General features: G+C 35.5%; 12 protein-coding genes and 1 long non-coding RNA gene across 14 annotated transcripts; 5 read left to right on the forward strand and 8 right to left on the reverse strand.

Annotated features, from left to right (window-relative positions):
- Positions 1-7836: 7836 nt before the first annotated feature.
- Positions 7837-8166, reverse strand: LOC130467668 (auxin-responsive protein SAUR71-like). The gene has a single exon (XM_056836248.1). The coding sequence runs from the start codon at positions 8164-8166 to the stop codon at positions 7837-7839; it is 330 nt and encodes a 109-aa protein (XP_056692226.1).
- A 16085-nt stretch (positions 8167-24251) lies between these two features.
- On the forward strand, positions 24252-26228 carry LOC110802814 (uncharacterized). The gene is made up of 5 exons (XM_056837468.1): positions 24252-24403; positions 24547-25295; positions 25403-25517; positions 25601-25661; positions 25757-26228. Exons 2-5 carry the CDS (start codon positions 25262-25264, stop codon positions 26075-26077), a joined length of 531 nt encoding a protein of 176 aa, XP_056693446.1. The 5' UTR covers positions 24252-24403; positions 24547-25261; the 3' UTR covers positions 26078-26228.
- A 684-nt stretch (positions 26229-26912) lies between these two features.
- LOC110802802 (uncharacterized) lies at positions 26913-32299 on the reverse strand. 2 transcript variants are annotated; one of them, XM_022008250.2, is made up of 6 exons: positions 32094-32299; positions 31143-31862; positions 29184-29494; positions 28895-28951; positions 27614-27999; positions 26913-27437 (listed from the first exon to the last, which is right to left on the reverse strand). In XM_022008250.2, the coding sequence occupies exons 2-6, from the start codon at positions 31640-31642 to the stop codon at positions 27165-27167; spliced, it is 1527 nt and encodes a 508-aa protein (XP_021863942.1). In that variant the 5' UTR covers positions 31643-31862; positions 32094-32299; the 3' UTR covers positions 26913-27164. The 2 variants fall into 2 exon arrangements, with proteins under 2 accessions (XP_021863942.1, XP_021863943.1); XM_022008251.2 differs by having other exon boundaries at positions 31143-31875.
- Positions 32300-33875: 1576 nt separating this feature from the next.
- LOC110802801 (S-adenosyl-L-methionine-dependent tRNA 4-demethylwyosine synthase) lies at positions 33876-41460 on the reverse strand. The gene is made up of 9 exons (XM_022008249.2): positions 41154-41460; positions 39876-40847; positions 37824-37939; positions 36285-36460; positions 35630-35820; positions 35415-35501; positions 34827-34984; positions 34515-34725; positions 33876-34421 (listed from the first exon to the last, which is right to left on the reverse strand). The coding sequence occupies exons 2-9, from the start codon at positions 40707-40709 to the stop codon at positions 34272-34274; spliced, it is 1923 nt and encodes a 640-aa protein (XP_021863941.1). The 5' UTR covers positions 40710-40847; positions 41154-41460; the 3' UTR covers positions 33876-34271.
- Positions 41461-43927: 2467 nt separating this feature from the next.
- Positions 43928-59275, reverse strand: LOC110802820 (protein ARABIDILLO 1). Its single transcript, XM_022008284.2, has 12 exons — positions 57625-59275; positions 57287-57445; positions 57116-57196; positions 56844-56975; positions 56446-56573; positions 56125-56212; positions 51175-51269; positions 48469-48532; positions 46928-47103; positions 45391-45612; positions 44592-44676; positions 43928-44513 (listed from the first exon to the last, which is right to left on the reverse strand). Exons 1-12 carry the CDS (start codon positions 59038-59040, stop codon positions 44337-44339), a joined length of 2823 nt encoding a protein of 940 aa, XP_021863976.1. The 5' UTR covers positions 59041-59275; the 3' UTR covers positions 43928-44336.
- Positions 59276-61780: 2505 nt separating this feature from the next.
- On the forward strand, positions 61781-73995 carry LOC110802835 (cationic amino acid transporter 9, chloroplastic). Its single transcript, XM_022008299.2, has 8 exons — positions 61781-62389; positions 71461-71870; positions 71996-72172; positions 72262-72486; positions 72669-72845; positions 72935-73171; positions 73321-73410; positions 73516-73995. The coding sequence occupies exons 1-8, from the start codon at positions 62137-62139 to the stop codon at positions 73663-73665; spliced, it is 1719 nt and encodes a 572-aa protein (XP_021863991.1). The 5' UTR covers positions 61781-62136; the 3' UTR covers positions 73666-73995.
- A 276-nt stretch (positions 73996-74271) lies between these two features.
- Positions 74272-77340, reverse strand: LOC110802836 (peptidyl-prolyl cis-trans isomerase FKBP20-2, chloroplastic). The gene is made up of 7 exons (XM_022008300.2): positions 77182-77340; positions 76325-76421; positions 75908-76122; positions 75698-75807; positions 75219-75327; positions 75072-75148; positions 74272-74657 (listed from the first exon to the last, which is right to left on the reverse strand). Exons 1-7 carry the CDS (start codon positions 77231-77233, stop codon positions 74538-74540), a joined length of 780 nt encoding a protein of 259 aa, XP_021863992.1. The 5' UTR covers positions 77234-77340; the 3' UTR covers positions 74272-74537.
- A 2980-nt stretch (positions 77341-80320) lies between these two features.
- Positions 80321-85744, forward strand: LOC110802834 (uncharacterized). The gene is made up of 2 exons (XM_022008297.2): positions 80321-80647; positions 85208-85744. The coding sequence occupies exon 1, from the start codon at positions 80444-80446 to the stop codon at positions 80642-80644; it is 201 nt and encodes a 66-aa protein (XP_021863989.1). The 5' UTR covers positions 80321-80443; the 3' UTR covers positions 80645-80647; positions 85208-85744.
- A 138-nt stretch (positions 85745-85882) lies between these two features.
- On the forward strand, positions 85883-93218 carry LOC110802833 (uncharacterized). The gene is made up of 7 exons (XM_056837470.1): positions 85883-86584; positions 87494-87877; positions 88618-89578; positions 91271-91393; positions 92036-92173; positions 92269-92460; positions 92603-93218. The coding sequence occupies exons 2-7, from the start codon at positions 87516-87518 to the stop codon at positions 93101-93103; spliced, it is 2277 nt and encodes a 758-aa protein (XP_056693448.1). The 5' UTR covers positions 85883-86584; positions 87494-87515; the 3' UTR covers positions 93104-93218.
- Positions 93219-94334: 1116 nt separating this feature from the next.
- Positions 94335-95093, reverse strand: LOC130467128 (uncharacterized). Its single transcript, XR_008927288.1, has 2 exons — positions 95052-95093; positions 94335-94757 (listed from the first exon to the last, which is right to left on the reverse strand). It is a non-coding gene; the product is annotated as an uncharacterized lncRNA (long non-coding RNA).
- A 26-nt stretch (positions 95094-95119) lies between these two features.
- On the reverse strand, positions 95120-98943 carry LOC110802831 (protein FAR1-RELATED SEQUENCE 5-like). Its single transcript, XM_056836249.1, has 6 exons — positions 98754-98943; positions 97858-98316; positions 96776-97287; positions 95932-96490; positions 95186-95582; positions 95120-95144 (listed from the first exon to the last, which is right to left on the reverse strand). Exons 1-6 carry the CDS (start codon positions 98941-98943, stop codon positions 95120-95122), a joined length of 2142 nt encoding a protein of 713 aa, XP_056692227.1.
- Positions 98944-101347: 2404 nt separating this feature from the next.
- LOC110802837 (actin-related protein 2/3 complex subunit 5A) lies at positions 101348-104800 on the forward strand. The gene is made up of 4 exons (XM_022008301.2): positions 101348-101542; positions 101653-101725; positions 101823-101923; positions 104377-104800. The coding sequence occupies exons 1-4, from the start codon at positions 101445-101447 to the stop codon at positions 104510-104512; spliced, it is 408 nt and encodes a 135-aa protein (XP_021863993.1). The 5' UTR covers positions 101348-101444; the 3' UTR covers positions 104513-104800.
- Positions 104801-105391: 591 nt separating this feature from the next.
- LOC110802830 (homeobox-leucine zipper protein ATHB-4) lies at positions 105392-107308 on the reverse strand. The gene is made up of 3 exons (XM_022008293.2): positions 106980-107308; positions 106514-106593; positions 105392-105814 (listed from the first exon to the last, which is right to left on the reverse strand). Exons 1-3 carry the CDS (start codon positions 107298-107300, stop codon positions 105469-105471), a joined length of 747 nt encoding a protein of 248 aa, XP_021863985.2. The 5' UTR covers positions 107301-107308; the 3' UTR covers positions 105392-105468.
- Positions 107309-116402: the final 9094 nt, after the last annotated feature.

Raw genomic sequence — 116402 nt, forward strand, 5'->3', positions numbered from 1 at the left:
TTTTTTTGCCAAATCCCAAACTTTGTTGTGTAAGACTGCCTTACAAAATCGTTAAAAAAAAACCTTGGATAACCGTCTTGTTGGCGCGCTAACATCATCTCTTTTATTAAAAATAATAATAATCTATACTAATATATTAAAAGGCGTTGTGAAAAATGTATATGTGTCACGTAATACCCTCCTCATTACGCCACATCAGCCACTCACCAAATGTTACGTAATGCACAACCAAAAATCAATACAATAAGGTTTGAACACTAGACTTCAAGTATGGATGATAACTCTCATTACCATCTTAACCAACCACCAATTGTGATTTATCTCTTCACATTAATTTATAAATAAATGTTGACATGAATTCTAAAACAACTAAATTTTTATGTGACTTTTTGATTTCTATGGACTATCTTGGGGAAAAAAATTAAAGCATTATGACAACCATGAAGAAACATGATGTCACAAGTCTTATACATAAGAATTAACTATAGGATTTCCCTACATAGCTGCATATATATCTAATTTGGTGTTTATTAATTAATTTAGCACACTTTTCCATGAGAAATTAAACAAATTATACAAATTGTAAGATGATATGATTGAAAAATTATTTGCCATGATAAATGACGTAGCGTGTATGTGTAGTTGACGAACTTAACGGATGTTTTTCATTCTAAAGAATACAAATATTTTGGTCAATATTGAACTTAAGAAAAATCTAAAATTTTAATTATTCAATGTAACAATCGGGACATCGCCCGGGCCACACACTAGTTATAATTTAAATTATTACTTTTTTCCACTTATTTCTCTCTCTTATAATTCTTGTGCAAACCTCACCAACTCTCTTTCTACCTCTTACGTCAAACATAACCAACAAAAAAACTCGAAAGGATATTAGGTATATTACTCAAATTTTTAATAATCCCTAATATTTTATGAGACGACAAAACGTATTGAAGCAGACTGTCACTTTGTCCGAGATGCGATTAAAAAGGGAATTATTAGTTGTTCATATGTGTTGACAAATGTGCAATTAGTAGGTATTTCCACACTAAAGGATTGGATGCACGGTTTGAGTTTTTTTCTTGACAAGATGGGCATATGAGATCTTAATCCTACATCTTAGGAATATTAAAATAGAATAAGGGAAGTAATCCTATTGTACGGCATATTCTAGTAGTAGAGTTTCATTGGTATACTATTTCCTAAATACACGTACGTACGTTTGGAAGCAAAATGGTTGATTTTTTCAAGGCTTTGTAGTATCATCCCCCCATAGACGACGGTGCCAAATTATTACGACGTTGAAACAATGAGCTTCGGATTGAAGGTCCTTTCGTTGACGTGGAAGATCTTGCTTGATTGATTATGTGGAGTCCAATTATACCTGCACAATGACAAAGTTACTAGCATCGGGGGGTGTTTCCGAGGAAAGTCCCTCTGATGCCTAAGTATGCACTTGTTCGGATCTAGAGAGAGTTCTCTAGAGAATCGTAACTGTTAAGGAAATAAATTGGACGTACCTTGATACATGCGTTTTGGCGCCCTATATATAGTGTTTGTGTAATAAATGCTACTAGGGCATTTATTGCTAAGTGGGCCTTGGGCCACTTGAATCAGAACTTAATGTTATGTTTGGTTAAGTGGGCTTTTGAGCAGTACGCCCAATTGATAGTCAATTGGACATCCAAACAATATATATACACCGCCTCATGTTTTTATTTCTCTTATTTGAAAATAATTTATTCGACGAAACTCAAACCATGAAGAATTTTCATTAAATAATTTTTTAAAAAAAATCATGATTCCTTTCGATATGTAGTTTCAAATTATCAACTTTTTGTACAATGGTTTTTCATAATCTGTTTTCACTTAAAAGTGTGCATTTATATGTAACCATGCTAACGAGACAAACAAGGTAAAATATAACTGTGCTAATGAGACAAACAAGATAACATAAAGAAACGGAGGGATCCGAGTATCCGACTATCCGAGTAATTACGTAGGGAGTAATTATCATTATTTGAATTTTATGAAGTTATTAACATATTGTTAATATAATGGAATAATAACACATTATTACCTTTAACTTTATGTAGTTGTACTAATTATAGAATCTCAAGCAATTTGCAGAGAGAATTAGGAAAAGAGTTTGTTTTATTTATCAATATTCTCGCACAAATGAAATAATGCAGAACAAACTGCTTAAATACAAGGCAATAATGCCAGCTCATCAAAACAGAATGTAACAAACTCTCTAACAGAAATAAAACTAACTGATATTCTGTTTTATAAAATTAATAAAATAATAAAATAAATATATTAATTCCTATACTCCCCCTTCAAGCTGGACCTTGGAAATAAGTCCTAGCTTGGCAGAAAGTTGCTTGTGAGGAGAGGAAGCCAATGGCTTGGTAAGGATATCAGCCAGTTGGTGAGAACTAGATACATGAGCTGTGTGAATGAAACCAGCTTCAACTTGCTCTCTGACATAGTGCATGTCACGTTTCAGATGCTTGGTTTTATCATGAAACACAGGATTCTTGGCCAGGTGCTCAGCAGAGATGTTATCACAGTGCAAAGTAATGGGTAAAGGCACAGTGATTTGAAGATCCTTAAGCAAACCATGAATCCAAACAAGTTCACTTGCAGCTGCTGACATACTTCTGTATTCTGCTTCAGCAGAAGATTTGCTAACACTTCTTTGCTTCTTGGTTTTCCATGAGATGAGGTTGGGGCCAAGAAAGACTGCATAGGCACTAAGAGACCTACTACTGAACTGACAAGAACTCCAATCAGCATCACTATAAGATGATAAAGTAGGATCAGCATCAGCTGAATACCAAATACCATCAGTTAAGGTGCCTTTAAGATACTTTAGAACATGCAATGCAGCACGCAAATGGGGAACTCTAGGAGAGTGAACAAATTGACTTAAGTGCTGAACACTGTAAGACAAATCTGGTCTGGTGATGCCTAGGTAAAGCAATCTACCAATCAATCTTCTGTAAATATCAGGTTCAGCAAGTAGATCACCCACATCAGTAGAAAGTTTAAGGCCACAAGATAAAGGAGCAGATACAGAATCACAGTTTTCCATACCAGCATCAGCAAGTATATCTTGAATGTATTTCTTTTGAGAAAGAAAAATGCCATTCTCATTCCTGTGCACCTCAATACCCAAAAAAATAAGCCAGTTGACCAAGATCTTTGATTGTGAAAGCATGATCAAGGGCTATTTTGACTGCTTCAATTTGAGAAGAAGAGGTGCCAGTGAGTAAAATGTCATCAACATATACAAGCAATACCAAAAATTCACCATCAAAAGTTCTAGTAAAGAGAGAATAGTCCTGGGTGGATTGTTGAAAATTGAGGGTTTTCAAGAATTTGCTTAACTCTTTGTTCCATTGTCTAGAAGCCTGTTTAAGACCATAAATTGATTTTCTGAGTCTGCATACTTCTCCTGGCTTAGCTTTAGTGTAACCAGCAGGTGGTTTCATGTACACCTCCTCATCAAGAAAGCCATGAAGAAAAGCATTGTTGACATCAAGTTGACAAAGAATCCACCCCTTCATTGCAGCAAGTGCAATTACAACTCTAACAGTAGCCAATTTAGCAACTGGAGAGAAAGTTTGAGTAAAATCCCTCCCCTCAACTTGTTGATATCCAATAGCAACCAATCTTGCTTTGTGTTTATCAATTGTGTAATCTGGATTCAATTTTGTTCTATAAACCCATTTTGAACCAATAGCCTTTTTGTCCTTGGGTAGCACAGTAAGATCCCAAGTATTATTGCTCTCAAGAGCTTCTATTTCCTTGTCCATAGCCAAGATCCAATTTTCATCATCCTTAGCTTGATTGTAATGTTGAGGATCAGAAGAAGTGGAGCATACAGAGAAAGCAAGAGAATCCCAAACATCAAAGTTATGAAGAGCTAAATCAAGTAACCAATCAAATTCAGTTGAAGCTGTATGAGTGATATGAGGCAGAATAGAATCAGCAGAAAATGACAAAGATTCACTGTCATTAGGAGTAGCCAAAGAAGTTCTATGAGGTACATAACCTCCTACAAAATCAGTAAGAACTGAAGATGGTTTTATCTGTCTGGTAGATTGTCTGGTAGTTGGATTTGAAGGTAGAGTAATTGTATTAGAAGGTGGATGAGAATGGTCAGATTCTAAAGAATTAGAAGGAAGAGAAGGAGAAGAATTTTGAGAAGGAGAAGAATTTGTGTTTGGGGAATCAGAATGTATAGAGTGATTAGAAAGAGTTGGAGATGACTGAGAGATAATAGGAGAGTTGGGAGAATTAATTGAATGATCATAGTCATTGGTGTGATTTGGAAGAATAACAGTACTATCAGTACCAAAATGAACTAGAGAAGGAGGATTAATGACAGGAATAGAATCAGGTTTAAGACCATATGGGAAAATTGTCTCAAAAAATATCACATCCCTGGATATAAACACCTTGTGAGTATCAAGATCATAAAGTTTGAAACCTTTGTAGCCAGCAGGATATCCAATAAACAAACACCTTTTTGCCCTTGAATCAAATTTGTCCCTACCAATATGATTATTGTGAGCAAAACACAAGCAACCAAACACCCTTAAGGCATCATATGCAGGAGGTTTATTGAATAATACCTCAAAAGGAGTTTTCAAACCCAAAAGTTTGGAAGGAATTTTGTTGATTAGGTGAGTAGCAGCAAGTATACATTCCCCCCAGAATTTTTTAGGCAGACCTGCATGAAACCTTAAAGATCTAGCAATTTCAAGAAGGCTCCTGTGTTTTCTCTCAACCCTGCCATTTTGTTGAGGGACATATGGAACACTTTTTTCATGTATAATTCCCTTGTTTGCAAAAAGGCTCCTACATGACTCTTTCACAATTTCAGTACCATTGTCAGACCTGATTCTTTTAACTTTTGTGTTGAACTGAGTCTCAACCATGGATAGGAAATCAGAAACAATATTCTCAACTTGAAGTTTATTGTGTAAGAGATAAGTCCAAGTTGATCTACTGTGATCATCAAGTACTGTAAGAAAGTAAGATGCTCCATCTAGGTTTTTAACCTTATAGGGACCCCACAAATCCACATGAATCAAATCAAAACAGGCATTTTCTTTACTTGTACTGACAGAAAAAGGCAATTTGTGTTGTTTAGCTTTGTAACACACAATGCAATTGTATTCAGAAACACCTTTACAAAACTCAGAATTTACATGTTTCATTTTGGACAATGAGGGATGTCCTAATCTAGCATGGAGCATGTGTATCTTATTTGAATCCAACTCCCTAGCCATAGAAAAACCAGTAGCAGTTTTGTTTGGTAAAACAATCTTATTCTCATCAAGCTTATTTACATCAGTAATACTGGACACAGTATTGCAATATGGTTGCTGATGAAGGGTACCTTGGTCAGCAACACTTGATAATATGTTGTTTGAGGATGCAACAAAATAATACAGACCATTTGTCTTGTTTCCAGCACCAATTAATTCAGAACTAGCAGGGTCCTGGAAAACATATCCAGTAGCAGTGAATACAACTTTCACACCAGTATGTTCAATAAGTCTGCCAATGGATAATAGATTGTGCTTGAAACCTTTAACCAAAAGAACATTATGCAGGATCAATTTAGCACTGAGGACAGTATCTCCAATAGTATCAACAACTAATTGAGAACCATCTGGTAGTCCAACTTTAATAGGACTCAAAAGTATCCTAATATTGGTTAAAATAGTTTCATCATAGGTCATGTGATCACATGCACCAGAGTCAACAATCCACAGACATTCATTATGCATTTTATTTACAGCACAGTTGAATGAGTGAGAAAGAGTACCTGCATAATTGGCATAAGAGCAAGTAGCTCTAGTTGCATCAGTGTTTTGAGGTTGTTTGTTATTCATAACCTTCATAACTTCTTGGCAAATTGCATTCAGCATATCATTATTCAGTACTCCATTGTCACCATCAGTATTTCCCAAAGGTTCATCCCCAATATCAGCAGAGTAGTTGACATTAGCTGCAAGCCTACCACCAGTAGAATTACTCCCCTTGGAAGCCTTAATTGTGTTGTACCAGTCAGGATAGCCAATAAGCTTGAAACATTGATCAACTGTGTGTCCTTTTCCTTTGCAATGAGTACAAATACGATTCATCTTTTCCTTTTTGATTTCTTTCCAATCTTTCTTGCCTGTTCCTGTATTGTACTTCTGTAATTGAGATTGATTTCCTCTGTAAGACTGAGCAGCCATAGCACTGCTTGTCATAGCATTACTTTCTGCAGTAGCACCACTTAGTTCTTTCTGTTTTTCTATTTGTTGTGTGATTGAAAAAACCTTGTTGATGCTAGGCAAAGGATCCATTGACAAAACATTTGTCACAGTGTTATCAAAACCTCCATTCAATCCAAGCAAGAATTTCATCATCTTATCTTCTTCCTCAAACTCAGCAATCTTTTTCATAAATTGACAGCTACATTGCAACATTACTCCACATGTACAGCTAGGGAATGCTCTTAAATTTTGCATTTCATCCCACAGTTTCTTGAGCTTACCATAATAAGCCACAATAGTCATATTCTGCTGTGTCAGATTTTCAATTTCTTTCTTTAGTTGATACACTAATGGACCATTTGATTGTCCAAATCTCTCATTCAATTCACACCACGGATCAACAGCATTATCAATGTAACCAAAATCATCAGCTAAATCATGATTCATTGAGCTTAAAATCCAGCTAACCACCATGAAATCAGTTCGTTTCCATCTCATATAATCTTTGTGATTTACAGCTGGTTTTGTTATTTCACCATTTATGAATCCTTCTTTATTTTTAGCTACTAAGGCACGTTTAACATTTCTACTCAATCTAACAAAATTCACACCAGTAAACAACACAGCAACCAATGAAGAAGTAGGATGATCAGAATTGGCAATGAAATATGGATCAGAATTGTCAGCATTACCTCCATTGTTGGCGTTGTTGTGCGAATTGTCACTTTCAGAATCAATAATCGCCATTTCAGAAGATCCAGAAGATCAAATTACTTCGAGCAATGCAAGAAATTTCGCAATCGCACACGCAAATCGCAAGAAATTTCGCACCAAAATTTCAGAAATCAAACACTCTTAGTTTTGATCTAAGAGCTGATCAAAAGAACTCAAATGAGCAAACCTAAATCTCAGAATCAAGATTACTTGCTCTGATACCATATAGAATCTCAAGCAATTTGCAGAGAGAATTAGGAGAAGAGTTTGTTTTATTTATCAATATTCTCGCACAAATGAAATAATGCAGAACAAACTGCTTAAATACAAGGCAATAATGCCAGCTCATCAAAACAGAATGTAACAAACTCTCTAACAGAAATAAAACTAACTGATATTCTGTTTTATAAAATTAATAAAATAATAAAATAAATATATTAATTCCTATACTAATGATGTCTTGGCGTAGTTAAAATTGAGTACTTGTGTATATAATAAGTCTTTTCCCTACCCATTAATTTGTATTGTCCTTTTAACTTACTCGTACCAAAACAAAAAGAAAAAAGCAAAAACTTTATGTCGTAAAATCAAATATTTTTGGTTGCAAAGTGAATGTCATTTTAGTTTGTCCCATCGGATTTTTTTCCTTTCTATTTCATAATTGAAGGAGATGAAGAATCATCAACGAATTTCCAATAATGTTATCTATCTCGTATACTATAATTGTACATCGATCTCAATCCAAACCTTTTAAAGGCATGCATTTACAAACTACTTCAATAGTTCAATTCTAGGCCAATAATATAATTAATCTAAACTAAAATTTTACAACTAACTTTTATTTGGCAGAAATATTCTCCAAAATAAGTCTAAAATGATGTGTTTCACAAGGAATATGTATAACACCTTCTTGATGATACCCAAATTCATTAGCGGATAATTGAAGCAAATCAACTATACAAGGATGCTTCATCCAACCAAGAGGCAACATAAATCTCTCTTCGTCTTCCTCACATTTACCTACTCTAACAGGCACACACCCTTTTCGAGTTTCGTGTCTTGGATGATTGTTGTTCATTTCCTCACAACCTAGCCTTGAATACCGTGGCGGCGACATCGATGAAGATTGATCCTTCTTCCTACTTATCCTTCTTATCAAGTTTTTCATTATTCTTTTTATTAGTGAAGGAGAAAGGAGGATAATGAATATATATATCTTTGGTTGTTTGAAAAATGTGTATGTATGTATGTGTATATATAGGGAGTTTGTCTTTGAAATGACTATTGCTATTTTGGATGTCGTTTTCTTGTACATATGAAAGGTTAGTTAAATGTTACTACTATGTGGAAATGCATAGCTCACAAGTTTGAAGAAATCAAGTCAAAGATGAACAAAGTTATTGAACCAATTTCTACCTTAGGCATCTTAAGGACAAAAAAGTAAAGGAAAAATGATACTCAACCTTGAATGTGGGCCAAAGCCGGTCATTTTTAAATAATAATTAGTCACTAACACATTGTTTTATGGCAATTTTCCTCTTATTTTAATTGTGTGTTATGAGTCTTTGACACTTTTTATTTTGGGTATGTGTTTCTCATGAGACTTTTCAACACGATCTAAAGATTGATTATACATTTTGCCTGTTATGTCAACTCTTTGATGTTTTCCAATGAAATACGATGGGAAAATCTCATCTATTTACAACCTTTAATTTGACCGTAAAGGATGCATGTACATTAGGAATTGGGACCAATTGATCCTACTTAAATATGAAAAATCTTGGTGCATGTATACTCCCTTCCTACCATTACGTTCTTTACATTTACAATTCATGTGGTCAAAGATTAAAAAACTTTAATCGTAATTGGTAAATGAAAAATATTGTGGGATCTCATTATATATATTCATATTAATGGTAAATTTTTTAAATATCATTTTTTTTTAATAATTTTTAATAATACATAATTAGATATATTAGTGATCAAGTAAGTATATTGGAAACCATAACACACACAAAAGTGAAGAACTTTATAGAAGAAGAAGAGATACTTTATGAAATTAAGATTCGATCACATAATTTCTTAAAATGCTGAATATGGACTAAAAAAAATATTCATTTACATTTTGATACCATCTAGAATTTTCCCTAGATGGACCACTGTTTAATACTTAGTTGTACGTAGTAATTCCACACACTAATCATAATAGAAATTTTTGTGTTAGTCAAAATAAATCCTTCCCCTATTTAATTCATGTATATTTTTTATTGGAACCGCTTGTCAATATATATCTATTAATTTGGCCAACTTACTCATAAAATATACTCGTACTACGTACAAAATATTTTTTCTGTTTACGTTTAGTTGTAATCTTTTGGCTTTTACGCTTGTCACGCCCTTCATATCTCCAATTATAGCACTACAAGAATTTGTATCTTTAACGACAACCTAATTACGACGGGTCAAAAATCCCGTCGCAAAAGCCTTTTACGACGGGGCAAACAACCAAACAATGACAGGAAATAACCGTCGCAAATGTCTTTTACGACGGATTTACGATGGATTTACGACGGGATTTCTATTAACGACGGCCCCCTTTTATGACGGGTTCGCGACAGGAAATCCCGTCGTTAATCAATGATTATTGGCTTTTCGCGACGGGATTTCCCGTCGTTAATAGTACAATTTCTTGTAGTGTAGATAGATAAAAATTATAGAAAATTGATATTGTGAAAGTATATATTGAAATGAATCTAACGAAATCTCATATGACTGCATATTGATTTTCTTATAGTGCACCAAAGGTGGTCAAAACGTCAAATGAAAAATATGTGAATAGTGCCAAATTCCTAACGTTGTAACTAAAAGTAAACGGATGATACTTCATATAAACTTGTACACACCTAATTACAATTTGCAAACGGATGATATTTGAGTAATGTTATTTCTAGAAAGAAGTTGGGACTTTAATCAATTCATGCCCACTTACTCAATGGCTATTCCACCACACGAGTAAATTACGTGTAAAGGTTGAGAGCCAATTGAAATCGACTTTTGATGATAATTTTGTAATTATTTCAAAGTAAAATAGGTCAATTGACTTTTACCAACTACGTAGTATTTATTTATGGAAAGTATTCCCTCATGAGTCATAGATAGCAGGCTTCTAGTTTTAGTCTTCGACTGATATGCCTTTAATCACCACAATCAATATTGACCATAATCACCAAATGGACTTGGGAGAAAATGATTACCAAAGTGAGATTAAGTAGTGGCATGACGATTTTCTATTGGTTAGAGGATGGGTAATTTTTAAATGTACAATCGTTTGTATCTTGTGCATGGTTGAATTAATACTCCTTCCGTATTTTAAAAAGAGATACATTTTGATCGGCACGTAGTTTTAGTATGTAAGTTGAATTTATTAAAATAAGTTGAAAGTGGGGTAATGAGTAAATTATTTATTATAGTAAAAAGATGATGTGAGTAAGTGTGAGTACTACAAAAAAGAGAGAAACATTAATGTAATTGAAAATGGGGATCAAAAGTATCAAAAAAGGAAAATATATTTATTTTTAAAATACGGCCATTTAAGAAAAGCGTATCTCTTTTTAAAATACGGAGGGAGTAGTTGTTTTTTTTTCCTCATGTTCTTGAATGTTTATACTTTTTTGAATAGTATATAAGGATAATTCTTGGTCAACTTTTTCACATTTCACTTTTCACTTTTTGCAAAGTTTATTTGCACACGTGAACATAAGTATCTTTAAGTAGGTATCATAAAAGAATTAAAAAAAAGTTAATACGGGTATATTGAAACTACATACCCAGAGTCTAAACACATATAACCTTGATAAAGTCCATACTAAAATTAATTGGTGATAGATGAGTGGTTCAACAATCTTATATCTTAGTTATTTTCCCTCTTCTTTTTTCATGCGGGAAAATTTGTCACAACTCACACATGAATTACTGTTTTTAACAAGAATCTATTAAGATTCCAAACGAGAACCATTTAGAAAAGTAAGGGGTATATAATGTGCGTTATTAAGGTATATACCTTGTGTTATTGAGTAAAAAATGTGGGAAAATAAAAAAGGCAAAATATAACTAGTTGATTTCCACAGATTTCCACACATTTCCACACATTTCATTTTCCTCACTTTCCATTTAAATTACCAAACAAGCTAAAATTAAGGAATTCTCATATTTCCACAATTTCACACATTTTTCCTCATTAAATTAGAGTTCCCAAACACAGTGTTAATCTTACTTTCCAATTCTCTCCCACCACCTACGACCACCACCTCCGGCCACCCCTGTCACGTCGTCGGCGATAAAATGGCCGAGTCTTCACAAGAGGTATACGAAATCCGTTCTCTTTTTGTTGCAACGTTTCTATCTTGGGTCATTTCTTTTTAGTTACTACCTTTCTATTTTTGGTAACATACTCATTTTACTTTAACTACCATCTGCATTCAATAACCCATATTTTCCCCTAATTATATCTTAAAATAGGGATATAAATGTAATTTACTATCCATCCACTTGCATTGCAAAAATTTGGGAGAACCGTGAATATTAGAGGGCGGAGAGGTCCATGTCTGATATGTGCCTCCAAACACATATCTGAGGGCACAGTGGTAATTACACAATTATTTTGAAAGTGTCATTTGAACTTCTGAGTACCATATTTGAAAAATGAACACCATATTTGAACTTTTGAGTACCATATTTGAACTTATGAGTACCATATTTGAACTTATGTGTACACAACTCAAACCTCATTTCCTAATATATTGTACCACTTTTATTTTATTATTTACTTTTACCTTTTTATTTATATCTGATACTCCCTCCGTCCCAAAATTATAGTCCTGTTTTCCAAATCGGGCGTCTCATAATTATAGTCCTATTTCCTTATTTGAACACAAAAAATTTCTCATGTTACCCTCATTTGGGACCACAAAACAAAAAGAAAATGTATTTTATTCTTTTTAACATGTACTATTTTCTCTTCACCATGTACTTTATTCTTTTTTACATGTACTATATTCTACTTTTTCATCATCAATGTACTATATTTTAATTTTCCACACACTTAATTCCACTTTTTTTAAAATCCGTGTTTTTAGTCAAACGAGACTATAATTTTGGAACGGAGGGAGTCTGTTTTTGTCAAAACATATCTGGGATTGGAATATAGTTCCTACAAATATTGCAACCAAAACAAAACAGATGAGGTACTTTCGAAAGTCCTAACAATAACAAAAATGTCAATACCAGCCCATTGGTCCCAAGAGGGAAAACTCACAATAGCTTAAAAGGAATATATACATAACCATAAATTTTTATTTATAAGTATTATTGTACATCGGAGTAAAAATTAATCAAAATGCTTAAAAATTACCCTTATGTTGGTAAAAATTATTGATTTTTTTAGTGATAATTTTTTTAATTTTAATAAAAGTTATTTCTTCAAAATCACTAATAAAGTGTAAAATTAATCATTTAACTTTTTAAAATGTTTATCTATCAATTTTTTTTAATAACATAAAAGTTAATCAAAACATATTAAAAATTACAAAAAATTAGGTAAAAATTTATCTTGGTGTACAATAAATTTATTGTTCACCTCATATCGTTTTGATACATAAAAGACCCAAAAATCTCACAAATAACAGAACCATTTTTTTCATTTTGACAATAATTAGAAAAAATAGATTTTCTTTCAAAAACAAATAATTATAAAATAATATTGTTGGTGTATAAAAAGAACAAAAAGAACGAAAGAAAGAATTGCATGGAATGTGGGCCAAAATGGCTGGTAATCTTGGGCCTTTCATATTTTCAACCAAGCAGCATCACGTGACATGTCTCAAAGCCACGTGGGATAAGTCCAAGTAAGCTTTTATTTTTTTCATTTTTTTTTTCTTGAGGGAAAGTCCAAGCTTATGCGTCAATGCGATTATGCAAGGCCGCATAATGAAATGAATTAGGCACACTTGCGTTTTTTTTGGTTATTTTTTGGAAGTGTGGGCCCATGTTTAAGGTTGACTAATGTGGCTCTATGTCCGTTGACCGTAGGTTTTTAAGTTTTTGAATGTTCTCTTCTCAACATTCATCGTTGACTTTGGAATTTAAAGATCCGTGTTCACCTGAAATTAGATTTCCGTTGGATGTAGTCTGATCTAAACTTCTTTATATGGCCGGGTATATGTATTTGAGTTGCATATAATACATGGTCTCTATGTGTGTTAGTTTTTATAGTAGGGATATTTTTGTCTTTTCGGGTGATAATAGTAGGGGTAATTCAGTACTTTAGCACAATTTTATATGGACGTTTCCAGTATTACCATTGAATACCATTGAGCAGTGTAATTGATACAGATAGAATACTCGTAGGAGATTATTGTATAGGTAGACTAATGTTATAACATCTATGCCTAGTATTTAAAAAGGGAAACCATATTTGATTAGATGACATGTGTCAATACATTTGATTAGATGACACATGTCATCCATTATTTCATTTTATTTTTAAGAAAATTTTGAAATAAAAATTAAGGAAGGATAGGTGTCGCCTGTTTTAAATGTGAGACACCAAAACATTTAGAGTCTCATTATATATCATAAGCGACACGATAGTCTTTATGCAATATTTGCTACCAACTTTACATGTCGCATGTGTTTTAATTAAAATGAGACTCTAAAAGTTTTGGAGTCGTACATTAGTTATAGACGACTCTAAAAGGGCGACTTATAAAGGTGTTTTTGTAGTAGTGAGGGTTTGGCTATGGAAGGAGATAATAATGTGTTGCTAAATGTGAAAGCTCCACCGAAACGGGATGAATGGATGACAATTGACAACCTTACCTCCTCAAAGAAATCCTGGTGGAATGCCTATGCGCTCTACACATTTCAGTAGAACTACTAATTAAAGAAGGGCGGGGTGATACCTTTAGAAGTTTTTATTTTTAGACCTTTGAATTTGAATTTCAATATGCAGCACGTGGTTTTTCAAGGTGGTAGAATGTTTTGTTAAATTATGTAAATAACTATTCCGTATTATAGGGTAATCATTTAGTTGATAATTGAAAAATGATTAATTATAATATCATTGTAATCATAGATCCTGACCAGCTTAATATATTACACGTCATTTTCCTTTTTATTTAGTGTTATTTTTTCTCTCAAAGTCACAGTGGTTATTTGTTTCGACTTCTACGTCTATTTAATCTCACTTACTACTTTTTTTTTTTTGGCAAACCTCACTTACACGGAGTACTAAACTTTGATCATACTTGTACGTGAATAATACATTAAAGAAATATTATTAATTGGGGTATTCATTATTAGATGTGTGTATTAATATTTTTTTGAGAGAAATGTGTGTATTAAGATGGTTTGTTTTAGTTTAATTAGTCTAATCTGAACCTGAACCTATAAGATGCAATTCCAATAAGGAAAGTAATAAGTTCCTGAAATAAGTTGAATAAATTGACCCTACGTTATGAACTGAGTAAGTTCACTTAACACTGCACTAAATACTTGTACATAGATCTATGTGCAAAAGCAACACTAGTTTCATCTTGGTTATGGCTATGCATGCAAAAACCATCTTCCTTATGATATAGTTGCATGTGCCTCTTTTACCATCAATTCATCTTGATCATGAAGAAAATATTGACAACATTAATTTAAACTAACTAAAATGTTTTCTCTAATCGATCTCCCCGGCTCTATTGTGCTCTTGAAAGACTAACTACGTACTACATCACTAATTAAATTTAGAACAATTAACCAAAAAAATCATTTATCGTCTTCATATTAAGAAGATGATAAATTCTCCATGACAACTCTAAAATGACGTGTTTCACAAGGAATTTGAAGAACACCTTGTTGATGATACCCAAACTCATTCGCTGATAATTGAAGTAACTCTACCATACAAGGATGCTTCATCCACCTACAAGGCACCATAAACCTCTCTTGTTCCTCCTCGCACAAGCCTACCATAATAGGCACATACCCTCTTCTAATCTCTTGTTTAGGATCATTCCTTGCATCACACGATACTAATCTCGAGTATCGAGGCAACGATAAGTCTTCAACCTTCTTCTTCCTAAAAACCTTCATTATATTCCACAACAATGGTTAATCGATTGAAGGTGAGATCGAGAAAGTAAGCTTATAATTAATCAAGAGTTATGGTTTTGGGATGATGTTTGCAAAATTTATATCTATTTATAATAGCTTTAGTTAAGCTAGATTAATTATTGACTATTGTTTTGTAATTATTTGTTGGTCATTAGGTTAAAATTTAGTGGTCGACGTGAATTGAAGTCTAGGTCAAAAGTAAACGATGAAACATTCCTCTTTCCCCCAATTAACTCAGCCTTAATAATGTCGTCAGCCTTAAATGTTGACTTTCTTTGTCGTTGTCGAACTTATACAAGAAACACAATAAGTCAATTGCTCTAATAGTCGTGGCAAATAATTGATGGAATCATTCCTTTTCCCACTCGATTTGCTCTACTGCTTACCCTACCTTTTAGACATTCGACCCCACTTGAAAATATTGAGTCTTGAACAAAATTTTGTAATCCGTAACTCAATTTTATCTGACCCGAATAACCCAATAATTAATCGGCCAAAACCCGATCGAATCCGTTTTTGACCCAAGCAATTAAAACTGTTGTACTTATATTAATAAAATGAGTTTATAATTAAGCAATTTTAAGCACAATAAACATCCTGTTGATACTATTATTATGGGTGTGATATGATTTTGATTTGAATTATACGTCATTTTATGATTGAATTTAAATAAATATTGTTTGGGCCCATAAACATGGTCAGCCCAACTCGGTACAAAAAGACGAAAATGCCCCTGAACCTTGGGAACCAAGGAGGATAACTGTTTATTAGAAGTAGATATAATTACGAAATTACCCCCGTGTAATCATATAAATACTCTGCTGTAATCATGAAAAAGGGCGATCTAATCATTACCTAAAACAGCAAATCAGTCACTCTCTCTCTAGCTCTTCTCACTTAACAACAACTTATCTCATTTTAATACGAAGGTTCCTCGGGTACATTCAGGGACTATCTAAAAAACGGTAACACAGGTGGTTGGATATAAGGAAATCACGGTCAAATACGTCATCGGTTAAGTTAATTCCCAAGTTATTATATTCACAGTTTCTCAGGCAGAAACAGTTTGGCGCCGTCTGTGGGGATCGCTTAACAAAAAGCCATGGTGAACACCAGACGTGCTCGACGACCGTCACCCATTCGACATCCCTCACCTACCCAGTCACCCTCTCAAGGAAGGTCCTCGGCCTCCAGACATGTGGACGATCGGTCGCGTCATGGTCCAGTGCTGTCTTCTCGACACGATCACGTGCTCGAGTCGATCCATGCCAGTGACCCGCAACCTCACGGAGAAGTCGAGGGACCTTTGCCCGTCACACAGGAAGACTTAAGGAGACTGGCTGAACAGTTCAACGACACTTTAGAGCGTAGCCTCAGGGCCGCCGTGTTGAACCTCCGGGATGGCAATGAAGGCCCATCTCGACCTAGGGGGCAACCAAGAAGCACACTCTCTACGAGAGGCCCTCCTCGGTCCGAAAGAGACAATGAACCACTACTGAACCTTCCTCGACACCCAGGGGAACCTTGGGCTTCGAGAAGCCTCCCCCCGCCACCCCAGAGGCATGGCCGAAGCGATGCTCGAAATGTGATTGTCCGACGAAGACTCAGGAGAGGTGAGCTCGACGCCCGCGAAATCATCAACTCTCGAAGAACCGAGGGGAGACAGGGAGATGCCGAGAGGATTTCTGCTCGCTCTCAACATGAGAGTTCGAGAAGATCCCTTGATCACCCTCGACATTCCCTCACCCCAGTGGAAACTCCAAGATCTCGGCACGGGTCCTCTCGAGAACGAGATCAAGAAGAAAACTCAATCACATCTGGAAGAGGGGCTGATAGACACACCCGAACAGAGAGAGAACCTCCTCGGACTGGGAGACGAGAGCCAACTCCCCCTCGAGACGAGGTGCAGCTCGGCAACCTCAGCTTCCTAAGTCCTTTTAGCAGACAGATCATTGAAGCACCGACCCCGAACAAAGTCAAGGTGCCTTCCATCGACCCATATGATGGCACCTCTGACCCGAACGACCATATGGATGCCTACAAGGCCCGAATGACTGTCCAAACAGGAGATGAAGCGGCATGGTGCAGATTTTTCCCGGCCACTCTCAAAGGGATGGCCCTCTCATGGTTCTCTGGGCTATCGGCTGGTGTCATCACAAGATTCTCAGTACTCGAAGCTCTATTTAAGTCACAGTTCATTGCCGGACAGGTATACAAGAAGACCAGTATGCATCTCATGTCCGTCCGACAACAACCCAACGAAAGTCTCAAGGAATACATTAAGAGATTCAATGACGAGTCCCTGAACATACCGAACTTGCAAGATTCCGTTGCCTTCACCGCACTCATGACCGGGCTAAAGGCAGGAAGCCGATTTCGTTGGGTCTTGGCCGACGAGCAAATATCAACCCTGCCCCAAGCAATGGTCCGGGCACAAAGGTACATTCAGTCCGCGGAAACCTGCAATCCGTCGGTCGAAGCTGACCTTAAGAGGAAAAAAGAGGTCGTTGGACGAGAAAAATGAAGTCGAAATAAGGGTGAATCTCGATTTGCTCCCCGAAACAAGAGGAAACACTCTGCTCAAGTCCATTGCCTATAAGCAGAAGATTGCTCGGTACTTCAACAAAAGAGTTCGTCCTCGGCCATTGCACGAAGGAGATTGGGTACTGAGGAAAATTGAAGCAACTGGCCGAAGAAGCACCCTCGGAAAAATGGGACCTAACTGGGAAGGTCCTTACAAGATTGCAAAAGTTATTCGACCTGGCACCTACAACCTCGTCGACACCAAAGGCAAGCAACTTCCTCGACCATGGAATGCCGACAACCTTAAGAAATTCTACATCTAAAGTGTCTTGGTATGTATTTAAATTTCAATGATGTAATAGGGGCATGGTAGGGGCATTGACGCCAAATGATAAGTAATTTCATCATTGTAATAAATAAAGTGTAAGGCTATGTTGAATGAAACGAGAGAAAAATTTTGAGCCAAAATCTCGAAAAGTACTTAGATTTAATTTCTTAACAAAGTTCCTCTACGAAGGATCAAATCTAGTTCAATATCAATGTTCCTCTACTTCAAAGATTACATCATACTAGGTGCGAAAAGAAAGCAACAAAAGCAACACAAGAAAATAACAACCATCCGCCTAAGGGTCGACGACATCAACATGGCTACCAGCGTCACCATCACCACTGCTGCTCGAATCAGAACCCGAAGTGCTAGCAGAATCAGAGTCAGACGAATCTCCCTCGCCTCCATCAACCTTGTCCTGAGCAACCAGCTGAGCCCTGAGATCCTCTCTCTCCTTGGCCAAGATAGAATCATACTTTCCTTGTATCTCATCCCAACCTACACTGGGCGCAAACTCAGCCAAAGCAAGCTGAACTCGACGCAACGTGTATGAAGTAACAACAGAAGTCGCCTCAAGGCCTATCTAAACATTATGAGCCTCACCCTCCTCGGAATTCTTCCACTCTTCGATGATCTTCTCCTTCAGACGGTTCTGCGAACTCAAAAGCTCACCAATCCTAGCATCAGAAGTCTTAAGCCGACCCTTGACAACCTCTAACTCAGCTTTCACATCCTTCAACGCCCGGTTAACGGAATCACGCTGGCTCGTGAGATTCGTCGAATCTTCCTTGGCTTTGGCAAGATCGACCTTGGCCTGTCGGAGCTCCCCCTCGTCATTCTTAATGCATCTCTTAGCACGATCCAACTCAGACTCAGTCCAATGAAGCTTCTTCTTCAGCTCACTCACCTCCGAGAGATGCATCTTCTCTTTCTCCTGAAGTTGCCCGATCTCGTCCCTCAACCTCTCTACCTCATCTGAATCCCCACTGTAGCATCGGCGGGTGTAAGCCGTCATCCTGATGGAAAACTGCAAAACAAAGTCTAGTTAGAAGGGAAGAAAATCAGAAAATTCAAGCAAGAGAAAGAAGGAACTATATCGAAGGACTCACCTCGGCCCAACTCTCATGGAGGGCATCTATCTCAAACTTCCCAAGGGAGGACAAGTGAGCATCGTCGGCAGGAGTAAACAACTCACCCATCGCCTTGCTCATACGTCGATTCTTCAGATTGGCAGGAAGCTCTGCAAAAGGCTTCGAACTCCCATCATCGGTCGAAAGACACATCAATGACCCCAGAGCCAGAGGAGCCTCCTCGGCGAGATACTCAGTAGACTGTTCACGACCATCCTCGGATACGGGGGCATGATGTCCCTCCTCGTCAGAACAAACCCTAAGAGGGGTAGGAACCACTCTCTTGGCAGCTTTTGTTCCTTTGGACCCCGAAGCAGCAGTCGTCGACACAGCGCGAGAAACCTTCTTCGACGCATGTTCGGTCAGAGCGACCGTCGGAACCAGATCAGTAGGCGCCCTTTTCCTCTTCAGCTTTTTGGGATCCTGTCCAGGGAAAAATTAGCATGAAAGCGAAGAATGATGCTTATTCATCGGAAAATAAAACCCAACATACCTTCGGAGGTTCAGGAACCTTCATTGATCCAGCAGCCAGGTCCTTCCTTATCTGTGCGGCAAGGAGAGCACTAGCACTAATCCTCCCCGCCATTTCCTCGTCCAACTTCAACCGGGCAATATCTGCAAATCAACAAGCGATCAACAAAATTTACAGAGGGAGAATAAAAAGTTAGGAAAGCGAAACAAAGATCCCTCGGCGCCTACCCTTAGGATAAGCCGGACTCAAACCAAATGACGACAAGAAGTGCTCGTCATTCAACTCCCGTGAACTCGGCAACCAGAATGGGGCAACCAGGAATCGCTGACCCTTTACCCACTTCTCCACTTTCTGGAGATATATAGCTACTATTGCCTCATCTATCGACATCATCGGCACTTTCCTATTGAGGGAAAAGTTTGGACCCTCGGACCCCGGAACCAACGGGATGCCCCACTCTCCACCATAATACACAAAAACAAACTCGTGGCGGAAACCCCTATGATTCGAAGGAACGGTGTCAGCGACCTTAAAACCACCTCGGCATTGAAATGACCACCAACCGGGACCATGCTCATAAGCCGATACTTCCACCAACTTCATCACCGACCGCCACAACGTCAAAGTACATCGAACCCTCAAAAGATCGCAAATGGCCAACACCGAATTTATAGAAGCCCATGAGTTGGGCATCAACTGGCAGATAGACAGGTTATAGGCACTAAGCAATTCAACAATAAAGGGATGTAAGGGGAATCGAAGACCCAGCTGGAGACCCGACTTGTATACGGCCGTACAACCCGGAGACGGAGTCAAGATAGTATGTAACACCCCCGGCCTATACAAAATATACTCGCCCTTGAGCGAATATTTCTTATTCAGGTGATCGACATGTCCTTTTAAGGTCTTCCTCCACGAAGGCTTGAGATAAAAATTACCCGGACCCCCGGCAGGATCAGGCGCAGGATAATCATCGAAACTAGAAGACGTCTGGTCCTCTCCCTCGGACATTATTCGGACGGAACCACTGTTCAAATAAATATCTAAGTAACTATTATGTACAGGTGGAAAGGCAATTGAAACCTCCCACAGATAAGGACAATGTTCCTCCTTCCCCGCTGAAATCGACTCATCTGATGAAGTGGGAAGGGATATGGCGTCGGGTATCGCCGAGGGATCTAAGCATGATGATACAACATTGACTACTACAACCCCCTCCACTCTTGTTTCCCGAGACAAGTCAAATTTCTCGGGGGAGGTAGGTGGGGTGATCGGCTCGGACCGAATACCTCGTTTATTCATAGTACAACGGTATTCGGCCTGAGAAGCAACCCTTATTTACAGAAAAATAAAACTACACTTAAAGAGGAACACAACGACATACCTCTTGAAGCGTGCCTCCGTTGACCGAGAATATAAGCCGCCGACCGTGGGGCTCCCGAACGCCTCCCCCCTCAAGCAAAGTTTCACCGACAAAAAGAAATTCTTATCTGCCGGCGTCGACCGAATTGGATGGGCCGTCGACGGAATACCACTCCACGAAAGAACACCCTCGGTGATATGTGAGCAGAATTTCGCTCGGTATGCCGATGGGAAACCGAACCGACTATCTGATGACGATTCACCGGTAAAGTAAAACACCGTCGGCCGAATTGAATGGGCTGACCGACGGAATATCACTCAACAAGCGTCAGCGAAATATCGCTCAAAAACACACCAACACCGCAAAGGCAAACCCCAAGTCGACGGGCCGTGGAAGGGTGCGTCGATGAATAGTCGGGGCGCTTTCGAGAGATGCGCCGACAAACGACCAACGACCGTCGAGGGATGTGTCGACTGCGGCAGATAAAATGGTCGACCCTCGGCCGTCGGTAATCACCACCCACCAAGATTTTTAAGTCGTCGACGGAGTCCTAATCCAACTTCCTCGACATTTTAGAGAGAAGAGTAAAAGAAAAAGAAAAGAGGAGATCAATTCTGTGAGGATGAAAAGAGGAAACGCCCCCCCCCCCCCCCCTCTCTTATACTAGAGCGGCGGCTAGGTCAAAAAAGAGGGGAGGCGCCTAAAAATAAGCCCATTGTAAGGCCCAATCCATCCGCCACGCATGTTAAGGTCCCTCGGTGTACGGGCCAGGGTCGTTCGGCTAAGTGGTAGCCCACATACAAACGTCGTTGTCGCCACACCAACCCCAACATGCTTTCTAACTCAAAGCCCGCGAGCTATACATCGCTCGACCGTACATGCTCATGCCGCATATCACTCATTCGTACCGACCCGTCGGCGCATACGTCATCCTTTTTCCTTGGGTCTACCTTCCGAAATTCGCAGGGCTCATTAGCCCTCTTCGGAGCCCACAAAAAAGGGGAAACACCAAAGAAAAATTAAGTGTTTAAAGACCTTCTATCAAGGCGTACTTGAACATATCGTTCAAAGTATTTAAAAGACCTTCATCCAAAGGCGCCCTCCTCTTATCGAGGTCGGACTACACTACACACATCGAACTTAGCCCTTGGGGCTCATTAGTCCTTCGACTAATTCGAAAGGTCTCATATAAGCTACAAAAAGAAACGTCATTCGGTTGGGGGTAATCATCTCTGCGGAAATAACTAACTCCTCAACCAAGGTAACTCCTCCCTAATACATGGGGCTGCGGCAAGTTCCTCGACTAAAACTAAGGGTATTTTATAAAAATGCCTCGACCAAGTCTTACTATCCGAACTAAAGGATGTTCCTCGACACTAGAAACGAAGTTCCTCGACACGAAGAACCTTTAGCAACATGTCGTGCTCCCGAGCGCCATTACTCGCACACCACGACATCCCTCGACAACTGGACGCGCCACCCTGTCCTGTCGAGCAACACGAAGGAGAAACATAGCCTTGTAGTGAGGTTCCTCGACGAAGGATTATCCCTCAACTCCAAGAGAGGGGTAGTTCCTCGACCAAGGAGTGGGGATAATGCCTCGAGCTCCCTCGACCCTCCATCCCTCATGGTACCGCGGAGATGCCGAGGAACTCACCGTCCTTGGCAAATGGAGGTTCCTCGACCAATCGACACTAGACGGGCTCGTGGTTCCTCGACCAGGTCCGTTCGTTTTCCCGACCAAGCAAACACGCAAGGAGGTAAGGTCCTCGACCAAGCATTGTTGCATAGAACTGGGGCCTTCCTCGACAATGCATCCGTGAAGACTACCAATGACCTTTCTCGACAACGCCGCTACAAAGCCCATCCGGAGCTGCTCCTCGACCGAATTTGTTCGGTTCTTCGACTAAGCGACCACTCAAGAATAGAGGGTCCTCGACCAAAGCATCATCGCGCAGACCCGTCCTCGACCACCCAGCATCGAAGTCCATCCAAAGAAGAGCCGAGGAGTGACACGAATATAACGTTCCTAGACATCCTATAGTCTAGAAATCAAGAAAAGGGGAAGGGTCCCTCGACCTATACATGGACAAACTAAGATTAATACTGAACTCCGCTCAACATACAACATGCCGATGACACCATCTTTTACGTCAAGCGTGGGGCTAATTGTTTGGGCCCATAAACATGGTCAGCCCAACTCGGTACAAAAAGACGAAAATGCCCCTGAACCTTGGGAACCAAGGAGGATAACTGTTTATTAGAAGTAGATATAATTACGAAATTACCCCCGTGTAATCATATAAATACTCTGCTGTAATCATGAAAAAGGGCGATCTAATCATTACCTAAAACAGCAAATCAGTCACTCTCTCTCTAGCTCTTCTCACTTAACAACAACTTATCTCATTTTAATACGAAGGTTCCTCGGGTACATTCAGGGACTATCTAAAAAACGGTAACACAGGTGGTTGGATATAAGGAAATCACGGTCAAATACGTCATCGGTTAAGTTAATTCCCAAGTTATTATATTCACAGTTTCTCAGGCAGAAACAAATATAAACTCGTATATGAAAATTTTAAATTGGTGCGCACATTTGGTATATTTATTACTTAAATTAATGAAATTACAATTATGCGTTTTAAAAACTTTCAATAACCTTTTGGGTCAACTCGAACATGAAAGTTTTGGGTTTATACATTTGTAATTAAACTTGAACCCGAAAGTGGCCGATCCAAATTAACCCGAACTATAAATTGTAATTTCATATTTACCACCTTAATTAAATATTTCTTTCCTTTAACATTAATTTTTCATATTTACCCCTTTTAAGTTTCAGGTTTTTGTATTTACCAACTTTTAAGTTTCAAGTTTTTTTACTACCTTATAAAATGTAATTTCATATTTATCTCATTAATTTTATGAAAAGTTTTGTATTCACCATTTTTTAACGAATTTCATCCGGTTTTTCATCCATGAGCTATATATACTTAACCAACTTCTTTAATTTTCTTCCTCTTTTATTAGGTTTCCAATTAAAGAAGTTAGTTAGGGTTCAAATGGACCGAAGTTGAATGAAACTCGTTAAAAGATAGTGAATTTAAAACATTTCATTAAATTAATATGGTAAAAATAAAATTATATTTTATAAAAAACGGAAACTTAAAAGGACCAAGTAGTAAATAAGAATTTGTGATCCCTGAATCCCTGATTAATCTTCATTGAATTATTAAAACTTCTATGCGTTGAAACTGAAGTTAAATGCAACTGGGTTCTTGTCAAAATAAAAAAGAAAAAGATGCAACTGGGTTAAGCTAGATGTATGTTTAACACTTTAACGAGGGTTGGGGAGTTACATTGACTTGCATAACCCCAGCATATATCACTGATGTTAATCTTTTGAGGCTGCTCATCACCTTCAATCACGTACCACTTCTTATTCCTTAAATTCGACATGCACGCCAAGTGTTCGATCAAATTCCTCACAAGAACAATTCTTTTCTTTGTAATTTCATGATTAAATCCCATATTGATAATCACCGACTTACTGACGCTTTAATTCTTTTTAGGGTTTTTCAGGAGAAGGGGGCAATTTGTTCCTGATCAGTATTAAGTTGAGATCTGTCTCTCTTTTCAAACTGATATAAGCTTATCCAAGTTTGAGGATGCATGTTTGCTTGTAATTCTGCACAACAACTGAAAATGTTAATTGATAATGTTAATTTTATGGTTGTGCTTACCTTCACAAGAATGTTCAATGTTGCAGAGTATAATCAAGGCAATTAACTGGACTTGACAATATTTTGAGCCGGTAGGTATGTTACTATGTTATGCTTCCTGAATTAACTCACACTTCCGTCTTCTTTCTCTGTTTCTCGCGATATTTTAATAGAAGCTTTACTTTTGTTTCCCACAGTATTGGAACAATTGTTAGCTTATGTCTCACTTTTCGTGAAATCCTTCTTTTTGAGATTTGAATAACCTCATGTAATAAGATCTCAAAAAGCAGTTGGAAGAAAGCAAAAGAAAATTATTCTACCTACCAAAATGAAAAGCAGTTGGAAGAAAGCAAAAGCCAGGAATCAGATACCTGGAACTGGAAGATGGGAATGGTGGATTCCTTGCCTACACTAAACTGTAGCACAATTTCTGTATTCACTTTTTCTATTTAGTTCTCCCTCCTACCTTTACAATATCTTGTTTTGGGCTTTCTTCTTATCACAGTCTCCTCGAACCGCCTGTGCAAATCTTTTAAAAAACAAAAAGAAAAAACTGTGCGCAAAAATGGGTCTTGCTACTAGCTTCTTGATGGGAAATGGTCTGCTCTTGATTTTCATCAAATTGTTCATTCAGTTCTGTTATGTGATGAATCTCCTTCTTTTCTGATTTTGTGCTAATTCTTTGAATGTCAACGGTAAATGTTAGGGTCACCAACGACACAGATGGTGAACTTGATTACAGGATCACTCTTCAGCAGTTTTGTTGAAAAGGACACCAATACCTTTCCAGAATTCCACACAGCATTTCTTGATATATACAAGTATGTACCTAAACCCACACCTTTTGTTTACTTCAAAGTTCAAACAGGCCTCTGAAATTCTGATTCTCAATGATCTGAAACAGCACTTTCAACTCGGCATTGCCTGGTAAACATTATGATGTACCTTCTAACCAGGAAGTGGAGGTAAGTGATCCAACACTTACTAATTTACTATCTCATGATTCTCATTTCTCTAAGAAAATAATTGTTAGATATTAACAGATATAGTTAAAAAGCAGGACTGTTTTGTGAAATGGAAAGAAGCCGAAAATGAAGCAAAGAAGAAACAAGTGTTTGTAGAGTTTATAAAGGAAAGTGTAAACCTGAACAAGCCACAAAAAGTGACACTAATCACAGGTTTGGTGACACCACCAGCTGCCATGGTAGCAAAGAAAGCTGGAGAGAGAGTTCCTGCACTTAAGATAATCAAAGTAATCCCAGATGTTCTGTTTGTTCCAACTGTAACATTTTTGGCTCTCATCTCAGTCCAGGTTTCACGAAATGTATTCCACAGGAGAATGGTTCATCGAGATCAACAAAGAGACCAACAAAACACCTAGATTCACTGTTTTCTTTTTCAAACAAACACCTTTTACCTAGCACTTTCATCACATTGTAACATTTCTAGCTTATGTAATACAAACATCACTTCATACATGTTAAGGAAAATTGGTTATAAAAATCACCTTATATATGACTTTATTCAACCAACTACTGTGCCTGTATAAAATAAGTGCTAGTATAAAAGTAATTAACTTATCAGTTTTCAATCAAGTTTTAGCTACCATTTTACCACTTTTTGAAAATATGGCGCCACATTCTAGTGATGTTCTTTTAATGAAAAAAAATGACCATTGATTGGGTCTAACATAAGTTTTTTCAACCATTTGGAGGAGCAATTAACGCCCCGTTTGTTTTGACAAACACTTTCCCAGAAAATGATTTCACATTTTAGTCCTTTCATTTCTTTTCCTCTCCTTACATCCACCATCTCCTTTCCACTTCCATTTACTCTGTAACTTTTCTTGTAATGATAAAAAGGAAAACCATTTTAACATTGTGTTTTCCGTTGAAAATTGTTTTCCATGAAAACCTTCAATTGTACATGTTTTCCGTTAAAACAATCGGAGCCAAAGTGATTACGAATTTTAAGCTTCTACATTTATAAGGTACGGAGTAATATGCAAGGCAATTTGTCCTAGCTAGCAACTTCTCCGTTTGCCAGAGTAAACAACATAGGCAAATTGAAGCAAAGCTATGCCATAGAAAAAAATATTCTAGATTTTTTATTTTACGCCACATTTAAGCACATTCCGAAGAATTCAGAAAGAACACCAACTGCTTGTTTAGAAAATCATGATTTTGAATCTGCAAAAAATAAATGGGAGGTACAAATGCCTGGTGCAAAGATTAATTTACTTCATTAGACAGAAACAAGGTATTTGGTATTTGATACAGAATAAAAAAGGATGTACAAATGCCTAGATCAAGGAATAGCAACAGATATCAGCCTTATTTTGCTCCCCGCCCTAGTTTTCTTTCTTCCTTCTCCGGGTCTCTCTTTCAGTTTTAATCTAAAAGTAGAACACTATCTAACTACTACGATATAAAAGGAAAAGAAAATGCCTATTATTATTTACCAAATCATTATCCAGATGATTTCCGGATCCACCTACCAGTTCGAGCTTTGCGTCTCCCACGCTTTTTCTTGTTCTTGGGGGTAGTCAACTTGGACCGTACTTTGACATCCAGTTGCTCACGAGTTACCGCCACTTTGCTGGGAGAGTTGGGATCTGGGACATTATCTGGTTTCCCTTCAGTTTCTGACTCAGGTTCTGCAGCAGGTCGAGTCCCAACAACTTCAGTATAATTAGACTCTTCCTTCACCGGTTGATTATACACAAGAATCTTGTTATCAATCTACAGACAACCCGTCAATCCGTCATTACATGAAAGTTGATCAATATGAGGGAAGACTACCTTTATAAACAACTAGTCAAGTCATGCTGTCATGCAAATGTGTCCGAGTTACAACTGATGTAATTCTGAAATTCTGAATGTTTGCAATTATAATAGGGATTTGAAAGATGACTGACCTTGCCACAATACCTCCCAGTTTGCTGCTGGTAATTGGTATCATTGTTAGAAGGGTTCATTTCCTTGTGATAAAAAGCTACAGTTTCAGGCACGATCATCTTTTCAGATGTCTGCTGAGAAGTGCTAGGCAGAGATCCTAACTGAAAATTTTCACCATTCACATGGGGAAAATTTGAACTAGGGCCACAGCTTGCCAATGGTTCAACAGGAACAAAGCTTGCGATTTCAGCATTTTCGCTCACCACCTTATCAATTCTTAATCTCAGCTCGCGCACTTGTGTTTGAGCCACTTCAATCATCCGTAGGATATTTTCAAAGGAATCACTATCCTTAAAATCAAGGAGTGACCATTCACCATCAACACCATATTCACCAACTGTCTTTTCTGCAGAGAACAAATTAAGAATAACCATGCCAGTTCAGTAACTCACAAGAGTTTAGGAAAACAGGATGAAGTTATTGAATGAAATCTATGAGAAATGAGCTGTAATATTTGTAACACAACAAAAGATATCATATTTATCGGGAAAAGAAGAGAAACATGACAAAGTTAAAAGGACAAGCAGCCCGTCTTGAGAAGAAATACGAAGTAAAAGAAAAGAATGACAGAAACAGCCACTTTAAAAATACAATTTTCAATCTTCACACAAAAGATCCGTAGAAACATCAAGATAAGAGTACAAATGTGCAACAAATCACTGTTTAAAAACGACAAGTCACAACGGACTCGCAGTTTCCTAGTAAAAGAAACTTTAAAACATTTACATCACAAGATGTTTCATAAGCACCATTACTACAGAAATTGTAGTTTTCATCCATATTAAACAACTCACAGAAAGGTGTATAAAGCTACAAAGAGAGGGAGACAATGCTTTTCATCATTAAGAATGATCAAGTTACAGGTCGACCACAAGATCATAGATCATACAGAACAAAAGATTCTACATATCACACCAATTCCATGCCACATTGACATGGCTAATAATGCTCCAAGCAGGGTCTTGTGCAAATTGCAATAATGTTTGAGTATTATCGTATTATAGTTTAAACTCACAGGAAATATGATAAACTCTCTTAATACTCCCAAGGACAAAGATTTCAAACTTCATAGAAAACTACAAAAGTGACTAAGCTTAAGTCATAATATCATTAGCACTTAGACGTCTCAAGCGATTTAGGATAGAGGGGGTATAAGAAACACGCAGGTTTGTACAGAGAGCAGAACCAAACTCACATGAGCCACAAGGCCCACATTTTATCATCACAAGTTTTGTTCTCACCGGTATTGCCATGGTCATCATCCAAATAAGCCAAGTCACCAAAACGTCTCTTATTTACTGCAAAACAATTTTTGTATTAGAAGGATTCATCTTCAAGGGTAAGCAGCCAAAAATGACTTTTCAGTTGTATCGTAATGTGAGCCAGACTGGAAAATCTGGGAGCTCCAACCATGAGTAAGAGGTCTGAAATCCCGTGTAACTCAACCTCATGTTTGGAGATATTGATGGTAGAAGCCACCCTCACACATCTTAAACAAGAAATTTAAAAATATATTAAAAAAAGCTATACCGAAATATGAGAACAAACTATGACGTGACGAGTAGGCAGCCAAATCTGTTGTTTCTTCAACTCTTTTCCGTTTCTTCCTCTTCATAACCTTTACTGTTCGATTCTGGCAAACAGAAGGGGCTGACTTCACTGCATGATCTTCAGCAGCACATTTCTCCAATTCATACTGCTTTATTCTACCACATTCTGCTAGCTCATGGTCATACTTGGAAGCTTGGGATCGTAGTTCCCTAATCTGCAGCTCAACCCATTTACACCGCCACATCACCGGACGTATAAATTTTCTCCATTGAGCTGTCAATTTCTTCTTCCTGAGCATGTGGAGCACAATATTACACCATAAATAGGGAAATAGAATAAAATTCTGGCAGATAGTGGAGCCAAAAGATATCATCATCATTCATCAACGTGATAAACTTACAAGATTTTTTTTTTTTAAAAAAAGGCCAGAGGTTCCTTCAAGTCATGAAGCATATTATCAAAGATAAGTGATGATTGGCAAAGATAACATGTCATTGATTGGTCAGAGCAAATTCTAGAGACAGCACGAGTTTTCACCAAATCCGACAAATAGTTCACAGATAATCAGCATAAACTGTGAAGTTGAGAGAATGACTTTCCGACATCAGACTACAAATTAGTGACACATGAAAGTGGATGAGACTTCAAAACCCCAAGTCTCAATAGGTAACTAAGGTCTCAGAACTACTTTCAAATACCAGTAAGAGTAACTAAAACAGAATACAGATGCTCACCATCATGGCATTATCCCAAGCTTGATATGAGTAGAGAAAAAAGGCACAATCATCAACCCAGACCTCGCCCAAAGAGATATACTGGTATATGATGAATGACTTTTGCCAGCACATAAGCCTAAAAATGTACTCCACCAGATCTTTCCAAAGAGAGATATTCATGTGAGCTCAGGGACTAATGCCGGATGTGATTGAATTGCAATGACGGTCATAGAACTTTAGAACCACTTTCACAGGTAAGGCAGTATGCAGATAGTCTGTGACTCTGCAGCTGTCGCAGCCTAATATTAGACTCTTGCCAAGGTCAAAAACCTTTACAATGCAGTTGCAATGTGGTGGTTCGCCCGAGATTTAATACCCCGCTTCAGCCTCTAAATTAGCGGTAAAGAGACGAGCAAAATGATTTGGTTTGTAGTACATCAACTGCCACTCCCTTATGTTATAAGAGTCTAAGGCCCATAACGTCTTTCTTTGATACTCAAGCTCACCAAAAGTGCGACTCAAACATGCTGTCCAAAAGGAATGCCTGGTTTTTCCTAGGTGTCCTGCTATAATGGGCACACATGTCTTACACGAGTATGAGACTGGTACAACAAGGACACCGGAAGGTAGGGAAAGGATCAGAGTATCAGACTATCATCAGAACATGTCCTTAAACCAGAAAGTTACTCGATTCCAGTCGACATTAGGGGTATCAAAAGGAAATAGTTCTAAGATGAAAAAGTTAGACCTTCATCACATGGTAAGTCGGCAAGGACTGCAGGAAAACTGGAAAAGTGCTGAGAGAGATGGCGATCTATGTAAGAAAAAGGTCCAAGGAAACATCCATTTTTTTATTTGTGAATGATCAGATCAACTCTACTATGGCAGTCAGATCCACAACATTGGTATAGCTCAAAATGTCCATCCAGGCAACAATACTTAACTGAGATGTACTTCATCATAAAGAAAGGTGTCATATTGATAATAGATGAAAGGACATATAGAAATAAACCCGTGTACAAACATACCTAGTAAATTCATGTTTACATACTCTCAAAACAAAAACAAAAAAAACAGGCAGAAAATGGAGAAATTAAGCAACAAAAACATCAAAATAATTCCATTTCCTCCAACATGGCTTGTTTGTCATAACCTTTTACGGAGAATCTTCCATTCCACAAGTATTAAAACACACATATAAGCCAAAATATAAGAAATGTACCTGTTTCTGAATAAATCACTGAATCCATCAAATTCCATCAACGATGCGTTATCATCCCGCACTTGAGACTCAACTTCAACATCACTCGATGCCCCAGCAGTTCCAGTCCCAGAATCAGTACAACCAAATGAGCTCGAGTTCTCTGTTGCATCTAAAGATTCCCTCTCAGCCACCATCTCCTCATCAGAAACCACATTCTCCACAATATCGACCTCCACATCCTCATTAATCCCATTAGATGGCATAACTTGATCACGGCCAGCCGCGGATACATCCATGTGAAAAGCATTATCCTGATACCTACTAGTACATGCCATCATGTGGTTCTCTTCCGGGGTTTTAGCAACAGCATCAACAAACCCATGATCCTCACAGTTACTAGCACAAACAACCAACTTATCCTCAGGCATCTTAACAGTACTACCACTCTCCTTCACATTAAAAGGCAAAACTTCCATCATAGTGTCTAATTTCCCACTCATATCTACTTCAGGACCCATCAAACCAATAACCAACTAAACACAATCCATCTTTTAATGAATACCCATTATCCAAAACTTGCAAAAATTCTGATCAAATGACAAACTAAACCAATGCAGATTCCAGCTTCACTTAAACCCAAAATTATCAAAACCCAGTTTCTCAAACTAAACCAGCTTTTGGGTTTAAATTAATTACTCCACCTTAACAGTTACACAAATGATGATTCAATTTACAACCCTGAAAAGAAAACCTAATCGAATCAACAAAAAAAAACCCGCAATCAAGAGAATTTTAGGTATTAAAATCAAAATTCGGAATATACCTAAAATCACTTAACAAAAATTCAATTAACGGGGGAAAATTATAACTCATTTAACCCAAAAAAAATAACTAGAATCATCAAAAGCGAGACAGTGAATTAAAGGGGGTTTTTTTTCAAATGAAAATAAAGATGGAAGAGAGAAATACCTTGATAAAATTAAAGTGATGATTGCTTGGTATAGAGGGGACAGAGTGAAGGTGGGATTGCGAGGAATTTGGTTGGAAGTGGGGAAGGTAGGAGAGAGAATTTTCGAAGCTTCAAACTTGAAAGGCAAGAAGGCTAATGCCGTAATGGGATCCTCTCGGAGTTTTGTTTTTGTTTTTCATGCTCTTCTCATATTTTCTATGGAAATTATAAATTAGTGCTTCGATTTGTTATTTTTCTTATTTATTTACATAATGATCTTCAAGAAAATCAAATTCAACAATTTTTTTTAACCGGGCCTAAATGCAATACAACATGGCCTAGTACGACACCCATGAATGAAAGGTTAATTTACAAATTAGAATGGAGTGGATTTAATTTTAGGTCAATTTGTCAATTCGTCACATTTGTCGAGATATAAATGCAAGATATGAGGTAGATAATTATATACTTCCATCTCAAGTTCAATACTTCCTCCCTAAATCGTTGATAGGGGAAAATTTAAAAAATTTCTTCTATTTCATCTGTGATTTTTTAAATGCATCACTTGCATGAGCACATAGTTTTAGGAGGATCATCAAAATTCTCAAAGAGAATTATTATTGGGAAGAGCAGTTTGTAGATAATTTATTTATTAACAAACATATTAATAGGGATCATGATAGTTTTTATTTATTCATTATGGGGAATCGGGGATCATGATAGTGATAGCAAGTGAGAGATGGTGGTTTTCTAAGAGCAAATTCAATTGTTAGGTAGAAGGTGGTGGAACTAAATTTGTCACATCAAATTTTTAACTAATGTTTTCAAGCTATAAAGTTTCTCATTTGATAGCTACAATACGTTGTAGTTCTCTATAATATTTTATTTTATTATAATTTTTCATTTGTTTTACTTTTCTATTTTTAGCAATCTGTTCATATAAGCTACAATATTTTGATAGTTGCTTACGTAATTCGTGTACTAACTGTTGACTACCTGCTCATGTATTTTTACTTTTTACGAGCAGGTCCTTTTTATGACCATTTGGAGTTGCTCTAATTATTTAAGTGGGGTCATGAGAGAAAGAAGCAATATAATATTTTGTGCGGTATTAATGAAAGAAAAATAAATCATAATATATGGTAGAAAGTTAAAAATCTTCTATTAAAAAAAATAAAAACAAAAGTTAAATATCAAATGTAAAAGTGATGCGTTTAAAAAAAAAAAAAAAAAAAAACACCCATGAAAAACAAATGATACTCCGTAGCATTTAAAACAAAAACGGAGGGAGTATTTCCAAATATCACTCTTTCTGTGTGCAATTCGATAACCTTTTTTTTAACACAAAAAGCGGAGAAATTATACTAACTTAGAATCCAGTTTATTACAAAATATTGCAGGGGCAAAAAAAACTTACAACCTCCTAGCTTCACACATGCATGACTCTAATTTAAACATCCAAGCTGGAGAACTCTCCATTCTTTAAGGCTTCATCCTTTCCCATCTTCTGAGCTGTTGTTATTGCTGTTGTAACTGTTTTACGAATACTACCAAACATAATCTGAGTAGTTAATGCCTATGTTGTGTGCAATTCGATAACCAGTTGGTTGAAATCATGCATTTTTCAACGTGTGTCCTAGTTTAGGGATGATGGAGGAAACTTTTTTTAAAAAATCTAATGATAAAATAGCTTACTAATTGTATTGTATTTTACCGTCTTAAAATTAACTTTTTTGTTTTTTTTTTCCACCAATACACAAATCTGACACATTTTTGTGACGAAAATTTACTTCAAAATAAAATTAAGAAATAAATAACCCTGCAGCAAACCCATCTAAAGCAATTGTGTATACAGTATACAGTACATGTAGTTGGAACCTTCATGATTCATACTACCGCGGCGTCCTAGAAGCCGATGAAGAAAACAAGGTCTTCTGCCATTCCAGTATCTAAATTCCGTACCAAAACTTGAAAATAACAAAACAATAACATGTTCGTTTACTCGGCCATTTTCTAAAATGAACTCAAGAAGTCACCGAAAAGCACAAGCCTAACCTCACAATCATCATCGATTGGATGAAAAAAAAACATTTAATCGATGGGATTGCTACACGACTAATTTCATTCTTCCTACGCAGTATATCTCAGATCACTTGTTGTGGATCTAATAGCAGAAGATCTCGCAATGAATATTCAAATCATTTAGACTGAAGTTTAGACTTGTGATTTCGTTCTTTCCTAAATCTCGCTTGTTGTGGATCAAATCCACCTTCCACAGCTCCGTAAACAGCCCAAGGTGGTGTGGGAGCCATATAATCTGAGCTCTTGAAAGGCTCACCAGAAGCCACCTGCATTTTTGTCACCAACCTAGCTTTTAGAAAGAGTGCTAAGATAAAGAATAAAGGAAGCATGTTTAGCTATATGAGGTTGGTCTAACTAACCAGGTCATGAAACTTTTCATAATCAATCCATGTGAACCATTGGCCGTTGATCTTGAATTTATCGACCTTTGCCAAGAGGACACAACAGGAGTGCTCATGCTCACAAGCAACCTCATACTCGCCTTCACTTCTCAAAGCCACAGCTTCTGAAAATGCTTTTACATCAGCATGCCAAGGAACATTTTCCATTGTCAACTTTGATGTAGCAGTTCTGCAACAGAGGAGTTATTACATTTACAAGTTCTTTAGTACAATGTTCCACACAATAATAAAAAGGCATAGATAGATACAAATAAATGGCATGATACTTACGATCCACAATAAGTTACTCCTTTGATTTCAATGAAGTCAGGCTGCCCAAGTGAAACCAGCTTAAAATAACCATCTACATCTTCAGCATTCCAACCCTTGACTAATGTTAAGCGATAAACGGTCCGTTGATGCTTTTCATTCAGAGAAGTCAGGGATTCCTGCAACAGAATTTTTCCCTTGTCAAATCAAGGCTTCGGGTTCTAAGAAATAAAACAGGGAATGAAACATGGTGATACAACAGGAAATATGAAACCAAGTTTTCTCAGTGAAAATTCAAACCATCTGATCAATAAACAGCAAATTAAAATGAGATTCACTAGCAAATTTCCAATCTAATTATCTACTGGAGAAACGTAAGCTGAAAAGGTGATATCACAATCCAAGCTTTTCAATTGAAGGTTGCTACAACATCAATTGTTATTTCAGTCAAATCTACTTATGGTTCCAAGTCTTCCAAACTTGTCGGTCCGCAAAAAATAGCCAAATGTTATTATCAGCAGAAAGGGTCAATAAAAAGAAATAAATAATTCAAGCAAGCACCAGAAAGGCCAGGCCTGCATTTTGCATTCAATAAAAAGAGAGATTTACCAGAAAACGCTCCCAAAAGTCTCCAAATAAGGGTCTATCCACTGCCTTCAAACTGTCTCTTGTTGCAGCATCCACACTCACATATAACTAGATGAGGCAAATAAAATTCTGTATTTAGAATAAATCTCAAGAAACTCAGGCAGTCAAGCCGCACATACAAGAAACTCAAAGTATTTCATAACGTAGTCACTATTAAAAAAAAGTAACTTCTTTACCTGCGTAATTGGTTTCAACAATTTGATTTTTTCAGGAAATTGGGCATTTGTAACAAGGAAGGTAGAAATTCTCCTCCGATGCAATTCATCTACAAGTGTATTAATTTCGGGATACATAATTGGTTCTCCTACAAGTGACAAAGCACAGTGCCTCGGTGAAAGGCCTTCTGACAGCCGCTCTTCTAGTACCCCTGAAACAGCAACTCAAACGCTTAGTCCTGGATAGTTGGTTTTTATAAGATAAAAGATTTAAGTGTGCAGTACAGAATAAAGAAAAGTAAGCGCAAGTGTAGAATAAGACTCAAAAGAGAGAGAAAGAATGGTGGGATTGAGAAGGAAAGAGAAAAGGAAGTGTCAAGCTCTTTTTGGGATACCCCCAACATGGAAAGTGTGAGGTTAATTTTGCTGAAACATTTGGAAACCGAATAATAAGATATACCAGAGATATTTTACTTGTACAGATAATCCCTCACTCTAAGCAATATATTTCTCCTGTCATGACCATAATGATAGCTACAAGCCCACAAAGAGACAGCGATTTGAACAGTAGCTCCCACCCCACCTTCATCTCTAAAGAGGGGATCACATGAAAGCCCCTCTAACTCTCTTTTACATAAAGTGATACCCGTAAACAAGCACCTTCCATAAGACCAACCTGGAACTCCTTTCATTTGCTTTATCATTTTAGTATGCAGGTCTAACGCAGTGTTCACAATCTCAACAGGATCATCCATTTTCCATTGCCAGCTCTTCCCTACAGGATTGGTATGATGCCTCCAACAAAAAACACATTTGTTTGCACATGCTAAGCTTGGTGTTGTCTCCATGCACCTGTTTTCCAAGAAAAAACCGTCCATTAAGTATATAGAATAATTATAGGTAGATACTAAGTAGACAAAATTTATTATATTCAAACAAATATTATGCAATTACGATAAGTATACACATTATATTAGCCAAAGCTGGCATGCATAATTGGCATCAGCAGTAACTGTAAAGCTGAGTTGTGTTAAGAGAAAAACGCCAGAAGCAGGGGTTTTCTTTACCAACAGACTACCTTACACAGTCACGAAAACAAATTCCCAAATTCATTCACTATTCCACATGATGATGCTCTATTTTGTTAGAAACCTCCACTAATTTGTTCACTAAACCATATTTCTTATTTGTAAAAATATCACGAGAGAAAAAATTACAAGTAAGGTACAAACCCAGGAATCAGTAAACAAACTGAAGCGAAAAAAAGATGCTCTCATTAAAGCCAAACCAAAATCCTTAAGGAACAAAAACCAGATGTGGAAGCATTGAGTGCTAATGAGAAAGCCAGATATTTGATTTGCAAAATCAAATGTTTGAAGAATGTCATATATAAGCAAATAAAAAGTAACGAGGCTTTGGTTTCCAAATATGGAAGTAAATTAGTTTGAGTTCAATATAAATATGCTTATCAGAGTGAGTACATTATTGGGCGGTTTGATTTATGGTTGAACATCTTCTTCAAGCCAAGTCCACTATCAAGTGAATGAGGATGTCATAAGAAGGCTAGTTTGATAACACTGGCGATTCTACTAATTGCCTCGTGCAATTAGGTACGCTGGTTAGTTTTGCTGAATGGGCATAAGGGTAGCAGCAGTAAGCAATAATAACAAATTTTAAGCAGATGCAAAGAGGAATTCTGAGAGGGAGGGGGGGGGGGGGGGGGGGGGAGGGGTCATAGGATGTACGGAGTACTTCATATCAAATTCAGTTAGGGAATAGTTTTTAAAAAAAAACTTCTCTTTACGGATCTCACACCTAGTTAAGCAAGCTGTAAAACCCTGATTCCTAACCCTACCAATGAGATAGGAAACAGATCAAAAACTCTAATCATAAATTGTCCTATTCATTTTAAATAACCTGGTAAATATCTAGGAACTGAGAACAATAAATTACAGGAATTCGCTAGGTAAAAGAATATTATTTAGCTCTGTAATTTAAATCTTCTCCGCTAATGATTCTTCATCATTACTTAACTAACGCAATGTTTAATGTCCTCAATAATTATATTTGGGATGAATATATTGTAGTGTAATCTACTTTCTAGAAATAATTATTGAAGAAGACCAACACGGGGACAAGATGATTTTTTATAGTCGGCTGAGAAAGAGAGGCAATGTGAGTAAGTAAAGAAAAAGATAACTCATGGTATGATTACCTATGACTCTCGATTCCATAAAATGAGTGTTTGTAACAACCTCCACGGCCTCTAAGTTGCGCCTTGGTCCATCTGCAAAGTTTAACACCGCTATGTGAACCGATTATCTTATACCCCTGTAAAAAATATTAAAAAAAAATACTAGTAAGAGGAAGCAGTTGACAAAGATAAGAGCAACACTAATAATAAAAAATAAAAATAAAAACACAAAGAAAAAGTTGACATGTGCTGCTTTTGTTCTGCTACAGATTTCAGCACACGTATTTCAACCTTAGATCTCAAGATTGAAGATTCTTCCCAAATGTTAAGAAGTTATAGTTTAAAACTCACTGGCAAAGTTGCTTTTATCTATTTATTTTTTTGCCTTTGGAAGGGGTGATGTACATCACTGGACTTCTTAATTTAGAACTGATAGGAACAACAACAAAGCCTTAGTCCCAAAATGAATTGGGTCGGCTAAAATGAACTGTCCGCGAAACGTGAAGCAAGAAAAGTAAAAGGCTATGTTAAATAGAATAAAGGAATTTTTGGTATTTACTACCTTTAAAATACACCACTTCTGTATTTACTACCTTATGAAATTTTTATTTTAAATTACTACCTTAAACTTCCAAATTTTCTTTATTTACTACCACTTTACAGTTTTCTCATTTTAAAATTAAGATATCTCTTTCATTTCTTAATCGTTTAAAGTGATTCAAAGTTCATTATTTTCCTTTTTCTATAGAGATTTCATTGGGAACGACATTTCAAAAAAAATTTGCTTTTGCTATGTTTGATAATGCATATATATTTTAAAATTTTACAAATATTATTTAATTTGTTTTACTTTTTACAAAATGTTAAAAGCAAGATCCATATGGAATCCTTACACATAAATGAGAAGAATGGGTTTTGAATCACTTAAAATGCTTAAGAAACGAGAGAGATATCTCAATTTTAAAATGAGAAAACTGTAAAATGGTAGTGAATACAAAAAAAATGGAACTTTAAGGTAGTAATTTAAAATAAAATTTTCATAAGGTAGTAAATACAAAACTGGTGTATTTTTAAGGTAGTAAATACCAAAAAAATCCTAGAATAAACACGCAAAATTGAGAAAGTGAAGGTAAGGGTATTGAGACAATAAAAATGGGGAACAAGAAAACAAGGCTGGAAAAGATGAAAAAAAGTGTGATGATCCCTAGGAATATCCCCAATTAGACAGCTTTCTAAAGGAGGAAGGCTTTAGGAACCAGGAATCAAATTTCTTACAATAGTGACAAACAATCAATGTACGCACTATCTAGAAGTGGTCAGTATCCATAGCATTGTTAGTTTGTTACAGGAAGATAATTAAAAAAGATAAAAAGGTAAGCCGTGCTAGTATTTGTAGGTAACATGGCTAGTGGATATCCAAAACAGCAGACTGATATTGAATAGAGTTCAAGACTTCCAGGCTTCCAGCTCCCAAATAAGGAGCTAGTTTTGATCGGTCTCCATCCAGTTAAAAGGCACAGACGATTGGATCACGGTCCTCTAACCTCTAAGAAAGCTTCAACTGAAAATTTGACCAAACTTAAGTTAACATCTATGGCTTTTTGGAATATTTTAATTTAGAAACTGCATCTGGAAATTGACAAAAAAAACCAACTATAGTTTTTCATATACAGCTATCATGCTGTAGTTTTATGCAGCTTATAATTGCACTATAGAATACGCCTAGCACTCAGCTAGCAGGATCTTTGGCATTCGAGGCACCCAGGAATAGCAATGGCACTAAAACTGGAACCTGAATGATCTTGATGTTCTCTAGACTAGTAGCACACCAGCCATTAGCCAAACCTAGGAACTGATCCTCAATGCCTCTGGTTTCACTTCATAGTCTTTGGACAGGCTGCATAACTACAGTCTGTCACAAGCCAATATCTTTGTCCTTGCAATCCAGCATATAAAGTTCATTTATATACATAATATTCAATAGTAAGTACAAATTATAAAGTTCGTACAATAATTCCATCATCATATCAACAACATTTAGCAACGAGTTAAAAGTATATGAAAACAACTTACCTGCTTCTCTAGATTTGCTCTGATTACCGGAGTGACCATTTCTTTTTTGCCGTCAGTCTTCACCCCGTTAACCTCCACTGCATTCTTTGACTTCCTTGATGGCCCCTTACCTGCTATATCCTCCAGATCAATAACATCCTCCACAGTTTCTTCCAGCTCTTCATCATCAGACTCATCAACAAACTCTGAATCACTCTCATCGTCTAACTTTCCACAAGCAACTACCCCATTTTCCTGAACTCCACCTTTTAGGACCCCAACCAACTTCTCACCCCAAGCATCAATCTCTTTCCCTAATCGACCTCCATCCACATCCCCCTCCCGTAATGGGAGCACCTCATTTGCACCCAAAGCCTTCAATTTCTTCGAAATCCCTCTCCCCACCACATTAAAACTCTCCCCATACGCCCCACTACCAACCCCGAAAACTGCAAACTTGAACTTATTAAGTAAAAGTGATCCTACTCTAAAATCATTCACGCTCTCCTCAATCCAATCAGCAAAAAACTTGGCCTTAGACGGCGGTTTTCCATCCTCCCAAGTAGAAGCCACAATCACAACAAGACTTTCTTTTGAAAGATCCTCCGGCTCATAATCTTTGACGTCAATTAGGTCAAAGATGAGACCTTTCGATGCAAGCAACTTGTGAAGGCGGTAAGCTAGGGTTCTAGAAGTGCCAGTTTCAGTGATATAAATAAGTTTCGGATTCCGAACAGAGAAAGCAAGCTTCTGGGAAGCGAGCTTAAGGCGGCGGGATTTATAGAAGCAGTAGAAGGTAGTGGCAGACAGAAGGGCAAGGAGAGTAACACGAGATGCCAGAGACGATGAGGCCATTGTAATCACTTAGTTCCAAACTTTACTCATAAACATAGACAGAACTCATTCATCCCAGACAAACAAACCTACTCAAATCAACCCCTACTCAGATTTCTTCCTTTTCTTGACTCGGAAAAATCAAATTGTCAAATCACCCTGCCCAATAAAAAAATGTATACATAATTAAGAATCAAAATTGGTATTTGCTTCTACATTACTGAGTAACCAAAAATTTACATAAACTATAAATTACTCTTTAGTTGATTGAAAATGCATTAATCTTCAAACTTAACTTCTCTTTGAAACCCAGATGGTATTGAGCTTAATTAACAAGATTAGAACTTAATATTAAGATTCTCAGAAATTGAATAAGACAAATCCATCAGGGGTTTATTGAAACTAGGGTTTAAGGAAACTATGATAATCATTCAAATTGAAAAACATTGAAGAAATCGATCTTACCCAGGTGCTAAGAAGTGCAACAATAAGGTTTGTCTGCAACTCAGTAAGCAAAGAGAGAAGACGAGCGAGTTGAGACGCAAACTCGGTGTTAGGGCGGGTTGCTACTTGCTGGTGGCAGGTTTTAGGAGGAAGTATAAACCCAGCACGGTAAATCCACGCAATCTTAGGCTCCTAGCATATGTTATGTCAAACTTTCATAACATGTACGGTAGTGTGATCGGTTACGAATCGGGTACAATCGGTTCAGAGGAATGTACGGAGTATTGAACAAGGGTTTATATGGGGTAAAATATGGTTTATGCACTCGGGTGCACAATGCTCACTGTGCATCCTGGTTTTAAATGAACATATAGTTCAAATATAAAGAACATATTGTTCATACCCAAAAAACATATAGCCAATGAACATATAGTTTAAATATTTCACTAGTACATGTACATTGAAATCATTCTCAATGTTCATTAGATTTTTAATAAATGTTCAACAAGGTGCAATGGCACTGTGCACCCGGGTGTATAATCCAAATTGCGTATATGGGGTATGTGTACAAGAAAAATGCTAAAAATATTTTTTTCATGTTACTTTAATTATTATCGGATTGCAGTCAAATATGAACAACTTTACACAACTCTATGCAGAAATATATGAGGAAGTGGATTGATCTAAAAGTTTTTACTCCTTCCGCCGTTATAAAATTATCTCAACCACATTTCACTTCGATAGTAAATATCCACTTAATACTCACTCACTCGCCCCATCAAACTCATTACCCGATCATTTAACACCTACCTACACCATTTACTTTATTCAGTTAGAGATGACTTTAAGACGGGGTGATCTTGCACACATGTACCCGCCTACAATTCTCATCCCCATCCATGGCGTCCACGATAAGATTGATACACACCCCTCCCAATCCTCGTTTCGAGAGATACAAAATAAAATTCATCATCGCTTCATCACCATCATGAATCCACAACCGCCTCAAATTCACCCCTAGACTCATTTTTTTTTTTGGTAAGACAATTTTGAATTTTAAAAGTTTATTCTAAAGTTTTTGACAAATCGTTTGTCTGATTAGATAAAAGATTAAATAAACAAAACACTATAATTAGTACTCCTAAGTTAGTAGTATTATTTTTTCTATATATGTAGGATTAGCAACGCAGGTGGGTCAGATCTAAAATCCATCACCGCCCGTTCACCCCGCAGCGTATATATCATTCTTTAACCCCATCATCCATCAAACTTTCCTCCATCTCCGCCCACTTAGGGAGGATGCACATGGGGATCCCCAAAAAACTTGCCCCACTAACATTTTTAGTCTGCATATCCGTACTCATCTACAATTCTTATCCCAATCCCCTCCATCAATGATAGGAATGATCCTCCAATCCCCGTTCTGAGAGGTACAAAATAAAATGCATCCCCTCTTCATCACCCTCTCCCGTGTATCCACATGCACCCGCCTCAAACCCACCCCTATACTCAACCTTTGTTTTTGGTAAGACATTGAATTTTAAAACTCTATTCTCGAGTATTTGACAATTCGTTTGTCTGATTTGAATAATTAAGTAAATAAACAAAACATTATAATAAGTAAGTTATTAGTAAAAAAAATTATATTCATAACCAACGTAGTAGAACTTTTAGTAAGTGTTAGTTATGCATATTATATTTGGTAAAAAGCAATGAACCATTTGATAAAATATTTGGTAAAAAGCAATGATTCTCGGCCCTATATTTTCGGAATCTGTATACTATTTGCGTGAGATTATAGGGCTGTAAAATATTTGTTGTTGTAAATTATTTTAAGTGTAATTATTTATATTAACGAAAAGGTGAATCAATGAGTGACATTAGTCATCACCACATTGATTTCCACTCTTTTAGTATAATTTTTTATATTATAAGATAATCAAATAAAAGAACGGCACTAATAAGTCAAAGATATTTATGTGCATATATACTACTTGGTATAATTTTATTTTGTATAATTAAGATTTTGAAATTATTCTATATATATAATAGAGATGATTTTAAAATTATATTATTATTTATATTAAAAGAGAGGCGGATCAATGAGTGACATTTGTCATCACCACATTGATTTCCTCTCTTTTAGTACATTATATATAGGTATATAGATAGATTGAACTAATTAGTTAAGCTTTGGAACTTATTAAATAAGCAATGGAACGAATTAGTTAAGCAATCAAAGCGGTCTTTTCGATAAGACAGTCTTACACAAAAATTGTCGGAAGTTAAAAGGTACTTAGTTGCGTCACATAGAATATGCTAATTGCTAAGTGTTACTCCTATTTTATTTGACAACATGGCTTATATCTTGTTCATTTTTCTTTCTTGACTTGTTCATATTAACTTGTATATTCACATGAAAACATTTCAAATTGAACTTGTTGGGGTTATTAAAAAAAAAAAAGTTATATTTTCAATTGTAGCATAACCACATTACTCTAATTAGCACGATAGTGTTTAGTAAGCCATTTCATCATTTGACATTCCTAAGTGAGCCGGTGAAAGTTAGTATGTTATTGGAGTTGGAACTTTCAATTGATAAACCATGTTGTCCATGTAATTGATTAATTGATTTATCCTTAGAAAGCCAACAAAATTCCCAAGGTATTCTTATGAAGTTGATAGGTATTCTTATGTCTTACAGAGTGCATACCATATGAACAATTTCATGCATTTCCCTTAAGATGTTTGAACAAATTATCTGTTTATATGCAAAGATAAATCAACACACTAAATTGAAGAATAGGTTGCAGTCACAGGGCAAATGTGCCCTTATTCACAAGTCCAATAATATTTGTCAACTGCACACATAATATGAAAATATCGTCACAATGAGTACATGACCACCAAGTCGCCCATGGGACCAACAAAAAATGGTGATTTTAATTGTCTTCAAAACACTTACAGGACAAATTACTTTTTTCACTAACTCATAATTCAACATTTTCGAAAAGCTTCAGGCTCGAAGAACCTGAACCCGGGTTGCTTTCTGGTATTTTATATAGAACCCCGTGTCATTTCCTGATGCTGATGAAATATTGTCCTGAATATACAACACTGCGGAGAAGCCTTCTAAGTAACACCAGTATGAAGAAGGCTTCAAGATAAAGGCCAAGGTTGATAGGGTCTGTGGGTCGTGGGTCTTCAAATTGACATTTCAATCAGGTGATGTTCCAGATTTCGCAGAACTATTCTCGCAAAGACTTTGGCTTCAAGTGGAGCAGTTGCAGCTGCTGCTGCTGCACGCAGGACTCTTGCGGCTCCTGCATTCTGCAACAGATTTGCATGGTGTACAGCATGCCGGCCACCTGGTATTGTGAACTGCATTTCGGAAAAAAAAATATTAAAGACATTTTTGATATACTGAATATGCATGTCAAAATTAAGCAATTCTTTTACCTGGAGAAGAGCAAAGGCAGCACAAGTCTTTAATATTGAAGACGGGTTACGCAGCATTGCCACAAATCTCCCAATTTCTGCTCCACTAACAATCATAAAGAATAGACAACAGTCAATGGCAGAATTTACAATAAGGTTATCACAAATGTTCCTAGCTTCTGAACAGCTAGCAGGATGCATCTTCAGATGAAAAAGAAAACAAAGAATTCAGCAATTGTTATGCATGTCAGGTTGATCCCAGAAATTGTCTCTCCAATGATTCTTTCTAAAACAGTATCTCAATTGGTCCTAAAATCAGTATGAGGTGAGGCCGCATAAAAAGTCAAAGCTCCCCAGAATGTGGAGCCATGCTGAACGGTCTTGAGCTATCTTGCAGGTCTTTTGAATATGAATTTAGTAGTATACTAAATCTACTCTATGAAAGGTCACCACCTGGGTCAGCTATTATGCTGATAGTGTAAGCAGATGTCTTTGGGTCCGAAAGATCAGCTCTTTTATTTGTGAATATGAGAATTTTAAGTTATTATTTACTTAAAATTTCAAAAAAAAAAAATCAAGCTAATATTAATATTCGAGTTTCTTCTCACGTTTGGAAACCAACATTACAAAAGTGGACCGGCTTGTGCTTGTTACTATCTAATGGAAGACCCAGCAGAGGGCATAAAATAAGCAATAAACAACTATTTCTTTTAACAAAAAAAGCTATAAACAATTACTGGTACAACTGTTATGCCAAGAACTACTGGCCCCACCCCCTTATCTTCAATTTCATTCCATAATGCGCTAATATACCTCTTACCTGCATCTAAGATGCCCAGCTTCCTGTATTCGAGCTGCTTCTGTTACTTGTGCCAATGCTGCAGGAGCTGATGATATTGCAGCTGCTGCAAATGCTTGAGGATCAGAAAAGGTAAGCACAAATGCTTCAATATGTTTCAAAGCCATCCTTCTAGCTCCATCCAAGCTTACACACTTTGACGCGCCCTCAGATGAAGTTCCTGTCACAGCAACTTCACTTATCCTGTAAAAAAAAAGCAACATCCTTGGTAAACCAAATAATTAATTCAAACACCTGCAGCTGCAGTCAACCTACATCTCCACAAAGATCTAAAATATGATGAAATCGATAAAGCGCTACAAGCAAAACCAGTGTAGTCAAGAAGCACTCTTACCATCCCTTGGGAACATTCATTTGATTCTAACATAAGCATGTCCATTAAACAAATCCCAATACAACTAAATTTCCCTGGCTCGGTCCATTAACAAAGTTAGCAAGAAAAGAAAGAGACAGTAGTGCTACTTGAAATCACAAGACACTATCAGAGTTCCAACTTCCTGTCTTCCAGGTACCCTGGTTATCTTTTTTGCATCAATGCCAGGAAGGCACCATATTCTTTGGGATATGATGATAAGTTGATAAAAAGTTATCTAATCCAGAATTTGAAGTTATGTTTCTTTCAAAACTAAATACGTTTAAAAGGGGCTAATCCTGAGAAGAACAGGAAACAAGGTACAGGCTAGTAGGTAACGTAATGGGCCTAATGGCTACTTTATCACGGGACTTTATCCTTTCATAATGCAAAGCATTATTAATTTGAAAAACGCCATTAAGGTTCATCACATTAAATGATTTACAGCGTCCACAGTTGCATATCACCATTAGAATTGTTGAACCTAAAATACTATGTATTTATTTCATAAGAAGAAGAATTGTTTATTTCATATTTTGGATTTGAGAAAATTTTGGTAACCCCTCTCTCGTTAAATACCAGATGAGGACCAAGAATCATTATTGCAGAACTTGCATTAGATAACTGTTAGAACAACATGATTATGATTGATATAAGTTATTAAGTTCAATTCAAAAGTTTCTAAGTCAAATCAAGCCACAGTCAATAGTCCACAATATAGCTTCCATGAAATGCCATTCTGCAACTAATAATTTACCTCAATCAAGATGGCCTAAACTTTTTAAGTAAAGAGTTATATTTGCTGATGAAAAGGGATCTACTCTGCACCCTTATGGTATTGAGATGCTATTATTCTGTGGTGGACCATCAACTCATTATTACCCTAAATATTTTTAGTAATCTCTGAAAAAAGTGCTTGCAAAAACAAGATAGGTGTCTCTGTCTCATTGTCCTGCCACTTTTAAGATGAAACATATACACTTCGTAGTCCTGACAACTTTTAAGGAAATTTAATTACGTCAGTTTTCACAAAAAAAAAATTCTAACCTACTGCACACCAAGGTAAATTTTTTTTTAAAAAAAATAATCAGATTGACCATTTGAACCAATTCTTCAGCAAGCAAGGAAAAGAAATTTAAAATTTACCTTCCATCAAACATATATGCCAGTGCTAATGCAGCCATGAACCTTGCCATCTTTGACACTGAAGAGGAACAGAGATGTACAAGGGCAGGGACCCCACCTTCTTCCACAATCCGCAGTGCGTTACCAGGGTTAAAGGCAAGGTTCCAAAGAGCTCCAGCAGCTGTCTCATAAACATCCTGGAAGACAACTTTAGTTAAAATTTATCCATTAAAAAATAGGTAATAAAGGTTATTAAAACGACACCGGTACAAAAAGGAGGCTTGGCGTATAAAATATAAAAACATGCCAGCAAACACTTACTCCCTCTGTATTTATTTAAGGGATACACTTGCCTTTTCCGGCCGTATTTATTTAAGAGATACACTTGGCATTTTTAGTAACTTATCAACTCCACCATCTAATTAAATAATACATTTAATGTACCCTATAACCCACCATCCTATTAAACAAATAATTTCAGAAACCAACCCCACCTCCCACCCCCCAAAATATCATGGTCCCCACTTGTTTACTTATTAAAATATCTACCAAACCCCACTTGCTGTATTATTTTATTTCATTCAATTCTTCTTCTTAATACTCGTGTCCGACCAAGTGTATCCCTTAAATAAATACGGAGGGAGTACATGTCTCCCAACCTAATAAGTAACAACAGAGAAAAGGGACAATGAGTTACAACCAGGGGAATAACCCATCTATCCAAATCCGAAATCTATAGAATATGATCCAGATCAGAAGACTGATCAGAATGTAAATTATCCCATACGCAAGATAAGACCTTAACCATGGATCACTTCCATTATCATTACCCCATTGCCTCAAAGAGGCTCCCGCAAGAAGCGGGGTAAGGGGGTTCGGGTGTACGCAACCTTACCCATGCAATTGCAGATAACGGGACGACAACGGGAGGCCATCTTCTACTTCATGGAAAGGAAGCGAAGAGGTTTTAAGAGCCATTTTGATTTAGTCCATTACATCCCACGGCCAAAAGAAACAACTGAATCTTTGGCTCCATCGGAAATGGACACATTAACCATGAGTACATAAGCACTCAACAATATTGATTAAAGAGAATTCATGACTTATAACAGCAGATGCAAATCATTACGTAAACAAGAATTTTTTAAAAAGAACAAAGAAAAATTAATTTTAATCAAATATAACACTTCATACACAAACAGGACATAAAGAGATATTTATTACCCATTAGCAACTGTGACTGTGTTGTTTAACGTTGAAAACAAAAATCCGAAAGATAAGACAAACAAGGTACTCCATTCTGAAAGTAAATCAGAAAGCAGGAAAAGGAGAATAAGTTTGAAAGACTCAATTATAAAAACCTTCAGCGTGAAGCCCACAAGATACAATCAAAATTTTCTCACAATGAAAAGCAAAGGAAAGAAGAGTACATATATAGCAGTATAACAAGTGTCTGCAAATAGCAACAATGTCCATTTACCACTAGTTGAGGTACCAGGGGGGAGAAGAATCACAAATTAAATAAGATGAAAGAATAATATTAGAGTGTATTATGTACTCACTTCAGCTTCGGAACGTGCCAACGCAATAAGAGGCGCAACACCTCCTTCCCGACCGATAGCAATGCTACAACAAAGAAATAAGAACAGCATATAAATACAATTCAGCAAACGGAAAGGAAAAATTAGCAGAGGACACGACTTAGTACAATTTGTATGATGAAGAAACAAAGCAACCAAAATTGATACTGTTGTGTAATAGCTGATGGTATTTCTAATACAGTTCTGTACTTGCTAACAACATAATATCAAAAAGAGAAATAATGTTTCAACTTTGAACCAAAATGCAGCAGTAGCACTAATTCTTTTATTACAATTACATGGTCCTAGTACTCTCCTGTTTAATGGATGTCAGAATCAATTATCAACCGGTTAATTCAGAATATTGTCTATGGTTGGGAGTCTTGGGACCAAACTGACTTGTTGTGGACCTGTGGTAGTTGCAGAGAACTAAATACATACATCATAACCATATCCATTAGCCCATTACCAATCGGGTTATTTAGCCCGTTACCAATCGGGTGATTCAGATATCATGCTTGCTGAGCTCTACGGGGTGGTAGTTTCATTGTGGCGACAAGCGCATTTCCCTACTGTGAAGGGTAAAAGAACATAACACAGCGATCCAAAAGAGAAAGAGATAGAAAATTTGAGAGATATGATTTATGCCGCAATGCACGATCCGGTGCAAGAGCATCATCCACAATTTATCTCCGTCCTAAAAATCACTCTTAAGTATCAACATAGGTTTACTAACTGGTTTCCCAAACCCACACGAAACAAATTTGTTCAACAAATTCAAAAATCTGAAAGGATTACTGATGTAATAGGCCATAAGTCATTAACCTTAATACAACAACCTATTTGGGAATAAAGTGATAGGAGTAAAATAAATGGTCTTTTAATTCACGCCCTATAATTACCATTGAACTTGTGTGGTACCTCCATCTTCCTGCCCATACACAATATCCCAATAAACTCGAGGTATGAGTAGGGGTGTCAAATCGGATCAACGGATCGGGTTTGGGTCGGATTCATTGGATTCGGGTTGAAACAGATCGGATTGAAACAAATTAATTTGGCTAACGGGTCGGATCGGATCGGATTGAAAACTTAACGGACCGGATCGGGTCCGATTTTTATTCACGGATTCATATCGGATCGGGTTGTAAACGGGTCGGATTGTAGTCGGTTTGGGTCGGATCGGATTGGAATATGACGGATTGTTAACGGGTTTAGTCGGACTATAAAGGGTTCGTGTTCATGTCGGTCGGATTCATATCGGATTGGATTAATCGGTAACAGACTAAAACGGGTCGGATTGAAACAAATTTAGCCTGGTTACATTGAATTCAGTTTTATATTGGTTCGGGTAATTATCGGATCGACTTATTTAGTAGCGGGTTGGAATTTGGGTTAGTTCGGTTCCAAATTATATATTATCATATCGATAACTTAATTAGGGGACGAAAACGATAACTAACTTTTAAAAGTAATAAGAATTTAAGATCAGTAATATAAGTTATTGAATATATTGTATAACTTGGTTTAATACTACCTCCATTCATGAAAGTTCTTTACGTCTTAAAATATGTGTCCAAAGTATGAAAACTTTGACCGCAGATTCTCACTATTATAATTTATATACATCAAAATGTTATCATGTAAGATCTTGTTATGTTGGTCTCGATATATATTTTCAGAATATCAAGTTTTTATAATTTTTTCATATACAAAATTGGATATCTTATGGATTGATGATGATAACCATCTATACGACTATAACCATACAATAAACTTTGTAAGACTATAACTACATAATTATATAACTATATGGTTATCAAACGATAATTACAAAGTAAATAACTGTATAAGCTACAACTATATACTTTTTTATAAGATTATAAGTTTACAAATATATAATTCTATATTTCTATCACGGATTGGATTAAACGGATCACGGGTTGAAACGGGTCGGATTAAACGGGTCACGGATTAAAACGGATCGGATTAAACGGGTCACGGGTTGAAACGGGTCGTATTAAACGGGTCACGGATTAAAAACGGATCGGATTAAACAAATATTCCTCGGGTTGGAACGGATTTGGATTGAAACGGATCGGATCCTAAACGGGTTTCGGATCGGATTAAATGGATTCGGATTGTCACGGATCGGTATGTTAACGGATTCAGATCTTAATCGGATCAATACTAACGGGTTGGGTCGGATTCGAGTTGAATATAATCGGATCGGATCGGATTTCAACTCGCGGGTTCTAAACGGTCGGACAAACCCATCGGGTTCACTGGGTCGGATTGAGAATTGACACCCCTAGGTATGAGGTCCTACATATTTCTCCCTATCCATACTAGAATCTTCCGTTTCTAACTCATTGGTCTCGCCTGCCCAATTGGGTCTTGTACCAGAGGCGGCAATCCTTCAAGCACAAACCCCAATGAACTTTCACCTTAAAAAGCTTATTAGAGACTTCAATATCTAAATCTAAACAAAGAGGCGGCGCAGTTGAACAGGTGAAGATGAAGGATGAAGTAAACTAAAGGAAAAAAAATGGTTCATGAAGCCAGAGGAAAACAAAGTCCACAAAACATTATACTGGTACAGGAGAAACTAATTACTTCAATAAAAAATCATAAAATCAAACAAGGCAAAATTTGTAAACAGAAAAGTGCGTGGAACTCTGTAAATACCTATTTGCCTCTGACACTGATAGACCCCATAAAGCACCAGCAGCCCTTTCCTGAAGACCTGGAGAAGCATTTGAGCAAGATTGTGCAAGAGCTACCTAAACAAGATAAGCCGCAACTTTGAGTAATATACTAAAAAAATGAAACTCACAGATTACACATGAGTATAGGTTAATAACATGATAATTGATGCATCAGTAGCTAAAATCCAACTTTGTGATGCTACTACCTCTGTTCCACAGTACTATCACAGCATTTCATTTTGAGAGACGTCTGAAACGTTTGTAATTAAAGGGAAAGTATTTGTAACATTCCCCATACTAGCTCAATAGAAGATTATTTTATAGCAAAAATGAGTGTTTGCATGACCATTTCTTCTTTATGGCAATCAAAACAAGATGGAGTGTGGATTCTGTTTGTCCCAGTTATATATTTTTACGATGGTATAAAGTTTAATAAATGAAGCAGTCTGGAAAACGAACATTTAATCCAGTCATCAACAGAGAATTGTCAGTCAACATCTATAACTATACTAAAAGAGAGGCCCTAAAAGCATAACTGACACGTGTCGCTCTAACATTAAATATTTTCCCGCTCATTTTTACTTCCCTTAAATATAAACTGATTATGTAAAATAAAATCTTTATTGGAAATGATTTGCCTAAGTAAAACGAGCTAATATGGAATTAATACATAAAGATATGATGGAGCATATGTATAGTCAGATTTTATTATTTTGGTGATCGATAATAGAAGATTTTATGAGGCACTATGAAAAATATATTTCGTATATACGGTTACTTATAATAAACTTACTTTTTAATGGCACTATAACAAAAATATGGTTACTTATAATTCGTTAATTGTGCAACACATGTAGGACCATTAGTAATTGCATGGTTAATAAATTTAAATACTTCGTATATAAGATCTTTACTATACTACTATAAGGCTATATTATACTAGCATTCTTATTATGATACTACGAATGACAATCTAAAACCGTAAAATTAGTGAGATAAGAGCTTAAACTATACTTAAACACACTTAATTAGAAAAACTAAGAGTATCATCAAAAAAAGAAAAAAAAAATCTAAGAGTTGACCATACTGCTCATTCGTATTAGAATCAAGTGATAATCCTTATAATTATTAATTGTATCAATTATAATTATCATAAATTGATCCTAAGTTTAGGACATATTAAGATCAAGTACTAATTTGTTGTACAATTGATCATAAACTTGACCATACAATTACTTCGTATAACTGTACAATTATACTCAGTAACTAAATTTAAAACAAAGGTCTCTAGAACCTAAGATGACACGTGTAATTTTGTAGTTAAAAATTTCCCACTCTTTTCTCCAATTAATAGAATACTTACATATACTTTAGTTAATTTATGACAACATAATATTTTGACTCAATCATTACCTAAAAGTAAGTATACTGAATAATTGAATATGTTTAGATTGGGGTAACTCATATAATACGCTGAAAATATTCTTCCTCCATCAAAAAACAATATTTATGTATAATTTAAATAAAGAAACTACAGGTAAGAACTCAATCATTACCTAAGAGTAAGTATACTAAAATATTTGAATTAAATATTAGTAGAATAATTACTTGTATAGCATATACGTAGTACTAATTTAAGTTGATAGGTAACCAATCAAGCAATGCATGTAATTTTTATTTTTTTTTAACGTTACTCCATAACATGATGTCATTATAATACTTAATCTTTAAAATGTTAGCATGCTTAAATATTGCGTATCACACTTATTGCACATAACTATAAAAGGACATATGACATAACTATTGTATTATACGTGTTGTCAAATACCATAATTAAAATTTATATGTGTATTCCTACAAATGGAATAAACGTTTTTTTGTAGAAATTACAAATGTCATGAAACACAATTTAATATGTCAACACTATCTTATTATTCTATACAATAACAATTATAACATATAAGAATGTAAATTAACTTAAATATTGCATGAAAATCTTAAGGAAAATATGGGACGGGGTAATAAAATCTTTTATGATTACCTACAAAAACTTTTATTATATTAAACGAATAATTTTTTTATGTAATCATTTAAATAAATATATTATATTAGATATATAAAAGAGAGGTACCTCTGTAATTATAAATTGTTTATATTACAATATGGTAAAACAGAGGTATATTTTTATCGTAATGTAACTGAGGTACAAGGTAGAAGTCTAATCTCTTCATTTTAAAATTTGATTCATTTTCACCTGTCATGAAAGATGTAGTGCAATATTCATTGTGTTTTATCAACGTAAAAAATAAGAAAAATCAATAAGAGGTACCATATACGTACATGACTGTTTAGGAATGAAAATGTAACAACAAACTAATAAGATAGATGGGAAAGGGTATTCTAAAGCCAAAAATTGATGCAAAAAGGCAATTAAATAGGAGATATTTAGTAAATTAACATAACAATAATGTTTTCTATGAGTAGAACATATAAAAAAGTTATTGTAGCTTTTAACGAATTGATATAATATTTGTCTTTTGATATATTCATCAAATATACTTTTGTCAACAATGAGTCTTCCTCCATTTCGTAACTTATACCATTTTTTTTTTTTTTGAGGGGAATTGAAGTTATAAGAACTTAATCTAGCAATAGATACCATAAAATATTAATTGAGAAGGGAGAGCATAAAAGTGGGTAGTTTTTTTAGAAATAAATGAGATATTGTAGTTGTGCGAGAATGTGGGAATGTGGGATTGAATAAGGTTTATAGCAAGTGAAGTAAGGTGGATAGTATAATAGGGGATAAACCTTGACAAAACAAGGAACAAAGGAAAAATTGGAAGAATTTGAAGGAACGGGCTTACACGGAAAGTTCGGAGATATTAGTGCATTCTATAAATAATAATAACAATGTTATCTAGGATTAAATAATATGGATTATTAAATATTACGATAAAACTGTTGTCCATTGGAAGGAATAAATGTTCTCAAGATGGAAACACTTAATATTTTAACATAGTTATGTAATGCAAAAACTCTAACAATAATGTTACCTACTTTAAAATAGTTATATTATAAAATTTAATTAGGACCAAGAAAAATCCCTAGCATTTAAGAGTATAAATATGTTTAAGCTAGGGTGATCAAGAGTCAAGAAGACTAACTATGTACGCTTAATTAATTTTTTTGAACTTTTCAAAAAAGTTGGTAGGTAAAGTATGTATTAATCTGGGCAATATGATAAGTGGAGCAAATAAGGTGGGTGGAGAAGCGGGTGGTATATATTAGTTAGACCGGTGGAGCTAGAGAGTGTTGTAAGTCGGGTTTGAGATTTTAAGGGGTAAGGTACGTTTTAATAAAAGTTAGGAATTATCAAAATAAAGCAGAAGTGTACCAACTAAAAAATGGGATGAAAATGAAAAAGTGTAACAAAAAGCCCGATGGAGTATTTGCTTATCTTATATAATTCATTCCCTTATACGGAGTATATTTGTAATTATTCCATATAATAATAAAAAAAAAAACATACGTAATAGTGCTGGTCAGGGGAAAACATATTGATGATCCCTCTCGGATCAATAAATTAAGTGCGGAGTATATTTTAATTTATTTTTTTAATTTAGAATTGTAAACCATGCGTGTACCAATTTGCATATTAATTAAGAACATGATCCTCAATGACTTTTTAGTTTTTACTTCTATCAATTCTATACTTTTTTAAAACTCGATTTGTCAAATAAGATGCCAATCACAAATTAAATACACACAAATTGGGTGTATATTACTAAATAAAAATTGAAATTAACGCAATCACATCATTTTGAGTTCTACAATATGGTAATGCAAATAGTTATCTTATACCCCCATTGTCACGGTCCGAATGTTTTGACACCGGATCCGTGCGGCGCCCTCTTGCCCATTGGCGGCAAGGAGGCGAGCCTTGTGCGGAATGAGTGTCTTGTGACTCGTAGGGGCACGAGTAAGCGTCTGATTCTGAAAGGGCACTCTTGCCTATTGGCGACAAGAGCGAGGGTCGAGGGTCGAACGGGGCGCTTGTGTGCGCACAGCAGGCACAAGCGGGACCGTCGACGAGAGTTTATCTGTTTTGAGGGACGTTGGTGGGTCTTGGAAAGCTTAAAAGCATGCGACAGCACAATATCTATAAAGGCTAGCAACAACACATGAATTAAGCAAAGGCAACTTCTGATGAGAGGTATTGGTTCATACCCCTCATAGAGGTTTATTTTGAATTAGCTAAAACTTCCCAGTGAACACTAGAATTACATAAACATAATAATTCTATCTAGAGGCTAGAAAACTATTAGAAAGATCCTAGAAAGCACTAGATAAGCAAAATACAAGTAAAGGAAGGTTGGATTCTAACACCCATACAGTCCATGTATATATTAAACGACTATGATGATTAATTTCGTAAATAGTAATGTAAATTTATGAAGTGAAATTTTGTGTTATGACAAGTTGTAAATATTAAAGCGTAAAACTTTCACATCTATATAAATTAATTATTTATAATATGTAAGTATATAAATTTAAATGTATGATTTTTATATCATCACTTAATGAAAATATTTATAATTTTAAATTAGTGAGAACTTATTATTTGATTTTATAAATCATGCAATTGCACGGGTACTATACTAGTTTAACATTAATAAGTTAGTCTCTCTACTTTTTCTTCATCCGTATTCTTTGTGCTCCAAATTAATGTTGGTTTTGTTAATTGGAAAAAAGAAATTATAAATAAACACACATTATAACCTCATTCAACTTGATTCAAACTGTTCAAGAACCAAACCCATTAGGTTCAAACTCTAAACATCCAGGTTACATTACCACAGGGCATGAGCAAGTGCTCTATTGAAACACTAACACCCAAAAGATATAAATAGCCAGTATGTTGACATACCAATGCCTCAACACCACCAGCAGCAGCAATTGCTTCCCGATTTCGATCATCAAATGACAAATTCCACAATGCACCAGCAGACTCCTGCCTGCTCAGGAAGCATAAAACAAAGAATTAGATAAAAGAATTAAAAAAGACAGAACATTGCGAATTCAATCACAGTTCAACATGAACCTAAGAAAATTTCAGGCACACACAGATCGATTATACAGACTAAAACGATGTAGGGCACTGTCGAATGTAAGTTTGTTTCATGAAGAAAACTAGAGCCATAATCAAACAAACTACAGTGAAGTTGCTTCCTTTTTCCGCAAAAGATACCTGACGCCTTCATGAGGAGATTGTGTCAGCTGTACCAAGGCTTCAAGAGCACCAGCCTCCTGTCCTACAGCTGAATTGTTACTGTTACTATCACCGTGAGCTGCCAAGTTTGCCAAGGCTCGTGCAGCCTGGAATATCAATAAAATATGTTAGAAATACATAAAATTACTGGTTGATAGAAGAAAGCTAATCATAGATGAGGTTAATTATAGTTATATCATGAGACATATTGTTCCCCCACATGGGGGAAAACATAATATTCCATCTTGTCAACGTAACCTATCATTTCCAGGATCTTTGGCACGCCACAATCTCACTTCACAGAAACAATACATCATAATCCACTAAATGGCATCCACGGGAACAGAAGAAAATACATTTATGGATATTAGCATCACCTGCTCTTGCACTCCCTCAAACTTGCAGTTGCGGGCCAGCGTCACTAATGCATGTACACCACCAGCAAGTGCGACCTCCATGCTACATTTGTCATCAGCTGCCAAGTTAGCCAAAGCACCAGCCGCTCGTTCCTGCAAAGTGTAGAGATGACAAGTTGACAACTACTATGTATAAAGCATATCATAGAAGAAAATTTGTCTGCATTCATAAAAACATAAATCAACAAGTAAAACAACAAAGAAATTGTGATCATCTCAGTGGAAGTACAAACCAGAACTCCATCACCACCAGTTGACCATTTGAAGATAAGATCAACTAAAGCTTTAACACCTCCTGCCTTTGCAATGGCACCCTGAACAATAAAAGGCACCAATTCTAAGAAAACTCAAGCAAACACAGACGACATCCAATTTTGAAAGTAAAGCAGGCAAAAATGACCAACCTTGTGCTCTTCTCCAACTGACAAATTCCATAATCCACCAGCAGCCTCCTCGGCAACCAGCCTGTTCATGGACCTTGCCAAATTTGCAAGAATAGTGATACCTCCTTCATCAGCTACAGCTTTTGCAACACTAGCATTTACAGACAAATTTGCAATTGCCTGTACATGAAAACAATGGCTACGTCAACTCACACAATCAATCCTAAACCTATAGTGGGAGTTCAAAGGTCAAGAAAAAGAAGATCGCAAAAGGCACATATACAAGTATGGAACTTCAGACACTTTTACAAGCTTCTAGCAGACAATGGAACAAGAAAGGGAACTAGAGATATTCATACCTTAGCAGACTCTGCCTGCAATCCTTCCCGCCACGAACTGGCGAGATAAAGGAGAAGCTGCACACCCCCACCACGCATAACTGCTTCCGCTCGTTTTCCATCAATGCTTGTATTCTCATCATCAATAACCACAAAAGTAGCAAGCCCAGTAGCTGCCCTTTCCTGAACATCCTCCTGTGAACTCTGCATCAAAGTGAGCAACAATGTAGCACCCTGACTGACCCAAAAGTTATCCAAACCAGGAGGATTACTCTCGGCAATTCGCAAAAGTGAATACGAGAGAACCCATTCGAGCCAAGTCATAATGTCATCCAATTTCCGATCTTTCCTCTTGGAATCCCTCCAATCCAAAAACACATTCCTTCCTTTCATTGAATTATCGACGAATAAAGAACCTACCCCTTTGAAAATATCATTGAGCAGGGACAACAACAACTTACCTTTGGTCCCATTGCTGCTAGTCACAAAGTTTGCATCTTCCTCAACATGTGTACAATTGAGTGCACTCAAAACCTTCAAACTCTGACTAGACAACAACATCCTCGACACCGCAGTAGGACCAATATCAGTCCTTGAAACATCTAATGCAACTAAATTAGGCAACTTACTCCAAAGATGAGACACCAAACCCCATTTCAAATTAGAAGTCCCAGCAACAGATAGAAATCTAAGGGAACCCACATTACCCAAAGCAGTTTCATCAACTTTCAAACAATCCATAAACCCAATATCACACAAATTAACACAATTCTTAGCAAGGGCATTAATAGCATCAGAATCAATTTCTCTTACCCCTGATAATCTGAGCCTCCTCAACCTCGGGCAGCAAATTGCAACTGCCCGGATCGCATCACTGCTGATTCTCTCACAGAAATCCGGTCCCAATTGAAGACTCTCAAGCATCTCATGCCGGGCAGCAATGACAGAAAGGGTAGCGTCGGTCATCTTCCGGCAGTAATCGCCAGAAATCTCTCGCAAGTCCCTTGCTTTAAGATAAACAATTGCATCAGCTGACTCCGTCCCAATAAATCGAAGGCGGCGGAGGTTCGAACACCGTGAGGACAACGAAACCGCCGAGGTAGCGTCGCAGCGGTGAGCCCGGAGGTCTAAAGACTCCCACAAACAAGGTGTGGACCCCAGATTGCGCCATGTTCGACACGAAGAAGACAAGCTAGCTCGGTCTCTATAGTTCAAGAGAGCGAAAAGCTGGATTACAGTATCATCCGGTAAAGTGGTCCAATCGACGGCGACACCTCTGAAGGTGGTGAGTAAGGAGGAATTGGAGGAAGGGCTGACGGGTAAGATAGAATGAGAGAAATCGCCGTCGTTTTCATCAAGAATGAGCTCAGGGTAGCTGGGTAAAAGGAGCTTTTCTTTACCCTTCTTTGCCACTTTCCGGCGAACCCTTCTGCTCATACTAAAGATTGATCAATTTTACTAATGATTGATGAATAATTTAGAGTTTAGGGGAGAGAATTTGGGGGATTTGGTTCTGGATTCTCCAGGGTTCAATGAGAAACCTGACCAGCAAAAGGTGCAGGTGAGGAAGAAGAGAGAGAGATAGATGCTAAGGTAAAAAGGTGATGGCTTCCTTGGCTATTGCTGATTGAGTATTGACCTCAAAATCAAAATTTATACATCAATTTTTTTGTAAGCAACCTATTATGATTCTCAAGAGAGGATATATAGCCCAAGATTGGTGATTGTTCTTGTTTGGTTTTGTGGCCCTTTGGAGGGTAAAGTTGCAACCCAATTACCTTGAGTGTTTGAGTGTTATGATGTTTGAGTGTTCGAGTGTTGGGTTCGGTTTGGCGAGAGTTTTCGATTAAAAAAATTATTTTTGATGCAAAATGAGAGGCACTTCTCGATAAATAAATAAACAAAAACAAACTACTATTACAAATGAATAAAACGTGGCATAGCCACACCTACATCATCATCATGTAAAATGCGACCTAAATGTAACAGAAAGACTTGAATTAACTCAAAGCTTGTTATTCTACGTAACATCTTGGTTGGCCAACCAATCTGCGAGCCTATTGCCTTCGGGATAGCAATGCTTCACCTCTACTCCCACCTCGGTTTAGCAATGGTGTATAATGTGAACACATTCCCCTTCATATGCTTATGTGCCTTAAAGAGCCAAAACCGCAGCTTGATTATCCATCTAAACTTGCAATTTAATTAGCGTCATTCTCTTGGCCGGCTTTAACCCAAACTCCAAAGCCCTTACTTCAACAATAAAAGAATTACATGAACTAAAGGTCAAGGAATAAGCATATTGTAGAGTAGCTTTTGTCTCGAATTAGGCCACCACCACATGTACGCCCCAAAGTTCCTATTGTAGCCCTGTCAGAATTGAGAGCAACCCAACCATTAGAGGGAGCAAGCCATCTAATAAATGCCTCCCTTCGAGCACTACCAAGGGTCTCTTAATCGAGTACATTAACCCCTTTCCAAGCTTATGCAAATCGTGCAAAAAGAAAGGAATTCACATCAATCGAGATTTCTTGAGCACGATTGAAAGGTCACACCAATCCTCCATCTTCAAATCCAACAAACTACTATAGCAAAGTAAATGGGCCAGGTTTTCGGTGATAAGTCATTGCGGGCTTGCATTTTACTATCTCGGGTGAGCCATTGTTGTAGAGTACCAGTTTTGAGTGTAATGGTTTTTGCCGGACCATCAACTTGTTGCTAAACATCATTCGCAACCTTGCAGTCTCTAAGGACGTGGATCGGATGAATGTTTCATCCTCATCTTCACATAATCCACAATTGGGTGGAGCGTATGTTTACGATCTAAACTCGATGAGTGTTGCATATGAATGTAGGTCGTTTGTACATTGTGTGTTTGTCACACATTGACGTGACACACACATCGATACCACACAGTTTCACATATATTGGCTTCATGTTTAGGTATTCAAAGTGTTTTAGGTATGTAACGTTAGGGTTAATTATAATTCTATTGGCTTTTGTGGCTCTTTCGCGCTAAAAATAGGGTTACTATTTATAAAAGTAATTTTTGGACTTTGATTTAGATATGCTATTCTTAGCTTCCACTACCTTTAAGATTGAGTCAATTCTTGCAAAATTTTGGACTTTTTGTTATTAATAAAAAATAATTATACCTTGAATTTCCACGCAAGTTTACAAACAATTATACTATAAATGATAAGAATTATGAAAGATTTTACCTAAATATTATTGGAGCATAATATTGTTATATGATCTATGAGTTGGTTTTCCGTAACTTATAACACGTACTTACCAATTTGTAGTCCTTCAATATACGAGTTAGATCACCTCGTAGGCTCGTTTGCTCTTAATACACACCATTTTCATAAGTGGCCATTTATTAAGTCCATAAATACATAGAGTAATTATTAATTCCAAAAAAACATTATCTTGACATCTACTCAATTACAATATATATTTACTTTTATTTACTTTCTCCGTATTTTTTTAAGTATATATATACCATTTTTTGACATTGGAGGGATTTATTTCATTTTTTTTAGTAACTTGTACGTTAAAATGGTCTCCTATTTGGTTCATTATTAGTAAAGGAAAGGAAGAGAAAAGAAAGGAAGGGAAAAAAAAAAAAAGGGATGGAAAGAGATTTTATTTTCTTGTGTTTGGTTTAATGGAAAGAAATGAAGAGAGAAGAAAAGAAATATAAATGACAGCTTTTAATTTTCTCTTTCTTCTCAAATCCCTCGGTAGAAAAGGAAACTGAAATTTCTAGTAAGAATCTTTTCTCTCATTTACTTTCCTTTCCCATCAAATCCCGTATAATTTATCTAACCAAATACTCCCTCCGTCCCAAAATTATCTTCCTGCTTTCCTAAACGAGCGTCCCAAAATTATCTTCATGTTTCTAATTTTGGCTCATGTACTATATTAATTAAAATTGAATTGAAAACCCCACCCATGTACTATATTCCACTTTTCCCATGTACTATATTCTCTTTCACATGTACTTTATTCACATTTCCATACAACTCAATCATAATTTGTATTTTATTCCACTTTTTCATGTACTATATTTCACTTTTCTTAAAATTCGTGTTTTTAGTCAAACAGGAAGATAATTATGGGACGGAGGGAGTATGAGAAAATAATAAAACCATTCCGTATCTTTTCTTTCCAAATCCCCTCGACCAAACAAAGCCTTAGAAATCGCTAGTGGCAGTAGTTACCGACTTACCATCAATAATTGAAACCAAAGTTTAGAAAATCTTCCCAGTTTGATTGGGTGTTTCATAGCCACATTGATTGGATTAGTGTCCAGATTCAACAAACTTCATCATCTTTCTTAATCCAATCTCTAATTCCGCAATTGCCCAATGATCCCATTAATCAACTCCTAAATCAACCAATCCCCAATTTCTCTCTCCTTATTTTCAGTATGCAATTCGCGCAATTTTCAAACTCCTACTAGTTCATTTCAGCCGCCTTTAAAGTAAAATTCCCAGAAACTTTTTGGGTATTGATTTAACAACATTGATGGATTTTGGTAGGGAGAAGAAGAGCAATGGCGCTTCATCATCCTCTTCCTCCAATTGGTTTTCGCATTTCTGGGAATCAGCTCGCCGGAGTAAACCCCTCGCGCCAAATTCTTCCGACGTGCATACAAATTCCGGCGACGGTCTTGTTCGACGGTTGGGATTATTGGAGCTCGTTCTAATTGGGGTTGGTGCTTCGATTGGCGCCGGAATTTTCGTTGTTACTGGCACTGTTGCTCGTGATGTTGGTCCAGGTATAAACCAACTTTAGGTTTTTTATTTTTTTTGGTTTTACTTTGGTGCATATTGTAGTTAAATTTGTTTTTCCAGGTGATTATTTTGAGTTTTTCTCAAGTGGGTCATGCTTATTTTTCAATTATTTGCTTAACTGAACTGGGGTTGGTTTATTGTTGGTGATATTGCTGTGTTGATTACTCCGTAATTTGTAGAAACAAAAGTATATTTTTGGTAGCATGACCAAATTGACAATTTGTGACATGTTATTCCTTGGGACAACTTAGACTAGCACCATGGCTTGCCTGTCGCTGGACAGGTTCGAAATCCTGGCCCCGGTAGCCGTGTAATCACCGGTGGGACTCAATTCCCTCTGTCTCCAACCTGTTTTAGGCGCAAATTATTAGGTGCACCCGGTTGCGTGTAGCTCTACACGTAACCGGGTTAAAACTACGTCGTTTTAATATTTTTTGCCAAAATAAATAAATAAATAAATAAAATCGTAAAACAAAAATACATTGAAGGTGTAAAAGTATATGATAGGACAAAAAAAAAACATTTAACCAAAAGCACATAACTAAGACCAAAAACACATTACTATATATAAAAGTACATTTTACTTCACATAACAGTACATATTTACAACTACAAGCACATAACTATGACCAAAAAAACATTACTTCACATAAAAGTACATATTTACAACTACAAGCACATAACTAGGGAGAAAAACACATGTTCAATTGGAAAAGGAAATCAACACAAAATAGAACAAATTCTAATTACTTGTTGATAAACACTACGTCTGCCATTGATTAAGATGCACGTCTGTTCTTGGGTGTAAAGAAAACCCATGAAATTCCAATTAATAATAGATAAAGTTATGAAAAACTGTCAAAATAAATGAAATTAACAATTAAATTGCACATGAAAAGAACATCAATACACACTTACTTGAATAAATGAAGATTAACCCATACGAAATTTACGAATTTGAGCAACTGTGTCACCTAATTTGCGATTTTTGGAGATGAAGATGTTCTTTATTTTGGTTTTCCCCTTTTGACGACATCAACGAGGATTCTAATTGATGCTCTAAATCTTTTTCCTTTTCTATTGACTTTTTATTTGGCAGTTTTTTAAATTTAAAAATTCTATCCTAATATAACTGCCAAAAGATACCAAAATATCCGAAAAGTATTTTTGTGTTATTAATTTTTTTTATATATTTTTTTTGGTAAAAAACTATCAAAACGACGTAGTTTTGACCCGGTTGCGTGTAGAGCTACACGCAACCGGGTGTACCTTCTACTAATTGTGTTTTAGGTGTATTTATGCTTCTTACTGCTATCTATTGTTTATCCTGAGGTCTCTTGTGGTTGTGGATCTCAGAAGAAGGCTTTGACTTTTGTGAATGATCTGGGTTCTAGAGTGGCGTTAAGAACGGGATGTGTTAATCTCCCAGCCAATCTTAATGAAATTTAATCATGGTGATTAGGATGAGAATAACAAAGACATCGTTTTCAAAGTTAGTGGTCTTGAATGTCTAATGAAGTTGCTAAGTGAAATAAATATTTATAAGCTCAAGGCAATTCATTGTATAAGAAGGGGAAATATTATTATGCATTATGTTATAACGGATGTAAAAAATATTAAATAACGTAATTAAAGAACGCAGAGATTTAACGTGGTTCACTAACAATGTGTTAGCTACGTCTATATGCAGAGGGGAGGAAAGTTTGATTGATCTTGAGGAGTACAGATTACAGAATACAACTAGGTTATGACCTACAGAGTTTATATAGTACTCTCTAGATAGATGCGGAAAAGCCCAGAAAATAGGCCCAAAACCGATAACCCTAGTCCAGATTAACAGATAACGTAAAGTTCGGGGGCAACAGGGGCGTTGTCCCCGAACCCCCATCGGGGACCACGTTGCGTCCCCGAACCCCGACGCCCCTGGACCCCGACTCGCTGACCGACAGCGAGATCCCCGTGCTGGGGCGTTGCAGGAAGGGGCTTGACTGATTTAAGGCATTATCTAACAAATCTCCACCTTGACTTGAATCCTCTCACAGATAACAAGTACCAGATGCACCATTATAATGCCAGATGTACCAGAAACTCCTCTGCCTCAGATTTTGCCCTCAAAAGGGCAATCAACAACTCCTAACATTTATCAAGTTCAAACAATGTTGAAACTTGCTATGTGGAACCGGCTTGGTGAACATATCGGCTGGGTTATCAGCAGTACCCATTTTGTTCACCTTAATTCTCTTCTCACTTCTCAGAAAATGATACCTTACATCGAATGGCTTAGTCCTCTCGTGATGGACTTGATTCTTAGCTAAGCAGATTGCACTGAGACTGTCACAGTACACTATAGCCTGATCATGATGTAGACCCAAATCACTGACCAACCCTTTCAACCATATTCCCTTTTTTGCTGCTTCTGTCAATGCCATGTACTCTGCTTCTGTAGTAGACAAAGTCACCGTAGGTTGCAAAGTAGCTTTCCAACTGACAACTGAACCACAAAGAGTGAAAGCATAACCAGTAATAAATCTTCTACCGTCAACATCTCCAGCATAATCAGAGTCTAAAAACCCTGTCACCAAACACTCTATATCACCTCCATAAATGAGACAAACATTAGATGTACCTTTTAGGTACCGAAAAATCCTCTTCACAGCTTGCCAATGCTCCTTTCCAGGTTCACCCATAAACCTACTAACAACACTAACAGACTGTGCCAAATCAGGTCTAGTGCAGACCATTGCATACATCAAGCTTCCTACTGCACTAGCATAGGGAACTCGAGACATGTACTCCTTCTCCTCAACAGACTTAGGTGCAAAAGCAACAGACAGATGTGCATTTGCAGCACTAGGAGTATCTATTGGCTTTGCTGTAGACACTCCAAATCTTGACAAAATCTTCTGAATATATCCCTTATGTGATAAGAAGAGCTTCTTTTTGCTTCTATCCCTATAAATCTCCATCCCCAGAATTTTCCGAGCCGCACCGAAATCTTTCATCTCAAACTCAACATTAAGGAGATCTTTCAACGTCTGAACATCAGACTTGTTCTCTGCAGCTAACAACATATCATCTACATACAGGACCAGATAAATCAATGAACCATTTGCTGTCTGCTATAGTAAACACAACAATCATACGGACTCCTGGTGTAGCCAATCTCTATCATATAGCTGTCGAATCTCTTATACCACTGCCTCGGAGACTGCTTTAGTCCATACAAGGACTTCTTCAACTTGCAAACATAATCTTCCTTACCCGGAACCTGAAAACCATCTGGCTGAGTCATGTATATCTCCTCTTCCAACTCTCCATGCAGAAAGGCTGTCTTCACATCTAGTTGTTCAAGCTCTAGATCTTGATGTGCAACTATTGCTAGTAGCACCCTGATGAAAGTGTGTCTGACCACTGGTGAAAAAATCTCATTGTAGTCTACTCCCTCTCTCTGAGTGAACCCTCTAGCTACTACTCGAACTTTATACTTGATACCCTCAACAAATGTTTCTCCCTCTTTCTTCTTGTAGACCCATTTACAAGTGACGATCTTTCTGTCTCGAGGTCTCTTGGTTAATTCCCAAGTCTGATTCTTATGAAGTGACTCCATCTCATCTCCCATTGCAGCAAGCCTTTGGGTAGACTTAGTACATGTAACTACTTCTTTGTAGGTGGATGACTCATCAGAGTCAGGATCCACCTCTTCAGCAACCTGTAGTGCATAGGCCACCATATCTTCAAAACCATATCTCTTGGGAGGCATCCCATAATTAGCTCTCTTTGATCGATCAAGAGCCAAACTGTGTTGATTCGCTACTGGTAATGAAGAACCTGATGGTTCTGATTCTGACTGTGGTTGTTGTGGGCCACTCTCATCTAGAGTGACTTGATGCTCCACCTGTTTCTCAACACTACCATTTTCTGACACAATAATAAACTTCATAGTAAGGTTAAACATATAATTTTCATCAAAGACTACTTAGTATAACCCTCTTTTCAGATGGAGACCAGATTCTATACCCTTTAACCCCATCCCCATAACCTACAAATACTCCCTTTTTAGCTTGTGGTTGTAATTTACCCTCATTTACATGATAATAAACAGTACAACCAAAAGCTCTTAAACTAGAGTAATCAACGTGATTACCAGACCACACCTCAATAGGAGTTTTGAGATGTATACCTGTGAGGTCCACGATTTATCAGATAACATGCTGTACTAACCGCTTCTGCCCAGAATCTTCTAGTTAGTCCAGCATTAGAAAGCATGCATCTAGCTCTCTCCAGAAGTGTCTGATTCATACGTTCTGCTACACCATTCTGTTGTGGTGTATCCCTGACTGTATGATGCCTTGCAATCTCTTCATTCTTGCAGAACTCATCGAATTCAGACCAGCAAAATTCCAGACCGTTATCAGTTCGCAGCCTTTTGATCTTCTTCCCTGTTTGATTCTCCACTAATGCCTTCCACTGCCTGAAATTCTTAAAGGCTTCACTTTTTTGCTTCATAATGAACACCCAAGTCATCCTTGAGAAATCATCAATCATTGACACAAAATATCTATGACCCCCTAAAGACTCCACCCGGGAAGGACCCCAACAATCAGAAGGGATGTAATCAAGTGTGCCTTTTGTTCTATGTATAGCTTTAGGAAACTTGCTGCGATGTAGCTTCCCAAAAATACAATGTTCACAGAATTCAAGATCCGTGACCTTGTGACCACAAAGAAGATCCACCTTTGACAAAATTTGCATCCCTCTTGCACCCATGTGACCAAGCCTCATATGCCATAACTTGGTCATGTTTTTCTTATCAATCTCCGAGGATGCAACATCAACAGAACCTGGTAACGTAGAGCCTTGAAAAAAATACAAGGTACCACGTTTTACACCTTTCAGAACCACATTCGAACCCTTGCAGACATGTAAAACTCCACCTTCACCTTGAAAACTGAAACCCTTGTTGTCTAACATACTCAAAGATATCAGATTCTTTGCCATAAGTGGAACATGCCTAACATCATTCAATGTGCAGAATTTACCATCATGTGTCCGAATTTTAATAGAGCCTACTCCAACCGCCTTACAAACATAACTATTAGCCATAGAAATATTGCCACCGTCTACTTGCTCGTAGGTTGTAAACCACTCCCTGCGCGGACGTATATGGTAAGACGCTCCAGAATCAAGGATCCACACATCATTGTGATGCGTGTGCTCATCAGCAACTAGGGAAATATCCTCTTCAGAATTGGTATCAGCTACCGCAGCGGTACCTGGCGATTTATCCTGTTGTCTCTTCTTCTTGGGACAATAATTACGGACATCATTAGGTTTAAGACCCTTAGAAAATGGTTTCTTGAATTTCTTCTTCCCCGAATTTCCATGCCCATAATTCCCACTGGTTACTAACCCAGCAGCTTTTTCTGTACCTGTACCAGTCGCCCTATGGCGCAGCTCTCTAGTATGGAGGGACGATCTAACCTCATCTAGAGAAATAGTATCTCTACCAACAATAAACGATTGCACGAGATTTTCATACGATAATGGTAAAGAAACTAACAGAATTAAAGCAGCATCCTCATCTTCAATTTTAACATCAATATTACGCAATTCTAATAAAATTGTGTTTAATTGATCTAAGTGATCTCGGAGAGGCATACCTTCCTGCATTCGCAGACTAGACAGACGTTGCTTCAGAAGCAACTTATTGGTTAAGGACTTTGTCATATACAGACTCTCGAGCTTAACCCACAGACCTTGCGCGGTTTCCTCCTCCGAGACCTCGGTGATGATATCATCAGCAAGACACAACAAAATCGTCGAGCGTGCCTTCTCCTCCAGAACGGCCATCTCATCGGTGATTGGATATGCCGACTTCCAAGCAAGCGGCGCCCACAACCCTTGTTGTTTCACTAAGGCTCGCATCTTGATTCGCCATAAACTGAAACTATTACTCCCGGTAAATTTCTCGACCTTCACGTTAATACGAGACATCTTTCTCAACGAAATTTTCAAACCCTAGAACAGATCCGGTTCTGATACCGGTTTGTTATAACGGATGTAAAGAAAGATGAAATAACGTAATTAAAGAACGCTGAGATTTAACATGGTTCACTAACAATGTGTTAGCTACGTCCACATGCAGAGGGGAGGAAAGTTTTATTGATCTTGAGGAGTACAGATTACAGAATACAACTAGGTTATGACCTAGAGAGTTTATATAGTACTCTCTAGACAGATGCAGGAAAGCCCAGAAAATAGGCCCAAAACAGATAGCCCTAGTCCAGAATAAAAGATACCGTAAAGTTTGGGGGCGTTGCCTCCGAACCCCCATCGGGGACCACGTTGCGTCCCCGAACCCCTAAACCAGGGGCGTCGCCCCCAGACCCCGACTCGCTGACCGGCAGCGAGATTTCCGTGCTGGGGCGTTGCAGTAAGGGGCTTGACCGATTCAAGGCATTATCTAACACATTGGATAGATATGAAGTAACCGAGTTTTTGTATCTCATTTTGGGATCTTGCTATTTCTCTAAATCTCAATTCACCTGTACACTTAAAACTTTAGAACTTCTTCGAGTTGAGAAGGTTTGTTCTTTTTGTGTGGAAATATGAGGAAGTAATGTTAAGACTCTCCACAGAGACAATTATTGTATAATAGGGGAAGGGGGATCCACCAAATGTTAAGAACGGGAATCAGATAGTCTGAGTGTTCGGAGAAGGCAAGAAGAACTAGTCTGCTCTTGGATGCAGAGAAATCCACTCAGTGGTTTCATGTGCCCACAATATCTTTGATATCACTCATCTACCCCCAAGGAAACAAAATGAGTCTTTTTCAGCTTCTATAAACTCTCGTTCTTCCCTAACAGTTGCCTCCTCTGACTAAGAAAAGCTTGTCAGGAAAAAGAGATTGTCTTTTATTACACTATGCCAGTGATGTAGACACATTCCAATTACCTATCTCGATGGACGCATAATGAGAAGTCAGTTTAAGAAACAGTATTCTCAAACTGTGCGAGTCAATTTTATGCAGTTGGATGGAAACAAGAATAGCCAATGTCCCAATTGAAGCCCAAAAAGATTCTTCTCTTTCAGAGAGGTCGAATGTACAACCCTAGGTTGCATGGAGATGGGGACAGGGGCATAAACAGGGATTAGTACAGGAAATGCTTATGATCCATTTGTAGTCAAGTGTTGTCACTACAGTATCTAGCCTCCCACAGTTTGGAAGAAAGCCTTTCCCATTCTCCATGAGGATCCTAAAATCACTATTCTGCAAAACCTCTCTCATCTGCAAGAGTGGAAAGCCCTCTCCCAGACATTAGTCTTCTCTATGGGTAATACTGTTATACTTGCAATAATTCTGTTATGTTTGTTGTAGAAATGAAGCCAATGATGAATATAATATCAAACACTATACACCATGACACCTAAAGTTGAGCAGATCTTGTCACTCTTGCGTAACTTTGCAAAGAGGAAAGGACTTAGTGCATACCTTTGGTTAAAACCCAATCATAATGGGGATATCCTCCAACACTCTTGCGCGTGTTTTTACGTTTGTCTTCACATCCTCAAATATACCCTTAGCCGTGTCATCAACAATTGGGTGAATGGTTTCTATTACATTATACTAAAACAGACACTAGGAATGACACTTTTTCCAACCAAAACTTCGTTTTTTATTCATTTATTTGTTTCAATATTTTTTTTTTGAAAAGATTCAATATATTTGACTAAAACTGTATTGATTTTTTTGAAAATGTGTCAAAATCTTTTGTACTCCATACTACTTTATTTTCGAACAATTCTTTGTTACTCAAATATTTTATAAAAAAATGGTCAAATTATAATTTTATAATATCCATGCGTGCATGGGACCTAATCTAGTTGCTTAGATAAAAGGGCTTTATTTGATGACATGTTCACGGAGATTCAGTGGAAAGTAAGATTGATAGGAGTTTATCTTTCCCGATAGTGCAATAATTAAAAGACATACAGGGTAAGGGATGCCAGCAAAAAGAAGAATGTTGGCATCGCCATTAACTGCCTTGGGATTTGCCTGTGATTTTTTGGGAGGAGCAGACTGCAGTAGTTAGGCACCTGAAGAGTCTATAGCCATGAGGGCCCATGACAAGTTAATTCTAGTGAAGTAGTAATTATTTTCTCTATGTGAGTTGTTGCGAGGTGGTTCATAGCAAGGTTGGAGGCTTCAAAAGAATCTGTTGAAGCAATTTTGGGTTGGTAAATTTGATGGTCACATCCTGTTAGGTAAAGTGCTAACTGCTTAGGGAATTAATAGAAAACTGAAATCTTGGTGAGTTTGTCTCGAAGTTGGATCACTTTGCGGTTTTGTTGATGGGCATGAGTGGAAGAGGGGGTTGATGTTGATCAGAAGACAGCATTGTCAGAAACTCTTGAATGTCTTGATAACACGCTTAAGTAAGCCTATTCTTTTAAACTGCGTTTGATATGCACCAAGATAAAACTGAAATAAGGGCTTGTAATATTAACATTTATAATGAACATTGAGGCCGTCCCTCATATTTTTAATGCCTTTCAATATAATAAATTTAAAAAACAGCTTGCCATACAATCAATATTTATATCATGTTGGTTGAAAGATTGGCATTGCTGCTTGAGTGTTTGCCTGCTATATCTTTTAATATCTTTCTTTACAACCTTATGTTATGGAACAAACTATCTAATGTCTGTTATACTGAGTATTACTACTGACTTAATTATGTTGCATTCATTGTTTTCCTTCTCCCTTAAAGGAAGGTGCAAGGTTGACTGATAATTACTTTTTTCTTTGAGCATTTTAATTAATGTCTTGGCCTCTTGGGGTTCTGAATCATTCACATGTTTTTGTGCTTATTTGTGAGGGTACAAAAGGATTAGCATAACAAATTTGCTATTCTTCAAGCAACATTGACAGAATAACAGATATTCTCACCTACCTTTCATATACAGCATGAAATTTTCAGAATGATATTGTTTGAAAACAGTCACAGATTTCTTTTAGAACCAGAATCTTACCTGATGTTCGTTTTCAATGCAGCGGTGACACTGTGCTTCATACTTGCTGGAGCATCTTGTATACTCAATGCACTCTGTTATGCTGAACTATCTTCTCGTTTCCCTGCTGTTGTTGGAGGAGCATATCTGTATACATACTCCGCTTTCAACGAGCTCACTGCTTTCTTGGTGTTTGCACAACTGATGCTCGACTACCACATTGGGGCAGCTAGTATTGCAAGGAGCTTGGCCAGCTATGCTGTTGCTTTACTAGAACTGTTTCCCTCTATCAAGGGAAATATTCCAAGCTGGATAGGACATGGTACTGATGATTTCTTAGGAGTTTTCTCGTTCAATGCGTTAGCTCCTATTCTCTTGTTCATCCTTACATTAGTTTTATGTCGTGGTGTTGGAGAATCTTCAATCGTGAACTCATTCATGACTGTCACAAAGGTACCATTTTTCTGATGATATTGCTGGCAGTTGTTGATTGGTTTCTGTTCTGATAAAAATTTAGGATATGTTGAGTGCGAAAGCTAACTTTAATTGACAAATTGTGTGATTTTGTTTGCATACAGGTAGTCATTGTGATTGTTGTCATTGTTTCTGGGGCTTTTAAGGTTGATGTGTCGAATTGGTCTCCTTTTGCTCCTAATGGTTATGGTGCAGTTTTAACTGGAGCAACTGTAGTATTTTTTGCTTATGTTGGATTTGATGCTGTTGCCAATTCTGCTGAAGAATCGAAAAACCCACAGGTAAGTCACACGAGAATGATATTGCTGGCTTTACGCTTTTTGAATATTCATTTATCCTTGTATAATCTTTTTATCTGCTGATGCTTTAGAGGGATTTGCCATTGGGCATTATTGGAAGCCTTCTCATCTGCATAGGGTTATATATTGGTGTTTGCTTGGTGATCACTGGAATGGTTCCTTACGATCTTCTTGGTGAAGATGCTCCATTGGCCTCAGCGTTCACATCCAAAGGCCTGAAATTTGTCTCTGTTCTGATCAGTATTGGTGCTGTTGCTGGCCTAACAACTACTCTTCTGGTCGGACTCTATGTTCAGGTGAATAGATGATCTACATGAGTTGATGCTGCTGGCTTCCGATTTTTCTCATTTAAGTGCATAATAGCAGAAACGGCTATCACAATATTATAAAACTGAAAAATGGAAGGGATGGCTTATATTACTAATTTACTAGTCATTCAAGTATGCTAATTCTATTAGTGTAATTCTCTCATTTACAGTCTCGGTTATACCTTGGCCTTGGAAGGGATGGCTTATTACCTAAATTATTTGCTAAAGTACATCCAAAGCGGCACACTCCAGTTAATTCTCAAATCTGGGTAGGTCTTGTTGCTTCTGTCATGGCAGGACTACTCAACGTGCACGTGCTTTCTCACATTCTTTCAGTTGGGACATTGGTATGTTAGGATCTCATGGTTAAGCTTGATATTTGATCATTTTGTTTATTACTGGATTTGCCCGGATTCTGAAATTTTTTCTTCTTCAGACAGGCTATTCTGTTGTGGCAGCCTGTGTTTTATCTCTCCGGTTTGAAGAAAAATCTCCTAGTCAAGCATCAACCAGTCGGTTCTCTAAATGGGCTGAAGGCGTAATTTATCTGGTTGTGTTGGCTTGCTGTGGATTTGGAGCTGGATTAACGTATCGTTTTGGTGCTTCATACTTCTTCTTGATCATACCATTGGTCATAGCTCTAGCTGCTTTAGTGGCTCTTTATGTCCGTCAAGTGCGCATTCTCCACTATCCTATTTATTTTATTCATCTTTCATCTATTAGTTTGCTTTAGCAACAAAAGATTTCAGCCATTAAAGAGAAGCATTGATGAACTCAGATTGTTAGTTTCCATGTTAATCCATTTATGATTTCTTTATCCAGGTATATTCAAATCCTCCAGGGTTTTCCTGTCCAGCAGTCCCCTTCTTGCCAGCTCTCTGCATTTTTTTCAATATGTTCTTGTTCGCTCAGGTTTGCTGCATTCTGCCTCGATCACATGTTCTAAATACCTTGTACAATAAAAGAAATATATACTCAAGTTTCATTTTTGATAATGTTAAATATCCTGTTTTGCAGCTGCATTATGAAGCATGGGTGAGATTTTTGGTTGTTAGTCTCATTACACTTGGCATATACGCTTTCTATGGGCAGTTTCATGCAAAACCAATTTCAGATGAAACAATTGTCTACCATAGGACATCTCCTGAAAGTCCACATTCAAAGTAAATTTTGTGAAGGCACATATACATGAATCATGATAGAGTATATCGTATTCTTTTTGCGATCAGATACTGGTGTATGCTAACCGGAGAATTACCTGTTGATTGGTCAGAGAGACAGAGGCTATGCAGCATTTATTTCAGTAATTTTGCTTGAATTTTGTGATATTGATGAACTATTGTATTAAATGCCTGTACATGCCCTTGTAATTAACGATTTCTCACGAGGTATTTGTTTGACTCAAAGCTTCGAGATCCCAGGCTGTTGCACAACTTAGTCCGATAAATCTTTGTTCCAAACAACATCTTCTAATATTGTTCTCTCGTGCTCATTCTCTTCCTGCATTAGCAGTAATTTATGTGTGGGTTTCATGTAGTAACCATTTATTACAGTTATCATTACCCCAGTTTTAGGTATGGATATGGGCAATGTATTAATGAACTTGAACCGCACAACCAAATGAACATTCTTATTGTTCACTTTCTATTCAAATGAACATTGGGTGTAAGCGTATAACATAAGAGATTAAACGGTTGAATGGGTAATTTTGCATATGGATTTTTTTTTTTTTTTTAAATTTCAATTAAGGCAAAATTGGGATTGTGTTGCTCATTAGAAACAATAACTTCAAATGCTCAAACCAAAATACTACTACAGGGAGAACCTATTACATCACTTTCTGACATGATTTAGATCTAATTCCTTCAGATTTATTGCAGTTGACGAACTCTAAGTTAACCCAGAAAAATCTGGTGCAAGCTGCAAAACTTTAACATGGAAAGTAGACCAAGCCACGATCAAATTGTTGAACCCAATCACTGAAGGCAGACTCATATCCAATGTGAACTTGCATCTTCAGACCGGATTTATCTCCCTACTTAATCACAGACTACATCGGAATAGAATCCTATGGTTCTCCTCTGACAATCCTTGATGTTTAGCAACTCCACATCAAAAACCTCAAACTGTTTGGCACTGAAGAAAGTTGATGGTCCAACCTGTGATTTCACATATGATACCTTATTAATATAAAGTTAAGCAGGAAAATAGAAGGCATCTGAACAGTCATATATGTCCTGACTCAAGGATTATCAATGGTAAATTGCAGTTCTACATCTTCGATACTAGTACATTTCATATTCTTTATATTCCTCATATCAACCTGTTTTACAAGAAGACTAATTTTACTTCAATCTGTTTTACTATCAACGCCAGTTTTCAAGTTGATAACATGTCTCAAAATTATAATTCGAGTACAAAATATTAAATTGCTAAAACGGATAGTTTATACATGTTCATATAGAAAGAAATTGTGATGCACTGCAATATAGTGTTAGTTTTTCAATCTATGCACTATTTGAAAGAACAAAGGTGCATAAAGAAAGAGAAACTTCAAGCAACAATGAACTGACCGGAGGTCCAAGTTCTGGAGGAATGATTATTCTTCTTTTACCACCAGGTTTCATGTCACGTATTCCTTCCTCAAATCCTGTAGCATAAAATCACTCTATTAGAACTAATTTAGATCTCATGGCGTCCAAAATTGTCACCTCTCTCACCTGGCACCAGTGCTTTAGTGCCCAACCTGATCTTGGCAGGAGCACCCTGCAAGTATGTGCTATCAATGCGACGACCTGTCTCATTATAGCCAATGTACTGGAAAATGATCTGCAGTAAGCATAAAATGAGGTATTCAGGAATCAGGATTGATACAACAAGAGATACAATTACCCCTCCACTCCAACAGGTAAAAAAGAGAAAACCAGAAACCAAGTATCTGTTTCGTGTCTTCCACTGTTAGGGAAACTTCACTTAGTACGCATGTATGTAAGAGTACACAGAAGCTGCAGCCATGTCAATTTGTTAGGGAAACCAAGTATGATTACTTGGACTGTCCTAATTCCATGTCAATTTGTTTTATAACAGTAAAGTTCCATTTTATCAAGTTATGAAAAATAATTACTCCGTAAAAAATTAAGGAGACAACGCGTATGGAACAATTCAACCCTCAGGAGTCAGGACACAAGAAAAGAAAAACCTGCTGGCCATCCTTTGGGTAATCACCTTCACCGACTTCAAAATCTCGGTACATGAGTCCCGAATCACGTCTTATATAACTGTCAGATGCAACCACCTTAACCTCAAAGCCTGAACAATGAACACTGGAAATATTGAAACAAGATATGGGCCACATGTCTACATCTGAATCAAATATATCTTCAGAGAAAGATGTTGGTACAAAGCTAACCTTCTCTGATAAAACTTGGAAAGTCTTCAGGAGCGTTGTTTTCTCTTTGTCTCCGTTTGTTCTGCTCCAGCAAGCGTCTTTCGTCATATGGGTTCTTACTCTTCGTCTTCCCATAAGAATTTAAAGTTGGAAAAGAAGTAGGTGTGACTAACATGAAGAGCATCATTCTCCTCAGTGTTTTCTCCTCAGAGGGTGCTTTACGGGCATTCTGTTCACTGCATACCCAATTAGCAACTAATGAACAAGTGGAATAAAGTTGCAACACAATTTCTTTCTTTTAGACTCTTAACTGGACTGAAAGACGGTGGTTGGAACTTGCAAGAGCACCAGCAATAACAAAGGCACAATCCGTCCAAGAGCACCAACACACAGCAAAAAATGCAAGCCAAACTTCCATTAGTTTGATTGACCTCTTACCTATTTTGTTCTAAACTACAGCTTGGATGGCAGCGTGATATTTGCTTTCTCGAGAAAAAGGAGCACTTGAGCGTAGGACAATGTGATGCCAAATTATCTGCAAGTTGAATTCACATAACAATGAGAACCTCAACGTGTGCCCCTAACATGATTGAGGTACACTAATCACCAATTCCTTTTACCCTCTACATTTCTTTAACAACTAAAACTTCTGTTACTCCAATCTGGGATAGTACATTACAATTTATGCCAGAGAATCAGATAATATACTCTTTCTTTTACCAAGAATGGTATCGGGTGACAAGCTTGTGTACTTGATTGCATCTGAGTCCATGTAATATACTTATATACACTACCTCCATCCGAATCTAGTAACCACACTACCAGTCAAATTACACTATCAACGTGACAATCAATTTCGGACAGAAAAGTAACTACAAATGTAATTACCCCCGGTCCTCCCCGCCCCCCGCACTTTTTCCACCAAGTTCATCTTCCCCTTTTTGGTCACTACAATATTTCAAATCAAAAGCAGATGAAACTAGATAATGGGTATAGTAAATTCACTAAATTGAAGCAAAATCATACAGCAAAACCAAAAAAAACATCAGCTTGTAAGTTGCAACTACTTAATTTACCAAACAACGGTGCATTCTAGTATTCTACAATTCAGTAAGCTGCAGAAAAAATCTTTCAAATGCGGAAACAAATTGAAAATAATAGTTGGTATTTCGTGTTTCACATGATTAATCAAACAGCCCTTAATAACTCACAACTTAGAAGATGCAGAGCAATAAAAGTCCAAATAACTGAGAAATTGAACAGAGAAGGAGAAAGACGAGGAGAGAGAGACTTACACGAGAATAATTGATTGGATTGAAGGGGAGAAGGTGATGAGAAAATAATCATGGCTTAAAACCAACAAAATGTAAAATATTGTGGGGAAATTTTGATGATAGCAGTGTGTTCCTATTATCTTCTTTCAGATCATTTTCTCAAATAGGTCCTCCAACTTTTGGGTATTGAGGCTTTGTGACCTTCGGTTTTAATTATTTACGAGTAATTTTCCAAATCAAGAATTGTTATTTAATACCGGTAATAAATACGCAATTTTGAAATAAGCAATTTGGATTATACACTCGGGTGCACAGTGCTCATTGTGCACCCTGTTGAACATTTATTGAAAATCTAATGAACATTGAGAACGATTTCAATGTACATGTACTAGTGAAATATTTAAACTATATGTTCTATGGATTTGAATTATATGTTCATTGGCTATATGTTCTTTGTATTTGAACTATATGTTCTTTGTAAAACAGGGTGCACAGTGAGCATTGTGCACCCGGGTGTATAGACCATGTTTTGTAATAACTATACTTTCAAGATATTAATTTAAGCTCAAATTCTATTCAATTTTTCATTTTTTCATTTTGCCTTGTTCTTCTTATTGATTTAATTACGAAAAATTCATATTTGCATTATTCACAAATCACATTTATTAATGTTCAACTAGCTTTTAATCCCGTTCGAAGAACGGGTAATTATATAGTGGTTAGCTAGTTGTCTTTTAAAGTGCTGATTTTATTGAGGTTTTGTGATTTTAGTGGGAATATATGATTGTAAAGGTGAAAGTTGAAAAAAAATAAAATAATGATGAACTAATATTGAGTGTTAAAGAGGAAGATGGAGTGGAACTGTAGATTAGGTGTTGAAGCTGTAAAATACTTCGTATAACAAACAACAAAAGAAAAATATTAGAAATAAAAAATAAATGTATGGATGAAAGATGGGTGATATGTGTCATTCAATTATCTATGGTTACCCTTTTTAAATTCTGAGTATAGATTTCCCTTTAGTATGCACCTTTAAAACAACAACGGCTAGTGAATCGCGTTAATGATTCTAGATCATTTCGAGCCATTTTATAGGGTAGGTCTCTATGGGCTACGTGTGTGGGATAGGGTTAGACCGCGTGCCACCTTAATCAATTTTGAAGAAAATAATGTTCTCCCAATCACTTATATTAAATTGGAATTTACCAATTAAGTATTGGCTGAGTGGTTAAGACTGGGATCTTGTGTATAATAGATAACTAGTATGTGGGCGGGGCGATGCCCCGCTTGCTACTTTGAATATTTAAAATTTTAGATTTCTCTTGAACCCAATATTTGACTAAAATACATGTATTTCACAAAAAAAATTTAAAAAAATAAAGGCCGTCCACTATACAGACACATTACGTCATTCATCATGCCAATTAAATTTTCAAGTAGATCATCTTACAATTTGTATAATTTGTTTATAGTGGAACTAAGTGTTTCAAATTAATAAACACCAGGGCGTTTCTATAATTGATGCTTATGAGACTTACGACATCATGTTTCTTCATGGTTGTCCTAATACTTTAATTTTTCTTTATTATTATCAAATTAGTCCATAAACATAAAATGTTACATAAAAATTTAGTATTTTTACATTTCACGTTAACATTTATTTATAAATTAATATGAAGAGATAAACCACAATTGGTGGAATGAGTTATCATCTACACTTGAGAAAAAGGAGAGTACTACATGACATATAGACATTTTTCACAACGTTTTTTAATATATCAACTAGTTTTTAGGCCCGGGCGATGCCCCGGGTACTACATTAATAACATCCACATTTAGTTATATTATTATTATTTTGCAATAATGACATGAAACATGTACTCCCTCCGTTCTTAAGTATTAGTCATGTTTTGACTTTTCAACTAGTTTCAACTCAATACTTAAACATAAATATCACCAAATACGTATGTTAAAAAAACACGAAGTATAAAAATTTGATAATGTTAAACTATACGTTAAGGCGGACAAAATAAGATCTCACATGAATATGTTTTGAAGTACGTATTAGAAAGAAATTAAAACATTCTCTTCAATTGTTAATAGTGTCAAGATTCCAAAAGGGACTAATATTCGTGAACAGAGGGAGTAATATCTTAGTAGTAAAACCTTTATTGTTTAAATTCAAGGTCAGGGGTTCAAATCTTACACAAATCATGTGGTCTCATGCTCAAATCCTCCGCCCCCATTTTGTAATTTTTTTTTGTACTTCTGGCTCATTCACGGAAATAAATAAATAAAGTACTCCCTCCGTTTCTTTTTGTTTGTTACGTTTGACTTTTGCACGTTTATTAACGTATAATAAAGATTTTTTTTATTAAAAAAGTAACCCAAGTAAAACCTCAATCCACTAATCATTACAACAACCAATAAGATTGTTTTATTTATCAAAATGAATCAATAATGGAAAAGCACAAAAATTGCTAACTTAACATACTTGGGAATTGTAAAGAAATTTAATGAGTTGTAAAAATTAGACCAATTAAAATTAAAAGATGGCACAAAAAATGATAGTATAATACATTTATAAAAGGAAATATTCTCCCACGTAACAAATATTGTAAAACACCCTAAAAGGAATACGTAACAAACAAAAAGAAACGGAGTGAGTAACTTGGAATGTTTTTTTTTCCTTTTGGCTGGAATTACTAGTAACTTGGAAATTAGAATGTTATGAGGAGAAATTCCGAGTTAATCTCAGTGACTGGAAATTTTTTCCAATTAATGGCATTTTTGTAAATATTTTGCTTGAAAACTGTAGGTGGTATAATGTTAGGTGTTGACTGTATATTTGTAGCTATTGACTGCATATTACTCGGTGTTGATTGTATACAACTTATTGTTGACTGTATATTTTATGATTGTTGATGATTACTAAAATGCAATATTGTTTATTGGTAAGTGGTTGACTGTATATTAATAGTTGTGGATTGATTATCAGTAGAAGTTTATTGTACATTGTGAGCTGTTGACTGTATATTATATAGTTGTTGATATATTATAAAAATACAATTATGACCGTACATGTGGCCCATATTTGATGACATGTCAACCACATTTAATGCCATTTGATTGGCATTTTTTCCAATCACTGAGATTAACTCGGAAAGTCTCTGTTATGACTTATGAGTCAAAAACTAAGCGAAAAAAAAGGAGGTTCTGCACTTCTGCCCCTTGAAGAAACCGGGGAAACTAAAATTGGATCAATTCGGGAGCGAGAGGAAGCATGACCCAGCCAAGCAAAGAGCCATGCAAGAAACAAGCTTGTGACATTCAAGCATGTTTATCGAAGAACAATTTCAATCCTCAAAGATGTATTGATGTCATTCTAAAGCTTCAGAAATGCTGTGAGAATTGCAACTACGACTCTACCCATTGCGCTTCTATGTCTGGTCTTCTCAAGCAACATTCCAAGCCCTCTAATTAAGGAGTAAGCACTTCTAATTTCATTAGCTAGGGTTTCAATATTTTTTTTTCTATGTTTAAGTGTTTATTTTATTGAATTGTTTTAAGGGTTTTGTGTTTAATTTGTGGGGTTATGGCTAAATTTTGGATTTGATTGAGTTTTTTTTTTGATGATTTTGTTAATACCCCATTTGATGTTTAGGATGATGAACTGGGTTATGAATTTGAAAAATCCCCTATTTTTAGGGATTATTAAGAGACAAGACAAAGGTGATCAAACTTCTGGTTCTTTTGTTGGTTTGATGGGTAGATGGTACGTAATTGCTTTTATTGTGATCTTTTCTATCTCTTTAACTTGGCTTTATGTGGAATTGGATTTCATGAGTATAATTAGGGCAAAAGTGTATCTTTTTTATCGTCCGGACTTTTAAAGATTTGGCCAATTCCTTGCCTGTTGATCTTAGAACTTAGGAGTAAAGATATCTTGAGGAGATGGAGAATGTTGTAAGCTGTTACAATTTTATTGTTTATGGGGAAGTAGCATAGAGGAGGAATGTGGCAAGCTGGAGCCTGGAGGATTATAAGGAGAAGAGACCAAAGGACATCATGGTTGAGGATTCAACTACCATGGGCAGTTCGGATTCAACTGCCATGGAGAAATTTGTGTCTATTTGATAATCAAGGAGATCTCCGGACTCCGGTTAGAACCCTTTAAGTCAAGACAAAGGAATCTCATATCAGGAATTCAGGATCCCCTTTTTTGCATCTCAGAAGCTCTCTTAATTGGGAAATACCGTGAGGCAGTGTTTGGTAACTTGGATTTCATTTAAAATCGTTGAATTCAAATCTAGAATTTGAAATGCTCAAATTGAATTCCAAATTAAGTGTTTGGAAAATACCAATAATTACAATCTATGTTTGGGAAGTAGATGAATTTAATTTTAAAATAAAAAGTTAACTGTTTCATTTCTATCCAAGTGAAATGGTGACCATTTGGGCATTTCCTATAGTAGTTCCCCAATAAGCAACTTATTTTCTTTCTCTATTGTCATACGTGATTCCGGGGAAGACAAAGAAAGTGGTAGGATTCTCGCCAATATTGCTCGGAAATGGTAGACGACTATTCAATTTTCGAGGTGTACATGCGGTTATGGCTTCCAATACTTGTTGGAGGAGCTTTGACCATGAAATTGCAGTCTTTATCTTCTCCTTATGCACCATAGCTTCAACTGAACAAGCAATTCCCAAAAATCCCCAAAAATCCCCAAAATAAAAAATAGAACTAAAGAGGATTGGCTTCTCCTTCAAAAATCAACACAGGATTTACTTCTCCTTCCCGTCGTTTGCTTTCTATTGTCTTCTAATTTTCCTCTCTGAATTTTTTTATCAATAATTCTCAAAAATAATGATTACGATCTCAAAACCGACTTAAGCTATGCAAGCAATGGAGGAGGAGGAAGAGGAAAAGATATGTTGATCATCTATTGGTGGTGGCGGCGTGACGGATGAGGGAGCAGGAGAGAGAATGAGTTAGAAATAGTTTATGAGGAAGGTGAAACCTGAAATGAGTCATTTAAAATTACACAAATGTGGGCCTTTTCAACAAGTAAGGATTTTGCCAAATTCTAGAAAGGTATGTTTCCTTATTTCCCAAACACTTAATTTCACCAATTCCAGAATTTCAAATGATATCCTAGTATCCAAACACACCATGAGCTTATTTTCATATTTCTGTCATGAAAGTGCGGAATCTCAAATTAGAAAAGCATGAATATGGTATCATCATAGGGAGTAAGGTTCATCGATAGAAGTGATGCTCATCTATGTAGCTCCAGTTAAGAAATCAATATCATTAGTTAGTGCAAAGTTGATTCTATGTCTTGTGTGGATGGTTCGTTGGTTGTAGCATTAAGGCTGTTAAAATGGAAAATGTTAAAATGGAAAATGGAAGCGGAAAGATTATAAATAATGTAAACGAAGAACACAAAGATTTAACATGGTTCACTAACAATGTGATATCTACGTCCATAGGCATAGGAGAGTAAATTTTTATTGATCTTGAGGAGTACAACTAGATTATCGACCTAGAGAGTTTATATAGTACTCTCTAGACAGATGCAGAAAAGCCCAGGAAATATGTTTTGACTCTAGTGTAGAATAAGTGAATAACATATATACCGTAAGGCGTAAGGGGCTTGACCGATTCAAGGCTTATTCTAATAAAGGTTGCGTTCTCTTCAACTTATAGGACCTTATTTAAATAAGTTTAAGATCCTATAAGTTAAATAAGGTCTGATTATTTGCATTGTTATATTAAATAAATTATATTTATATTATTATATTAAAATAATTTGTGGCTACTGATTGACGTTAATAATTATCAATGATATGTAAGTATTAGTTAATATGTTATTATTATGAACGGACGTAGAATATATTAACCAAACTCAAGGCATTACAAAAAGTAGTGGGAAGCCGAGATACTATATGATCCCCCCATTCCTTTAGCAATACCAAAACTGATCCTAGTGAAGATATGAGTTGCATCCCGCGCCGCCCCAATATCTTGAGCCTTGGAGAACTTTTGTATCCGTTTAAGAAGAGCAATAGTATCTGCCTCTAATCTCCCAAAGAAGTAAAGGAGAAAGGTAAAAACCATACCCACTTGCCGCACAGATACTTGACCTGCTTACGATGCGCCGCTTCGATCACAATACGCCCAGGAATGAAGTCACACATCCCAAAGTGTGTCAGAGGCGATGACCCAGTTAAATCCACATAGTTAAATCCACACACACATCACATCCTCCTTCCTAGAGTACAGTAACATGTCTCCAGGACGAAAAGGTTTGTCGTCTCCCCCGCACAACCCAATATCAACCTCCTTACCAGTTGTAATCATAATGTTTTGCTACACCACCTGTAAATATTTAGAGGTAATATATTGTGTATTACTAATATTAAAAGACATAATTATTAATAGAAGAACTAAATAATAAGTACTTTATTAATATTTATTAATATTTGCAATCAATATTCTAATGGTTAAAAGTTTAGTAATAATGTAATAAACTTATTTGCCAAAAAAAAAATGTAATAAACTTTAAATAAAGTCTAATAAGGTTCAATAAGGTCTTATAAGGTGTTACAAGGTCCAATAAGTTCAGTTCAGATAATTTCAGGTCCTATAAGTTGAAGAGATCAAGAGAACACACCCTAAGGTGGCTGGCCATAGTTATTATTAGTCTCTTCTCATCTCAGCCTTTTGGGGTTTTCCTCAGCTACTATGCGTTGTACAAAGCTTAGATGACCTTGCTGCCTCACTAGGGGCCATGTACAATTGTACATAGGTTTTACTACTCCTCACCAGCTCACCTGTTTCACCCCACCTTGAGGGAATTTCAGTCTTGTAACAGTGTAATAGGGAATTTCACTCTTCGTTGAGGCTCAGTGCAACCGATCCAAGCTGAATAATTTTGCCTGTCATTGTTCTAAGGTGTCATAGAAGAAAGGTGATCTCTTACTGTGGACCTTGCAAGTATCCCTATAGCAATAGCAGTGGATCAAAGCCGGGCAAGCTTCTGATTCTCATCTTGCATTTGAGTTGTAAAATGGGCTGTGAGTTGTGGTGTCTGTAATAATGTTGCTTTCTCTTCCCCCTTTTCCTTTTGTGGGTGGGGGTGGGTTAAGGTGCAGACATGAGAAGCTTAAGTATATCTAGATTTTAGTTTGTTGAAATTTGGTTAAGGTCCTCTTTGAGAGACTAAATACAGGAATTTTGACACTATATGAGGCTTGTTAAACGATAGCAGTTAGTCCAGTACATGTAGGTGATATTGATTGAACATTTGGTCCATCTTTCTGGATTTTTTTTATGATCTTGTAACATTGGATAGATGTATGGTAGTAATAAGGCAGTTGATGAAGGCCTAGTTTGTAGAAATCTGAAGCCTATTAGCGGTAAATTTTGATAAATCAAAAGCCTATTAGCAGTAAATTTTGATTAATTGAAAGCCTATATTAGCAGCTTTTCAAAAATGAAACTACTTCCGGAGCTTGACTCGAGAGCTTGTTTTCTAAAATAGGACTGCATTGTTGTAAGTGAGTGGCATGTAATTATTTCTGTTCTTGCCAAGTATTTTTCGCCAAGAGAGGAGGGGTAATGGTGGTTCAGTTAATGAGTGAGTGGATGATAGTTTTTTTTTGTTTTTTGACATACATTAAAAGTGCAGAACAAAAAGGAATAATTAAAAAAACCCTAGTCAGGTTCTAGAGCAAAAGTAGTAAAGGTTGCACCTCTGTTGATTGTCGTATTTTCCAAAGTATACGCCAAACTTACCTGATCATGGTCAACCTTACGAATGTTACAGACAGCAAAATCTTTCCTTCGCCGCAGAATTGCACTAATCATCCAGTGGACTTTTACTCATTCTTTTGTTGTAAAAACTTCTCATGCTTTTCAGTCTTCCTGTTGTTTTTATAAAATCAAAATATTCCTGTATCCTATGTATGTGAGTATGTTGGTGCATACCTTTGTAGTTCATTCTATCATTGACTATGCATAATTTGTGGAATCCCTTTGAAGTGCAGTGCATCAAGGAGGCGTGCAGAATGCAGGGCAGCAAGATTTTTGGGTTGCTACAGGGCCTGCATCTATGTTTTTTTGGTAGTAGAGTTGACATGAACCAGCCCTGAACATCATCTAGCAAACATAAATCAATATGAAACCAGTAAAGTTTTCAGCCTTGACGAACATCTGTCAATTAAGCATTTTAACACGGCTTCTGCAGGTAGTTTTGTATTTTGACAATTTGCCATCATAATAACTACCAGTGAGATCAGTTGTAGGAGAAAGATAACCAGAAAATGAACTCCAAGCCACTGGTCAAACTCCTTTCTTTTGTCAACTTTTTTTCTTTCTTAGTTAGTCATGAATTCATGATGATAAATTGTGAAAGAGTTCTCCTGTACATAACTGGTTTGAATTTGTAGCACCGTCTTTTTCTTTGTCCCAGATGGTTACTACTTGTTGATTTTGTAGAGTTGTAGTAGTCATCGACTCATTGTGATAATATTTTCATAATCCAGTGTATTATAGAGAAACAATCCTTGAAGGTTTTCATATGGCCATGGTCGCCACTTGACTGTTGTAGTAAGAATTTTTACATGTGATCTGATCGATAATGCATGAACTAGGAAAAAGCACTGAAATGAAATGGGATTTAGGGTTCCGTTCAATCATTCTACGTTGTTTTGTTCGGCCTGTGATGGAAAACAATTCCCATAACTCCGGTCAAATGCGGAAAAACTTTTCCATTTTTCTCTTTACCTCCCTTTTCCTTCTTTTCATCAATATTCTCTCATCTTCTTCCGTTTTTCTTTTTCTATTAATTTTCTTGTAAAGAGTCAAACAAACAAAAACTAGTTTGAAATTTTATTTTTCCTTGGAAAATCATTTTTCACTGAAAATGTTTTAGGTCAAATCAAACGGCGCCTTAAATATTGTTTAGGCTAGTAAAAAAAATATCATGGAAAGTGATATCCTTTTTAAAATCATTTTATGTTGTTTATTTTGGCAACGGATAGAAAAATAATTGTACATAACTTCCTCAAATGTGAAAGAAGAAGAATTTTTATCCTAACCTTATCTAATTCGACTAACACAAAATCTTGTTTAAAATGGGTGTACAATAAATTATTGTACACCAAGGCCATATTAGGCAACTCAAAATAATTGGCACGTGTGAAGTGAAACAAGTGAAACGCGAAGTTGATCATCTTCCCAGTTCTCTCTTTTCTCTCTCCTCTCTCCCTCTTCTGCGATTTCTGCTGCGATTTCAGGTGCGATTTCTTCGCGATTTCAACTGCAATTTCTCTCTTCTGCATCTCAACCGCAACTTCTTGCGATTTCTTCTGCAATTTCTTCGCGATTTTGCTACATTTACCTCGACAGTTCATCCAGGTTAGTTTTCTACCTATTTTCTTTGATTTTTCGTATTTTGATAATTAGGTTTAATTATTTTAGTTGTTCTACTTGAATTATTCTTCCAATTATGTCACGTTTTGTTTGTGTTGCTTCGAATTTGTATTTGTGTGTATTGATTTAGGTTTTTCTTCAACGATCGTTTGTTTTTGCTGCGATTTTGTTCCTTTGCACAGATAGCTTCTTTGCTGCGATTTTGTTTCTTTGCTGCGATTTCAATTTTGTGCTTTAATTTCTGTTATATAAATGTTAAAGTTTATAAATCTGTTAATAAGTTTAGGTTATTCACCTAATAGTGAAGAACATTTGTATTCAAAGTTGCAAGCACGTGAATCATTGAATCTGTATCAAAGTTGCAAGGATAATTGAGTTAAAGTTGAGGATTATAGAGTTAAAGTTAGGATTTTAGAGTTAAAGTTGAGGGTTCTAAAGTTAAAGTTTAGGATTCTGTAGTTAAAGTTTAGGGTAATTGAGTTAAAGTTGAGGGTTTAGAGTTAAAGTTGAGGGTTCTAATGTTAAAGTTGAGGGTTCTAATGTTAAAGTTGAGGATTCTGTAGTTAAAGTTTAGGATAATTGACTTAAAGTTTAGGATAATTGAGTTAACTTTAACTGTGAATAACTTAACTTTAATTGGTAATAGTCTAACTTTCACGTTTTTACCTTTCTACAACTAAATTGAGTCTTTCAGTCTGTTTTATTTCACTGTTGTACTTTGTTGTGTTAAAGTTATAGTTTTATATAATTAAGTTATGGAAATTGGCATAAAAGTTAAGACAGTTTTCAATCATTTAAGACTTAACTTTTCTATTAATATCTTAACTTTAACAGTTAAATCTATTACTTTTATATTTACAAATTTTTCATCTAATGGGAGTTTAACTTTTGCAGTGATTTTTGACATCATTGAATCATGCCGAGAAGTAAAACTGTTAATGTGAAGGAGATTTTACAAGAAGATGATGACATTCAATATCCAGATTCAGAAAATATTGAATATGATGACGATGATGACGATGTTGTTTATGAAGATGATGAGGATGTTAATACTGATGAGGACCAGGACGAGAACTGGGAACAGGATGAGAACGGGGACGAGGACGAGGACGAGGATGTTAATGCTGGCTTGGTTAAACCGACAGGCAAAGGGAAGAAGAAGCCGGGAGTCATGGTTAAGAGTGAGTTGGTTGAAATAAAAACCAAAGGGAAGAAGGCAAGGATTAAGGCTGAGGTTGATGCTAATGTTCCTGTTGATGCTGAAAATGATGTCCAGATGTGAGTTTTACAATTTGTTTTATTTCTCAATTTGAACTTTTCTGTGTTAAAGTTGTTTTATAAAGTTAAGGACTCTGAAGTTAAAGTTGAGATTTTTGTAGTTAAAGTTAAGAATTTTGTAGTTAAAGTTAAAGTTAAGAATCCTAAAGTTAAAGTTTATGATTTTGAAATTAAAGTTTTAAGGACTCTGGACTTCAAGTTGAGGATTTTGACGTTAAAGTTAAGGATTTTGTAGTTAATGTTAAGATTTTTGAAGTTCAAAGTTGAGAATTTTGAAGTTAAACTTAAAAATTTTAAAGTTAAAGTTAAGGAACCTAAAGTTAAAGTTTATGATTTTGAAATTAAAGTTAAGGATTCTAAATTAAAAGTTTAGGATTCTAAAGTTAAAGTTAAGATTTCTAAATTTAAAGTTTAAGGATTCTGAACTTAAAGTTGAGGATTTTGAAGTTAAAGTTAAGGATTTTGAAGTTAAAGTTGAGGATTTTGATGTTAAAGTCAAATCTTACAAACAAGATTTCTAAATATAAAGTTAAGGATTTTGACTTTTTTCTCCTAACTTTACCTGCTAAAAGTCAACTTTTTCCTTTTAAATATTACAGTTGTACTTATGTAGGTTAAAGTTATGGTATTTGTTGTAAATATTAAGAAATTCTTCCATCATCAGAAACATAACTTTTACTGTTAATAACCAAACTTTAACTGCTAAAAGTCTAACTTTTACCTGTTTAACTTTTTTTCAGCTTGGATGGGGGTTGCAGTACTTCAAACTTGACTACCCAGTGTAGACCAACTGCTTTGTTAGCTGTCATAGAAACATTCAATTCAAATCAAATTAAGTCTGTTTCAGAAATTGGATTCGGTTGGTTGTTATCTTTACCTACGCAAACTTCTAAGTTAGATACAACATTATTTCCCTGGTTGATTGATCATTTTGATCCTGTTAGTTGGTTGTTTAAAATTGAAGCTGGAAAGGAATTCATATTTAGTCCATGTGATGTGCATGATGTGTTTCTTCTCCCATTACATTCTGACAATCCTATTGTAGATAGCAGCACTAGGACTAAGGATGTAGGTTTGAAAAATCAGTGGAGAGACTACTTTAAAGTTAAAAAAAATGCAACCATTCCATTGCGTCTGTTGGAGATTAAGATGGGTGAATTAGTGGAAGGTGGAGAAATGTTCAAGCGAATATTTGTGATGTTTGCATTCTCTGTTTTCTTAGCTCCTATAGCTAATAGGACTGCTGATTTGGGTTTAGTTAAAGTTCTTGAGGATGTAGATGAAATAAAGAATCTTGATTGGTGTGGATATGTCCATGAGAGACTTTGTCGGGCTATTAGGAAGCATAAAACTTCAGGCTGCCAGGGTAACGTTGGTGGTTGTTTATGGGTTTTACAAGTTGTCTATTTTCATCGCCTTCAATTTAGAGGCATTGCAGAGAGTTGTAGTCTTCCGTTGATGAAGCATTGGTCTGGTACTAAAATTCATGAAAGGCTTGTTTTGGAAAAGGATTCAGCTTGCTTTGGCAGTGGTTTATTAAATACAGTGACCTACCTTGTTTGTCAAAAGTTGGGTTTTGAAGAAGGTTTTGCCAAGATTTGTGGTAGGCATGATGCTGTGAACGATGATGAGAACCATATACGGTTCGTCATTCCTGATGGGCAATTGTCAAATTCAGCAATTCAATCAATTTCAACTGATGTAAGTTTCTTCTCAACATTTTTATAGTTATTTCTCTTTTATTAAAATTTTTATTCTAGTTTTGAGATTTGATTCTAAAATTAAAGGTAAAGATTCTAAAGTTAAAGTTATGGATTATGTATTTAAAGTTAAGGACTTTGATGTTAAAGTTGAGGATTTTGAAGTTAAAGTTAGGGATTCTAAAGTTAAAGTTAAGGATTATGTATTTAAAGTTAAGGACTTTAATGTTAAAGTTGAGGATTTTGAAGTTAATGTTAAGGATCCTAAAGTTAAAGTTTAGAATTCTAAAATTGTTTCAAGGATTCTGAACTTAAAGTTTAGGATATTAAAGTTAAAGTTAAGGATTCTGAACTTGAAAGTTTAGGATTTTAAAGTTAAAGTTAAGGATTCGAAATTTAAAGTTATGGTTTCTGAAGTTAAAGTTTAGGTTTCAGTAGTCTAACTTTTAAGTTCAAAAGTCTAACTTTTAATTCAAAAAGTCTAACTTTTCCCGAATCTTGAAGGAAATGCATGCGGAGTTTTTGAGAATGAAGAGGAACTTGGAAATTGTTTCAAATTTTCATTTGAAACAACTTGAAGCTGTAGCAGCACTGAGGCGACGTTCATCTCCATCGCTGCCGGATGATGATTTGGATCCAAGGTATTATGCCATGATGCAAGAATTGGCTGAGATGGTAGTTTCAGTTCAGTCTATGCCAGGAGGTTTGGAGAACATATATTGTGATGGAAAACCTAATGCTATACCTCAAGATGATAGTCCAAATAAAAAGATCCAAGGAGTTCTTGATGAAATTAATGTCAATGAAACTGCTAACAAGACTGTTGTACAGTGTGAAGAACCTCGTATTGTTGATGCTACCACTGATCCAGCTCAGCAGACCAATCAAGGTGCAACTTTACTCTATTTCAGTTTACTATATGTTCAAAACTTAGAAATATCTAAAAAAACTTTAACCTTTTCACATTAAATGATAAGGAATCATTTATTCTACTACAGGCGCAACTTTGGAGGTTGATGTACAGCCAAGCTTATCTGAGCAGCTGGTTGTACCTCTTCCAATTGTTGAACCTCTTCCAAGTGTTGAACCTATTGCAAGTGCTGAAACTGCTCCAAAAGAATTAAAAGTTTACGAGCCTACTGTCGGTTATCATTCCATTATACACTCTTCTTTCACTAATGGCAAGGCTAAAATTGGAATTCCATGTGGAAAGGTTAACACTGACCCATTCCTTGTCGGACATTTCATGCGTTTCTACAAGAGGAACATGAAACGTTTGCCCGAGTTGTATCAAGAAGTTGCTGATTATTGCCTTCTGGATGATCCTGTCGTAGTGAAGGCAGAGTAAGTCTCTTAATTGTCCTAACTTTAAGTACAAAAGGTTTAACTTTAACTTAATAAATCTTAACTTTTTTTTTTTAGGGAAACTTTGGTCTGGTTTGATACCGTACATATGATTCAAAGAGAGGATATGTTGTCACTTGCTGAAGATCAAGAGATCTATTTGTCTATTATTGAGTGTTGGGCATTAATGATAAATGCAAATGAAATGCAGCATGCCTCACCGCCTTCAAAATTCTGTTTTGGTGTCCGCCAAAGTGTGAGTTTCTTAAATTGTGTAGTAGTTTAGTAAAAGTTAACATATTTTTAGGAAATGTTTGTGTTGTACTAATTTGTTTGTTTTCCCTTGTAGGAAATTTTGGAACTTCTTTGGCAAGATTCAACTAACGAGGCTGCTATGGATCAGCTTCTAATTTGTTGGAAAGAGTGGATTGATATTTACAACAATGGCTTTGACATCACCTGTGTTGATCTGGTCAGTTATTACTTGGCATCACCTCAAAATTAAATTAAGGATTCTAAATTTAAAGTCAAGTTTTATGAAGTTAAAGTTTAGGATCTAAAGTTAAAGTTAAGGTTTCTGAAGTTAGAGTTTACCATAATTGAGTTAAAGTTGAGAATTTTAGAGTTAAAGTTGAGGGTTCTAAAATTCTCAACTTTAACTGAATTATCCTTAACTTTAACTTCAGAAACCTTAACTTTAAGTTTAGAATCCTAAAATTCAACTTCTAACATTAAATTTTTCTGAAGTTAAAGTTAAGGATTCTAAATTTAAAGTTAAGGTTTCTGAAGTTAAAGTTTATGATAATTGAGTTAAAGTTGAGGATTTTAGAGTTAAAGTTGAGGATTTTAGAGTTAAAGTTGAGGGTTCTAAAGTTAAAGTTTAGCATTCTGTTGTTAAAGTTTAGACCTGAAATTAAAGTTTTGGAGTCTGAAGTTGTAATTAAGGTATCTGAACTTAAAGTTTAAGATTTTAAAGTTAAAGTTTAGGCATTTGAACTTAAAGTTAAGGTATCCAATGTTAAAGTTTAGGATTCTGAAGTTAAAGTTTACTTTCACTAGTTTAAGTTTTGTTTTTGTGTATCTATTAACATCACAATATGTTTTGTTTTTGTAGGTTTTTGTTCCTTTTTTTCGAGAACGCCACTTTTTCCTATTTGTGTTGAATTTGAAAACCAAAACGATGCAACACGTGGACAATCTTGTGTATGATGAAGCTCAAATCATTGATTTGGAAAGTTTTTCAACAACTCTGGTAATTACCTCTAGTCAATTTAAGAATGTTGAATTACCGGTTCAACTTTCTTTTTTCTGTTACAAACCAATAAATATGTTTAATATTGTTTTCAGTGTGATCTCCTGGGTACTTTCCTTGATGATAGAGGCAATAATCATGAAGGTGATATTGGAACGTACCCCATGGAGGAGATTGAGTTTGATTGGAAGACTGCAAAAGGTTCTGACCTTGATTGTGGAATTTATACAATGATTAGTATGTTGACATTTGAAGGAATCAAATGTAGCTGTCCTGATTTAAAAGAGGTTAGAATTTTTTCGAATCATAACTTTTAAGTCAAAATTCCTAACTTTTACAGCAATTTGCTTAACTTTTATTAGCCTTATTTATTTTGGAATTTAAAATGATGTTGATAATGTTATTCTTTTTTTTTTTCAAATAATACAGCCCCGTAAAAGGATTGTTCTGCGTGCCGAAATATGTGCCACACTTGTGTTATCTGACATGAATGACAAACGGGCAGAAGTTCTCAATAAACTTGCTGATTTCAATTCCAAACGAGTAGATGTCTATCCACATGTGGTAACCAGGAGGAAGCAAATATTGGCAAATGATAGGAAGTTGAAGAAAGAAGCTGCCAAAAAGGAGAAGGAAGTTGAAAAGAAAGCAGAGGAGAATGCCAATGAGAACAAGAAACCAGAGGGTAAAATTGCACAGGAGAATGCCAATGAGAACGAGAAACCAGAGGGTAATATGGCAGAGATGAATAACAATGTGGCAGATGTGAATGATAATGCGGCAGAGGGCAACAAACAACCGTTGAAGACTTTTACTTCAAGAAAACGTCTTAAAAGGAATGTAGCAGATGCATCTGTCCCCGAAAATGTAGGACCACCAGAGAAGAAGCAAGCTCCTACCAAACGGACGGCAAAGAAACCTGCAGCATGAAATTTTAATATTAGTTTTAAAGTTCATCAAAACTTTAAGTACAATAATCTTAACTTTTACATTTTCACAAAAATATTTCTCTAGAGTATAATGCCATTTTTGTGTATATATGGCATATAATTTTGGTTTTTGGTGATGTTCGGTAGAACATGGAAACATGTATTTTTAAAGTTGTTGATTCTATGGTTAAAGTTAAGAATATTATAATTAAAGTTAGCCCTGTTATTGTTATAGTTAAGATCAACTTTAAGAATAATATTGGTTTTTGGTAATGTTCAGTTTCTGTAAAAGTTTAGGATAATTTAGTTAAAGTTGAGGGTTCTTAAGTTAAAGTTTAGGATTCTGTTGTTAAAGTTTAAGCATCTGAAGTTGAAGTTTTGGAGTCTGAAGTTATAATTAAGGTTTCTGAACTTAAAGACTTAGATTTAAAAGTTAAAGTTTAGGCATTTGAAGTTAAAGTTAAGGAATCCAAAGTTAAATTTAGGATTCTGAGTTAAAGTTGAGGATAATTGAGTTAAAGTTGAGGATTATAGAGTTAAAGTTAGGGTTTTAGAGTTAAAGTTGAAGGTTCTAAAATTAAAGTTTAGGATTCTGCTGTTAAAGTTTAGGATAATTAAGTTAAAGTTGAGGATTATAGAGTTAAAGTTAGGGTTTTAGAGTTAAAGTTGAGGGATCTAAAGTTAAAGTTTAGGCTTAAAGTTTAGGATAATTGAGTTAAAGTTGAGGGTTCTAAAGTTAAAGTTTAGGATTCTGAAACATGTATTTAAAGTTGTTGATTCTATGCTTAAAGTTAAGATTATCACAATTAAAGTTAGCCCTGTTATTGAAATAGTTAAGAAAATTTAATATTAGTTTATCTAACTTTTATTACAAAAAGGGTAACTTTAAGTACAAAACTCTCAACTTTAAGTATAATATTGGTTTTTGGTATATAACTTCAATTCTTCATTGTACGTTAAGTATATATCCATGCACTTTGAAACTTTATTTTCAACTTAAATCCGAAAAAAAAATTCACAATTTATCTTAGACACTTGGACACGTATCCAAGTCAGTCCAAGTAACATGGGTTTTGGCGATGTTTAGAAAAAGTTACGTAACATATTAGAAGTTGTTAATTTAATGCTAAAAGTTAAGCAAATATACCTCAACTTTTACTATATCTAGCCTGACTTTTAATATATAAATCCAACTTTTACATTTTTGAACAAAAGACAGATTAAAAGATATATACACTTCAGAGAAATATTATACTTCACTAAATTTTAATGTATATATTCAAACTTTCAATGTAAAGAAACTTTTACTAAGTTCTCAAGTCTAGTAAACTTTAACTTCAGAATGTTAAACTTTAACTTCATAAACCTTAACTTTAACTTTAAGAAAAAATTAAATTCTATTTTTGATATAAAACATTAAAAGAATCAAAATAATCTCAAATTTGGAGTTATTGTTCCAAAGTCTGCTGTTGGAGGCGCTGCAGTTTTTCCCTTCTTCTTTTTGACAAATGGTCCTCGTGGTCTTTTGTTCCTTCCTTTTGTTGTGCAACGTTCAGGATCCAATACCATAGGAGGTTCAGTTGCTGTGTTTGTTGCAGGTTCAGAACTTGTTGCTTGTTGTACACTTGTATCACTTGTTGTTGTTGCATGAGTACCTACAAACATTTAACATACTGTATCATAACTTTTACTTATAAAACCCAAACTTTAACATATAAAACCCTAACTTTTACTTATAAAATTGTAACTTTTACATATTTTCCTTTTTAAGAAAATGTGAGTTCCAATCTGTTTTTATTTCACACATTATAGTTTTTTTGGTTTAAAGTTGTAGTTCTGTAGGTTAAAGTTATGAAATTTATTCTAAAGTTAAGACAGACTTTCATCATCTCTAACTTAACTTTAACAAGGAATATCTTAACTTTAACCAAAAAACAATTAACTTTTACCTGCTGGTGCTGAGTTTGTTTCATATGCTGCTGTTGCATTTGTTTTAGGTGCTGCTGTTGCACTTGTTTCAGGTGCTGCTGTTGCACTTGTTTCTGTGGTTGAAGCGTCGTCAGTGTTTGAAACATTTAATGACGCTAGAAGTTCATCAACCAGAGACACACTAGCGGCATAACCATCCTCCATAAGGGTTCTTGTCTCCTCATTTGATTGGCTTTTCAAGATAAGGTTGTAGTATTTCCTAGCCATGGTTTGGCGCCAAGGTGTGTACTGCACCTCTTCTGGTTTTTCATTTTCTAATTTGTTCCAAACTGATGACTTGGCAGATTTTGTCCACCTCTTTTTGATGTACTGTTCTGGAATCCGGTTAACCGAATGAAGGTGCAATATCCTAATGCAGTGGTAGCACAACCATCCTGAAGCTTCAAAGTTTTTACACGTACATGATACTGTTTGGCTCTCGTGGATGTATGTTACTCTCTGTGCAGACCAAGGTTCTTCATCAATGGACACAGCATAGAACTCAGTATTTTCTGCATTAGTAGTACCGTGTTTTAAAGTTAGGAAAATCAATATAAAAGTTAGCCCTGGTGTACTTAAAGTTATGAAACTTAATTTTTCAGGTTACATAACTTTAAAAATAAAAAACCTAGCTTTAACTTCAGAATTCTAAACTTTAACTTCAGATGCCTAAACTTTTTCAAAATCTTAACTTTTAAAACAAAAAACCTAAACTTTTTACTTAAAGTTATGAAAATATGTATAAAAGTTAGCCCTGGTGAATTAAAAGTTAATAAACTTTATATTTCAGTTTATCAACTTTTATTAAAAAAAGGCATAACTTTTACAGTAAAAAGACTAACTTTAAATTCTGATATTTACCTTGTTTCCAAATTAATTTTGCTGTTGTTGCAATTGAATATCCAAATTCCTCCTCAAAGTCTCTGAATAGTGACAACGTGTAAACTTCTGATGCATGTTTCAACAATCCAGATAGTGGTAAAGCCGAGGATGGAACCGATTTACTACAAGAGAATTCAGCTTGCTTTTCTGTACTTCTCCAACGTTGTATTGTACCTTTGAACAATCTATAGAAATCAGTTAAACTGGTTGTTCTGTTTGCTCTAAATCCGATGGCGTGATTAGTGCTTTCACTTCGTTGTGAAGACAAAATCCCAGCTGAAAAGAAGTCTTTGCTTAGCGCAGGGCACCATTTTTCTCTCAAATCGTATACATTTGTAAACCACTCTTCCCCTATCAGCTCATATTGTTGCAGCATTGATCTCCAATTGGTTTCAAATTCAACTACTGTGACACACTTATACAAGCAATAGTTGAATGTCTTCTTAAAAGTTGGATCTCGTTTCAATGCCCCAAATCTGGTAATAGCATTCTGATGCAAATGCCATACACATAATCTGTGTCTTGAATCTGGAAAGACCTGCATATACAACTCAATGTTAAAAGTTGAGATTTTTGAAGTTAAAGTTAAGAAAATTGAAATTAAAGTTAAGAATTATAAAGTTAAAGTTAAAGTTAAGGATAAGTATTCTAAATTTAAACTTTAGGATTCTAAAATTAAAGTTAAGATTTCTAAATTTAAGGGTAAGGATTCTGAACTTAAAGTTAAAGATTTGGAAGTTAGAGTTAAGGACTATGAACTTAAAGTTGAGGAATATGAAGTTAAAGTTAAGGGCTCTGAAAAGGATAAATCTTGGATTTTTACCTGATTGATGGCATTGTTCATTGCTGCATCTTGATCTGTAAAGATTGATATTGGACTTTTTCCCCCCATTGACTTTTTGAAAGTTTGTAGAAGCCACACAAACGACTCAATCTTTTCATCTCCTATGAATGCACAACCAAACATGCAATTGTTCCAGTGGTTGTTTATTCCAACTATTGGAGCACAAATTAGGTTATACCTGTTTGTTCTATACGTCGTGTCAAAAACCACTATATCTCCAAAAATTCCATAGTCTTCCATCATCATAGAGTCCCTCCAAAACAAACTCCTCAATTTACCTTTTTCATCCAATCTAAATCTAAAAAAGAAGTTTGGGTCACCTTCAAGCTCTAAATACATTATGTCAGTTACTGCTTGTGCATCACCTCCTTCTATTTGCTTCATTTTTAACCTCGTGCAGTAATTTAGATGGTCTTTCTTCGAGTGTCCCAAATTTTCTTCACCTCCAGCTTCAATTGCCATGTAGTTAAAGGAAGCCGTGGATGACAGACCTGTCAGTTCAGCATAAAAGAATGTAAATAAAATAATAGTTTCGGCAAAATGTTTAACTTTTACTTCTTCAGACCTGACTTTTAGTACAAAAAGGCTAACTTTAACTTTTAAAACTTTAATTGTCAATAACTTAACTTTAACACCTTATAGTTAATTTTCTTTGTTAAAGTTGTTGTTATTTAGGTTAAAGTTAAGGAAATCATTGTCAAAGTCAAAAACAGTCTTCATTCTACTCTTACCTAACTTTTACTTTAAAAAGCTTAACTTTAACTTCTAAAACTTTAATTGTCATTAACTTAACTTTAACACCTTATAGTTAATTTTTGTGTTAAAGTTGTGGTTATGTAGGTTAAAGTTAAGGAAATTGTTGTCAAAGTTAAAGACAGTTCTCATTTTATTCTAACCTAACTTTTACTTTAAAAAGCTTAACTTTAACTGAGATGAGTGTGACTTTTATATTTCCAACTTTTTTCATCTTAGAAGGTGATTGCAGTAACAAAAGGATGAGTATCAAAACAATAACTTTTACACAGAACATAAAAGTTTAACTATCAAAATGTAACTATTACCAGATTTTTGCATAGTTTCAATTGCCTCCCTCTTCTCTTCCGTTATTTGCCTTTCAGATCTATGCAAGTAGTGCCATTGACTTCTAGTTAAATCATGGTTGTGCATTATCACATGATTAACAACCTCATATCTGCCTTCAGAATTCATTTTCACTCTCAAGCAAGCCCTACATTGAGTTCTCGTGATCGAAACTTGCCTTGGTTTTCTCTCTTTTTTGGGCACCACAGGAACAACTGTTTGCACTTTTTTCTTTTTGTTCTTTCCATTGTTTGTTACTCCTACTGCTGAACAAACATATGTCTTTTCAAGCACGATTCTTGTCCCAACTTTGAATCTCGTGTTTCCTTTCCTTATGGAAAACCCAACCTCACTAGCATGTTTTTCGTAGAAACCTAGAAGTTCCTCCACTGTTTCAGCAGTGTATCCCATCAGTGTTCCAACAATATCTTGATCCGGTTCTGTTATTGCAATTACCAAAAATCAGCAATTTTTTTTATTATTAAACCCTAACTTTTACGCATAATACTATAACTTTTATTAAAACAAGGCCAACATTTACTAAAACAAGTTTTACTTCTATGCATAGAACTTTAACTTTTACTAAAACAAGGCTAACTTTTACTAAAACAAGCCTAATTTTTACGCATAAAACTGTAACTTTTACAACAATAAGTCTAACTTTTATGCATAACTTTTATGCATAACTATAACTTTACATTTTACTTACTTAGCTTTTACTCTGAATACCTAAACTTTAACTTTGATATCTGTATCTTTTTCAAACACCAATACTTCAGCCAAACCAACATATTTACCTAACTTTAACAGGAATATCCCTAACTTTTACATTTATAACCATAACTTTAACTTCAAACATATAATTAATTATTCATACCTTCAGAACCAGAAATAATATGTTGTTCTTCAGCTTCCATTGCCTCCTCTTCTTCACGTTCCTGTGCCAAAGCATTATTTTCGATGCAATTGTTGAGAACGTCCTCCATTGTTGCATCTTGAATATCAGGTTCAACAGGAACTTGAATTCTTTGAGTGGATTGAATCACACTCCTAATTAGGTTTTCCATTAGAGATTGATTTCACAATTTCGATCTCGATTTCGATTGCGTTCTTCTTCCTTCTTTTCAGTTTGGATTTCAATGTCGATCGTTTTTTATCTCGATTTCGATTGCGTTCCTCTTCTTCAGTTTCGATTTCAATGTCTGCGTCCTTCTTCCTTCTTCCTTCCTTCTCTTTTTGCGATTTTACGGGGCGTTTTCTCTCTCCTTTTCTGCGATTTTGCTGGCTGCGTTTTCTCTCTCCTCTTTCTTTCTTTCTTTGCGTGATTTTTCTTTCTTTCTTTCCGTGATTTTGTGCGCGCGTTTATGTTCATTTAATTCACATGTGTGACAACTTGGTGCACATTAATATTAATGTGCACCTGTTGCACACAAGACCTTTTGTTCGACTAATAGAACAAGATGGTCTAAGGTTGTCATGTAATGCCATACAAATTTACGCTCGTTACTTGTCGCGTATGCTAAGTTTAAATAAAATGGACGATAACAAGCTTAAACATTTTTTTGATATGCAATTGCTTATGGAGCTGAGGGATCCTAATTGACCAGAGTTTTGGTCTTTAGAGTAGCATAGAATCAAGATCATGACTATACATTTGATTTGTTGCTCACAACTGACAAGTAGACCACGAATCCACGACATTATAACAATAATTCTCTACAAATTTTTAACAATTACAGAGTTTTTTTTTTTTTTTTTTTTTGACAGCAAGAACAAACACGCTAGACCAAGTCAACCAACTCATCAACCATTTTCCCGCATAAGTGACACTTCTTATCAACCATCAGTCCATCACCCTTGGCTTATTGAGATTGACATTTAAAGCAAGGGCTTTGTTGATTATCTTCCAAATAAAAACCTTCCATTTCAGAAGGATTTTCATTCTCCACAGCCTACTCCAGGCCGAAACGTTGATTTTGACTGTTATGATCCCCTCATACCTTTTGACCTCTAAGAAATTAAGTTGCATGTGTAGACCAGATGCTTCACCATTTTCAGACATATTCCAAATCACTTTATCCTTTGTTGTTTCCTTCGGAATATGCATGCGTACACATAATAGACTTAGTCGAGCTTGTGGTGAACGAGTTTCAGATTAGGTTGGAGTTCGACACCCTAACACTATATTCTATAAATGATTAGCTTGGATTTCCACACCACCAAATGAGGAAACGATTATGTAAACAACAACTTTCTAGAAAATACTACTCCATATTCTACGTTTAATCGGATGATCAATTCATTGTACTAGCTTAAATTAGAAGAGTATGGGCCTAGGGGGCTTTAAGGCAAGAAACCGTCTTCAACCGAACTGACATGTAGGGGTGCAAACAAGCCTAGCCGAGTCGAGCTGAGTATTGCCATGTTCATTTAATTTAAGAGATTTTTTGTTCGTCAATGTCTCGTTTATTTTAATCGAGCTAACTTCATTAACTAGGTTTGCGCTTTAGAGTTTAACCATTTGAAAATATTACTTTGAATATGCACTAATTTAGCAATTTAAATAAAAATATATTTGTATTCTATGATATTTTTTTGGATGTTAAAAGTCAAAACACGGTTTTTATCTATAGTAAAACAATTATGTTTGGAATTTTTTTATTATAAACATAAATAGACAAGTTTGTTCATGGACATAAATAAATGAGATGTTCATGAAATTAAATGAACGAGCACACATATGTTCATGTTCATATTCAAATTCAAGTTCAAGTTCATTAAACAAACTTCAAAAGGTGTTCAAGCACGGTTGATTTATTAAATAAACGAACATTAACGGGCTTTAGTTGAGTCTGAACCCGAGTAATTTAGGCTCCGGTTTATTGGACTTATTTTGACTGAACTTATATTATCTGAATTTATCTGAATATATATATATATATATATTTTTTTGGAGGGGAAACTTATCTAAACTTATTTTATCTGGAAAAACAAACTTATTTTGTCTGAAATAAACTTATTTGTGCATGAAAATGTCTGAATTTTTTTTTTTTGTTAAACTAAACTTATTAGAGCATCTCCAATGGTTGTAGCCAAGGACTAGCTTGAAATTTATAAAAGTTTCAAGCTAATAGCTAGACAATTGGAGTGAAAATAATAAATTAGCTTGGCCAAGCAAATTAGCTTAAACAAGCTAATTTGCTTGACAACCAGCTACCAAATGTTGCCAATTAATTAATTGACAAGTGGGCCAAATGGGACCAATTTAAATAACAAGCTAGTTGCTAGCCATTGGAGCAAAAATTAGCTAGACAATGAAATAGCTTGAAATCTTATGGGCATAATAAGTTAATTATCAAATTAGCTTACCATTAAAGATGCTCTTATCTGATTTGAATATAAGTCAAAATAAGTCGAAAAAAACTGTCCATCAATGAGAATTTCAGCTCATTTGCACGCTAAAGAGTAAAGACATCAATCAAACTTCAAAATCCAAGAGGGGACCAATTGCAAAAAAAAGAACTGTGTAAAAATCTTACTTTTGAGAGTAAAAAGAGACTGAAAAACAATGGCAGGGCACGAGGATTTCATCGAAGCTGAAAATGCAGAAGCCATCATCACTCGAATCGAGCACAAATCTCGCAAGATCGAAAGCTTACTCAAACAGTATTCCAATTTCTCTCTCCTCTTTTTTCAAAGTTTCAAGCTTTTCAATTTCTAATCATCAATGTCATTTTAAAGTCTGGGTTTAACAAAAATTGGGAAAAAAAAATTAGGTATAAACCAGTTGAAGCTCTCAAAACTGCGCTTGAAGGTTCATCTGCCATAACTAAAGACGATCGCTGCAAGGTTAATACTCACATTTTTCTTTTTAATTTCATAATGTGATTATTTGTACCCTAGGGTTTGTAATTTTGGTTTCTAATTGAGGATAAATTGTGTATAGTCGGCGAATTGGATAGCGGTTCATCGGGCGATAATGGCGATTAAAGATGTTGATGGGATGCTCGCTTCTTTGGATTCTGAGTATTATGATATTCTCATGAAGTATGTGTTACCTTCATTTTGATCTCCAATGTCAATGTTTTATTCAACACTGTATACTTTGCTTTCGTAATTTGTTGCATTCTATCAGTTATATGATGTGATGACTTTTTGCATTGTGAGTATGAAATTGTTGATCGAGTGATGCAATTTTGTTGGCTTAATACCATAATGTAGGTTCTGAAAGCAGAAAAATTGGTTGTAGTATTGAACATTTTAGAAATTATAAGCACTAGAAGCCTGAACATTGTGTCTACTCCCTCCGTCCCTTAATACTCGCACCGCTTTCCTTTTCGGGCCGTCCCTTAATACTTGCACCGCTTCTATAAATGCAAATTTATACCAATATTATATTATTTCTCACACTTACTTACTAACCCCACCTACACCTCTATTCCCTACAAAAAATCATTTAAAAATTCACACCCCCACTCACCACTCTCCACCTCTTACACATTTCCCACTAACTATATTAAAAAAAATACTCCACTATCAACTAACACTCATTAAATTAATAAGTCAATTCAAATGTCTTAAACTCCGCACCGATCAAACCGGTGCGAGTATTAAGGGACGGAGGGAGTATGTGGAAACCCCTCTTCTACCCTGTAGTATACGTAACCTCCTTCAATTATGTAAAGAAAAACTCGATGGCGGTTTTGGACATTGTGTTAGGATATGTACTAGATGAATAGAAATACTAAAACTTAACTGTGTAGTTATTCTTGACAAAGTCTATTTATTTTGAATTTTCTCTTAAAATTGCCGAAATATAGCTTGAACTTTGAAAGATGGCTGGTATGGTATTTGAGTTACATAAATTAGTTATAGATTTGATAAGCTCAATTCCCTCGTTAAGCGCTATAGAAGAGAGAATAAGACTCTCCATCATCTTTCTTTGGCTGAGTGATGTGTATTTCCACGGTACCAATTTGTTATATCCATATTACAGCATAGATGTGCCTATGATTGGAAGGTAATTCTGTGGTTCAATACTTTTGGAGGTGATTCCATTTACTGTTTGACAAAAAGAGTAAACATGTATTTGTCATCTCTTGCCGAGATATATTAATAATCACATTGCCAAAATGACTGTCTCAATGATCTTATCTTGGGACACGGTACTGCTGGATATAGAACTAGGATGGTGGGACCCTTTATCCTCGAAAGTATGTGTTTAGGATCTAATTTCTTTCCCTTTGTAAAATTTTGTGACAGAAGCTTGCTCCAATGTAAAATTGTACTCCTCTTTTCTGCATGTTGGTATTGTCTAACTTGAAATCTGATGCCAGAGGATAACAGTAAGTCTGAAGCATGAATTGTGTGATATTGAAAAAAAGAATATTTTTTTGGTGCCTGCAATTATTAATGATAAGGTTGTAATGAGGATTGAGGAAGAGGTCCAAATATTCTACGTGATTGCATTCTAGCAAGGTCGTACCCTAGTTGTGACCTGTGTGAAATCATACATATATTCCTCAAAGCTTACTGGAAAAGGGCAGGAACAGTGCACACTCCAATTAATGTTTTTTAGTTTGATGTGCGTATTGGTGACTGGCTTCAACCTTCTGGGTGCTGATCAAGTTGGCCGTGCAAAAAATTGTAGGATAGGGTGTTGAAACTGTTTTTTGATAATTTTTTATCATGCAACTTGATACTGATGCCAGAGGATAGTTTCTTGTGAAATTGAAGCATGAACTTGTAATATTGCAGTATACCATAATACCATATTAATTATTATACATATCTAGGGAAAATACTATTGTAGGAACCATGTGACAGGAAATGCGTTGAAAATTGTGATCATGGGACTAAAATGATTCAATTTGATTTCAACATTGTGTTTGAATTGCCATGATGGGAAAGGGAGGAGAGCGTAGGATCTTGTTTTTCCTTTTCCCTTCCCCCAATCTATATCCATATCAAGGGAATGGATCCATCACTCTCCCTTTCCGCCAATTCAATGCAAATCATCTCTTCCAAAACACCCTGCCAATACCTACAATTAGATAGTCAAGAAAAAGAGGTAACTTGCAGCTTTGCTTTAGTCTTCTCTTCAAAATTTGTGTTTGCAAATTCCTCCCTTCTTTCGATCTATGGTACTCCGTGTTGGATATAGATAGAGAACAAGCCGATGGTTTTTTAAAAAAAAATCTTTCACTGAATGATTCATTGAGATGGATGGTAGTGACAAGATTGGAAATGGAAGACTCTGAAAGCAGTAACCCCCATTTTCACTTCTTCCCATGTAGGACTGGACATTTGATTAACATCATATTAGGTTCTCTTCCTTCCATTTTTAACATCATAACGGGCTTAAGTCTTTACTCGTATTTTTGTGCAAATAAAAAGTTACTTCAATGTTTGAACCAGGTTCTTGCAGACTTGTAGACTTGTAGTCATGGGCTCGATGGCTTGTAGTAACTCAAAATGTTGTTTTGGCTTGAAATTTTTAGGTACTTGTACAGAGGTTTGTCAACTGGAGATCGTCCGACATGTGAACAGTGCCTCAGAATACATGAAAAGCTGACTCAGAGAGCTGGTCTAGGATGCATACTTCGCTGTCTTGCTGATACACAGAATACAGTGTGATTCAAGTTAATACAAAACTCGTTAAAGGACCATCTGATAGAAATGATCTCACACGTCACACCTTCTACCCTTATGCATCCCTGTTTTAGAAAAGGGATATGGAGAATTCTTAAGATTTGTATAGAAGTTGATGTCTTCACTCTTTGCTAGGCAGTTATCTCGCTTATCTGTCTCATCCCTGTAAAACTCAGAGCTTCTAAGCTCTTGTCATTATATCAGAGATTACATTCCATTAGCAAAACTTTCAGATCATCAGATGTCACGTAACATAGAGATTTATTGTTTTTATGATTGTGTTTCACACCTTCAATACACATAAAGAACTGTGCACTGTAGTGTTAGAGATTGAGGTCACAGAGAAGAAATGGATTGATGGAGCAAGTATCTTCATTTACTCAATATCTGATTTTTTTCACACAGATACGGTTTGATTTTCAGATGGGGTGAAAAGAGTGAAGCTATTTTATGCAGTTCTGCACTACTGTGTCAAAAAATGTGGAATATTTGCGTCCACCAGTGTAGAGAGTTTGTTCTACTCTGTAATATTTACTGATTACGTAGATGTCAATTAGTTTAGCCTGTGAAGTTTCAAAACGAGGTATTGATTTCTTTTAATCCCACTTGCAGATGTTTTTGTAACATATTGTTGAACTGGTGAGCATGTCAATGCGACATGCTCCAGCACAGATACCATTTTCAGGTGATATATCAATTAAACAAGTTTAAATAAAAGCAGAAGAAAATACTGCATGAATCAGACAGTTTAAAATATTTCTTTCCCACTCCCATATCATTGTCTGTACATCATTATGTCATCTAAGCAAACCGTTATCTTCCAAACTCAATATTTGGAATTTTTCATGCTTTTATACCATTAATTTCAACCCCTAAGTCAATCTTGACATTGAGTAAATATACCTCCAATATTATAAGTTATTAGTCCTATTACTGTCACACTACGAGCGAGGAATATGGGACTCGAACACTCGATTATTGTTTATCGTAAATGAAAGCTTTTTTATGTTTAACGGGATAGGCCGGTGGAAGGCAGCCATCGGGTATCGCCCCATTTCACCGGCCGGAGCTTTGGTTGTGGCGGAAGAAGAGTTGAAAGAAACAGTTTTGCAAGAAGGGCACAATGTGAGGGTGGTAGGAGGGTGGTTTGCATGCATTTGTTCGGGACAGGCCTTCAATGCCCTCAGTTCTTGCACCTCTTTTTGTAGCTTCTTATTTTCTTCTGTTAAATTCTCACAAACCCTCTTTAAGTGCTCACAATCAACCTCTGTTTGCTTCAGCTTTGTCCTGAATGTAGCAAAATCATACATGAAAATTAAACCAAGTACCAACATACTCCGTATGACTTGAAAATGATAAAACTACGGATTAATATACTCCGTATAATACAAGGCCGCCAACAATGACAAAAATCCGAAAATTTAGTCTAATACTCCGTATTAAAAAGAAAAAGATAAATAGTCGTAAAGGTTTTTTTTTTTTTGGGAGGGGCAGATAAATAGTCGTAAAGGTTAATTATAAGAATTAAAAGTCAAAGCGTTAAACATACTAATAACATTGATCGATCAACACGTAGTTTTGTCAGTATTAACTTTTATTATGTTAAGTACTTAATTAAATGACTACTATCTGAACCAAAATAATAGATGTATGAACTCATTTTCATAAAATTATGTGGTTTTATGTTAGAACACAACATTCATTAGAAAAAAGCATAACGTCCAACAGATTTAAGTGAACTTGAACTGTTGAATTTTGATTTTAAAGCAGTTTTACAACTACAAATACAACTCATAATTTTTTTTTATACGGAGTAGAATAATGTCATCACACTATAATTCAAACTCCGAGCTCCATTTATTTTTTATGATGCATATATTTATGGCTCATCCGGATTAAAAAAATATGTTAAGTTTTATTCTTCACAATTTTGCACTAATTTTTCATGGGTTGATCTGAATAACTGGTCTAGAATTTTCACATTACCTTGCCCTTCTATTTTGAAACCAGACTTCCACTTGCCTTGGCCTTAAATTTACTTCCTTTGCCAATGCCAATTTTTGCTTCTGAGAACACATTAAAGGAAAAAAAAATTACTCCGTAGGACATTAATACTCAATTAGTTGACTTATTTGTAAACTTGTCATATACTCCCCCAAGAAAATATTGGAGCATGTAGGTGGGAGTATCAAGAATGGTGTTCCCTACACGTTTTTCTACGCATGTGGTTATCATGCACAAAATAAATACAGAAAATATCATTTTTTCTCAAGTGTATCTAATAAGTTTCTGATGAGAATGTCCTGTTGATCTATAACATCTCCGAATAATGTAAAATATAAAATAATTTAAAATTAACGTGACAATGACCAAATTTTATTACTATATCTAAAGAAATAACTAAAATAAAGAAATGAAAATAAAAAATAGAGGAAAGGAATAAACAACTGACTGTGTTAAGGGTGGTGTGTTCCTTGAAAGCTTGTTCTAACACCACAATTTGTTCCTTAGTAAGTCTAAGCTTCTTTCTTTCTCCTCCTTCACCGCCACCGTTGCCGCCATCTTCGTCGTCGCTTTCTGCACTAAAACCACCCAACCTTTTCCCGGTACCACTTGATAAGATGCTGTTTGGGGAGCCTATTTTTCCTGTTATTTCTATTACTTCCTCCAAGTCTATTATTTCTGGTGGTGATTTTATTTCCTGATCCATCCCCATATTAATCTTCCTTGGCATCATCATTAATGTTGTATTAAGTTTCTGCATCTTTGTCATTTGATGATGTTCATCATCTGTAAAAATAATTTTAAACAAAACATGTAGTGTTTAATCATATCATGCATCCAACTTTCAAAGACATGCACGACTTCACGTGCAGTCGTGCAGGTACTCCATCCGTTCTTTAAAGATTATTAAACTTTTTGTTCGATGAGATTGCAAGTTTTTTTTTTTTTGAACATAAACAAATTCCATCTAGCAATTTCTTCATGCAATTCTTTTCCTAGGATAAATTGGACATGTTATCCATCAAAAGAACAAAATATATTAAAATATATATTTCACTTTTTTTTTTTTTTTTTTTTTTGTTTAGAAAATAACAACTATTTTACAATCTCATAAAACAGGATAAATAAATAAATTACCTGTTGAAAATTGGGGCTCTCTCTTGCATACTTGGTTGTGATTAAGATGTGTAATTGGTGGTTTCAAGCTTAAGCTCAAACCCCAAAACTCAAACTTGTCTTCTTCACCCATGTCAATTTCTCTCTCTAGAGTTTCTCTCTCTAATACTTGTGTTTTTGTTGGGTGTTACACTTCACACAAACAGTAGGCAGCAAACACACTTATATTTATATTGACAAATTACAAACACCATTAATTCAATCATGAGTTAAAATGTTTTCCTATTTATAATTACAGTATAATAAATTAATAATACAGAGTAGTCTGGAATAGATCTCGAGCCTTGGATACCACCCTCAAAACTCTACAACTAATCTGTAATAGGCATGTTTTTCTGGTCAAAATGTTATTTCCTTGTTATAGTAATCATGTCCCGGTTTCCCTTTCTCTGCTTTGACTAATTACTTCATGTTTGTAACTCATGTCATGGAATAATTATTTAACACTACTAAACATAATTTTGATTTGCCTTTTTCTGACAGTTTTTCCAAACTCGTAATTAATTTCAGTTTAATAAAATCATAATTAAGTGATTAATTAATAATAATAATACGGAGTAGTAGCTTTAAATTTATTGGTTTTTGGAAATGGACGTATAATAATAATTTGGGAGTTAAGTTAATTTTGATTGTGAAAAAGGAGTCAAAAGGAATTAATTGTTTTTCAAAGTTGTAAGTTACAATGGTAATTTTTGGGGTTTCATGGAAGGAAACATATTTAATGCAAAAAAGTCTATTTATTCAAAGTTTATTGATCTTGATAAGCTATATCTTGAAGGATATGGTTGAGCTTTCATGGCTTTGGTTAACATAATTACCTTTAGATTGTCTTTTACTTTTTTTTTTTTTTTTTTTTTTTTTTTTTGAAATAAGATTGTCTTTTACTTTTGAAACCTGGTTTTTATAATTTGCAGATTTGATATTTCTAGTGTTGTGGACTTGTGGGCCGAGATTTCTCCAAGACAATATTTATCTTTAAAGGATATAGTAAGTGTACAATAAATTTATTATATATTGGGTTGCTTTACTCTATTTTATTAGTTAAATTGTTTTTTACCATCTAAAAAAATTGACAAATTATTTTTTACCACCTAAAAAATAAAGTTGTCTTTTACCACCTAAAAATAAAATAAAAATTAATTTTTACCACCTCTTTAACTGAAAAAATACAAGGAAATGTTCCATGACTAGCTATAAGTTACACTTTGATTATATATTTTTCCAAAATTCATAATTATACTACGGAGTACGAAGTATAAGGCAAATACTTTTTCCGATATAATTATTAGCATGATTTGATATTGTATGCTTTTGTGGACATAATTTTTGCATGATACTTTTGAAAAAGAACTAATTTTATTTTCCTCTACTAGGCGCATGTTCGGAAATTTCTACCCTATTCAAAATTCTAGATATGACACTGATTATATCGGGATATCTTTTAATCATTTTGACTTAACTTTTACTATGATGTACAATATTTATTATACATCACCTCTAAATAAGAATTTATGATTTATCTTTGCTACAGAGTCAAATATCGAGTATACATATTTTCCTCACAACTATGATTATTGCTTCGGCAAATTTTGCGTAAGACCGCCTTATCGAAATAACCACTTTAATTGCTTAACTAATTGGTTTCATTGCTTAACTAATTGGTTTTATTTCTTAATTAATTAGTTACAGTACTTAACTAATTGGTTTCATTGCTTAACTAATTAGTTCCATTGCTTAACTAATTGATTTTATTGCTTAACTAATTAGTTTCATTTATCCATTGCTTAATTTATATGACACCAATATGATCGTTTATATACCACCGTCTTATATAAAAATTAGTGTTATTGCTTTGGAGGTAGTGAATACTCTGTATTGCTTTGGAAAAATCTACTCTCTCCGTCTCTTTTTGTTATTTACGTTTTCCTTTTTGGGTGTCCCAAAATGTTCTTTACATTTCCTTTTATATTATACATAAATGATTTAATATTCTTATTAAAATTTGTGTCCAATTATTATTTTAACCAATTAAATTCATTTGGTCATTTAATCTCTCACACTTTTCCATTAGGACATTAACTTTTTCTCATTTTCCCAATATCAGAATTTTGATAAAAGTGAACACATTATAAATAAACGTATTTTTTCTCGTTTATATAAAAACTTAGAAAAATCTCAATGCATATTAAGTAATCGTTAAAACGCGTGTAAAATACCAAACGTAAAAAACAAAAAGAGACGGAGGGATCGAGTATCATTTTTCTCATTTGTTTCATACTACCTCCCGAATTTTTCCGATCTTTCTCTAAAGTTTATCATGTTCAAAATATCGCCTAGTCAGTTATATTTGATGTGTTGTAAGAATAAGTTAAATAATAATCTATAGTATAAATATATTTTGGGAAAAACATATTTATGTGTGATCTTGTTAGATTCATTTTAACGTATATTTTGCCAAAATCATTTAAAAAAATAAAAATAAATTACATGTCAATTAAAGATATTAATTTGTTCAAAATAACCATTGACAAGCGTGAAAAGCAAAGTGTTGCAACTAAAAAGAAATGGAGGAAATACTTAGTTTAGCACATTTGATTTAGTGTGTATGAAAATAGATTATTGTCCAAACTAACATCTTTTACCTCAAATGTTGAATATTTTACATGTATGAACTATGATAAAAGAAAGAATAATATGAGGAATCACTAAATATAATGATCATGTAGACGAGATTCAATAAAGAATTTGGATGTCACCCAATATTTAAGAAACTACGGAGTAGTACTAATTTAATTAGGTCCCGTGTAAGCACAGATATTCGAAAATTATTATTTGATCATACTTTTTTACAAAATACTCCTTCGGTCCCTTAATACTCGCCTTGGTTTGACCGGTACATAGTTTTAGGTAATTTAATTGACTTATTAATTTATTAGGTGGGAGTTGATAGTGAGGTGTTTTTTTTAATATAGTTAGTGGGAAATGTGTCAAATAAAGGGGGTGGGGGTAGGGGGTTGGATTTTTTAATGTTTTTTGGGAAGTATAAATATATGTCGGTTTATGGTTAAGTGAGAGAAATTATATAATATTATTAAAAGTATGTCATTTTGTGGCGAGTATTAAGGGACGACTTTTTAAGGAAAACGGGGCAAGTATATATATTAAGGGACGGAGGGAGTATTTAACTAAAATGTTTATCCCTTAAAGTTAACGAGTAATTAACAAATCTTGAAGGTACTCATTTAATCATCTAATATGAAATTTTATCCCTACTACGTATTACATATATATTTTATATGTTGATTATGATAATTTGACCATAATATTTGATATGCTTAATATGTTAATTCAAAATATCGTGCACGAAAAAGGTGTACATAAATTTATGGTACACCATATCAACTTTTACTTAATTTTTTTGTAACTTTTAGCTGGTTTTTGTAATTTTTAACTCGTTTTAATTAACTTTTATATTATAAAAAAGGAGTTGATAGATAAACATTTTAAAGGCGTAAATGATTAATTTTATACATTATTAGTAATTTTAAATAAATATTTTTTTATTAAAATGAAAAATTTTATCACTAGAAAATAGATACCCGTTACTTTTACATGCATATATAAGGGTAACTTTTAAGTATTTTGAGTTAACTTTTACCAGTGTACAATATTTATTTTACACTACTTATAAATACGTAGTACATAGTAAGAATTTGTGATGTTAATTCGACTAAAATATTAAATAATATAGTTTCTATAATTGATGTGTCGATTTGACTAAAATATTAACAAAATCGTCTAATGCTCTAATATTTTATATTATATATTATTTTTCATGCATAGTTGTTCATATAAAAAGGAGAGAAAATAAAATACGCCCTCCGTCCAGAAATACTTGAAACGGTTTGACCGGCACAAAGTTTAATACATTTTATTGACTTACTATTTTATTGAGTAGTTGGTAGTGAAGTATTTTTTTCAATATAGGTAGTGGATGTGTGTCAACCTTTTAAAGTGGTAAGGGGGTGGGGGTAGTGGAATTTTTTTAATGTTTTTTTTTAGGGAGTATGGATGTAGGTGGGTCTTTGGGTAACTGATAAATTGATATAATATTAAAAAAAAAAATCCATTTTTAGAAACGTTGCAAGTAATCTGGGACAACTATTAAGGAAAGCGTTTCGAGTATTCCGGGACGGAGGAAGTAATAAATAAAGTATTACGTACATATGCTTTTGCAAAATGATTTTTTGGCGGGAAAATTCGCAACAGGAAAAGACATGTGTCATTTTTTGTGTCTGTTTAAGTATAATGTCAAACAAATCCACACCATTATATTTTTTCTTACCCATAAATCACAAATATAATTAAATTAAAATGTATAAATAGTGTTAAAAATTAAAGGGGGTGTTTGGTAAACAGCGGATTGATGTACTATTAGAGGATTCTGCACTATTAGAGGTTTGACCACTTGAAACCGCTAATTAAGGTGTTTGGTTGTTAGCGGTTTCAATTAGCGGGTTGTACATGAAACGCTAATTATGAAAATGCTGGATATATCAGCGTTTTCATATAGTGGTTTGGTATTTGAGACTAGAAAGACGACTTTGCCCCCAAGTATTTGTGTCTTCTCCTTCTCTGTTACTCTGTATTCTGTTAACTTCCTCTCCATGATGATGCTCCATGGCTCCATCTGCAATCCAACCTTCATCCAGTTTTTGTTAAAAAGAAAAAAAAAATATTGAAGCATTTCTCAAACTTTTTTCCCCATGAACGAGTACATTCAAAGGCTTATTTGCAAAATGGGATCTATAATTTCATGTCAAAATATGCATGTCGGCTATATGAGAAATCTAGTAATTGCTCATGGATTGAAGATATTTTGAAATTGATTTCATCAAATCATGGTGTCTAGACTCTAGAGTAGGAGATTAGATCTATTAGCTTTGATTTGAATACTAAAATTTTAATTTTCTTTTTTTGGTTTTTGTTTATGGAGATAGTGTTGGGGAGATTTGGGATGACGGTAGGTTGGGTGAATTGGAGAGTTGGGATGGAATATGAAGAGAGAGGTGGACGGTTGTATTGGTATAATTGAAAAAGGTGAGCCACTGAGCTTTATCCAAATTTTGCTGCTTTTACAACAAATATTTAGAATATTAAATATTAATGTCTATCCAAACTAAAGTTTATCTCAAAAAAATAGATTTAGTTTAAATTGTTTTTATATTTTTTGTCTAACACGTCTTGTCCATCCAAGTAATAAATAACAAATTTGGTAAATCTAAATAACAAATTTGTCCTTAATTTGAAAAATAATGAATAATAAATTAACTAAATGTCTTTATTGGTAATTTTATTCAATGTAACAACTATTATAAAACAGCTAGTTACCAAACACTTTTATAGATACAGCTTATACAATAAGTTAGTCAAACAAGCTAATACAAACAGGTAGTCAATCCAGCTAATATAAACCGTTACAGCTAACCGCTAACCTCTAACCACCAAACACTCCCAAAATATCCCTACTATTTCTAAACGAAGAGAGTAAATAGGAAACGCATTTACGCTCTTTGAAGTTGAAGTTGAAGTTGAAGTTGAAGTTTGAAGAATAGAGTGGTCCGGGTGCACATTCTTGCATCAAAGAAACAAAAATGATACGGAGTAAGCTGTCAAAAAAAAAAGAATTAAGGAGTATATGGGCACACGTGCGGTGCAAGCTGTATCACGTGCGAGTCACCCACAAATCATTGGCTTCTCCGACAACCACACTCGTGTGCTCTTTTTCAGTCGTACAATTCCCTGATCTTCATCACATCATTTCATCTTCGTCAATTATTGATACGAATTAAAATATACACCCTCTATTTCTAAATAAGTATACATAAGTTTAACGGTTTTTATGAAATACCTTTAAGCCTTTAAGGTTTCACTACATTCACCAAATATCTCGTAGTTTCAGGTATTCACTATATACTCCCTCCGTATTTTTTTAAGGGATACACTTGTCTTTTCCGGCCGTATTTATTTAAGAGATACACTTGCTATTTTTAGTAACTTATCAACCCCACCATCTAATTAAATAATACATCTAATATACCCTATCACCCACCATCCTATTAAACAAATAATTTCATAAACTCACCCCACCCTCCACCCACCAAAATGACTTGGTCCCCACATGTTTAATTATTAAAATATCTATCCAACCCCACTTGCTTTATTATTTTATTTTATTCAATTATTCTTCTTAAGACCCGTGCCCGGCCAAGTGTATCTCTTAAAAAAATACGGAGGGAGTACCTTTGATGTTTCATTTTCTTGCATGACGTGACCTTGTCGTTAAGTGACCGTTAGAAACTTTAATTTTTTCACCATGACCATGTTTGGTTAGGAGCTATTATCTATTAGCGGATAGCGGGTTAGCGGTTAGATGTTTGTATTGGTTGAATTAGTTGTTTGTGTAAAAGTGTTTGATAAATTAATTGATATTTGTTATCGGTTTACTATGTAAAATGACCATTAAGGACATTGACATACTTTGTTTCTTATTAATATTAGACAAATAGTATATTGTGTTAATTTTTTCTCTTTAATTTTTTTTTAATAAACATTGACTAAATAAATAAATAAATTATATTAAAAAAAAATCTTAAAAAGTTTAATAAAATATTATTTGTAAATAGAGAAATGTTACTAATGATATTTCAATCATGATTAGAATAGCTTTCAATTGCTTCAAATATAAAATTTATTACAACAAAAAACGAGTCTAGTAATTAAATAGGGTGAAATGAAAAAGGCAGTGTGAGTAATATTTTTAGGAGAAAAATAATGTAGAGTACCAATATTGATGGTTGTTGTAATTATAGGCAATATATAGTAGGATAAAATAGTCATTTTCATCAACTTTCTCAGACCTCTAATTGCAAAAAGCTCCTACATGGAATTTTTTTAAAATTAGCTTTTCCACCTCAAGACTCTTTTCCAAACCTCTCATAACCAAACACTTCCAATTAGATTTTTCTAAAAGTCAAACCTCTAATTCACCCCAAAAAGCTATTTTGCTCTCAAACCTCTCCTAACCGCCCCTCTGATCGGGGGCGTTTGAGGAAAAAATAGCTTTTTGGGTGAATTAGAGGTTTGACTTTTAGAAAAAGCTATTTGGGAGTGTTTGACCAGGAGAGGACTGGGAGAGAGCTGTGGGGTGAAAAACCTAATTATGAAAAAGCTCACTATATGAGCCTTTTGTAATTAGAGGTTTGAGAGCGTGAATGTCAAATTACTACCTTGTCCTAACATTGCCTAATATTACAACTCTTACCAACCTCTAATATTTCCCTCTAAAAACATTTTTTTTTTGGACATACAGCCCTCTAAAAACATTATTCACACATTAGCCTCCTTCGTCTGACCTTTATTTTCTTATTTCTATCCGCAACTTTGTATCCATATAAACTTTTTTTTTTTTTTACTTTCTAATTCTAATCGAGTATACAACTTTAATATTTTTTACAATTTAAATTCAGAATTTTGGTTTTACATTAGCCTCCTACATCTGACCTCCATTTTCGTCTTACTTGATGTCTGAATGTTCAATATATTTGTTATACTAGACTCGTGTATTGTATTAAATTATATATTAGAACTTTGAAATACTTGAAAACTATTGCAATCATGCTTGTAATAGTATGAGTAGTATTTCTCTATTTGCAAATCAAGAACTTGTATATTTAAAATTTTAATTTAATAATAATTTATTTTTTTAAAATAAACTGGTTTTATTTATTCAATGCTTATTCAAAAAATAAAAATAAAATAATCAACACAAAAAACCAATTGTGTAATATTAATAAGAAACAAAGTACGGAGTATTAAACAACAAACTATGTCAATGACCTTAATGGTCATTTTACATATTAAACAGCTAACATCTAACAACTAATTTACCAAACACTTTTACACAAATAGCTAATTCAACCAGCTAGTCAAACCAGCTAATACAAACAACTAACAGCTAGTCAGACCAGCTAACACCTAACAACTCCTAACCAAACAGGGCCGATATCTAAAACTTTCACCATATATCCCTGTTAAGCAATGGCTAGTTTTTCAAAAAATCTAGTCCCATGGCCAATATTCCAAGCATCCTCTCCTTTGTATACAGAAGCAACAACATTGCTTCGCACACATCTCTTTCTATGCTTCCCACACATCCAGTTTGGTATTCAAGAGCCGAAAAGTAATGAGGGGGTCATGATGTTGCGTGCACACGTTTCAACGCTAATACCCCATTTTTTACAAGGTATTTTGTTAATCATTTAAAAAAACCATAATAGTCCTTTTGTTCATTTGTTAGATAAGGTTGGCTGGCAACTTCATGAATTAGACAAGCATGATCGGAAATAACATTTCATATCTTAAAATAATAAAAGTTGTTATAGGAAATGTGAATCATCCCCCCCCCCCACCCCGGTTTCATGTGTTTGCGCAAAAATGAATACTTATCGAAAAGGCACAACTGAACTCACAGTTTTGATGGTTTTTCTTGGAACATTTTGCCTAATATTCAGTTTACAGGTTGATGTGAATGATAGTAATGCTGCCCCAACTTATAAGTTCTTGAAGTCAAGCAAATGTTGACTTTTCGGAGATGGCTTAAGTGGAACTTCACCAAATTTCTCGTTAATAAAGA

The sequence above is a fragment of the Spinacia oleracea genome, chromosome 2, assembly GCF_020520425.1.
Source record: "Spinacia oleracea cultivar Varoflay chromosome 2, BTI_SOV_V1, whole genome shotgun sequence".
NCBI classification, from domain to species: Eukaryota; Viridiplantae; Streptophyta; class Magnoliopsida; order Caryophyllales; family Amaranthaceae; genus Spinacia; species Spinacia oleracea.

Coding starts and splice junctions, on each gene's coding strand:
- LOC110802820 (XM_022008284.2), bottom strand. CDS start 59,040: ATGAGCAGAAGGGTTCGCCGGAAAGTGGCAAAGAAGGGTAAAGAAAAG. Junction 44,677..45,390: donor GCTGGGCATCTTAGATGCAG/GTAAGAGGTATA, acceptor TATGATTGTTAG/TGGAGCAGAAATTGGGAGAT. Junction 44,514..44,591: donor CTGCCTTTGCTCTTCTCCAG/GTAAAAGAATTG, acceptor TCCGAAATGCAG/TTCACAATACCAGGTGGCCG.
- LOC110802801 (XM_022008249.2), bottom strand. CDS start 40,709: ATGGCCTCATCGTCTCTGGCATCTCGTGTTACTCTCCTTGCCCTTCTG. Junction 36,461..37,823: donor TATGGAATCGAGAGTCATAG/GTAATCATACCA, acceptor CTTGGAAAACAG/GTGCATGGAGACAACACCAA. Junction 34,726..34,826: donor GGAGTAACTTATTGTGGATC/GTAAGTATCATG, acceptor CCTCTGTTGCAG/AACTGCTACATCAAAGTTGA.
- LOC110802836 (XM_022008300.2), bottom strand. CDS start 77,233: ATGATTATTTTCTCATCACCTTCTCCCCTTCAATCCAATCAATTATTC. Junction 76,422..77,181: donor ATCCAATCAATTATTCTCGT/GTAAGTCTCTCT, acceptor TTCAACTTGCAG/ATAATTTGGCATCACATTGT. Junction 75,808..75,907: donor TCCAAGTTTTATCAGAGAAG/GTTAGCTTTGTA, acceptor TTCATTGTTCAG/GCTTTGAGGTTAAGGTGGTT.
- LOC110802814 (XM_056837468.1), top strand. CDS start 25,262: ATGGGTCTTGCTACTAGCTTCTTGATGGGAAATG. Junction 25,296..25,402: donor TAGCTTCTTGATGGGAAATG/GTCTGCTCTTGA, acceptor GGTAAATGTTAG/GGTCACCAACGACACAGATG. Junction 25,662..25,756: donor CTTCTAACCAGGAAGTGGAG/GTAAGTGATCCA, acceptor GTTAAAAAGCAG/GACTGTTTTGTGAAATGGAA.
- LOC110802834 (XM_022008297.2), top strand. CDS start 80,444: ATGACCCAGCCAAGCAAAGAGCCATGCAAGAAACAAGCTTGTGACATT.
- LOC110802835 (XM_022008299.2), top strand. CDS start 62,137: ATGGATTTTGGTAGGGAGAAGAAGAGCAATGGCGCTTCATCATCCTCT. Junction 71,871..71,995: donor CATTCATGACTGTCACAAAG/GTACCATTTTTC, acceptor GTTTGCATACAG/GTAGTCATTGTGATTGTTGT. Junction 72,846..72,934: donor TTCTTTCAGTTGGGACATTG/GTATGTTAGGAT, acceptor TTTCTTCTTCAG/ACAGGCTATTCTGTTGTGGC.
- LOC130467668 (XM_056836248.1), bottom strand. CDS start 8,166: ATGAAAAACTTGATAAGAAGGATAAGTAGGAAGAAGGATCAATCTTCA.
- LOC110802802 (XM_022008250.2), bottom strand. CDS start 31,642: ATGGGTCCTGAAGTAGATATGAGTGGGAAATTAGACACTATGATGGAA. Junction 28,952..29,183: donor TAGTTTGTTCTCATATTTCG/GTATAGCTTTTT, acceptor ATTGTTTTGCAG/TAAATAAGAGACGTTTTGGT. Junction 28,000..28,894: donor TGATGACCATGGCAATACCG/GTGAGAACAAAA, acceptor TGTTCTCTGCAG/AAAAGACAGTTGGTGAATAT.
- LOC110802837 (XM_022008301.2), top strand. CDS start 101,445: ATGGCAGGGCACGAGGATTTCATCGAAGCTGAAAATGCAGAAGCCATC. Junction 101,543..101,652: donor ATCGAAAGCTTACTCAAACA/GTATTCCAATTT, acceptor AAAAAAAATTAG/GTATAAACCAGTTGAAGCTC. Junction 101,924..104,376: donor TATTATGATATTCTCATGAA/GTATGTGTTACC, acceptor TGAAATTTTTAG/GTACTTGTACAGAGGTTTGT.
- LOC110802831 (XM_056836249.1), bottom strand. CDS start 98,943: ATGGAAAACCTAATTAGGAGTGTGATTCAATCCACTCAAAGAATTCAA. Junction 95,583..95,931: donor AAAATTAATTTGGAAACAAG/GTAAATATCAGA, acceptor CTACTAATGCAG/AAAATACTGAGTTCTATGCT. Junction 95,145..95,185: donor CTGGTTGATGAACTTCTAGC/GTCATTAAATGT, acceptor CTTCAACCACAG/AAACAAGTGCAACAGCAGCA.
- LOC110802833 (XM_056837470.1), top strand. CDS start 87,516: ATGCCGAGAAGTAAAACTGTTAATGTGAAGGAGATTTTACAAGAAGAT. Junction 89,579..91,270: donor TTCAATCAATTTCAACTGAT/GTAAGTTTCTTC, acceptor TTTCCCTTGTAG/GAAATTTTGGAACTTCTTTG. Junction 92,174..92,268: donor AAAGTTTTTCAACAACTCTG/GTAATTACCTCT, acceptor TATTGTTTTCAG/TGTGATCTCCTGGGTACTTT.
- LOC110802830 (XM_022008293.2), bottom strand. CDS start 107,300: ATGACAAAGATGCAGAAACTTAATACAACATTAATGATGATGCCAAGG. Junction 106,594..106,979: donor AACACACCACCCTTAACACA/GTCAGTTGTTTA, acceptor ATGTGTTCTCAG/AAGCAAAAATTGGCATTGGC. Junction 105,815..106,513: donor TTTCAAAATAGAAGGGCAAG/GTAATGTGAAAA, acceptor TGCTACATTCAG/GACAAAGCTGAAGCAAACAG.